The 144179-nt window shown below is 37.8% G+C and overlaps 1 non-coding gene across 1 annotated transcript; it reads left to right on the top strand.

Moving 5' to 3' along the window:
• The first annotated feature begins 83854 nt into the window (after positions 1-83854).
• Positions 83855-83928, top strand: TRNAN-GUU. Its single transcript has one exon. It is a non-coding gene; the product is annotated as a tRNA-Asn (tRNA).
• Positions 83929-144179: the final 60251 nt, after the last annotated feature.

The raw sequence follows: 144179 nt of genomic DNA, 5'->3' as shown, positions 1-144179 counted from the left end.
GTATTTCATAGCAAAATCATTCATATATAATTTAAATTTTGTTCACTCTCCTAGTTAGTTCACTATAGTAGTTTTTCATTTTTATGTATAGAAGATGCAATCTCTATAGTTTTAGTTATAATCACAATTTTTTTTAAACAAAATTCTTTCATTCTTTGAATAGTAAGGTTAATCCTGAAGTAGTAAGAGAATTTGGGGCTTTAAGAGTTATGTAGAATTTTGCCTGTTTTATAAAAAGGAAAACATCATTGTTATAATGGGGAAAAAGAAGCAATTCGGTGAGTCAGTAGTCTAACTTTTTTTCTCCAAAGAAGAAAATAGTTCCTCAATATTCTTTTTAAATGCTTCTTGTTTTTTGTTCATGGAAACGTATTTATATTAAAGAATGTACATTATGACTAATCAGTAATTCAAGAGAAAAAAGTAGATAATGGTATCCTGATATGAGATTCTTAGGAATTTTTGTGCCTGCATGGCACCTGTTTCACATGTTGAAGAAACATCTGCCACCCTCATTTTGATAATCCAAGTTGTAAATACCTCACAAAATGATGAAGAATATGGGACGATTTTTAGAAGTTATTAGTGAAAATACTACCATGCCTTTATACCCTAACTCAACTGGTGTGAAGAAAAAAAGCCAAACTCTAAAGCATTTTAATCCTAACTGACATTTATATAGCATTTTAAAGTTTGCAAAGCACTTTACAACCATTTTATCATTTAAGCCTCACAGACACCCTGTGAGGGAGATACTTTGACACTTGAATGGATCTGTGGTCTCACAGATGTCAGCACTCTCTCCAGTGATACAATTTGTAGCCCATCTATGTGTGACTGTCCTATATAACTTGTCCATGTCTTGCCATAAATTCTCCACAAGAAATCCACCCAACATCTTAAAGACTTTCCTTCTCAATCCCTTGACACTGTGTGGATACTGTGGAGTACATGGGCTGACCGTTCATTTACCCCTGGCTTTTGTTTCACAACTGGCCTATTTTCTATTCCTCACACATGTCTCTCTGGCGATCACCTTTATTTTGCTTCTTCTACAAATGTAGAGGCTATGGTGTTTCAGCTTTCTGTACTGATGATGGCATAATCAATTGGTCAACAAGATTTATTAAGCATCTATTATGTGCCAGGCATTGTGCTAGTTGCTTAGGATAAAAGTACCAAAAAAAAGAAAGAAAGAAGGAAAGAAAGAGTCTGTCCTCACAAGGAACTTACATTACATTGGGGGGAGACAATAAGTACATATATAGATACATGCAGCACAAGTATAAAGTTAATAAATACAAATACACAGAAAGCAACAAAATACACAGCAATTTAGGAGGGAGTTGGGAAGATCAGAAAAAGCTTCATGCAGAAGATGGTGCCTGAGCTCCATCTTAAAGAAAGTAGGAGACTCCATGAAACTCTTTCTCCAAGAGAAAGTGCATCTGAGGCGTGAAAGAAAATCAGTGCAAAGGAAGGAAAATCAGTGCAAAATCAGAGATAGGAGAGAGTGTGTAAAGAAATCCAATTTGGCTGGGGTGCAGAGGGCAGGAAGGAGTGTAAAATCCCCTGAGTCTGGAAGGATAGGTTGTAGCTAAGTTGTACAGGACTTTAAAAGATATATAGAGGCGTTCATATCAAGAGGCAAAATGAAATAACCAAAATTTATTTTGTAGGAGTCACATGGTCAGATCTGCACTTAAGGAAAATTACTTCGACAGCCGTATGTAGGCAGGACTATTAGTGTTTAAAAATTTGAGGCAGAGAAACCTATTAGGAGGCTATTGTAATCATCTAGGTGAGAGGTGATGAGGTCCTGAACTAAGGTAAGCGCTGCATAAGTGGAAAAGAGTTGAAGGCAAGAGATGTTATGAAGGTAAAAATGCTTGATGGATATTTTTATACCTACTTTACCATTGAGGAAACAAGTTTAGGGATTTAAGTGTCTTGCTCATAGTCACAGAACTAATAAAACAGCATGGTACAGTAAAAAAAGCATTTGACTTGGAGTTAGGAAAGCTCAGTTTAAATCATGTCTCAGCTACTTATTAGCTATGTGACTATGGGCAAGTCATCTAACCTTTCCATGCCTTGGTTTCCTCAACTATAAATCGACAAGGTTAGATTCAATGGCCTCTAAGGTACCTTCTACCTCTAAGCCTGTGATCTTACTTTTAGAGGTGGAATTCGAACCCAAGGCTTCTTGACTCCAGCCCATATGACTGTCTCTGTAACTGTTAATAACGTACCACTTTGGGGCAGATATGGGTAGTTTTAAGGTGAGATACCTAGACTGTTAACAAAATTGTAAACTCTGGAGGTTTCTAAAGATAGATTGGATTTATATTACTTTGGGGTAGTCTGGGTTCTATCATATCAGTTGAGGTGGTGAGTTGGACTGATGGATTTAGTGACCTGTCAAGGTCCTAATGGTTCTATGATAATATGTTAACTAGAAAGAAGTCAAGAGACAATTAAGTCTGTAGTTTCAACTCTTCATTAACTGGCTTTGTGACCTTGGGCCAACTGCTTAAAGTATCTTGGCCTTAATTTCTTTATCTGTAAAGTGAATAAATTAGTGATTGACTGATTTTTCATAGCAGTATAATTCTTCATTTCAAACAAAACTCTAGTAGTAAAATCTTCTCCAATGATTATAAATGTATTCTACTAATATGCAAAATAGCATAAGGTGAATTATTTTTAATAACCTCAAATAATCAAATGGATCTCATACTCAAATACCCTTCCATGTTAATATTCTCTCCCCAAGATGAAGAACCCATCCCTGCCTATTCATCTCTGTGATTCTTTTCCACATCCTCCTATAAAGTTTGCTCAGAGGTGAACCCAATGTGCTGGGGACCTTCCTTTCTTGTGACATTACAAGGATACCAGTGGAACACACAGACTGTCCATCATTTATCCTCACCTCACTACATAATAAACCCATCTTCTTTTTCACTCATATGTTTCTTGGATGACCTCTTTTACCCCAGGTCTTCTTTGTAACCCCTTCTTGTAATATGCTACAGACACTATGGAATATTGTTCCCCTTAAAAAAATTAATTTCCAGGAGAATATAATCTCTTTTATTTTTAGCAAATATGGTCTTATCATTTAAAATCCCTTAAAGAGACCATGGAAAGGGAATTCTCTAAGAAATATCTTCATTTTTTTAGCTCCAGTCAGACTTTGCCATCGGGTCAATGGAGGCTAGCTACACCTAGGGGTATCACTGGATGGTTGTTTTATCTCTACTGCTATTGACTTGAGACCCCAATCTGGGCACATTCCCTTCACTATTAGTCACCAGTTCAATCTGATATCAATTAGCTTTTACAAAACGATTTTTACTTCTAAAGTATAATAAGAAATACAAATATTTTCCCCTAAGACCTCACATTCTCCTTTATACTACCTTGGTTTCTAGGAAGAGTAGACTCATATTGAATGTAATTTTCTATGTGGTAATGTAGACCAAGGTAATGTCCAAATGCATCTTTGCTTCTGGATAGGTCCTCATCTCTGCTATCTCTGGCACAGGTCTCAAAGGTTGCTTCTCTTAGCGTGGTTGCTAGGCTGTATGGTCACAAAACCCAGGATGGACTCTGTTCTAGGGCCTGCTCAGTGGCTTACTCTCCTGATCTCTCAAAACTCACAATTTTAAGAGAAGATGTGCAACAGAGAGGAAACAGGCTGTTTACTTATAAGATTGCAAAAGTCAGGCAAATTTCCTCTTTCTACCACCTTCTTCTAATTTGAAAAGAGGGAGGTGAGAGAAAAAAGGGGGAAATGTACAACAGGATGGGATAAAGAGAAATACATAATTTACAATCATAACTGGAAATGTGAATGGGATGAACTCATTGACAAAACAAGAGTATAGGGGCAGCTAGGTGGTGCAGTGGATAGAACACTGGCCCTGGAGTCAGAAGGACCTGAGTTCAAATCCAGCCTCAGACACTTGACACTTATTAGCTGTGTGATGCTGGATAGGCCACTTAACCCCATTACCCAACCAAAAAAAAATTTTAAGAGGGTAGTAGGATGGATTATAAAACAGAATCTGACAAAATGTTGTTTACAAGAAACACACTCAAAACACAAAGATTCACAAAGAGTTAAAATGAAGAACTAGAGAAAAATCTATTATGCTTCAATTGAGCTCACAAAAGGAGGGGTAGCAGTCATGATTTCAGATAATACCACAGAAAATATTGATAAGACAAAAAGGGAATAAGCAGAGAAATTACATTTTGATTAAAGGCACCTTGTACTTAGCAATGTAGCATCCAAATACTTCAAGTAAAAGTTAATTGATTGAAAAATAGATAGAAAAATTATAATAGCGAAGGATCTTGAGGTACTCCTTTCATACTTAGACAAATACAACCAGTAGACAGATAAGACAGAAGTTAAGGATCTGACTAGAACTTTAGAAAAAGTAGAGATGATAGGTGAGAAGAGAAAGAAATTCACATACTACTCAGCTGTACATGGCACTTTAAAAAAAATTGACCATATTTGAGGGCACAAAGGCCTTGTCAAAAATGTAGAAGAGCAGAATTACTAAACATATCTGTTGATCACAATAAAATTATATGTAATTAAAAACAGACACTTAAATAAAATATTAAATAAAAAAATAAAATTTTGAATAAAATTAAATAAATAATTAAGTAAAATTAAATTTAATAAATAAAAATTAAACAAATTAAATAAAATTAAAAGAAATTGGATATCATCATAATTTGAAAGAATTAGTGAGATCAAAGAACAAATTATAGAAACAATAGAAAATTCATCAGAGAAATGGCAATAATTAGACAGCATACAAAAACTTATAACATACTAATAAAGCAGTTATGAAGGGAAAATATTTTATTTCTAAATGCTTTCATCAAAAGAGAAGAAAGGGGGCAAGTTGGTGATGCAGTGGATAGAGCACCGGCCTGAAGTCAGGAGTACTTGAGTTCAAATCTGGCCTCAGACCAAACACTTGACACTTAGTAGCTGGGTGACCCTGGGCAAGTCACTTAACCCCAATTACCTAAAAAAAAAAAGAAAAGGAAAAAAAGAGAGGAAAAACCAAATCAACAAATTCGGTGTGCAATTTAAAAAACTTGAACAAAAATATCCCTAACTAGTAATGAAGTAGAAATTATGAAAAAATTAAAGATGATATTAATACAATTAAAAGCAAAAATACAATAGAATTGATTAACAAAACTAGGAACTGTATTTTTTAACTAATATAAAACAAACAAATAGCTGACTGATTTAAATCTTTTAAAAAGAAAGATTAAAAACTAAATTGATTGTATCAAAGGTGACAATTTCTAATTTTCATCTCTATTCTCCTTCTCCTAATACTGATGCAAAAAGAAACTAGGCAACATGTCATCTTGAATAATGAAGTACTAGGATCTCTTCCTTTACAACATTGTCTCTCTTCTCTCATCAGATGGCATCATCCAGGAAGGAACAGGAAGAAAAGAAGTCGATGCTCTGGTAGGTTAGTACCTTTTGAATGCATTTCCAGTTCCAACTACGAAATTGTAGTTAATCAAGTATTTGCCTATTTACCACTTGGTTAATAGATGAGAACCAGTTCCAGAAGTCTGCACATGATCCAAATTTCTTCAAGTCAGTTTCATTACATGTCATCCTGACTCTTGGAAGTGGGCTCTGCAGTTTTTTCCAAGTACAGAATTACAAAAATGGCACTCTGTAAAGAACTGAGCAAATTGGTCAGTCCTATAGTAGAAAAGGACAAGGATTCATATAGCTAGGTATAGCAGTTCATCCACAGTGTGGAAGTGAAGGGGAAAGAAACCAGTTAGTTCTTTTTCCTCTAGGCTTCCATATTGAAAGAGGTTGATAGTAGCTGAAAATACAAATACCTTATCAAGACTCTTTCCAATCAAATGTCCTTCCCAAATCTCTTAAGGTGACCCAAAGGTATAGTGACCATACTTTCTAGAAGAAAAATTGGGACATGTGGTCTTAAAGCAAGATTTCTCCCTCATTTATGAAAGTGATAGATTATTGGAAATTAAGACTATCCTAGGAAATTTAAGCTCTATATAGGTTTGGGTATGGTTGCCATACCTAAGAGATATCTAATGGAAATGACAGAATAGGCAGAAATAATGTGAAACAGGTAATAAAAGAAAGTATTGAAGAAATGTGGGGTCAGTCAGTCAACAATATTAGCCAGACATTGTCCTAAGTGCTGGGAATACAAATAGAAACAGAAAGACAGTCCCTGCTCTCAAGAGGCTTAGATGCTAATAGAAGAAAACAACACATAAAAGAGGGCAGGAAAAGTGGGGCAGTAGTGTTGGGGGAGGGGCAGGGGAGAAAGTAGTTGGCATGGGGATATGGTAGAGAAAGTCCTCTGGTGATGGGTCCGTAGAACAGATTGGAGAAGAATATAGACATCTTTGGCCTGGGCCTTCTCCTTAAATGGAAATTTCTGAGAAGAACTGGCCAATCAGAAGATGAAACCTCAGTACTAAGTACTTCCAATATGAGAAGTAATGTAGGAGTGAGGTGAGCTTCCAGGGAGAAGTATCTATGGCAAGGTAGAGAAAGTCTTGTGGAGTTGAGTCAGCAATGCATCCTGGAGAGAGATGAAGACAAGATAAAAGGATGGAAAGGCAGGGTTCTTGGTAGAGGATGAAGATTTGCTGAATATATCCAAGGGTAAGTATAGTAACAGAAACCTAACTGGGGTATAAGGAAGAAATAGGAGCTCCGGAGAGATCTCCCAAAAAGAAAAAAGTTATTGGGTAGTTACGGACTCCTGAACATTGCCTGAAACTTTCATATCCAATTTTAGCCCATGAAGCAAGAGCTTTAAATAACTCCAGAGCCAGAGGTAATAGTAGCTCTTCCTCTAATGATCAATTCTTCCTTAAGGTCCAAATTTACATGTGCCAGAGTTTGGGAGGAAGGTCAGGGTGGGAAGAAGCAGCTGTGGCAGCCCACAAACTCTTTTTATTGCTAGAGAAGGAAAAGGGCATCTGTGACTCAGAGACAAGTTTTGAAAAATTGTCCACTCCCTTCACCTATGAAAATTATGTCTCTTTGTGTTTCCATTCATCAAAGGTTTTGAGCTTTGCTGTACCACATAAACACGTTGATGGTTCAGGAAGTAGAAATCCCATCCTGTCCCACATGGTTTGGCTAACCTCAATTCAGTCTCATCTCCAACTGGTACCCATGCATAGCAATTACTTTGTCTGAAATTAACAATGGAATCATGTGCCATGATGCCCACCTGCCCTAGGTCCACCCCAAGATGGGCTCATCTACCAACACAAGTTGGTGGGTTTTTTTTCCTCAGTGGAAAATTTGGGGCTCATTTGTGGAGCCACAAGGATTCATGAAAACATGGTTTGACAGTCATTGGGTTAGAGGATTTCTATGTTCCCTTTCAGATCTAAAATTAGTGTGGAGAAGTGGAAGTCATTAATGATTTTTTAGTAGGATGTCTAGGTCTATCAATTTATCAGTGAAAGAAACTCCTCATGGGGAAAATATGTCCACTGATGCAGATAATGGCCTCATCTCTATCTGAAAGATTTGAAGAATTGGCTGGATCACCGAGAAATTAAGTGACTTGCTCATGGTCACACAGCTAGTATGCATCAGAGCCAAGACTTGAATCCAGGTCTTCCTGACTCCAAGATCAGCCCTCTGTCCTCTATGACACATTGCTTGTCAATGTTGTGATTATTTATTGACATGAAAATATTAAGTGCCTACCATGCATGAGAAGGGTTTAGGATAAAAAGTGAAATAGCTTCTATCCTGAAGGAGTTTATATTTGACTAGAAATAGAAATGAAGTGATTCTTCATTAGGGCTCCCATAAATAGAACCATGGAATTTCAGAGTTGGAAAGGACCTCAATGTCCATCCACCTATAACTGAAAAAAACCCCACAATTCTCTCAACGATTTATCTGACAAGTGGTTATTCATCCTTAAAGACCTACAATAAGAGGGAAGTCCTTACCTTCCAAAGTAGCCTATTCCAATTTGTGATAACTCTATTTATTAAGAAGCTTTTCCTTACAGCAAGCCTAAATTTACTTCTTCGCTCCTTGCACCCATTGCTACTTGTTCTGCTCTCTGGGATACCAAAGAACAATTCTTAGCCTTTATTCATGTAGCAGACCTTTGAACACTTCAAGACAAATTGTCACATCGTCCCCTCTACCTCGTGTCCACCAACTTTCCTTCTCCAGGCTAAAAACCTACAATTCTTTCTGTTGATTCTCATATTGTATGAACTTGCATACCTTCAATATTCCGTTTTTCCACCTCTTGACATTGTCCACTTTATTGATGTCCTTCCTAAAATAATGAGGGTCTGGAGAATGAACAAAGTGCCTCAGATGATGCCCCTTCATGAAAGTCACTGAGGAACTTCTAGTAGAACCTGGTGAACGTATAAGGGGAGTGTGTTGGAGAGACAGTGAAACAGATGTACAATTTGAAACTGGTTCTGATTGGCTAACCATGTGACTGGGAGTAAACTTTCTTAATTGGGTGGATAGCTGGAAATGCCAACATCTTCAGAAAATCTTGAGTCACCTTGAGCCTCCCTCTTTGCTCTACTCAAATCTGAGGCAACATCATGAGAGACAGCATGGTCCTGCTCTCATGACATCTGATGAATGAGTATGCTATAAGGGGAAAGACTGCTCCTCATATCTTATTCCCCTCTGAAGCCATATAGTCCCTGAGAAATAGGCCTCTCTCTCAAAAAAGAAAGAAAGAAAGAAATAGGCCTCTCTCCTTGATCTTTTCACTTTGTCTTTTCCATGCTAAGTGCAGGGAGTAAAGTCTCTGACTTGGTCTGGAGAATAAGCCGCAGGAATCTGGAAGTCAGAATCCTGACTGATATTGCTGCCAGCCCAGCTGAGGTTCCAAGGAGAATCGAGTGATCTTTGGGAGTGACCTCTGGGACTATCCTGCGTTTCGAGAAAGGACTTCAGTGTCTGGTATTTTATCCTGCCAGGCGATCTTCAGAATCTTCCTAAGACAATTCAAATAGAAGCGATTCAGTTTCCTGGCATGGTGCTGGTATACTGTCCAGGTTTCACAGGCATACAGCAGTGAGGTCAGCACAATGGCTCTGTAGACCATCAGCTTGGTAGTCAGTCTAGCACCTCTTCTCTCCCACACTTTCCTGCAGAGCCTCCCAAACACTGAGCTAACTTTGGCAATGTATGCATAAACCTCATTATCAATGTGTACATCCCTGGAAAGTACACTGCCAAGGTAAATGAACTTATCTACCACATTCAGAACTTCTCCATTTCCTGTAGCTGACGGTTTCATATATGGATGGTGTGGTACTGGCTGATGGAGCACCTGTGCTTTTTTGGTGTTAATTGTTAGGCCAAAATTAGCACAAACAGCAGAGAATCAATCCATACTTTGTTGCATCTCAGCTTCAGAGGCTGGATTGAGTGCACAATCATCTACAAACAGAAAATCATGTTACAACACTTCCTCCACTTTGATCTTGGTGTGTAGCCTTTTCAAGTTGAAGAATTTACCATCAGCGTGGTCACTGACCTTGATGCCATGTTTGTCCTCATTGAAGGTGTTTGACAACATGGCTGAAAACATCATGCTAAAAAACATGAGAGCGAGCACACAGTCTTATTTCACTTCATTGGTGACTGGGAAAGCACTGCCAAGCATTCACACTCTACTGCAGAGAGCACAACTCAGATGGGTTGGCCACGTTGTTCAAATGCAAAACTTATGCTTGTCAAAAAGACTATTTTACAGAGAACTCACACAGGGCAAGCACTCACATGGTGGTCAGAAGAAGTGATACAAGGACACTTTCAAGATCTATCTTAAGAGCTTTGGAATTGATTGTGTGACATGGGAGACACTGGCCAGATAGGACCACTGAGCATGGCGTGCCCTCAGCAGAGAAGGTACTGTGCTCTATGAGCAAAGCAGAATTGAAGTAGCTCAAAAGAAATGTGAGATGCGCAAATTTAGAAACTCCACCCCAAATGTTCACATGGACTATTTGTGCCCTACCTGTGGTAGAACCTTCCTAGCTCATATTGGTCTGATCAGCCATAATTGGTTCTCTTCTAGAATGAAGGACAAAAACCAACCATCCTGCATTTAGATACATTTGATGGGATCAATGCTATGTAGGAACTGAGCTAAGTTTTGAGTCTGCTTGCCTAGAGACTGAAGTGGTATAGGAGAGAGTAGGACCTTGAGACACTATGAAAATGTTTGTTCTTGTTATATCTTTGAAGAAAAAATCCATTTGTATAATCCAATTAATGAAAAGTGGCAAAATGGGGGAACATAGCTAGTAAGAATTTGAGCCAATAGCTGTAGAGAAGATATATCCCAAACTCCTGGTACCCTGATGAGTGACATAGTAAGTGTGGGTCTGGGAGAAGCACCTGTAACACTCAAACAATAATGTATCTTAAGTTAAAAGGACCTTAGTGATCATGAGGTTCCCAGACTTATTTGACCTACCACCCTCTTTTCACACACACACACACACACACACACACACACACAAATTACTTTGTGTCCCACCTGGGGTTAGGTTAGGTTAATCTTTATTTTTATTCAATGACCCCAATTGCACCGAGGCTACTAGCACCCTCCTGGATTGTTCCAGCGCCCCCCAGCAGGCAGTATCACCCACTTTGGGAACCTATGACTAGCCAATGGCCTCATTTTTAAGCTCCAGAAACTGACAGGTATATTAAGTGACTTGGCTAAGGACTCAGTTGGAGTAAGTGGCAGGCCTCTGATTCCAAGTTTGTTGTGCATCCTAATGCACCACATTCCTCTTTTGATATTAATGTTAGCTTTCATTATTATTTTAAAGGTTTAAATATTTCTCTTGTCTTCTGTCCCATGAAACAACATAGACATAGTGTTAACTTCTAGTGTTACATTGGTGTGGTATAGTAGGTATGTTTGGAAAATCTGTCGAGAAACATTAAAAATTTTTGGTTTTTATAATAATCACTAAACGTGAAAATTTCAGTTTATGAAGAACAAGAAGATTGTATGCAAAACCATCAAGAAAAAACCATGTTGAGGCATCAAATTCCATCAAAGTATATGCAAAACCATGTATAGGTTTTTAAAAGTATATAGCCATTTGAATATGGTAGTAACAAAATTATCTTATTTGTGTCACCTTCTGAACGTGATTTTTTCTTTTTCTTTTTAAAATTTTTTTTGTTATATTTTAAGTTCTAAACTCTCCCTCCCTTATCCCTCCCCCTCCACACCAGAGAAGGCCACCATTTGATACACACACACATATATGTATATACACATATATATATATATAGAGAGAGAAATATAGGTATAGATATATACATATATGTGTATGTGTATATATGTATGTAAAATCATACTATGCATATTTCTGTTTATCAGTTCTCTCTCAGGAGGTGGATAGCATCTTCCTACATGGCTCCTTTGTAGTTGATCACATTCCCTTTTCAGTGCTCAAAATGGAACAGCATAGATGTGGCCTGACCAAAACAGAGTACAGTGGGATTATCACTTCCTTGTTCCTAGAACCTATGCTTGTCAATACAGCCTAAGATCAGAGCAACTTTCTTAGCTGCTAATCACACTTTTGATCATAGTTAGGAGGAACATCTTTCTTTAGAAGAAAGTTTTCCCAGAGAAGGGGTAATTCAGAGTTACAACTAAAAAAAATGCAAGATAGGCAGACAGCTAGGACAAAGCATAAAAAGCTGGGAACAGAAACAAAGGATATTTTTACATATTACATTTTATTTGTGTCTCTACTAAAGTTCTACTCTCATGCCCCATCAGGGTAGAGGAATCAGTCAGCATTCTGAAAGGTTACACCAGTGGAATTCAAACTTGAATGGATTCTACCAAGAGGAAAGGTTTCATTCAGGGGATTGATCCAGGTATGGATATAGATGGGCAACCCAAGAATTGGCCCAGTTGAATTTCCAACAGCTCCCCCACAGAAAGGTGGCTGGCCAAAGGATGAATAATTTTGTCAGTGATGACAACTCAGGAAGATCATCTCCTAAGAAGCAGTGTCTATGGAAAAAGTACTTGAACTGATGAAATCATGGACCATTCAAGTATTGATGTATTTTACAAACACATGCTTTTTAATACCAGAATATCCCATTCTCTGTGGCAATAAGCTATTTTGTAATGTAAATTCTCATGGTGTGAGGGGTGGTATCCTGAGGTTGTATCCTGTTAGTTCAGATTTAATGTTGGGACAAAACAAGGCACTCATAATTTTTGAAATTCATTAACAAAAGGAGGTTTATTTGGCTCTGCTGTAAGAAAGATAGGCAATAAGGATACATGGCCCTTAGCTTCTATAGATCTCTCATCTCCATATGGAAATGCATCTAGGCAACAGGGCAAGATGTAGTGACTGAAGACATTTTCAGACATCCACCAAGTTGGACTCCATGTGGGTGGGACTTTTTATGCCCTTATATGACCAGGAAGCTGCTGTCAAGGGAAGCAGGGACCAATCAGGTCCCAAGGATAGTTTAACTGCCTTTTGGTGAAAACTAATACCAGAAAGGGAGGAGAGGAGGGGAACCCTAGTAGATATTGATCCTAGCACACATGTGCTGCAGGTAGGGTTCAAAGCCTCTCTGATGGACAAAAAGACCCAGGGATATGATTTTCAAATATTACTCATGCTATACAAATACCTTGTCCTGGCTTCAGGAGTGGGAGAAGTGAAAGGCCAAGACAAAGTGGTAGGATGGAACCATTTAATAGAATACCTTGGAACTCAAAATGAAGAATTTAAGGCCAGAGTCATTATGGAGGAGGAGGATATAAAGTGTAGTTTGAGAAGAATGAATTTGGCAGACACTTATAACATGTACTGTAGAGATTATGACTAGGATTCTTTCTAGTAGTCCAAACAAGAAGAGACAAGAGGAGGACATTTTTAGTAGTAGAGGCATAGATGAATAAACATAGTCAGTGTTACGGAGGGAAAAGGTAACATGTGGACTTAACATCCGACCCAAAGGATAAAGAGGTTTAAATAAGACCTCAAGGTTCTCTGCCTGGATTGCTAATTATAAACTCTTTGGTAAGACTTTTAAAGCACTTCATGACATAGCCTATGAACTGGTGACCCTGGCCTCCTTGAGGCTGCTCCTCACACAAGACATGCCATCTCGTAGCTCTGCATTTTCACTGGCTGTTCTCCATGCCTGGAATCTTCTCACTCCTCACCTTCACCTCCTGGCTTTCTTGGCTTCCTTTAGGTCCCAGATAAAATCCTACCTTCTACAAGAAACCCTTCTTGGTCCTATTAAATACTAGTGTCTTCCTTCTGAGTCTGCTCCCAATTTATGCTGAATATGTCCTGTTTGTACATAGTTGCTTGCATGTTGTCTCTTTCCATTAGATTATGAACTCCTTGAGGGGTGGGACTGTTTTGGCCTTTCATTGTGTCCTCAGTTGTTGTTGTTCTTCCTTAGTTTTTGAAATGGATCAATGATATAATGTCTTGATTCATGTATGAACTGGATTTGAGTAAAGTAGAGTTGCACAGTCGTCAGCCTCATCCTCGCTTCCTGAGTCATCAAAGACCAGTGGCAGGACAAAAGTCAAGATGACTGGCAATGGCCCAGGATGCAGTAGATGACCTTGGTATCTTCAATGCCTGATCAAGCTCTAAGGACTTCATAGCACCTGCTTCAGCCACCTTCTTGGCTGTTGGAAGAAAGTGTTCTCATTTACCTGTTCTGCCCAGGAAAGTCTTCACATGCTTGGGGTAGATACTCCCTAACTCACTGACAGGTTTGAGGCTTGTGGGTTACCCTCAACCTGGTGTTGCCCATCTATAGAGATAGTTTAGGGTATGGCCACTGCATGTGCTACAGCATCTTGGAGCCACAGGTGAAAGTTAGCTGAAAGAGGACACCAAAGATGGATGAGCAGCCCTGAAAAGTACTCAGCACACCCTCACACCAGAGGTGCTAGGTCTCCCTGAATACTCCTATACACCCCAAATACATACCTGTCATGTAGTAAGTGCTTAAAAATACTTGCTGACTTCACTGGAGTAGTCAGAGAAGTGGAGATAGCATCTGAGATGCGTCTTGAAGAATGGGCAGGACTTTGATAAATGAAGAAGAGGTGGGCCTTCCAGGTGATAAGAATAATATGAGCAGGAGCAGAACTGAATATACAATCATTAGAGAATTTTTTAACTAGTGAGAGTGTACCTATTTGAAGGTGGGAGATAAGATTGTATAAATAGGTTAGAGAGCCAATTTCAGAGTCTTGGAAGCCAAGCAGAGGATTTGACACTTGATGCAATAGGAAATAGGGAGCCATGGCATTTTTTAGTTGAGCAAGGAGGTGATGAAAGTGAGGACAGTTAGGACATTTGAAGAAATGAGGAAAGTTAATCTCAGTCATATGCGGAATGGGTCGAAGGTAGAAATATTAAAGGCAGATGATAGGAGTCTGAACTTAAGTGATAGTGGTGAGCACAGAGAGGAAAGGAAGAATCTGAGAAATTTAAAACAAGGGTTTTTAAGCTGTGATCTGTGAATTTGTTTTCTTTTCTCTTCTTTTTTTGGTATTTTGATAATTGTATTTTTCATCTTTCCATTATATTTTTTATTAATTTATTTTGATTTATCTACTTTCACTTCCATAAGCTTTTGAGTTTTAATTTTTTTTCTCCTCCCTCCCTTCCTTCCTCCCCAATATGGCTCATGATCTGATATAGGCTATACATGTACATTCTTATTAACATATTTTCACATTAGTGATGTTGTAAGGAAGAATGAGAACCAATGGGAGGAACCATCAGAAAGAGGAAACAAAAAGGATATGAACAGGCAGTTCTCAGATGAAGAAATTAAAGCCATCTATAGTCATATGAAAAAATGCTCTAAATCACTCTTGATTAAAACAACTCTGAGGTACCACATCACACCTATCAGATTGGCCAACATGACAAAACAGGAAAATGATAAATGTTGGAGAAGATGTGGGAAAAGCAGAACACTAATGCATTGTTGGTGGAGTTGTGAAATGATCCAACCATTTGGGAGAGTAATTTGGAACTATGCCCAAAAGGCTATAAAAATGTGCATACCATTTGACCCAGCAATACCACTTCTAGGGCTATATCCTGAAGAGATCATACAAATGGAAAAAGGAAACGTGTACAAAAATATTTATAGCAGCTCTTTTTGTGGTGGCAAAGAATTGCAAATTAAGAGAATGCCCATCAATTGGGGAATGGCTGAACAAGTTGTAGTATATGAATGTAATGGAATATTATTGTGCTATAAGAAATGATGAACAGGCGGACTTCAGAAAAACCTGGAAAGACTTGTATGAACTGATACTGAGTGAAGTGAGCAGAACCAGGAGAACATTGTACACAGAAACAGCAACACTGTGCAATGATCAACTATAATTGAATTAGTTCTTTTCAGCAATACAATAATCCAAGACAATTCCAAAAGACTCATGATGGAAAATGAATTTGAGTCCAAATGCAAATTGAAGCATACTATTTTCTTTTTTTTGGTGGTTTTTCCTTTTGATCTGTTTCTTCTTTTATAACTTGACTAATGTGGAAATATGTTTAACATGATTGCAAATATATCACCTATATCAGCTTGCTTACCATCTTGGGGAGAGGAGAGGCAAGGGAGGAAGGGAGAAAAATTTGGAACTCAAAATCTTATAAAAATGAATGTTAGAAATTATTTTGACATGTAATTGAAAAAAATAAAATACTATTTACTAAAATAAATAAATAAATATTGTCTCTTATGGCAGCTTTATACAAAAAATGGAAAATTCAAATTGAAGACAGTACTATTATCATCAGTAATATTACTAGGGTTATTTTTCAAGAAATGCTGAACTGAGCAGAACTAGAGGAATGTTGTACACAGTAATAGCCACATTGTGCAAAGACTAACATTGATAGATTTAGCCCTTCTCAGCAATGCAAAGATCTAAGACATCTCCAAGGGTCTCATGATAGAAAATGCTATCCACATCCAAAGAAAGAACTATAGAGTTTGAATGCAGATGGAAGCATACTATTTGCTATTTTTTCTTGTTTTTGATAACTGTATTTTGATTTCATTGATTTCCTGTGTGATCCTATGTAGTTGATTTTATGCACAAAAAGGATTTGGAACCCCTATTATGAAGGAACAGAATGTTTTATGATAGATTGGATAATAGTAAGTAGAAAGAAGGAATGATCTAGGCTGATTTCAATTTCTCTAGTCTGGGATATTAGAATAGTAGCACTGCTAATAAGAATGTCAGAGATGAGAATAGAAGCCAGTTTGGATGGCAAGGATAATATTTTTAAATATGATGAGTTTGAAAAGAAATTTAGACAGTAGTGGAAATGAAAAGTGGAAAAGATTCCTGAGTGAGTAAAGGAAAGAACCAGGGACCCTTTGGAACTCTCAAGACCTGTGTGGGGGAAAGAGGATGCTCTATCAAAGGGAACAACAGAGAGTGGCCAAACATTCGGAGAAAAGTAATGGGGGCAGCTAGGTGGTGTGGTGGATAGAGCACTGGTCCTGGAGTCAGGAGGACCTGAGTTCAAATTTGACTTTAGACACTTACTGGCTGTGTGACCCTGGGCAAGTCACTTAGCCCCCAATTGTCTTCGTAAAGATTTAAAGAAAGAAAGAAGGAAAGAAAGCAAGTAATGGAAGACAATATCTTAGAAGCCACAGAGATCTTCAACAGTTTCAAATGCAATGGATTGAAATAATAGATTCAACCTCTTTTGTCTGATATTAAAGGTTGTCCAAGATCTGGCATCAGACCACCTTTCCAGCCTTATTTCATGTCACTCTCTTCCACGTCCTCCATGCTCTAGCCAAACAGGTCTACTTGCTGAAGCCTATAAACAGACCCTGCTTTTCCCTGCTTCTCCTGATGTTTGCTGTCACCCCTGCCCTTTGGCCCATTGAATTCCTATCTAAAAAGTCCAATTCAAATTGTATCTCTCTGGGAAGCTCTCTCTAATCTCCTCTGCCTGTAATTCCCTGCCCTCCCCTAGGTAAAGAATTTCCCCTAGCCCTTAAATCTTTCATTGCTTCTTATTTATACTTATTTAACATGCTTATCATGTAATATTTTGTTTCCTGTGGTAGGTGTCATAACTTTCCACCAGACTGTATATTCCAAGGCTTACAGAGATGACATCTTCTCTAAACTTTGTAGCTCCTCAACACCTAGAACAGGGTTCTGTACCTAGTGAATATTTAATAAATGTTTGCTAAATTCAATAAGATTAGGACGTGACTAAAAAGCTGCTGTCTTTGACCAAGACAAAGTCAATAAAAACTTCAGAGATGGTTTTTCAGGGGAACATTCCCTTTCCTGACTTCTTTTAACTATCACTAGACCATATGTTTCATTATTTCTACTTTGTATTTCATCTAGTTGTTTCATGTACATAAGTCTTATTTCCCCCCAAAAAATCTTAAGAATAAGACCAAGGGTAGGATCCATTTCACACACTTCTTTATCTCCCATTGGACAAGTATCTTCCTTACAAAGCAGGTACTCTATAAATATTTGTTTAACTAGCTGAATTGACTTGAGAGGGGGAATTGAAAAGGGAACTGAATTAGAGAAACTCAAAATGGACTTTCTGAAAGTAGACATTACACTTTAGATATTTTTAACCATAGGGGGAAAGAGGAATTGGGGTAATAGGTGGAGGGATAATTGGATCAAGTGAAGACTTTTCTGAATTACTGATATTTTTATGTACTTGAAATAGAGAGGACAAGAGACAGATTGCTTATGTGAGAAAGAGGAAGTATAATGTTAGGGATGAGATTGCTAAACTGGTTTAAGGCACTAGAGTCCAGGGCACAGCTGCAGGGGTTTGAGTCTTGGAATTGGCAAGAGAGCTGCTACTATCCAAGAAAGAGGAGAAGTAGAACAGATTGGAAAGGCAAACTGTGAGAGTAGCCAAGGGATTTGTCCCTGATGGTTTTGATTTCATCTTTCAAGTAGGTCACAGGGGCCTTATATGAGAAGCAGTGGCAATGGTGGGTCATAGACTTTTTGGAGAGAGCTGAAAAGATCAGAGTAAGAAAGTATGGATATAAAATAGGACAGAAATGGTTAAGGGATATTTTTATTTCCAGAAATAAAGATTCTATTTACTAAATAATATACTTATTTATAAATTTAATATCATAAATGTAGACATTAACTACATATGAATTTCATTCCAAATAAGATTTTTTGAAAACATGCACAATGGGAATGGCAGATACAATAAAAATATCATAATAAAATTTACCATGAAATTTTTTGCAAAAGTAGCCAGTCTTTAAATGACCATTTGAAATTAATGAGTCATCACAAAAGGAGGCTGAACAATCCATGAACATACTGGTAAACTGTCATTAAAAGCTACTCCTTAGTTAATTTGGTGGGATCACTATTACTGAAGAATCTAAGATATGAATCTGAAAAACATTCATAGTCAAATTCATCTTACTGTGACATATCATACTTTTGTTAAGTTATGGACTTCAGGGCTTGGCTTATTTTCCACGTTCCCAATTGCTTAATAAATTGTCCTGCACAAAAATGGGGTTTTCTTGCTCCTAGGGGACACTAGGTGCATGCCCAAATACGTGGCCTGTGAAATTGGTTTTACAGAGAAATCTCTGACCCGTACCATTTTATACCATAATGGTCAGTGCTAGGTAAATAATAACTCCTACCCGTCTCTAAAAAGTCTCCAGAGCTGTGAGAATTAGTCAGGAACTTGCTTATTGGGATTATCAGTAGAAATGTTTTTGTCTTCATCATGAGTCTGTCAATCAAAAGGGTTGGAATAATTGAACCCTGAAATCTCTTCCCATAATAAGATTCGAAGATTCTGCTGTGGGGCCTCTCGGTGCAGGTCAATCCAGATTCAACTGCAGAAACCAATTGGTATGCCTTCTCAGGGGGCGATACCAGCCACCAGGGGGCCCCCACTCAAAATTATTGCTATTTTGGGTTTTGGGCACTGTGCCATTTGTTTTGATAGGACCATGCAGTTTGGCTGGACCATCTAGTCCATCCTCATTTTACAGATAAAGTAACAGAGTCTCAAAGAGGTTAAACGATTTTCCAAAGGTCACAGAGCTATCATCTACCTACCTAGGAGACAATAACAATGACAATAATAACCACCTGCAATTTATATATAGCATTGTACGCTTTACAAAGTACTTTTCTCTCAACAACCTTGTGAAATGTAAGATCTATGAATTTGCCTCCAAAACATTTGCAATTAAAATAGTAGAATTTGGGGGTTTGGATTTTTAGAAATTGATATTTTTAAACTTAAAAAAATGAGTTTTGTTAATAACATTATTTAAGTTTTCTAAAAATGTGGAAAGAAGAAAAAATAATTTTGATTTAAACGACTTAATTACAACACTTTGAAATGTACATTTAGCATCAAGATCTCCTATAATCTAAAAATCAATTCAACACATTTTAATATGAGCAAGGAAGTGGTATGTTTTTAGCATACCTAGAATGTTTAATAACTAAAATAGAATTAATGAGTTAATTTCCTGAAATGTTCTCATTCAATCTTTTCTAGGGGCATTTTTTGGAACATTAAGTTCTCTAGGAAAGATGAATAATTTTTTTGCTTAAAAGAAAATGCTGCCAGTATGTTGGCTCTTTGTTTCTAAATTTTTGATTATGTTTTAACAAAAGATTTAATAATTTAAAAATTTGATTGAATCTTCTATCCTCTTGAATTCCAGCCAATTTATGCCAAATGAGGCATGACTTCCCATCCTCTTAACCATAAGCTTGAGACAGACACTCATTTTGATCTTCTCAGCTGGGAATCCTGTTCTCAACACCTATCCTTGAAGCACATACATAGACTTTTGGCTGCTTATCTTAGTGCCCATCTGTTTGTATGGCATACTGCCCACTTCACGAGTTGGTTTGGACCCTTGCCCTAGTGTATAGGTGCCAGGCAATAACAGTTTACACAAGCAGTCTGCACAACAATATCAATGTAATTTCTTTGCAGAATGTCTGGACACCCTGTCCACTAAAAATGGGCAGCACATGACTCTTGTTACCTGATTATATCTCTCAACACTTGTGTTCTCTCCAAAAGAATGTTGGAAAAATGAGGAGAAAATACAGCTTACTGGTGTTTGATATTTCTAAAACAGTTAGGTTGCACTGGGGCCAATGCCTTGGAAACTCATGAAGGTCATCAAAGGAGGGTCAAAAAAAGATTTAAGAGTTAAAAACAGCCCCTGCATCTTTTGTGAAACTGAGGGTTTGCAGACAGCCGAAAAACAAAGGACTCTATTTGTCCCCTTTCTATCTGGCAGAGAAGAGGGTTTTGTTGTTGTTGTTGTTGTTGTTGTTTGTTTTTTGGAGGGAAGGTGTTTCCAGGCTTGAAAAAACACCCCTTAGCCTTTGTGTGGCTGAACTAGAAAAGATGAACATATGAGATATTCTATTTACCAGCTTTTGCTCAGACTGTTGCTCATTTCTCAGTTACAAACATGATCACTATCAAAGATATAAGATCCTTGAATACAAAGATTATGGGATTTCCTCCTTTTTATATGCATCCAGAAAAGGTTATGGGCTACTTGATAGACTATTGAAGTCTTTTAGCACCAATTTGAAAAAGCAAAAGGCAGAAGAAATAAAGGAAAGAAAGACCCAAATACCTTCAGACTACTTAGAATGGGAGAGCGGGGAATTGCGTTTTTAAAAGAAATGGTCCCATAAGAGTAAACTCATTCCTTCAAGTACCCTCTGTGTGCAAGGTGCTGCGGGGATCTAGTACAAACCCTGCCATTAGCTAGACAGCTGTGTGGTCTTATACTAGTCCCTTCACCGGGCTGGGTGCTAACTTCTTCAGCTGTAAAATGAACGGGCTGAACTAAAAGGTTTCCTGAGTTCCCTCCCAGCTTTTCAAATTCTAGAGCACTCCTATGTATCTATGAATATAGAGTGGAATTTGATTTAAAGCTGGTCCATCTTGGATCCCATCCAAAGGATTTTAGTTACTAAAGTACCAAACGGGCCCCAGTTTATTTAGCACATTAATAGCAAATAAGTCTTTTCTTCCCATTTCTGGTCCTTTGATTTTATTTATTGGCAGTGGTTTCTTTCCTCTTTTTAAAGAAGATTCTTTTTGCTTCTTTTTTTAAGAGTCAGCTCTCAGCTGACAGAAGGCTCTTAAGCCATATTCCCAAATGCCCTGGAAGAAAAGGCTTATGAGTAGGTAAACTGAAAGCAGGTTTAACTAAAACAACATGTATCCATTACCCATCATAATTAATACGCTTTTCTAAAAGAGTAGATACTTACTGGTACAGAGCACCAGATTCCAGGATTTTAGGTCAGAGATGGCTTAAAGATACAGTAGGATCCAGATGAAGATAATGAGATTACGTATATATGTGTATACAACACCACAGAGCCAAAAGGATGTATCCCTAAAACCTCAGTCTGATCTCTGAAGTCAATGGAAAATACCTCATGACAGAAGTTTTTTGGGTTATCTGACTAAGCAGGTTGAGAACAATTCCAGAAAAATTGGTATTTGACATAATATCTGGCACAGACCTATTTGCAACTTTGAAAGTCTCTCTCTTCACATGGTCTATTTTAAAAACCATAATGAAAGTACTTTTAGATGTGACTATTAGTACTATCTCTTTATGCTGATATATGACATATCTTCTCAGAATTAAGAATGAGGAAAGATTGTACTCTAACCTTTAGCATCCATAGGTCAGATCTAAATATCATAGATACTGATGAATTACTAATAAGCTAGAGAAAATTACATTATAAGAAGCAAAATATTAATTGATGAGCTTTTACTATAATGGATATGAAGAAAAGTAAATGAAAATCCGTATGAAACTTGTGCAGCATTTGTGTAAGGCTGAGAACTAATGTAGTGGTAGAGAGAAGGGAATGTTTATACCAATAATATTCACATTTTCTAGAAATCTAAGTCAAGGTCAAGTCTGAGATCTTATTACCAACCTAGAAAATCTTATTTTTTGGATGACAGAAAGTGCTTCTGTAAAATTGGAAAGTCTAAGTTCAAGTTTGACCACTAGAGATCATAGGTCAAATCTGAAAATGTAATGCAAATATAAGGCACATGATCTTTATGCTGACGTACGGCATATCTTCTCAGACATGACCAGATAAGCAAGGCAGTTCCGAGGGTGATATGAAAGATGGACTAGAGAGTGAGTGGACTGATGGTCAAGAGGTTATTACAGTAATCTTAGCAGGTAGTAATAAGGGCTAGTGTTAGAGTTGTGGTGATCAGATGAGAGATGAAGGGATGGATGAAAAGACATTGAAGAATTAGAAAAGGATTTGGAAACCAATCAAATATGCAAATGAGAAAGAAAAGGCAAAGGTATTGTTCAGGTTTCAAACATGGAAAATGAATCCATTGATAGCATTTATAGAAAGGAGGAGAAGATTTAGGGGAAAAGAATAACCTTGGTTTTGGATGTGCTAAGTTTGAAGTGCTAGGGTGCCATTCTGGTAGTGATGTCCTTCAGATAACTGGAGATGCAAGTCTGTAAGCTAAGAAGAGAGGTCAGAGCTACAGCTATAGATCTGGGAGTCATCAATATTAAGATGGTAGCTAAAATGGAAATAAAACAGTTTCTGGGGGTAGAAAATATAGAAATAGGAGAACAAAAGGTAAGTGTGCCCAAGCCTTGGAAATATCCATCTTAGTGGGTTAGGGAAAGGATTAAGAGTCGGACAAAAAGGCAGAGAAAGAGTGTTTACAGAGACAGATGAAGCAAAAGGAGAATGTGTTTTCTCTGAAATAAAAGAGGAGAGAATATCTAGGAGAAGCCCCTCCTCCCAGTGTTAAACACTCAAAAGATGGAATGGTTGAGGGCCAGAAGAGAGAATAAAAGAGGAATAGTTGCTATAGGGAATGAGATAAGGAGTGATGTATTGGTCTGCTATATCCCTATATGAAATAGTCTTTGGATTGTTATGTTATTTTCATGCTTGGAAATTCAGTCTAACTCTACCTTGTTTTGAACTTCGTAACTTACAATGAGATTTTTAGAATACCTGATCCTTGTTTTAGAAGCTTGACACTGGCCTTTGGCCAAAAGCATTCAAACTGATGTGAAGGCACATATCATATCCAGGGATGTGAACATATGGATGACCAAATGACTTTATGATTGTTTTTTCTTTGCTAATTAGGAGTTGAGTATTGTGCATGCTTCCTATAATGTAATTTTCTCTAGCTTATTAGTAATTCATCAGTATCTATGATATTTAGATCTGACCTATGGATGCTAAAGGTTAGAGTACAACTCTTTCCTCATTCTTAATTCTGAGAAGATATGTCATATGTCAGCATAAAGATCATGTGCCTTATATTTGCATTAAATTTTCAGATTTGACCTATGATCTCTAGTAGTCAAACTTGAACTTAGACTGTTCCAATTTTACAGAAGCACTTTCTGTCATCCAAAAAATAAGATTTTCTAGGTTGGTAATAAGATCTCAGACTTGACCTTGACTTAGATTTCTAGAAAATGTGAATATTATTAGTATAAACATTCCCTTCTCTCTACCACTACATTAGTTCTCAGCCTTACACAAATGCTGCACAAGTTTCATACAGATTTTTATTACTTTTCTTCATATCCATTGTAATAAAAGCTCAGACTTACAAAAGTAAAGAATTTAGAGATCATCTCATTTAAACCTCTATTTCTATCAATCAACAAGCATTTGTTGAGTGCCTACTATATGCCAGGCACTGTGTTAAGCATCAGATAGCTTTTAAAAATTATAATCACTTATGGATATACCATACCCTTTCCCCATGAGTACCTCCTTTGTAACAAGGAAAAAATCACTAAGCAAAAACAGTCAACCCAATGATTGTGTCTAGTAACATGCAACATTCCCCTCTTGCAGTCCCCTACCTCTCTACTGAATGGAGAGCTGTGAGTTTCACTACCTATTCTCTGGTGAGAGATTGGTCACTACAAATACTCAAGAGTTCAGTTTGTTTGGGTATTCTTTTCTTTTTTAAATTTATTTTTTTTTAGTTTTCAACATTCACTTCCACAAGATTTTGAGTTCCAAACTTTTTCCCCATCTTGCCCCTCCCCTTACCCCATGGGTACTCTTTTCTTAACTTTCTCCTCCTATAGATGAGAAACTTGGAAGTAGTTCAGTGATGACCAAGGTCACATATCCTGCTAGTTGCACAACCTCAGTACATTGTCCTCCCTGTAAATTTGTGTAGTTCAGACCAAAATTGACGGGAAGTTTGTCTTTGAATTATCTATGAAGAAAGTCTATTGGAATAATTAATGGTATAAACAAAATCTCATCAATAATTATATACTTAAAAGGGTGAGCAGTTTTCAACAGTTTAGAAGGATCTATTCACATACAATTACTGTACTGTTATTTACTAATTCTTACTACATCATTATAGCAGGTGTGCAATATGTTTATCAAGATTGTGTTAGCTGAACATTTGCTATTGTATGAACCTAGAAATTATGAAAATCTACTTTTTAGATTATTCTATAATTTAGAGTTTTCACTATTTCAGACTGACCTTTCTCACAATTTGCACAAATTCATGAAGTTTTTTCCTTTTTTGAAACGCTGAGAATGCGTGTAGGTTATTCAAGAGGCAACTTCTTGGCAACAGAAGCTTTATGTTGAATATCCATGGCTTGATTCCAGACAATTAGGTTTTCCAGTTGGGCCACACAGCTGTCTGCAAGGCTTCTTTTCCTGGGATAAACATTCACTCAGTGTTGCCTCCAATTTCCAATTCCAGTATAGTTTAGAATGTGTATTTTGACTGAACACATATTAAGGAAGGATTGACAATGAACATTTCCTTTTTCATTGCAGTGAAACCATTCCCAAGAAGGATACTGAAATGGAGTGATCTGGATTGGCATTAGGAACTCAGCTTATTCCAAAGTGATATGAAAAAAATGCAATTGGATATGTACTTGGAAACATTTTTACAAACTCTTCTCTAAGAAAATGAGGAGGAAGTAATTCAATGCCAGCTCAAGGTTGAAGAATTTAGTTTTGTAGTCAATAACAAGTGGTTATTGAATACTTACTATATGCTCAACATTTGCTAGAAACTGTCACATGGAGGATATAAGAGAAATATAATTAATAGCTGAATTTTATGGCATGTGATTATGTGAAATCCTTAACTTGAAAGAGCACACAATTTAGTTGGAAAAACAAGACTAAAATATATGACACATTGGAGAGTAATCTAAGGCAGTATATAATTAAGCGCTAAATTATATAATTTAGATTACAATTGCAACATGGGTTTATATCATAGTGCCACTTTTTTATTCATCCCAGGATCATAGATTTCATGCTGGAATGGACCTCAGAGATCATTTAGTTGGACTCTTCATTTTATAGATGAAGAAACTGATGAGTGAAAAGCTTAAATGACTTGCCTGAGGTCACAGGGAGGATAAGAAGAGGAAGGATTTGAACCCTATTCTCTGACTTCAGATCCAATGCTCTTCCCACTAAACCATTCTTCCTCAGGTATCATAAAAGAGGTACAAAGTGTTCTGGGACCTTGGGGAAGAAGAAAGACCATTTCTAATTTATTTTGGGGGTACATTTATCTAGTTCTGAGAGGGGAAGGTTAAAGTCTCTCACTCTTAGAGTTTTGCTATCTATTTCCACCTGTAATTCATTTAGCTTTTCCTTTAAAAATTTGGGTGCTGTAACATTGGTGTATATAGGTGTGGTATTTATATAACTTCATTATCTATCATATATTTTATCATAATGTAATTTCCCTGTTTATCTCTTTTAATTAAATCTATTTTAGCTTTAACTTTGAGATCATGATTGCTACCCCTGCTTTTGGTGCATCAGCTGAAGAATAATAAATTCTACTCTGGCCCTTTGTTTTTACTCTGTGTGTATCTCTCATCTTTAAAAGTGTTTCTTGTAAACAATATATTGTTGGATTCTGGTTTTTAATCCATTCTGCTGTCTGTTTCCAGTTGAGTTCAACTCATTCACATAATTACTAGTTGTATATTTCCCTCCATCTTATTTTTCCTAACTGTTTATACTTCTCTCCCTCTCTTTTTATTCTATCCTTCTTCAGATGTCTAATTTACTTCTGACCACTGCCTCCCTAAACACCTTCTCACTCATTCTCTTCCTTTGCCCTCCTATTCCTTAATTTATCCATCCTTCTAAGAGTTTCTCCCTTATCTTATCCTCTTGCCCTCTTATTTCTTAATCTTCACACCCTTCTAAGAGTCCCTCCTTTATCATATGCCTTCCCCCATCCATTTCTCTGTAAATAAGAAGATCGTTATGCCCTTTTAGATGTATTTATTATTCCCTCTTTAACCCAATTCCAATGAAAATAAGGTTCTAGAACTACCAGGCCCTCCACCCCTTCTTGCTCTCCTCTGTAACAATTCTTCCATTCATGCTTCATTTGTATGACATAATTGCTCCATTTTCCCTTTCCCTACCCAACTTTATTTTTTAGGCTACCTCATCACACTCAAGCCTTCTATCTATGTATGCTCTTTCAAACCATCCTGGTAATGATAACATTCTTAGGAGTTACAGATGTTCACACCTATCAGAGTAGCTTACATGACGAAACAGGAAAATGATAAATGCTGGAGAAGATGTGGAAAAATTGGAACACTAATGCGTTATTGATGGAGTTGTGAAATGATCCAACAATTTTAGAGAGCAATTTGGAACTATGTCCAAAGGGCTATAAAAATATGCATACCCTTTGACCCAGCAATAGCACTTTTAGGGCTGTATCCCAAAGAGATCATACAAATGAGAAAAGGACCCACACGTACAAAAGTATTTATAGCAGCTCTTTTTATAGTGGCAAAGAATTGGAAATTGAAGGGATGCCCATCAGTTGGGGAATGTGTGAACAAAATGTGGTATATGAATGTAATGGAATACTATTGTGCTATAAGAAAATGATGAGCAGGCGGACTTCAGAAAAGCCTGGAAAGACTTATATGAACTAATGCTGAGTGAAATGAGAAGAAGCAGGAGGACATTGTAAATGGTAACAGCCACAAGGTGCAATGACTAACTTTGATAGACTTATCTCTTCTTAGCAACGCAAGGAACCAAGACAGCTCCAAAGGACTCATGATGGAAAATGCTATCCACATCCAAAAAAAACAACTATGGAGTGTGAATGCAGATTGAAGCATATTATTTGCTCTCTCTCTCTCTTTTTCTTTTTTTGTTTATCTTTTCTTTGTTGTAGTTTCTTTCATTGGTTCTAATTCTTCTTTACAACATGACTAGCGTGAAAATAGGATCAATATGAATATATATGTAGAGCCTATATCAAATTGCATGCTGCCTTGGGGTGGGGGGAGAGGAGAGATGGGAAGAAAATTTGGAATTCAAAATCTTTTGGAATTGAATGTTGAAAACTAAAAATAAATAAATAAATTTTTTAAAAAAAGAAAAGAAAACCCCAAATGGGATCATGAAGAGTCAGATATGACTGAAAAATGACTGAAAAAAAGAGTTACAGATGTTTTCCTACATACGAAGTAAACAGTTTGACCTTATTAAATTCCTTATAATTGGTCTTTCATGTTTACCTTCTTATGTTTCTCCTGATTTTTGTAGGTCAAATTTTCTGTTCAGTTCTGGTCTTTTCCTCACAAATACCTGGGAGTCCTTTAATTCATGAAATATCCACTTTTTCATTCAGGATTATACTCAGCTTTGCTGGGTAAATTATTCTTGGTTACAAATCCAGATCCTTTGCTCTTTGGAATATCATGTTCCATGCCCTTTGGTCTTTCAATGTAGAAGGTGCTAAATCTTATTTGACCTGACTGTAGCTCCACAGCATTTAAATTGTTTCTTTCTAGTTGTTTATAGTACTTTCTCCTTGACCTGGGAGCTTTGAAACTTAGCTATAATGTTCCTATGAGTTTTCACTTTGGGATCTCCTTCAGTTGGTGATTGGTGGATTTTTTTTTGTTTCTATTTTACCATCTCATTCTAAAACTTCAGGGCAAATTTTCTTAATAATTTCTTGAAGTATTGGGTCTAGACTCCTTTTTTGATCATAAATTTCATATAGTCCAATAATTCTATTCTATTTTTCCATTCTTTTGATTTTGTATTATCATTTCTTAGAGTCTTATGAAGTCTTTAGCTTCCCCTTGCCCAATTCTAATTTTTAAAGAATTATTTTCTTCAGTTAGTTTTTGTGTTGCTTTTCCCAACTGGTTGACTTTCTTTTCATAATTTTTAAAAATTTTCTTGCATTACTCTAATTTTTCCCTAATTTTTCCTCAACCTCTCTTATTTGATTTTTTAAAAATCCTTTTTAAGCTCTTCTAAGAACTCTTTTTGGGCTTGTGACCATTTCACATTTTTCTTTGAAGTAAAAGTAGCTGTTTGGCCTTCTGGGTTTGAATCCAGATCTTCTCTGTCACATAGTATCTTTCTATTGTCAGGTTCTATCTCTTTCACTTACTCATTTTTAGTGGCTTATTTCCTTACTGTTAACTTTATGTTAGAGTCAGGCTCTATTCCCGAGGTATGGGAGGTAATGTCTCAAGCTTCAGGTTTTTTGTGCTATTGTTTTCTGAGCTCTATCTGTGGGCCTGACCTCAGGTACTCCTCTCTGTCCCTGAACCATGATCAGGACCCCCAGCAACCTGTCACCACAAATGCTCTTACTCCCTGTGCTTCCTCCAGCTGGTCCAAGCTCCAGCTTATCCCTCTGCCCTGGCACCAAAACCAGGGACTCTACTCTCCTGTGAGTGCCTATAGCCACAATCACAACTTGGGATCATTCCTGGTTACTATACCTGGACCTAATGTTCAGCACCAATGAAGGGTCCTAAAATCTTCCTTTGATCAGCTGTCTGACCTGTACATTGGCTGGAAGGTGAACATTCCTGAATGCTTGTTTGTTGATTCAGTGATCTGCCCTAAGGTATCTGCACCTCAGTCAGGCCAGACCACCACCCCAGGAGGTCAGGTTTTTCCTAACATCATTCCAAGCTGTCTTAGGCTGGACAACTGCTTTTTCCTGACTTTTAATTATTTCTGCTGCTCTAAAGTTCACTGAGGCATTATTTTAAATTATTTGGGGGGGGGGGATTTGGGAAAGCCAAGTAATTTCCTGTCTTGTCCCACCATCTTCCAATTTGAGAGTTTATGGCATGGTTTGAGGTCCTTTATCATCTCACTTCCTGCCCTCTGGATACTCTTGTCAATGTCCTTCCTAAAATGTGTCACTCCAAATAGCACATGATAGTCAAAGTGCAGTCTGACCAGGTCAGAATATGGTGGAACTATCTTCTGCTTAATCTTGGTGACCATCACTCTCTGAATGCATCCAAAGATTGCATACATAACACTGTAAACTCAGATTGAATTTGCAGTCTACCAACACAGCCAGATCTTTTTCAGATAAACTGCTCTCTCTCCATGCCTCCCCAACTTTTGCTTGTGAAGTTGATTTTTTGAACCCAAATCATTTCATGAAGTTTACATTCATCCTTATTCAGTTAGATGGAACCTAACCTTCTAGTCTGTAATAGCTTTTTGGATTCTGAGTCTGCTGTACAGCATGGGTTGGCTTTGTATTAGCTGCAGATTTGATAAGCATGTCATCTATGCCTTTATCTAAATGTCTGATTAAAAAAAAATAAGACAGCAAAGAGCCAAACATAGATCCCTGCAACATTTGACTGGATACTTCCTTGTAAATGTTACCATTCACATGGCATAGTAGATTGTGTACTTGGCCTGGAGTCAGTAAGATTAGGATTCAAATCTGAAAATATCCTCCTTTATAAAACGGGACTAAGAATTGCATCTGCCTCTCAGGACCATTGTGAATATCAGATGGGATGTTTGTAAAATATCTTGCAAAGCTTGTAACACCATATAAGTGAATGCTATTACTATTACTTTCAGTCTGGATGCTCATCTAGTTCTGAATTCATCTTTAAATTGTAACTATCCTCTAGCCCATATCTCAACATCTTTTCCACAAGAATAACGAGACACTTTGTCACATGCTTTCTTAAAGCCTAGATAAACTCTATCTTCATTTCCCTGAGGTACCAGTCTAGTAGTCTATCATAATGGGAGATGAGGTTAGTATGGCAAAATTTCTTCTTGATGAAATCACATTGCCTCTTTGTGATCACTTCTTTCTTTTCTAGATGTTCACTAACCATTTTTTTAATAATTTATTCTAGAATTTTGCCAAGAATAGAAGTCAGGCTTATCGTCTTCTAGTTTGCAGATTCCATTTTGCAGAGAGTGAGAGCATGGTAAGAAATGGCAAAAGGTGGCCCTTCATGCCTAAGGCATCTCTTCAGGTATGGTCCATAGAGACCAAATGAGAGGCTGACACAGATCAATCAAATTACTTCACAGAAAGGTGGACCAAGGCCACCGAGAGATGCACCAGTTTGCAGAGACACTCCTTTCTGAAAGGCAAAAGGGCTTGGGACTAGGATCAGCAAGGCAACCTGTTTTGGGAACAGCACTGACAAAGCACAGTCAAAGAGACCATGCCATATTTTGCTGCACCTTAGACTAAATATTCACATGAATGCATTCAAGAGAGGAATTTGAAACTAGTTTGCCAGTAACTAAGCCCCACTGGATTGTCATTGGAGAATGAAGAGGTGATTGAGGAAAGAAGAAATTTAATCCCCTGCATTCTTCTCTGGGTCCTTTCCATTTGTATTCTAAGGACCAAATGTATCAGTATAGCAGTGACAGTGAGGGATGAAGATATAGAATGCCTTGCTGTGCTAGACAGTAGACACCAAGTGACCATTATTCATTGTATCCAGGTCAGTTGTAGTCTATTGCAGCTGGGTCTCTGTGGCCTGAACAAGAACTACCCACATTTGGGTTATAGAAGGGTGAGTCCGGAGTTCCCTAAGGAATTTTCCTGACAATCATTCAGTCCTGGTAATGGTCTCTAGAGTTTCAGAATTGCTTAGGACCAACTCTAGCTTCTTTAAAGAATTGGTAGAGTATTATAGGTTGAGAGCTGAGGCCTAGCACCTAAGCACCCTGGTAAACCATTCCTCCTGTGCAGAAGTTCAGATTAAGAGCAAGATCAGCACAGGCAGAAAGCATCAAGAAAGTATTGTATACTTTAATTCAAGGGGGAATACAGAGAAATTCTACCATAGAATCTCTCTGGTGCCAAAAGAAGTGAAGGACTGTCAAAGGAAAAAATTCAGTATGGGAGTCAGTGTTCTTTCACTGCATAGGGGGATATAGAGTGGAATGAGGGGCTCAAGATTCCTTTGCTTATCGTTCTAATACAGATTAAAATTTAATGTTTAGAATGTACACGGACTCTTAGTATGGTATGGTCTACAAGCTTGGTACAATGATTTTTGAGATTCTCAGTTATCCGAGGTGGGGACTTGAATAGAGTTAGGTATATTTATTCCCAAAATACCCGACATGGAAGGAATCTAATAATCTGCAGGAATTTAAGGTTTGGTATGGTAGGTAGGTTACATGCAAACTTGAAGGTGTAACCAACACACTGGATGACCAAATCAGGTTTCAGAAAAGATGTTGATAGGCAATACAAATGGACCAAAACCAAGAAGACAATTTAAAATACTTTTAATTTATATATTTTATTTTAACATATTAGATACTTCTTCATAAATAACACCCTCACAAACAAGCACAGAGAATAACTTTCTATAAAACAATGTTAAATAAAGCCACCTAATTCAGTGATTAAGACCAATCATACATGTGCATTTCCATTTTTGTAGTTAACTGTTTTTGAATAGGAAGGAAGGATGTATGTTTTACTTTTAGTAATTTGGAACCAACATTGTCCATTTAATTTTTAAAAATTTTTTTAAATTTTTATTAATTTATTTTGATTTATCAATAATCACTTCCATATGCTTTTGAGTTTAAAATTTTCCTCCCCCTTCCTCCCCACCACCCTCCCCAAGATGGCACACAATCTGATGTAGGCTATATATATATATACATTCTTATTAAACATATTTTCAGATTAGTGATGTTGTAAGTAAAAATTAGAACCAATAGGAGGAACCACCAGAAAGAGGAAACAAAACTCAACAGAAGAGAAAAAAAATAGCAAACAGTATGCTTCGATCTGCATTCAAATTCCATATTCTTTCTTTGGATGTGAATAGCATTTTCCATCAGGAAGCCTTTAGAGATGTTTTAGATCCTTGTATTGCTGGGAAGGGTTAAGTTTATCAATATTAGTCATCGCACAACATGGCTGTTATTGTGTACAACATTCTCTTGGTTGTGCTCACTTCACTCAGCACCAGACCATACAAATCTTTCCAGGTTTTTCTGAAGTCAGCCTATTCATCATTTCTTATAGCACAATAGTTTTCCATTACATTCATATACCACAACTTGCTCAGCCAGTCCCCACTTGATGGGCATCCTCTCAATTTCCAATTCTTCGCCACCACAAGAAGAGCTGCTATGAATATTTTTGTACATGTGGATCCTTTTCCCATTTGTATGATCTCTTCAGAATATAACCCTAGAAGTGCTATTGCTGGGTCAAAGGGTATGAACATTTTTATAGCCTTTTGGGCATAGTTCCAAATTGCTCTCCGAAATGGTTGGATCATTTCACAACTCCACCAACAATGCATTAGCGTTCCACTTTTCCCACATCTTAACATTTACCATTTTCCTGTTTCGTCATGTTGGCCAATCTGATAGGTGTGATGTGGTACCTCAGAGTTGTTTTGATTTGCATTTCTCTAATCAAGAGTGATTTAGAGCATTTTTCCATATGACTATAGATAGCTTTAATTTCTTCATCTGAGAACTGCCTGTTCATATGCTTTGACCATTTATCAATTGGGGAATGACTTGTATTCTTATAAATATGATTTAATTCTCTATGTATTTTAGAAATGAGGCCCTTATTAGAGAGACTGGTTGTAAAAACTCTTACCAGTCTCTCTGATAAGAATTTTTACAACCATTTCATTTTTTAAAGCATTTTGTTGATTTCTTTTGTTTTATAAATCACTTTCCTATGTATATTCCGTCCACTCAGACCCTACCTCATAACAAGGAAAAGTTTAGCAAAGCCAAACAAAATAGGGAGCTTGTCTAACATTGCATGGAACTTGTATTTCAAAATCCACTATTTCCATCCCAAGAGGAAGTGGGTTTCATCCTCTGTTCTGTAGAACCAAGATTGTTTGTTGCATTTAATGAGTCCCAGCGCCTTGGTGTCATTTTTAGTGTGATAGTGTAGTAATTCCATACCTCAACTTTCTTTGCTCTAGATTGGTTCATATGGGTCATCCCATGTTTATATGAGTTTCTCATATTGTCATATCTTTTTTTTTATGTTGGTAGAAAGCAGGGCACAGAATTAGGATCTAAGGTTTAGGAAATTCCTTTCAAGAAACCTCCCTCTAGCAGTACAGAGAAGCAACTATTCTACAACCTTGAGTCTTATAGAGTTGGCTGGAATACTGACAGGTCCAATCTCTTGGCCAGAGTCAAGCAACCAATATGTATCTAAGTTGAGTCTTGAAGCCAGGTCTTTCTGATTCCAAGGTCAGTTTTCTACCCACTAGACCATTTTGCATCTTTTACCATTTCTTATGGTAAATAATAATTTGTAGGCAGAGCAACATCTCCTAAGGTCCCTGAATCATAGGCTAGACTAGTTATTCCCGCAAAAAGTAATGAAATGACTTTTAAGACCTCATTGGAAGGGACTAACCAGTAGATCATTAACATAGCTCACCGGTTAGCTAAGTTCAATAGACCTGCACAGGAGTCACATATTTCTGATCAGGTGTATCACAACGGCAAATGAAAAGGGAAGCTATGCCCAAGTGAATTGGTGCTATATTTTTGCTGAATAGTCTTTCTGTGTTACTCTTACATAAACTAGTTTTTGTTAAATGTTAGGTGGTCTATGAGTGTCTCATTTTAATCCGAATCTAGGCCCAAATCAGCAGATTGTTTTAAGTCATCCCTGGCCCAAAACACCTTTGTATTTATCTATCACAATTTCTAAGACATTCCCCAATTAAAGGAGTCCATTATGTTCCCAATATTTTTACTACTTCAAAAAGTACTGCTCTGGCTACTTGGGCTACTTACTTACTAAACTATTCATGCCCTTTGATCTAGTAATTCTACTGTGACACCTTTTTTTCTGTCTTTCACTTCTTTAAAGTACATGCCCACTAGTGAGATTCCTGATCCACAACTTTGTTCTCCTCATTCCAAAATGATTTTCAAAAAGATTTGCCCATTATACTTGACTCAAGTTTTGTTGCCTTTTAGCGTTGTTTTTTTTAGCATTGTTATGGATAGACATATTATTATTTAGGTCTTGACTTTTTCATGTTGCATCAGTTTATACAAGTTTTCCTTCGCCTCCCTAAATTCTTCAAATTTGTTGTTTCTTGTGATATAATAATGTACATTCCTGTAACCCAAATCCCAAAACCCAGTGGCATTAGACTTCCTTACTGGTGAAGAACAATGCCCTATGCTTACATTAAAGGTGGATTGAGATGGAGACAGTGGGAGAGCTCAAGGTTCTTCAGGGCTTTTTCAGTCTTTTCAGTCTTTTTGGGCTTCCATCTTGGGGAGAGAAGATGGATGAGGCCAATCCCACTTCAGGCTTCTAAAAGGAAAGACTCAGAGAAGATAGGAGAGGAGCTGGTAGTTTCCTTCATGTCCCTATTCCAGTTTCCTCCATAAGCACCTTCTGATAACTCCCCCTTGGGTAAGATCCAGGACCCTCTCTCTTGGTTGAACTGAGTTACCTCATTTTCAATGGGAGAGATCCTTTCCTTTATTTTATCTGACATATATTCTCTTATGTATACTTTTTCTGATTTCCAATTTTTTTCCTACTTGACTTGGATTAATGAGTTTCTTGTACTCATTGTAGAACTTTTGGGTGGGAAGGAGGTCAAGCTTTGGATATAAAGCTTGAAGTCCTTCTGTTTCCCTTATCAATGAAACAGTGATTAGAAGTTAGCTTAAATCTTAACATCTCATCCCTTAGACTAATGTTATTCAAGGGAAGAGACTGATATAATTCTAGGTCAGTACCCTATCTCTCTGCAGAAAGCAGAGTGGTCAGATTCTACCTTCTGCTTTCTCTCCTGGCAGGAATAATAGCCTCTCTTGGAGAAGGATGGGGGACAAGAGGTTAGAGATGTCTATTCTGCCTTTCTTAGAGTCATACTATGATTTCCCCATGCAACATTCATATGCCATGATTTGTTCTGCTAATCCCCAATCACTGGGTTCGTAAATTGTTCCCAGTTTTTTTGCTATTACAAATTGTACTGCTATAAATATTTTGGTTGATATTGGACCCTTCTTCATCTTAACTTTCCAAACTACTTTTCCATCTCTGTCCCACTGACCTTCTCACACTAAAGAGCCTCCATCCCTGCAGCGTCTTCCTCTCGTGACTGAGTTCCTCCTTGGAACCTATCCTCTCAAGAGGCAGTCTCACTACCAGTCTCACTAAAACGTTAACCCCACCCCTCAGCTCCTGACTTTCTGAACTCCATCTCCACTCACCCTCTTCTGCTCTTTAGCTCCATACTGTATGTCATCTTTTCCCACTAGAATGTGAACTCCTTGAAGGCAGCTACTATCTTTGTTTTTGCTTTTATTTGTATTCACAGAGATTAGCTAAATGTCTGGCACATTGTAAGGATTTAATGAGAGCTTTATCCAATCTAATTTAATTTAATCTGTCATTGACCTCCCTGCTGTTATAAACTCAGTAGTGGAACTGCTGGATTAAAGGGGAAAAAATAATTATTCCAAATTGTTTTCCAGAATAGCTGAATCAATTTATAGTTCTGCCCATAGTAAACTCAAGTGCCTATCTTCCCACAGGCCCTTCAACTTTGACTTTTTTCCATATTTTGTCCTCTTTGCCAATTTGATGAGTATGAGATGTATCAGAATTGTTTCCATTTGTAGTTATCTTATTCTTAGTGATTTTGAATACCTTTCCACATGGTTATTGACAGCTTCTAGGTCTGTTTTGTAAAATTGCTCATAGATTTTGGCCACTTTTTCTTTTGGGAAGTGGCTGTTAATCTTCTAGATTTGTTTCAATTCCCTGTAGGTTTTTGATGTCAGATCTTTCAAATGGAAAGACTTTTCACAATCCATATTTTTGCCTAATATTCTAGCAGCAATGGATTTATTTATACAAAAGCTTTTGCATTTCATATTTGACATTCTTTGTCTTTTATGATCATCCTCTTTATCCTATGTATAGTTATGAATGAAGACAAAATTTAATGTGGATAAATGTAAAGTTTGCTGTTAGTTTACAAATATCCAGCTACGTAATTATAGGATTAGGGAGGTCTGACTTGAAGGTAGTTTATATGGGAAAAAAACCCTAGGTTTGTTCATTTGGGTTTTTAGTGAGCTGGAAGCTCAGTAGGATCCCACAGTGTGAGCAGTTGCTTAAGATGTTCATTTAATTTTAGAAAGCATTAAAAGAACCGTTGTGTGCCAATCAAGGAAGATAATAGTCTGATTATGCTCTCCACCATAACTGAAGTATTGTATCTAGTTCTGGACACTAAATTTCAAAAGAAACATTAATAAACTAATGTCCATAAGGGAGGCTACCAGAAGGGTGAGAAATCTAGAGACCATGTCATAATAAATAGCTAAAGGAACTGAAGATATTTAGCTTGGAGGAGAGAAGATTTTGGTCATGGAGGAATGAGAGGCAAGTCTTTAAATATTTGGATATAAAATAGAACTCTTAACTATAGAAATCCAACAGTGAGATGGATTGCCTAAAAAGAGTGAGCATTAAGTGCCTAAATATTCAGAGATTGTCTGCATCTCTAAGGGATACTAGGTAGGAATTCCTGCATTGGGAAGAAGGTTGAGCCAGACATAGTTAAGTTTTCTTCAAATTCTGGTTATGGATTTGTTAAATCTTCTGAGAGACCATGTTTATATAAGATAAGCATAACCCAGCATACTGTGGTATTTATTGATTTAAATGAGATGGTAGGCTGAAAGTGTTTTGAAAAGATAAAAGCAGTTCATGGATGTAAGATATTATTGCCTCTCCAAGGCATCTTTTCCCCAATTTTGGTTTGATTTTATGCCTGCTTTATAATGAACTAGTGAGGAAGCAAACAAGCTTTGTGAGTGTATTTGCCTCATCATTCAAACTGGTTTGAAATAAGTTCCTTTAACAGGCATATTTTGAAAGCAGCAAGCCTTATGTCAGCATCTAAAAAACAAACAGGATGGCTTGCCTAGGTAGATTTAGTGAAAAGATTAGGAGAGAATTCGGCATGGGAAAGATCAGTTGGTTTAGCAGAGAATTAAACCTGAAAAGCTGGGGAATAATGTGTCACATTTTTTCTGATAACTCCTGTCATTCTTTACTGTCTTTGCTCCTGTCTCCACCCTTCCTGGTTGAAGATTTGAAGAATTACAGAATCTCAGAGTTGGAAACAACCCCAGAGGTCATAATGTCTGATCAATATATGAGCAGAAACTCCTTATTTAGTATCCTAAACAATGTGAATATTGACACTGATAGGAGAGCTTGTTTTCTTCACAGGATTTAAAAAGTTTTCCATTAAATTGAATTGAACAAAATCTTCCTCTTTGCAACTTCATAGATTTTAGAGTTGGAAGGCATCTCAGAGGTCAACTGGTTTACTTTCTCCTTTTGCAAATGAGGAAACTGCAACCTCATGAACTTGAGTGACTTACCCAAGGTCATACAGAAATTAAGTGGCAGAGCCAGGATTTAAATTTCCACTTACTGTTCCTAGTTTTGCTTTCCAGAGATAAGCAGAGCAGGTTCCTTTCTCTTAAACATATCATATAGTCTTCTAAGTGACTGCAGAGCCCAAGAAACAGAAAACTCAGAAGGTGCTGAGCCATAAATAAGCGTGCATATATTCAGATACTCAGAGACAGCTATCATGGCCCTGCAAGATCCCTCTTTTTTTTCAGCCTAAATATCCTCAGGTCCTTCAGCCATGATAGTGTGATCTTTAGAGCTCTTATCATCCTGGTTGCCACCCTCTGGCTATGCTCCAGATTGTCAGGGAGCTTACTAAATTAAAAAGTTTAATTTGAAAAAATCCTTAATTTTTCATGGCACAAACCACAACTTACAATTTAAGGGTTTGTATCAGAAGAAGCTTTATTTATTTTAATATACTGCTTTAAAATCTATCTTTTAATAAAATTTTATTTTTCCCAATTACATGTAAAAGCAAATTTTAACATTCATTTTGTTAAAAATTTGAATTCCAAATTCTTTCCTTTCCTCATGTCCCTCTCCCTGAGACAGCAAGCAATTTAATATACGTTATACATGTGCAATCATGCAAAACATATTTCCATATTAGTCATGTTGTGAAAGAAAACGCAGACCAAAAAACCCCATGAAAAAATAAAATGAAAGTAGTATGCTTCAATCTAAATTCACACTCCATCAATTCTTTTTCTGAAAATGGATGGCATCTTTTATCATGAGTTCTTTGGAATTGTCTTGGATTATTGTGCTGCTAATAACAGCTAAGTCATTCACAACTGGTTATTGTACAATATTGCTGTTACTATGTACAGTGTTCTCCTGGTTCTGTTCACACAGAACTTTGCATCAGTTTGTATAAGTCTTTCCAGGTTTTTCTGAAATTATCCTGCTCATCATTTTTTATGGCACAGCAGTAATCATTGCAATCATATACCACAACTAATTGATTGACATCCCCTCAGAAGCTTCATTTATTTATATGTGTGTATATGTATATATTGTATGTATGTGTATATATACATACATATGTGTGTCTATATATGTGTGTGTGTATATACACACACAGGGAGATTCAGATGAATCTTTGAACCTTTGAACTGAGCACACAATGGACTGTTATCCTCTAGAAAAGATGACTTATTAATCTCAGGGAGACAATGGAAAGGACAGGAACAAGGACTTGTTCTTTATCTGTGCTTGACTTTGGGAGTATAGAACTGGGTTTGGGGTAGGGTGAGTACAGATTTGGAAAAGTATATATAAGTGCTCATTTTACCCAAAAAGAAGTTAGTTCTAAATTGGAATCACTCAGTCATGACAAGTTGATTCAAGCCCCTTCTGTCTAGTCCTCTAAAAAGTGATTTGTATGCCAAAATTTTTGTTTCTTCACCTGCTTTTATGGAATCTCAAAGTTGGAAGGGATCTCAGAAACCATTTTGTTCAATATATACACAACCAAAAAGCCCCTCTAAAATTCCACACCCCTAGTAATCTAGACTTTGCCTGAAAACCTCAAGTGAAGGAGAAGCCACCACACCTTGCCCTCTCTACTTGTGGATAGCTCAAATCGTTAGGTAGTTATTCCTCATATCAATCCTATACCTTGATTCTCTGCAACTTCTTCCCTTTCCTCTTAGCTGGGGGGAGAGTTGGAGGAGTGGTCAATGAGTGCCCAACAACCTTGATGCATGAATGGATATTTTCTCTCACTTCCAATACAACCACGTGTTGTATTGGTAGGTCTACTTCAGCCCCAAGTAGCAAAGGGGTTGGCCTGTGTGTTAATGAAAAGTCTTTTAGACTTTTCGGAAGAACCCTGGTTGCAGAACCCTGAAAACTCAGAAGGTGCTGAGCCAGAAATAAGTGTGCATGGAAAATTGCAACCTGTCTATCTCTTAGTCTCTTTCCTTGGAAGCTTCCGTTTAGAAGGACTGCTTGAGCTGCCATGTCTGGGAGAGTCAGTTTGCTGCATTCTCTTATCTGGCCATCACACGTCTGTAAGTACATGCATTTCTGTTTTATGTGTGTTCTTTCCTGATCTTAGGTGAACCAGTATTCAAAAATGGGAGTGCTCAGGTTACTTAGTGAGTTAGGGGGATACAGAGATCTTATAAGGGATCTCATCTCTGAGGATGGCTGGAGGAGCAGTGGTCAAAAGCAGAACAGGTGCTTGAAAAATGTATGTAGAATCATTAGAGAATGACACCTTCAGGGAGTGTGACATCCTCGTGGAAGAGAGATGTGCCAGCTATGGACCCGATGGCACTGACTCTTGGGGCCCATCTGGGCTGCATACCCAACAAGGAGGTCCTTCTAAAGGAAAACTTGATGAGGAACTTGCAAAGGGACAAAAAGATTTCCAGGGCCAAGAGCCTGGAGGTACCTCGTGGCAACAGGCATTCTATATACAGAACTCATGATGTAGTGGGAATTAATGGGGTGATAGTAATATCAAGTGTGTTTCTAAAATGAGTGTGCAAAGATCATGTGGATTAGATCATGTAACCACTTTCAGCATGTCTTTTCCTTGCTCAGACTCTTTTAATGGCTCTTTGTTACCTACAGGATAACATACAAACTCATTAAATTGTTATTTCTCCCCTCCTCCTCTCCTCTCTCCTCCCCTCCTCTCCAATAAAATTGTTCCTTGAGGTCAAGGATTGTTTCATTTTTGTGTTTATATCCCTAAGTGCATAGCACATAGTAGGTACTTAATAAATACCTGTTGATTCATTGATTGAGAGTTCTACAATTTACATACAATCTATATTTACTTATCTCATAGGGTTGTTCAGAGGCTCAATATGAATATATTTTAAAGTATTTTATCTATATTCTCCCAAACAATTCTTAAAAGAAAATTTGATCACATGGAGTTCTATAAATCAACCATGTATTTGTTTAATACCTTCTATATTTTTAATTAAACATGACCACTGACTTTGAGGAATTTAGAGTTTGGTTGGGTTGGTAAGATGTGTACATAAAAAGATACCACTACAAGGCAAGATATAATACACGATATTCCATGAATTCCCTACACAATTCTGCACTACATCTAAACTTGTGAAATTACTGTCCTTAAACAAGTCCTTCCCCACCTTATCCCTCTGCTTGGAATATCCTCTTCCTTTATCATTTCTTTCTTTAAGAGCCATCAGTCAAGGTCCAGCTCAGGTTCTGCCTTCTCTGTGAAAGTAGAGACCCCCCAACCAAAAGTCTTCTTCCAACAAACTTCTAGCACTTAGTGGGTGTCCCACTAAGCATGTTTTAGGGTTTGCCTGGTAGTGTTCTTTTTATGCATGCATCTAATCAGCCCAACTATACTTTAAACTCCTTTAAGGCGGTAATTATGCTCAATTGAACGTATAGAAAGTGCCTAACAAATACGTGGTTGATTGATAGAAGTCTATGTGGTAAAATTTTCTTTTAGGAGTTGTTTGGGAGAAGACAGTTAACAAAGCACCTTAATATGTATTCATATTTGATCTTTTGAACAAACCTGTAAGATAAGTAGAACAAGTATTATTACCCCCATTTTAAAGATGAGGAAACATGGGCTCAGACAAATTAAGCAACTTGAGAGAAAAGAAAAATCAGACTCACAGGAATGAATTTCATTTTCACATTGGCATTTTGAGGCTATATATTTTTCCCCACATATAGAAGTTATAATTCCTAGAATTGCAGTTCCTTCTAATTTCCCTTGACCTTTTCTGAACTACATATACTTCATTAGTCCTTGCTTGTGGCTCATGATGGCATAAGTCACTTCCTTATGTACCCCTGGAAGGTACCTATTCAAACAAGCTATCAACACTCAAAATGGAGAACACAAAAAGGTCAAGATATTGACTACCATAAGTTCTTATAAAAGCAAACACAACAATGAGGAAGACAAAAAAGTGCAGAAACCACCTTATTCAGCAAACACTTGATTTCCCTGACAAGCTAAGAGGCATAAGCAGCCAAGCCAACTCTGTTTTATAAGGCAAGCACATTGGTAAAATGTTACACAAAGGGATGGCAGATGATTCTAAGCCACATTGCCTCATACAACAGTTTAAAAAAAGTTACATGAAAACGGACCTACAGAAAGTGTAGTTTCTTGGTGTGAGAACAAACTAAACCAAACCATCCCTAGAGAACATACAAATGGAACTGGAATAAGGACAACAAATACACATAAAATAGAACAGATTTGTCAGCATTTCTGTACTGATCCATTTTGATTATCAGTGATAGTGAAATCAAAACTAGATCCTCAGCCAACAAGTCAAGTCAACAAGCAGTTTTAAGCACCTCCTATGTGCCAGGCACTGTGCCAACCTATGGGAATACAAAGAAAGCAAAACAACTTCTTTTGTGCTTTCAAGGAACTCATGGTCTATTAAGAGAGACAACATACAGACAGCTATGTACAAGCAAGATAGATACAGGATTAGTTGGAGATAATCTCAGAAGGAAGGAACTAGCATTAAGGGAAATTGGGAAAGGCTTCTTGTGGAAGGTGGGATTTCAGCTGACACTTAAAGGAAGGCAGGGAAACCAGAAATTTAGATAAGGAGGGAGACGAGGAAGGAGAGAATTGTAGGCATGGGTGACAGTCAGCGAATGTGGACATAGTTGGCCGATGAAATGTCTTGTTTGAGGAAGAGCAAAGCCAGTGTCACTAGGTCACAGAGTAAATAACAGTAGAGGAATGCAGAGTAAGGTGTAAGAAGAATGGAAAGGTAATAAGGGACCAGATTATGAATAACTTTAAAAGCCAAATGGGATTTTATATTTGATTCTAGAGGTAACAGGAAACCACTGGAGTTTATTGAATAATGGTGGGGAGTAACATGTGACATAGTCAGACATGTACTTTTGGAAGATCACCTTGACACCTGAGTGGAGGATGAACTGAAGTGGTGAGAGACTTGTGCCAGGCAGACCAACCAGCAACTATTGCAATAGTCAGCTGAGAGATGATGAGAGCTTGAAGTACGGTGGTGGCAGTGTCAGAGGAGAGGAGACAGCATATGTGAGAGATGTTACAAAAGTAAATTTTTTTTAAATTTTACCAACAGATTGACTGGGGGGAGTGGAGTGTGAGAGAGTGAGTGAGAGGTGAGGATGACACCTAGGTTATGAGCCTGGGTGACTGGGAGGATCATGGTACCTTCCACAGTAACAAGGAAGTTAGGAAAAGGAGAGAGTTTAGGGGGAAAGATAATGAGTTCAGTTTTGAAGAGGTTGAGTTTAAGATGTCCAGTTCCAAAAGTCCAATAGGCAGTCGGAGATTTTAATCTGGAGGTCAGAAGAGAAGTTCGGGCTGGACAAACAGATATGAGAATCATCAGAACAGTTATGATAATGAAATCCATAGAAGCTAATGAGATCACCAAATAAAATAATATAGAGAAAGAAGAAAAGAAGGGCCACATCAGGGCCTAATGAGATACAGATAGTTAGCAGAAATGATATGAATAAAGTTACAGCAAGAGAAACTGAAGGGAAGAGTGGTCAGATGGGTAAGAAGAGAACTAGGAAAGAATAATGTCATAAAAACCTAGAGAGAAGAAAATATCAAGGAGAAGAGGGTGATGGACGGTGTAAAAGGCTGCAGAGAGGCCAAGAGGGATGAGGATTGAGAAAAGTCATTGAATTGGGTAATTAAAAGATTGTTAGCAACTTTGAAGAAAGCAACTCTTTAGAGGGATACAATATTAGTGGAGAGATTAGTAAACAAAGTATATGAATAATACTACAGAGAGAGAGAGAGAGAGAGAGAGAGAGAGAGAGAGAGAGAATTAAGAGTGGGGAGGATCATCATCAATATAGTAAACACTTCCTATGTGCCAGGCACTGAAGGTGGTAATTAAGCTGGGCTATGAAAGAAACCAGGGACTTTACAAGGCAGAGGTGAGGACAAGGTCCATTTCAGTCATGAAAAATGACCTGTGCAAAGAGACAGAGGTGGGAGATGCTGTTATATGTACTTTACTAAGAAGAAGAAATCCATTTCTCATGAGCTTTCTCTTCTTCACCATTCCACACTTCAGAAGCCCTTTTCGTCATCCACCGTTCTCTTTTCCATTATTCCTGTATTTGATGAAAAAAGGACTCTTCTCTTTCCTAAGGCTAATCCTTCCAGTCACGTATGCCCTCCATGTGTGTTCTCTGATCACACACAATATCTGCTTGTTTATCCTTCCCCACTGGTTGTTTCCTAACCAGTGTAGGAGAACGTATCCTACACTGCAAAGCTTAGGTATGTTGCTTTATTTCCTGTGCTGCTTAATTGAACATTTTTTTTTCATTTTTAAAAACTGTGTTGTTTCACTGACAAGTAAAAGTAAACACATTAGTTGAGGCTCACAAACTATAGTTTTGAGAAAGTGCAGACCCAGAGTGCTTGAACCTGGGGTAGCTTTTCTGGGCACCCATGTATGAAAGAAAGATGGTTACCCAGGTGCTACACCAATATCAAACAAGGTATGATACAACAGGAAGACGTATGTTCACTCAAGTTGTTCATAGTTGTTCATCGTGGAGTCCAAATGGAAGAGACATTCCCTATTCGTGAAGTTCTCCAGAGTCTTTTGTTTATACGTGATATTGTGTTGATTATACTGTTAAAAAAAATTCCAGAACCTCCTCCACTCAAAGCATATAAGCCTCCCAATCCATACAGTAAAAACCAGACACCTAGTGTCTAGCTGGTGATATGCAGTGGGATGGGCAACACATTGAATAAATTCATACAACTAGGATAGGTACTCAAGATGGGTGGTGAACTGAGACCAGAATTGAATAAGATGAAGAGAGTGGACCAGATCACATTAAGAAAACTATGTGGTACTTTCAATGATCACTAATACAAAACCAAACAAAACCCCCTCCCCCACCAACATTCTCCATGATATTCTGTCTGTTGTATGATTTCAAATCATAGAACACCATAATCACCACAGAATGAAAATTGTGAGTAACTCACAACTAATAGAAACCAGTCCCAGAAGCTACTGTTTCTGGTGCAGAAGGCTGTGGTCTTCCCAAAGTGGGCAATGGATTACTTCACCAAGTCAAAAGTCTGGCACTGCAGAAACCCTGAGTTTAGCAGCCATTTTCTTCCTCTTGACACCCTTCTCTTCCTGGCTTCCTCAGGGCTCTCCTTTAAAACTACCAACCCAGAGGCATACCTGTGCTCCAGTCCATACACACTCTCTCAAGACAAGTAGGACCTCTTTGGTCCCAAAGCCTTTGGAGAATAATGGTGCACCTCTGAAGAGGCTCTTCTTACATATGAAATTACATAAAAGCCTCTATTATATGGGGCAAGTTCTTTACAGAATATTTATGGAAGACTATGTCTATGAGAGAGTCCCACAGGATGAGAAGAAATGGATTTGTTGAGACTTGCTTTGTTTAGAGGGAGTAACCACTTCTACAAAACCATGGATTACTTGAAGCATTGAAGTGAGACAATTAGAAATAGGAATAAAGGAAGTGCCTAGTTCCTAATTAGTTAGAAGTACATTAGCATATTGCTTTAATGTTTACAAAGCCCTTTGAGTGCACTATCTCATTTGAGCCTCATGACAAACCTGTGACATAATAGAAACCTAAGCTTTTACACTTATTCTCTAACTAAAGTGGTCCAGGTTTCTATCAGATCATGGCTCTCAAAGCCAAGGGCCCCATGTCATTGTATCTAGTTCCTCTGTGGCATCTAAAAAGCGTGGTATCTTCTGTGGCAGTATATCCCTGCCAATCCAAAAGCACCCTACATAGGTATTTGGGATAAGACTCATTAAGCCAATCTGTAATCCTAGGTATACACTCAGTAAATCAGGAAACTTCATATCAACATTCAACAATTTAACAACCATTTTAAGGGCCTTCCAAATATAAGACACTGATAGATTTGGGGGAAAGAAAGACAAGAAGAAAACAAAATGTCAGGCATTTGAGTTTTCCACTCATCATCCTACCAAATTGTGACTATCTAACTTCCTATCCCCAAACCAGAAGAAAAACAAGGAATGTAGGACTTAGGAACAAATCAAAGATTCATATTTGGAACCTAATTCAATCATTTCTAGCACTTAAATCATTTTTGTAACTGAAAAAATTGAAATTCTGACTTCCTAATATAGAGACAATTTCTGATTTGATAGTTCAAGTAAATATCTCAATCTGAGTATTTTCTCTCAGTGGTTAAGGCGTATCTTCTTACTTTTCAACTAAGTATAAATCACAAAACTACAAAGAAACAATATCATCATAGTAGATTTCATCATGGATTCTTTAGGAAGCCAGGAACAAAATACATTTTTTTCTTTGTCTCCTGTTTATCTTTGGACTAATCGTAGGCAAAAATTAACTAAGACAGATGCATATGCTCTCCAAAACAAAACAAAATCTTCCTAAATTCTAGAAGCTGCTATCAAACAATCTTTATTTACATCCTAGTTCTTTAATAAAAAAAAAGAGTAGACATTTGAGAGAGGAAAATACTGAACAATTAGGAAAAGAGCAAGGATGTTATTACTATAAAGAGGGGAATTATGAGAATATCAATAACTACTGACCCATATGCCTTTTTTCCTCATCTTTATGAGAATGATCTGCTCACACATCAAGGGGCACACTTGCTGAAAACATGGAAAAAGCAGAATTTCACAAATGATAATCTACAGCAGACCACATCTGTATAGTCACACAGCTGGTTAGAAAGTACAGCGAAGACAAGCTTCCACTGTGTTTGTCGTTGTGGATTGCAAAAAGAAGGAAGGAGCATTTCATTCAACACAGCCAAACAGGCTTCCAGGCTCTCCTCCAGGAAGGAGTCTCTTCTCCGTATTTTAAGATCATACAGATTTTTTTTTTTGATAAATACAAGAGACAAACTTGCTTACCTTGTGATTATTAATATCAAATGAGGCATAAAACAGGGAGCTGTATAACCTCTGAAGGTAGATCTCTGCCTACTATACCACGATTGTCTCTAAAAGTATGGTAAAGATGTGTTTTAATCATCAGCCTAAAAGGAAGAGACAAACCCTCAATAAAGTGCTGCATTATAACATTTCCTCCTTTGTGTATTTAGGAGAGTGATAACAATAAAAGAGAAGAGAGTTCTGCTTTCCCTAGTTTCATATTCATACTTTATTGAAGAAGCAGATATCATGGCTGTTCATCAAGGAGCTGTCTTTACGTCCTCCTTCAAAGTGACTTGAAATGATACAATCACTACTCATGGATACTTTATTTCTTACCTCTTTTTCTCCCACTCCCAACACTCAATCCTAGTTAGACCATCTTTTGTTAAGAGATCACTGTTTGGGACAGTATGTGAGTACACCAGATCTTGTAGAGCTGCTAAGATTGTTTACAATGTAGGGAGACATACCTCCCTAACTATATAAATAAATAAATAAAATACTTATTATTAATTTTTATTAATATTTATATAAATAAAAGAACACCAAAATATTTCTATGCTGCAACTTTCATAATGTGATTTCTACCTTACCAGGAGGGAGAATTGAGCTAAATACTCATTAAATAATATTGAAATAGATCAGCAATATCTGCCATCCATTATGCATGTGGTAGCTGAAACATATAATGTTACTTATGCCTTCTAGTCATGCAAAAGTCTCATCATCCAATATTATATCCTTATGTTGATTATTAGTTTATAACTATTTTTGTTTACTGGTGAGAATAGTTTATTACACATGATACTACTGAAGAATATATTAACTTACTGAAACTGGCAAGTAATAGCATACAGCTGGTTCAAATAAACATTCCAAACCAAAAGCATTTGTTTTATTTAGAAAAATTGATTTTTAAAAATGCTTACCATCATTACATTTGACAGCAGGTAAAAAGCAAATAGTATAAAAGAATAATACTTACTTTCTAGACTTCTGCACGCATCTCTTTGAAATAAAACTCATTTTATTGATGAGTATAATAAAAAAGATAGCAAGATCACTCATGCTATCAATTAGAGTGAATTACTGCACTGTTTTCTCTCTAAGCCCATGTCTAGGACATCATGGCAAATGTTTTGGTGGAAAGGAATGAAATTGGCACACATGTAAGTTTCTTCAAGGCAAAATGAGATTCCCCCATGAAATATTTTAAAATCCCATTCAAACCAACGTGTTCTACAGTGCTAAAGAGAGAGACTTCTTGCCAAACATTTGTTTGCCATTGGATAACATGACTCCTTATGGGCCAGTTACCTAGATAACCTATTTTGTTTGGGGGTTGGTAGGAGCTGAAGTTGGGGAAAGTGTTTTTAATTGTATTATGGTTAGAGTTTGATTTCTTTAAACAAACTTTTATCAAATGCTATACACAAGGCACTGTGCTAGGTGGAATGGAGCATATACACCAGTGCTAGGCAGTAAGTATGTATGTGTTTGTGTGTTTGTGTGTGTGTGTGTGTGTATGTGTGTGTATAATTAATGAGCGAAAGACTAGCAGTTATTTCCTTATAATAGATCACCAGTGTGGAAGATGTATTTCTACAAAATAATTCTATACATTTTAGTTTCTCAGTGATAACATAAAATCAAAATTATGGTAGCTGTAGCACACTAACCCCCAGACCTTCTTCCCTCCTTTCTGGGGGAGTTCAGGCAGTCAACTAGTATTTATTAGGTCCTCACTATGTGCTAGTCACTGGGCACTCTGTATCACTCTGGGGATACAGAGAAAGGTCAAAACAAAAAAGTCCCTGCTCTCAAAGAACTCAGTCTAGTGGAGGAGACAACATGCAGACAAATATGTACAAACAAACTCTTTACAGGATAAATTGGGGTAGTCCTAGAGAGAAGACAGTAAAATTAAGGAAGATTGGGAAAAGCTTCTTACAAAAGGTGAGCTTTTAGTTGAGACTTTTAAGGAAGCCAAGGAAGCCAGAAGGCAGAAATGAGGAAGGAGAGATTCCAGGTACGAGGATCAGCCAGTGAAAAAGCTTGAAGTCAGAAGACTTCAAAGAAGAGAAAGGAGGCTGGTGTCACTAGATTGAGGAGTACATAGAGGGAGGGGAGGAGGTGATGGTAAGGTATGAGAAGACTTATCTTAATAAGGTAAGAGAAGACTAGAAAGATAGGAAGGGACCATGTTATGAAGGACTTTAAAAGACAAACAAAGCATATGTGATCTTAGAGGCAAAAGGGAGCCATTGAAGCTTATTGAATAGGGGGAGGACATAGTTGCACGTGAACTTTAAGAAGATTACTTTGACAGTGGAGTGGAGGATGGAGGGGAATGCAGAACAGGGTTGGGAGGAGACATTTGATGCAGGGAGTCCAACCAGAAGGCTAATCCAACAATCCAGGGGTGATATGGTGAGGGCTTGCACCAGGTTGGTTGCAGTGTCATAGGACAGAAGGGGGAATATTTGAGAGATATTGTGAAGGTGAAAATGACCTCTGATTATTAATGTCAAGTGAAGGGTTAAACCTAGGAGACCTGCTATGTTCACTGAAAGTATTTGTCACTGTTATGGAGGATATCGGATATTAAATCTTGCCATTACCCACAAGGATTCCACTTCCCTAATTAGAAACATTGACATCACCCTATCTAACCTCCTATCATTCCTACCTCTCTCTATGCTTCACCCCTCCCTATCTTTCCCTTCATTTGGACTTCCAATCCCTCCACCCCTCAACACTTTCTCAGGCTACTACCCCTGATCTTCACATAGCTTCTTCTCTAACCTCAACCCGATAGCTATCCATTCAACTCTAAAAATGTGATCTGCTCTTGTATCTTTTGCCACCTTGTCTTACGGTCTTTACTGAAATGTCAGCCCTGGATTATTCCCATCACATGCTTCCTCTATTCCTACTCATCTGCTGCCGAACAAAGCTAGAGGAAGTCCCACAACTGAGTTGATTGGGTACGTTGCAAATTTATGTTATCCTACAGGGCCCTCACTACAGTAAGATAGTCCCTTTATTTCACTCTAATTGATTCCCTATCCACTCACTACAGAAGTGATTACAAGCCTTCTCTTCTCTTTTTAAACCCCCTACATCTCCTCTTCCTCTATTTCTCACAGCTGAGAGCCTTGCCTCTTATTTTACTGAAATAATTGTGTTCATTCAATGAAGTCTTCCTCCTCCCGTTCTCTTCATCTCAAAAGCCCTTGACATTATGCGTCACTCTCTCCTCCTTTCCCCAAGTCTCTCACAAAAAAGATTTTTCTCCTTGCCAAGCCCAACCGTTCTATATATGACCTTGATTGCATCTACTTCCTTCTTCTTGATCAAATTAGATCCTCAGTCCCCCACCTTATATCTTCAACCTCTTCTCATCAACTGGTTCCTTCCCTGCTGCCTTCAAACATGCCCAAGTCTCCCTCATCCTTAAAAAAAAAAAAATAAATAAAAACCCTTCACTATGCCCCACCTTCCTTTCTCAGGCAAACTCCTTGAAAAAGTTGTCCACATACTCTGCCTCTTCCTATATACTCTTTGTCTCCTCTCACTCTCTTCTCAACTTTTTGCAATCTTCAACCTCATCTCCCTTGACATATCTGCTGAGTCTGATACTGTTGATTATACTCTTTTCTTGTATCCAGTTTTTTCTCAGGGTTTTCATGACACTCCTTTCTCCTGGTTCACCTCCTACTTGTCTCTCTGATCCTTTGCTGGCTCATCATTCACATCATGATGCCTAACGGTGAGTGTTCCCCCAACGCTCTATCCTGGTCTATCTCTTCTCTCTCTATGATCTCTCTTGGGAAAATCAATTCCCTTCGGTTTAATTAGCAACTCTATTCAGATGAGTCTCAAATCTATCTTTCCAGCGCTAGTCTCTCACCTGATTTTCAGTCCTTGGTCACCAATTTCCCATCAAACATTTCCAACAGGATGTCTCATTGACACCTCAAACTCAACATGTCTAAAACTGAAACCATGATCTTTCCTCCTAAATCCTCCCCCTTACAAATTTCCCTGTTTCTGATGAAGGTACCACCATCCTTCCAGTCTTCCAGGTTTGTAACATAGGTATTATCCTTGTATCCCCACTATCTCTTTACCTCACATATTCAGTCACGTCATTTCTACCTTTTCTCTACTCACACAGATACCTCCTTAATTCAGGACCTCATCACCTCTGGCCTAGCTTATTGCAACAGCATTACAATTGTTGTCCTTGCCTCAAGCCTCCATCTTGCCAAAGCAATTTTCCTTAAGGTAAAATCTAACCATGTGACTCTCCTCAACTAACTCCAGTGTCTTCCTACTAGTTTAGAATGAAATATAAATTCTTCTGTTTAGCTTTTAAAGCCCTACACAGTTTAGCCCCAATCTATTTTTCCAGCCTCACTCACCATTACTCACTACCACATTCATTGCCAAAGTGGGTGATATTACCCACTGGGGGGCACTGGAACTGAGGTTGTAGCCTCAGGTGCAATTGGGGAGCATTAAATAAAAGTAAGAGGAAGTGGAAGCATAAGGAAAGAAGAAAAGAGAAGAAAATTTTGAAAAACCATTTGTACATGTTTCATCTGTTGTGTAACAGTAATGAAGTCATAGTGATTACATTATTTTTTAAATAAACACACAAAATGCAAGTTATAACCAATTAGTGGTCAAGTCCACTGACAGGTCTTAACAAACAAGTGTTGGTAGGTGAGTGTGTCGTGCACTGTTGGGAAGTTCAGCATACATCAGCAGGAATATATATGTGTAATGACTTGTTTACAATATGATACTATATGGTTATATAATGCAATATTGCATCATCAAAATTTCAATGCAGGAAAAACCACAAATTTACAACAAATTATAAAATTTAAGTTGTGCCATTTAAATATATATATCTTATATTTTTGGAATGATGCAAATTAAAAAAAAAAAACATTAAAGGGTTAAAGAAAGTAGATATCCAGGGGGGCACTGAGTAATTTTCTTTTGAAAAGGGGGCAGTAGGCCAAATAAGTCTGGGAACCTCTGCTCACAACACTTCATCACCTATCTCTATGTCTTTCCACTGGCTGTCTCCCATGTGCAGAATGCATAGCTCATTACCCCGGCCTCACTGAGTCTCTTTCTCTTCCTTTAAGATGAAGCTTAGGCCCCATCTTCTGTATGAATCCTCTCCTGATTTTTTCAACTGCTAGTGTCCTGTCTCCCAAACCATCTTGTAATAATTAGCTTGTATAGAGTTGTATTTGTAAACTCCATATTTATACCATACATATCTTGTATGTTCCCTTTGTCTCCCTATCATTCCAAGTAGAAATTGTTTCATTTTTTTGTATTTGTATCCTTTGTACCTATCATGGTTCCTGGCAAATTGGTGGGTGCTTAATACATGCTTGTTGAATGAACCATTGAAAGGAACTAGACTTTTAGGCAGTATATATGCAAGGCAAATGTCTTCAGTACCCTGTATTATTTGGCCTAGAACTTATTTACTTATTCTTCTCAGCTTGTCTCCATGAGGGGCAATGAAACACAGCAAGAAATGACTGGATTTGTCAGAAGAAGAAATATACATTCTTCCTGCATAACAGTTGGTGACAAAACAAGATTAAAGTATGCCCCAAATGTTCTTTGTGATTTTATACTTCCATATTTCAATGGATCCATGATCTCATTTTTGTGAGCATTCTCTCCATTGGTGGGAAACAAAAACCCAACCCTCTCTTTTAACTGCCAGGAAAATTTTCCCTACTTCCATTGGAGAAATCAGAATTTCCTACTCCTTAGACTGTGACCTTGGAATCAGAACCATTTCCCTTTCTTTTATCTCTGTGTTCTCTTCAGCATAATTACATTCAACCAGACTTTTAAAATGCAAAACAACTGTACTACAATATGAAGAAATCTTCTTGCAGAGGAAACAGTCAGATTCCCAGTTATATAGATTCAAATTCAGTAACCACAATTCAACATTTATTCAGCACCTACCATGCACAATTTACCATGCTAGGTCCAGCGGATGTGAATATGAAATTAGATCCAATCTCAGTCCACAAGGACTTTGTAATCAAGGAGATAACAAATGTTAGCACAGCAAGGAAGATAGTCCAGCTAAATTGTGTGAATGGCAAAGATTGCCTACTATACGATCACTGCTTTGATACACCAATAGATCTGAGACATCATTGATAAGATGCTCCTTCCAACAGTACAGATTTGAACTCAACTATACTGTTCCTTAAATCCTTTACAAAGGATCCTCCCAGTATGTTATGGACCTTCCTCTACATCTCTTGACTTTGTGTGAAGCCCACCTTCTTTTATCACCATACATCTACATGATAACATACTTCATGATGCTTCTCTTGGGTAACTCTTTATTAGTGTCCTATATATGTGTTCTAGCCTACTCATGTCCACTTTTGACCTTTATATGACCCTAATTTTAATTCTATGATTCTTGGCCACATTATTTCATTGGAAGAATATTATTTTTAAAATGGGTGTGTGTTTGTGATTAGGATAAAGATTGTGATTAGTATAAAAAGAAACATATTAAAAGCATTGGGAAGTTTCCCAAAGGCTACCCAGTCCATTTTCTTCTTATACATTCTCAATTTACTTGGTATTCCTTGTGTGGATAGTTAGGACAGACTCTTTTTAGTAACTATAGTTCTCATTTAGGAAACTCTGAAATGTTCCAGGCCTTACTGCAATTAGCATGATGTCATCTTCCAACAGGAGCATTTAGGGGACCTCATTATTGGGAGGAAGAATGGTATGGTAGAAAAAGCACTGACTCTGAAGTTAAAAGACCTAGCTTCAAATCTCATCTCTGAAATTTACTGCCTTTATGACCTTGGGCAAATTACAGTCTCTTTGGTCTCATTTGTTTTCTCAACTATAAAAGGAGAGGGTTGGACTACATGGCTTATAAGGACCCTTTCAGTTCTACACCTATGATCCTATGATCTACAGTGACTATTTCTTTCATTTGGACCCTGTACCAGACATCCTCCATGACAGTGGCAACTAGTTTCAGTGAACATAGGTCTTCTAGTTTTAACACTTCACTTGACATTAATAATCAGAGGGTAATCAGCTGTAGTTATCTCTTCTCTGATATGTTTCAAGGAATCTTATGTGGGAGACACTTTGGACGAAAGCCTTTAAGGCAGCGTATTATCGTAGAGCAGGGTTAGGGAACCTGTGGCCTTAAGGCCGTATGTGACCTTCTAAATCCTTAAATATGGCCTTTTGATTGAATCCAAAATTTTACAAATTTTGGATTCAGTCAAAAGGCTGCACTTAAGGATTTAGAAGGCCACATGCAGCTCTAAGGCCACAGCCTCCCCACCCCTGTCCTAGAGAATAAAATGCCTTTTTTCTACCCAAGAATGACAAGCATACTTTAAAAGAAGTCCATGGAAGCAACTTCAGCAGTCAATCTGTCCCACTGATATGCAAAAAGAATTTCTGTTATAACATACCAGTTGTCATAGAGATTCTCCTTGAGGACCTCCAATGAGGGAAAACCTACTACTTTCCACTTTTGTATAGCTCTAGTTAACAAAAGTGTTTTCCCCCTTATGTCAAGCATAAATTTAGTTCTTTTCCACTTCCTTTCCATTTGCCCTCTGGAGTAAAACAAAGTGATCCTAAAGATGTCCTTCATATAAACTACTCTCTTAAGGTTTTTCAGAACTGGGAAAGAAATCATATACCTCATTATCATTAACATTCTCTCAGTTACCTTCTGTTGCTAACAAGGTATGGGATTTCCCCCCAAGCTTTCAGATACCTTAATATTGAATCCCTTAATACCCTTAAAATATGTCACCTCCGATGAGGATGATGATGATGATGAAGATAATATCTAGCATTTACATAGCACTTTAAGGATTTGAAAAGAATTTTCTATATGTAAACTCATTCAATCCTCCAATATGGACTTCCTCTGTGTATACTTGTTTGAGTGTAGCTGATCTTCACAGTTTTGTTTCTACTTCCTCATTCTGCACATATGGAAGTGTAATGTTAGAGTCTAAATGTGGATGTTCTATTGTCACTAATGGGGAAAGTTATATAAGTCTTTATAAATGTTTTTTTTCACTTATCATCTGTTTGTTTTCCATTTTCATCTATAAATATCCAAAGCATAATAAATACTGGTTGACTGGCCAGGGGATGGTTTTGCTTACTTGGGTATCTTGCCAAGGCTTCAATAAACTTGTTTTCCTTCTACTACCTCTTGCTGTTTTATGTCAGTATTACTCATAACATTCCACTATCTTCCTTTTTTAAAAAAAAAAAGGAGTTTATGTTCTAAAACAATGTTGACATATCTCTCCACTTGGAAAGGAAATCAAGTATTACTAGCTGAGGTGTTTTCTGGTATCTCTTGTCTCCTCATTGTGGTCATTGACCTATATCAGTTACACTTCCATAGGAAATGGTGATAGTCAGTGTAAATGTCTGTTATTTTGCCTACCTCCCATTTTTTAGTGTCAACAACTAGTTTAACTAGGTCAGGAAACAGTTTCCTCCATTACATATCATATCTTACCATTATTATTCTTTATTCTAGTTTGGTACTGATTTTTAACTTTGTTAGAGTAGTTTGGTAGTCTGACTATACACAGATGGATTTTTGGAAATGAATCTACATGAGTAAATGATCATTTTGTTAACATATAAACAATTACCTTTTCTGTGGTGTCATTTGATGTTGAGGATCCCCAGCTCCTCTCAACTCTCTCCTCTCATGATATGTCGGCGTTGGGCTTCTTTATAGTCAAAAGCCTCTGGCCTCTCTCATTTCCTACTAGTAAAGCATGTTTTCCAATAAATTCTTCACCATCCTCTCCTATGGTCACATTTCCACTGAAGTCATCAAATATTAATGTATATGACATACACATATAGTCACTATATGTTGATTTTACCAGAGGGTTTTTGTGAGTTCTCTGTAGAGTTTTTCTACCTTCTCAACCTATGTAACACATATTGTAAACTAAGTTGCAGTGATTTTTATGGTGGTCTGTTGTAAATGCATTTTTTATCTTTGGTGTTCTTTTTGGCACTTCTTTTCCATTTACTGATGTTCCATTTTATTTGTACCCCTCATTCAGGTACCTAGTGGAGATCTGGGGCAGGGCAGTTTCAAGAGTCTCAGTCAATGTAGAAATGGGAGGCTTAGTCATGACACTCCACTCAATTAAGGGGATCTAGAGTCTTTAAGGAGCAGCTAAGTGGCACAGTGAATAGAGGCCCCAGTCTACAGTCAGGAAGACTTAAGTTCAAATCTAGCCTCAGGCACTTACTAGCTGTGTGACCCTGGAACAGCAACTTAACCCTGTTTACCTCAGTTTCCTCACCTTCCTGGAGAAGGAATGGTAAACCACTCCAGTATCTTTGCTAAGAAAACCCCAAATGGGGTCATGAAAAGTTGGACGTGACTGAAAATAACTAAAGAAAAACAACAAAACTGTTTTAAAGACTCGGATTCTTCTCCAAATCTCAACCTATCTCTTCAGAGACTGCTAGAACTTCCTACAAGGAACCACATAAGTTACTTGGTAAGTAAATTGTAAAAGAAATACTCATTAATTAACAATGGCACTACTTTTAATTTTTGAGTAAAGTGTTAAGTAAGAGCATTTACTCCATTACAGCAGTGGGTCTCAAATTTTTTACTCTCGGGATCCATTTACACCCTAAAAATGATTGAAAATCAAAGACCTTTGGTTCTTTGAGTTATGACTATTGATATTTATCATATTAAAAATTAAAGCATCTTACAATTATTATGAAAATAGTAATGACCTCTGAAAGTTTCTCAAGAAACCCCTGGAGGTCCCCAAATCACTTTGTGAGAAGCACTACAGAACAGGATCTTGCATTTAAATAGCCTTTAAAAATATTGAAATAAGATGATCAAATCTTTGCCATAAGTCTCTGTTCCTCAATTTGCTATAGATTCAGCACCTCTAGTTTCAATGGTGTTTTTCAGGAGTGAATTACCTTTGTAACACAAAGTTCACCTATTATGCAGGTATGCGAATTAGAAGTTCAGAGTTTTGTTAATGTGATGAAAAGAACCTTTTAACTTATAGTCCACAGACTTGGTTTGCATCTTGACTGCTACTGGCTAACTGTATGATCTTGAGCAAATCATTTAAGCTCTGAATCTTGGTTACTGGGTTCATAGAATGAAGTTAACAATATTTATATTACTCAACCCCACAAGTTTGTTGCAAGGAAATTTTTTTAAATTAACTATAAAGCAACAGATACAATTTGGCTTATTATCATTATTAAGACTACTAGGACGGGAATAACTAAATACATTGGTATTATTTCACATTTTGTTCCTAGGCCAGATGGCTCATTCTTTACATTCCAATCTTTGGATTGTTCAGTTCTCCCTTTCCAGTTTATTCATTCACAAATATTTATTAAGCAAATGCCTAATAAAGTATTAATTAAGTATAAGGTACTGCGAAAAGAAGGAGCAGGAAGAGAAGGAAGAGGAAGAGAGAGAAGAGGAGGAGAAGAAGGAGGAGGAGGAAGAGGAGAAGGGGAAAGGGAAAGGAAAGGGAAAAGGAAAGGGGAGGAAGAGGAAGAAGAAGAGTTCGAGGTGCTAAACAGAACTGCAGATATATGATAAATACTTCTCTCACTTTCATTTTCAGTGTGAATCACCTTCCCTCCCTTTTACGTCCCTCAGCTTGGTTTCTCAGTCTCCCTACTTTCCTTCAAGCTCCTGACTATGCCTTTTCCACCTCCTCCCTGTAAATTTTATCTTGGAAGAAGGACTTGGGGTTCTGGAAGATGATGTTAGGGGTACCCCACTGACAGAATGAGTGAACAAGTACAGAGGCATGCCCTGCCAAGGCTCGTTGCTGGGGTATGTCTGAATGTCCTTAGTTTTTTCATTCCTTTCTTAAATATGTTGAGATATCAATAGGCAAAGATCTTATTCAACAACAATCTCTCACTAATTAAGTGTCTTCTGAGTGCAAAGTCTTATGTTATAGTTCTATTCAGTAGGGAGATAATGAAGATAAATGAGACATGTGCCTGGTTCTCAATTAACTTACAATCTAATAAGAAAGACAAGACATGCACACAGATAGTTGTAATTTCAATGGAATTCAATTCAACAAACATTAAGTACCTGCTATGTATAAGGCACTGTATTGGTTCTGGAGATACAAAAATAAAGATGAAACTTTTCTACCAGATGCTTTTCAGAATTAAGATCTACTCATTATCCTTTTCTTTTTCTGTCGTTGCAATTACTTCTTCACACACCCAAGTGGTTAAAGGATTCCAGACCCTCATCTTGCCCCAGCAAATCACCTGGCTTCTAGCCTAATTTCCTGGTTTCTAGACCTTGGTTTATCTTCTTTGTTAACTATGAGTTACTAACTCTTCAGATTCTCTTTCTTGGGTCCAAACCGCTTCCTCCCAAGCCCCCCAAGACCTGTTCTCTTACCTGCTCTTCATTAGCCTTTGGTTGGCAACCCTCCAACTAGCAGCCTAATGAATGTGAACAAGTGAGTGAATATACCTTGGACCTATGTTTTCATGTTTTGTACTAAGCAGGATACCCATGCTCTGCCCTGACCATCAACTTGTTCTGCTGGTATTACTGGCCCAAGGGTTTGTGCATTCTGAGAAGGAGCCTCTTGTGATGTGTTCATGGTTCTAGCTGCCAATATGTAGGAGTCTTCTGAGAAACCTCACCCAGATGGGTTACTTAAGGTGACACATTTTTTTAAAATCCCCAAAGGGAATGGAGTACACTGTTATAATTGTTCCGGGGCATGGTTCACTTAATTATTCTGGTTCCCATCAGTAGAAAAGTTTGAGAATCAAAACTTCAAGGGAAAGTAAAGGTCACTTGAATGGGGATAGGCAGAAACATCCCCTGGATGACATGACTTTCCAGCATGGTATGGAAACTGGCACTGGTTTCCCATCCCCAGCCCTGCCTTGCTTTGAGCTCCTACTCCTATTTAAACCCACTGCTTCTCTTTTGGGGCAACTTCTGAAGGGCCACTGAGGTCAGCATGAAGGACGTTGACTAGCTTGGCCAGAGCTAGGAGGAGGGATGGGCTTCATCTCCATGCCTAGTTCATGGAATGTCTGTGGGTGAGCCGACTATGGCATTCATCCTATCTCCTCCCTCACCAGAAGAGATGCAGTCAAGCCCTGCTATCACCTCTGCTCACTATCTTGCAACCACCTTCACTCTACCATGTCTCTGTCCTGGCACCAGATTCCATCCCAACCTTCTTCCTTAGAAAAATAAGTGCTCCCAGTGGCTCTTTAAATGACCTAGCCTGTGACAATTTTTGCCACTGGACAAAGCCCCAGTATCCCTATCCTGGTTATACTGATAACCAGATCTTGTCATAAAATCCCAAGCTTCATATGTGATTAGGGTGATTCTGGCTCTATTTAACTCTGTTACCCATGACATTGATGTTCCCATCATCCAACACACCCTGCCTCCTCAATTTTCTTCAAATGTTTTCATGAAACCAGCCACCAAGAGGGGTGGGGAGAAGCGGTGGTGTGGGGGGTTGGAGAAGATGCCTTTAGTTACTATTACAAATATGGGTTTCTGCCAATGGAGCAGATTGTAATTTGTGCCTTTTCATCGTGTGGAACTCTTAACCATGTCCTCCCATATGTCTTGCATAGAGGATATACCTAATGAGCTGATGGCCTTCCTTTGGGTTTTTTTTTTCATATTTCATGAGCACAAGTAAAGCACTGTGGATATAAATCTGTTGTTCCTCACTTCCCTTTCTAAGCATTTTTCTTCATTGATAGGTTATTTAAATAGTTTAGTTTGGAGCTATTTTCATTTTTGTTCTTTTAATTTGGTGTTGAATTTTTAATCTTTGCTTTAATGGGTTTTTAACCTTTTCTGTGTCTTAGATCCCTTCAGCAGTTGGGTGAAGTCTATGGATCTCTTCTCAGACTAATGCTTTTAAATGCATAAAATCACATAGGATTGCAAAGGAAAACAAATGTATTGAAATACACCTAATTTTTTCTATCTAAATTTTTTTTAGTCCTCAGTCTCTAGGTTAAGAACTCCTGCTCTAGTTAGTTGATGGTCAAACTGCAGACAGCTGATTCAGACATGACTCCCACACTACATACTTTCCTCTCTTTTAGGATTTTAAAATTCTATTCTCACCATGAAACAGAAAATTTTTTAAAATGGCTTTGCATATTATGGACACTTAGTAAGCATCTATTGAATTGAGTTGACTTATTAACCAAGGAAAAGATCATCAAGTTGGCATTCACCATTCCAAATAGGGAACACTATTAGAATTTGGATAAATATACACTTAAAAAATCCAAATTGTATAACAGAATCTCTTGATTTCATATGCAACCCTCCTTTTTATTCTTTGCATATTGCAATATTGGGCATCCATACCTGACCCTTTGTATGTATGAAAATAATGTGTTTTGACTCCATAATTAAACCAGAAGGAATAATAAAAATGAAAAGTTATGCCTTCTGTGTGTGCTATGCTCCAGGGTTTCTATGTGTAATATACCTAGATTAAGCTTAAATTTGCTTCTTTGCAACTTTCATCTGTCATTTCTATTTCTGTCCTCTGGGGTCAGACTGAAGGAGACATTCCTCTCTCACAGGCAGCCATACACATGCCAGACAACAGTTACCAGTTTTCTGGAAGTCTTCTCTTCTTTCCATTAGATGGACCCAGTTCCTTTAATTGATTCTCAAATGGCAGGATCTTAAGGTCTTTAACCATCCTAAGTATCTTCCTCTGGCTACCCAATAACTTATCAATGTCCTTCTGAAACTATGACTCCCCAATGGAGCATTTTATTCCAGATTTGGTCTGACCTGGGGAGGGCACATTATCTCATTTCATCCTCACAACATTCCTGTAAGGTAAATACTGTAGTTATTATTCTCAGTTATTTGTATTATTATTACAGTTGAGTAATCTGAGGCTAATCAAATTTAAATGACTTGCCCATGGTCACACAGCTAGTAAATGTTGGAAGCAATATTTAATAATAATAGCTAACATTTGTATAGCATTTTAAGGTTTGCAAAGTGTTTTACACATATGATTATAGTTATTCTTTCCACATTGCAGGAGTTAGGAGTGCAGTGCACCCATGATCTGGAAAATCCATGCAAAAGTTTTTGGCCCTCCATTCTTACTAGAGAAGAAGTCTGGATTTTTTTTCTTTTTTTTTCATGAGGTGCTTCCAGTACCTTATTGTAAAATTTTGGTTAAGTATTTGGTCATAGGCTCTGTGCCATCTGCTGGTCTTCACATACTGTCTGCAGCTTCTACAAAACTCCAAAAAAAGTCCCATTTAATTTCTTATGCTGATCCCCAATATAATGAAACCTTGATGGGGAAAGTCACAATGTGGAATGGATAACTGTATTTGAAACAGATGCTATTACTCTCCCCATTTTACAGATGAGGCAACTGAGGCTAATACAAACTGACCAGGGGATTACACAGCTGGTAAGTTTCTGAGGCAGGGTTTGAGTTTGGGTCTCCCAGCGTCATTATCCAACTCTTACTCTCATCCTCTGTAGGGCTAGAGCAGGGGTGGGGAAATATCATCAACCAGGAGAGACTTTTAACTCCTGATTTCATCTGAGGCAGGTCTCCTTCATCTGACACTCACTTACCCTACAAGTTCAATCTGCTTCTTTCCCTCTATGGGTCAAAACTCAATGTCAAGTCTCCAAGACATGAGACCATTAAGGAGTGAGACACTATTGAAGAATCTCACGCTACATCAGTGCTCGCTTATTTGGCCCAGAAGAAGCATCAGCTTGTAGAATCACATCTTTAATTACTACCAACTGGTTGAGTTGTTCATCAATAATTATAATAATTATTGTAAATTATATTGTAATATAATAATTATCATAAAGGATCAACAAGCTAATTAGATTTGTCTTTATAAAACTACACACTATTGAGAACTTGTCAAGTTTTATACCAACATTTATTAAGTATTTATTTATCCAGTTTACTAAGTATTTAAGGATAATAATGGGTCGGCTAAGTAGCACAGTGGATAGAGTCCTGGGCCTGGAGTCGGGAAGTCCTGAGCTCAATCCAGCCTCAGGCACTTACTAGCTGTGTGACCCTGGAAAAGTCACTTAACCCTGTTTGTCTCAGTTTCCTCATCTGTAAAATGAGCTGGGGAAGGAAATGACAAACCCCTCCAGTATCTTTGCCAAGAAAACCCCAAATGGGGTCACAAAGAATCAGATACGACCGAAACAACTGAACCACGACAAAAGGATGATAATAATAGCTAGCATTTACACAGGGCTTTAAGGTTTGAAAAATGCTTTACATGTATTATCTCATTCATAAAAACATGCTATTATTGCCAATACTGTAACATTAATACCATTTACTATACTGTATAATACTATAACATTAATTTATTTAGTGACTCCTAGTTTACAGAATGCTTTCTTTACAACAATCCTGTAAGATAACTATAAATGTTGCTATCTCCATTTTACAGTTAAGGGAACAGATTCAGAGAAAACATGACTTTCTCATGGTTACATAGCTGATAGAGGGAGTACCCATTATCTCCCAAGGCATCCCATTCCACTTTTGAACAGCTCTGCCTCTCTAACTTCTACCCATTGTCCCTAGCTCTACCCTCTGAGGCCAAGCTGAACAAGCCTAATCCCTCTTCTGAATGACAGACTTCTAAATCTTAGAAGACACCTACTATGTTACCTCTAAGTCTTTCCTCCTCTAGGCTAAACATCCTCAGCTCATTCAGCTGATCTTTACATGGGCTAATCTTGAGACCATTAACCATCTTTGTTACCTTCCTCTTTCACTTATCAATATACTTCTAAAAAGTGAATTGAGCACTAAATGTCCTCCAAATGTGTTCTGACCAGGACAAAGTACAATGGGGCCCTCATCTCCCTTGATCCGGACATTAATATTCTCATTTGGTGGCCAAAAATCCCGTTAGCTTTTTTAACCACCTATCGACTCATAATAATTCCTAGTCCATTTAAAAATTTAAGATCCCTTTGAGATTACTTGCTACCCAGTTCTATTTCTCTCCATCTTGTTTTGGTTTTCTTGAACCAATATGGAGAAGTTTAGTGTTGAAAACACCACATTCTCCCAGTTACCCAGGCTTACAACCTAGATGTCATTCTTACTTGCCTATTTTTTCTCATCCTCACCCCTCAGATCCAATCTGTTGCCAATTCCTATTGAGTCTATGCTCAGATCTCTGGTATAATGCTCCTTCTCTCCTCTGGCAGTGCTACTATGCTGGCACAGACCCTCATCACTGCACTCTGGGCTATTGCATTCGCTTTCTGGTTGGCCTCACCACCTCATCTTTCTTCACTGCACTCCATAATTCACCTAGCTGTCAAATGTACAGGACTGACCAGGTCACCCCACTATTCAACAATTTCCAGCAGTTTCCTATCTCCTCCAGGATAAAATATAAAAATCCTGAGTTGGGTTTTTAAAGCCCTTCATACCCTGGTGCCTTGCTACCTTTTCAGTCTTCTTACACTTGACTCTGCTACACACATTTTATGATCTTTGATGTTCCTTGAACAAGCATTTGATCTCCAGATTTCATGCATTTTTACTGACTCCCTCCTCCCATGCCTGAAATGCTGTCCCTCCTTATCTTCATCTCCTGGCTTCCCTAACTTTCTTCAAGTCTCAGCTAAACCATCACTTTATGCAAGTAGCTTTGGCTGGTCCCCAATCCATTCCTTACAACAAACTTATTGGGGTAGGTGTTCAAGTATTATTGTCCCCATTTTACAGATAAGGAAACTGAGGCTCAGAGGTGACCAATGACTTACTTGGGGCCATATGGCTATTTGATTTTAGATGATCATTAAGGAACCTTCCAGCTTCAACCTTTGAAGATTCCATTTTATATTTTCACAAAGTTAGTTCAGAAATCTAGTTGAACAAATTTAAAATAATTTTTAAAAAGTCCACAAATGTATATAAAGAGTTATTCAGAGTCTTGGTTTCTAAGAAAGTGGCCATGTTTCTATACTGAAATGACTCCATTATGAACTGGTTCTTTGCGTATCTTATTGTTGTTCAATCTTTTTTGACTCTTTGTGACTCTTCTGGTGCTTTCTTGGCAAAGATTCTGAGTGGTTTGCCATTTCCTTCCCCAGTTCATTATACAAATGAGGAAACTGAGATAAACAGGGTGCAGTGACTTGCCTAGGGTCACACAACTAGTAAGTGCCTAAGCCTGGATTTGAACTCAGGTCTTCCTGACTCCAGGCTAGGGGCTCTATCCACTGTGCCACCTCACTGCCCTTGGCCATCTTAACACCTAACCTATAGCCCTCTCTGATAGGATCTTAGAGAATAAGAATATTTTATAAACTAGAAGCACAGACTAAATGTGTTGTCCTTACCTCACACGGTTATTGTGAGTATCAAACAAGATAATGTATGTAATGTGTTTTAATAACTTTAAAGTGCAATGTCATTTTATACTGATTTACACATGGTTTGTCAGTCCAATTTGTGCACAGTGTCATTATCAACCTACCACAAACTGTTAGATTTAGTGACTTTTTTTAGTGCAATGAAAGGATGACATTTAGCAGTTTTTCTTTCAATCTGATTAATGTGAGATATTGGTGTGGATAAATCTGGCACCTAACTATGAAGACAAATTACTCTTTCTTTTTTCACTTTGTGGACATCTGTAAAAATTAATTATTTGGATCTTACAGGTTAAATAATAATTGTTATCAACATAGCACTTAAAAAAGTCTACAAAGCCTTTTTCATACATGATCTTTTTTTATTCTCACAATTCTGAAGATAGGTGCTACAGATGAAGAAATACACTCTGGGGGCTTAAGTAACTTCCCTATACACAGCCAGGGACGGGAGTTCAGCCCAAGATTTTTGCAGTACAAGTCCTACATGGTGTATATTATGCTATTTCTTCTCATTAGTGTGCATAAAATATATTGGAGGTCTGAATTGTCTAGGTAATTTGCACACACAACACATTCTTCAGATGTAAGGAATGATAGAAAAATTGACTGATCCTGGAGTATAATAAATTACTCAGATAATTCTCAGCTAGTAAAATTGTGAAGCAGGTAATATTTGTTGCTCCCAAAATCCATATCCTCAGCCCTTTCTCCTCCTCAGTAGCTCATTACTTGCTTCTAATCACCCAATGCCTTCTGATCTTTCTTTCCTCCATTAACATCTGCTTTCAGAAAAGAATCTGAAACTCATTTAAAAGTCTAAATGACTGATAATTGCTTAAATCACTAATTTTCCTAGTGGTAGTTGCATCATAACAGGAATCAAATCTTAAAGCCAGGGTTCTTAACCTTTTTGTGTGTGTCATGGATCCCTTTGGCCTTCAAGTGAAGTCCATGGACTCCTTACAATTATGTTTTTAAATGCATAAAATACATAGGATCAAAAAGGCAACCAATTTTATTGAAACACAGTTATCAAAATATTTTTTTAAGTTCATGGATACCTCTGAAAGGAATGAAACTTCAGAGAAGCAGCCTGAGGTAGTGAATAGAGAGAACAGGCCTTGGAGTCAGGAAGACCTGGTTTCTGACACATACTGGCTGTGTGACCATGAGTATCTCGCTTAATCTCTCAGACTCCCAAAACACTCTTTAGGACTACGAATTACTGCTCTGTAATAATTTTGTGAGTTTCCACATAGAGATGAAATCATTGGCCTGGACAAAAAAAAGAAAGAAAGAAAGAAAGAAAAAGATGAAGCACCAATCTCAGTCGGTTGGGGAAAGGTTGTGGGGCTTTGCTTTGTATTTGTGTGTGGAGACAGTTAGGGATTAATAGATTTCCCCAGATCCCCTGAAATCACCAATTGATTGTGACCTACCCTAGGTCTGAGAAAAACCAATCCAAATTCTGCTCCATAAGATCATTGACTTGTAGGTACAAAGAGTTGGAGGTAAGGGCAAGGAGGATAGGACAGAAAGTTCTGTTTTGTTGAATTATATGGATATTTGCCACCCCCGTGTTGAATCATCTGGTTTTTTTAAACTTCATTTTGTATATGCAGCCATAATATAATTACTAGGTGGTAATAACTAGAAAAAGTAGTTTGATGTGGCCCTGGGAGTCAAGAGACTTGAGGATTTTGTTACTATTTTTTACCTGGGTTCTCCTACATCCTGCTCTGCCACAAATTAAAGTCTGCAAAAAGCCACAGGCATATCTAGGGGCATCAGTTTCCTCTGCTGTAAAATGAATGAATTAGAAAAGATGATTTTTAAGGCTTTCTCCAGCTCTAGATTTCCCTGACCCTAGATACTATTTATTTTTGCTATCATATAACATAAGAATATCCTACCTTGTGAATTGGAATTAATTTATAGTGGTCATTTCAAGTGATTATTTTTATTTCATTCTATAATGAAGAACATTTCCTAATGAGTTCTTTGTAATTTTTAAATTCTCTGAAAGATTTCCACTAGGGTTGCCATAGTTCATAAAATAATTAAGTAATCTCTAGCTCCACAGTGCAAAATAAATGATACATATTGAATACATTGCTACATATATTTGAACAACAATTGGATAGCTCCATTGTAGATTGCCTACAGTAGAGTGTAGAGTACAGGAATACTCCATTCATTTGTTAATTGTAGAGGACAGCAATACAATACAATAATAACACAAAGCTCTCAGACCATGCTGCAGAGAAACAAAACCTTATTTGTATTGGGGTCAAGTAAGTTAATTAAGCTTTAGAATCTTCAAACAGGGCATATAATTGATTTATGAAATTTTGTTATCGCTGAGTTTAGACCATTGTTGGCAGCCAAGAATTCCAATAGCTCCTTGGAGTTATTTCTAATGCACAAAGTCAACCGTGCCCTCAGCAGTTTAAAGCCCAATTACATTTAGGTTTTCTAAAGCAAAATGAAGAATAGAAAACATGTAAATGGTTTCCTCTGAAAAAATATTGTTTTTTAAACTTTTTTAACATTTAAAAAGACTGATAATGGTTCTACTCGTTTAAAATTGTTTTTATTTCCTCATAGAAATATTTTTTAATCTTTTCAGCTCTTTGAGATATTTCATGCATTTTAGAACTATCACAATTCCATAAAAATGGCATTTACTTGTAATCATACCATTTAATTCAGTTAGGCATAATCAGCCTGTAATATTTTATGTTATATTCACAAATGTCATCAAATACTCAAAAGTATAACTGACTTGTACAATTCTTACTTATCTAGCCAAAAAACCCTCTAAAATCACTTCTGATCATTGTACCTTTGCTTTCCCCCCTATTTTTAGAAATAATGTTGAAATATAATTACAAAATAGATTGTGAGGCCATCTATAAATGCCAAACAACCAGATGAAAACTGAATAATTTAGCCAAAAGTACTTCCAACAGAGGTAGAGACAAAACATCTAGAAGACTGAGTTTTTCCACTTTTGTCTGGAATGTTTGGCATCATAAAGGAAAAGGTTACAATAAGTAATTTTACTAAAAGGAAAAGGAAAGAGATGGCACACTATAGCAAAATACGCAACAGGAATATTTTCTATCATTGATTTTAGCTGAAGTTCAATATTTATTATGAACACATTACTGATGTAAACTGTTCACAATTGTCTCTCTACATTCGATTAATATATGTAATTATTTCTCTTAGTCACAGTTTAAAATTGTTTTTAAAAGCAGTACTCTACCATCCACCAAGTAACAAGGAACAAGTAACAAGTCTATGTCTAAGTAACACCCAATATACGGAGTGAAAGTGACAACTTAACTTAATATATGTGTAAATATCCCTAAACTTGACATTGAGTAGACACTTCCAGAGAAGAAGAATGAGCTGAGAAAACAGTTTCTTCAAACATTCTCCTCAAAGGGAGTTTTTGGAAAATATGCATCATCTATCTTTTTATTTTATACATACTCCAAAACTATGGTCTTGGTAAACTGAATATTTGAATTACTATATGTCTTAATACCCTGGAGCTTAAAGGGAGTTTTCGGAGGATATACATCATCTATCTTTTTATTTTATACATACTCCAAAACTATGGTCTTTATAAACTGAATATTTGAATTACTATATGTCTTAATAACCTGTAGCTTATAATACAATAAGCTAGTTGAATTTTGGTAAAATATTAACAGACCACTGTTCAATGAATGAAGTTCTTTATTTCCTGCTTACTGTGAAATTAACTTATTTTTAGACATATGCTTTTATGTTCTTTATCTGAAGGAAATACCTATATGCGTGGCATGACCAATGCTCAAGATTACACACAGATTTTAAAATGCATTTAATACACTGATGTTTCTGAGATTTGTTATAATCACAAACACAAATGTAGACAATGTCAACACTTTTTTTTCAAGTAAGTTGAAATGACTACTGAGGTTGTTGTGACTTAGGATTTAACAAGGAAACAAACTATGAAAAAAAATAAGGCAAATGCTTTGTAAGTACTTAATTTTACAGTCTATAAGGTGTGTCTTCTTAATTATCTAAAGGCCAATTATTGTATTGAAATAAAATAATAATTTATATTCATATGTATCATTCACTAACCAATCACATTTTGCAAAGTTCTAGATTAACATTCTTCTTTATGAAATTTATTTATTATGCTCCCTACCCACTCCCACTCTCACTCCTACTCCCAAACAGAATTGAGAATAGATAAATGCCCTGGTGCAAATAATTTTTAAAAATATAGAAGAGCCCTGTATACATAATGGAGTTTGCATAAGAAAACTTTGTATATAAATAGAAACAGAAAATCACAGACTCTGGAGCTGAAGATGACTTTATGCCCAGGAAAGACAGTGGATGGACATCTATTCAGTAGATGGCTAAGTAGTCATGTAGAGATGACTTTCTTTTTTCAATTGTAAATTGTATAGCAACTACAGTCTCAATGTAATGCAGAATGCTGCATATTTTAACACTGTTATTTTTTCCCCCAGAAGTCCTCTATCATTGCTCTGCTTAAGAGAGAGATAAGCACATGGCCTCATGAAAAGAAAGCTGAGTTTCTCTTTAATACTATAAACTATTTTTTTTAAGCAATAATGAAAAGTAGGCCTGAATAGGTAGTTGATTTCATCCAGCTTTATTTGTTGACAGGACACCTGTTTGTGGTACAACTTCTATTTATTTCAGAAGGAAGCAACAGTTGGAGGAAGAGGAAGTAACTAGTTTTAGGACACATTTAGGACACATGTTTGCTTTCATAAAAATATCTTTTCCTTAAAGGTTTTAGCATATAGCCCCAAATACAAGTTTCATGATGAAATTAAAGGAAATTCAGTGGGTAAAACCCTATATCCCTAATAATAGAAAGAAGGAAAAAGAGGGCTCTACAGTACAGTAGCTCTCCCTAATTCAATGATTCTATGAAATGAAAAAAAGCATAGGGCTTATAATTATGTGCAATATTAAAATTTTACATTCTGTCAGACAGTAAAAGCCCACTCAGGGCTACAAAACATTCATTTTAAAAGGCTGTTGAAGTCTTTTTATACTGTTTAAAGCTAGACACATTCACTGTAAACTAGGCCCTGATTAATCATGCATTTTCCCACTTAGGTGAATTATCTAGCAATACAAATACCTGTATTTCTTTTTAATTTGAAATTATTTTAGAATATTTAACAAAAAAGACAAAGAAATAGCTCAAATCAGGGGAACGTTTTCAAGACTCTATTGATAGTTATTTACCTTTTTGTGGAGGAAAAATATGTCATAATAAAACAATGAGAAGTTTGCCAGCTAAATGAACTTTTGTTTGTTCATCTCTTAGACAAGTAATAGGTCAAGGTTCTTGCATTTTGATGGGAATTTTTTTTTTTAAACTGTGTGCCAAAATACCTAACATTTCTGGAAATCACTGTTGAATATATACATTTTGGTTTAGAATGTAAAGGCCAAATAGTATCTTCACTGTCAGCCAGGTCGTAATATTTAAAAGTTATGCATGGGCATGTTTCTGAATGACGAAATTCCTCCTGGGAAGTGAATGGATCTTATTTAAAAGAGGAATACATGAGCTTTGCAGTTTGGAAGATTTGTCTGGATTTGTGGGTTACAAGAGATGCTGCGGCTGTTTGACACACAAAATGTTAGTTATCTGCTCAGGGCTGGCGAACTTAATGAGTCAATGGAACACGAAGGGCAGAGAGGTTCTATTTGAGAGAGACGTGCTGAGGTGGAGAACAAGAAAACTCTGGTGAAGAGCGGTTTCTGGGCCCCGGCCCAAAGTGCCTCTGCCAGAGGACCTGCCTCAAAGAGCCTAGGGGAAATCTGTTGCTTTCAGTCTCAAACAAGTACTCTCCTCTTTCGTTTGGTTATGACTGTATTTTTAAAAGTATCAAGAGCCAGGAATTGGGAAGCGCACCCCAGTTTTTCATGGGTCAAGGGATGCCCTCTGAGAGGCAGCTTCTCTCTAATATGCTATGTGCATGCTCCACATGCTTTGTAGGGGACGATTGAGGACAATTTGCGGGGAGCAAGGAAAAGGGGGCTAGGGCTGGCATCCCCTCTGCAGCCACCTTACTCACGGAGCTGCTGGAGGACCCCTGAAGTCCGAGGCCGCCGGCTACCAATACCTAACATGAAAAAGGCAGGAGCCGGGCAGGGGCAGGGCCAGAGACCGGGGCAGGGCCGGGCAGGGTTGGGCATTCCGAACTCTGGCTTTTCTCGCTGTGTGTACCTGCCACTCTCGTTTCTTTGTTTGGAACAGGCTCAGCGGTCCAGGGGCAGAATCAGCAGCCTAATGAATAGCGAGGGGACAGCGAAGGGGAACTCACCTTCCACCTGCAAGACTGTGGAAATGGACAAAGGGCAGCCCTCTAGGGAAGCCTGGATCAAGACGTACTAAGGGGGCTTGGAGGAGAAAAGAAAAAGGGACTGGAAGCAAATGTGAACGTGGCACGTGCTTAAAGCTCCTTAAAGTACATATATTTCAAAGGGAATGAGAAATGGAAGCTTGGGGCTTCGACGGGTGTCTTTCCAATGATTTGCCTACAGGACTTTATGGTGAAGTAAGACACAGAGCAACCCCCTCCCCCTGAGATCTCCATTGCAGAGAACTGGAATCTGCACTTGGGTCTTCCCCTCGTAATGGTCAGGCCCCTTCTCCGAACTGGACCAAACAGGGCCGGCGCAACCCTATCCCTCTCACCAGCACCATCGGTCCCGGGCCAGGCTTTGTGGAGCTGAAAAGGGAGATGAGAAAGGCTCCGTTAAGGGCAGAGGTTGGGGGTGGGAGTGGGAAGGAAGGAAGGGAAGGCGAGGAAGCGGGTGCCGGAGCCGAGACCCCGGGCCTTCGCAAGAATGCTGGCACCAGTATCAGGGCGGTCCAGAGCGGGCACGGCCCCCGCCCCCCACTTGCGACCACAACTTCCCGGCTGACGGGCGGAGGCAGGCAGGTGTTTTTTCTGCATGTTTGGTTTTAGTTTGTAGCGATCTTTCTTCCAGTCTTGCCTGAAATCATTAACACGTGTCCCGAGAGTTACCTAAGGGCTCTTTTCCGAGGTCGTAGAATCTCTTCGCTGAAAGTTTCTCCACCCCACCCTAGTCCCAGAGGCGCATTCTTCGCTCCGCTTCCCTCTCCCTTCGTTTTGTCTGCCTGCCTGTCCGTCTGTCAGTCGGCCAACCTGCCTGCTCTTGGCTCTATGGCTGTCGATCTGTCTGCCTGTCCACCAGTCTGTCTGTTTGCCTCTGGCTCTGCCTATTTTCCCTTCCTTTTTCACCCCCTGAAGAGGTTCCCAAGCTGGTTGCCCTCTCCCCTTTCCACACAGCTCTAGGCACATCGGGACACTCTCTGCCCTCTCGGAATGTCCATTTTCAGCTGTTTTCTGCCCTGAGCCCGAGGATCTTTGGGATCTATGCTGGATTTAGTGGGGATAGCTGAAAGGAGCGGGCCCAGAAGGAGAAAGGAGGGGCCCCGGGAACTGGACGGAAAGGATCCCGGGGAGCCTTCTGGCTCCCTTTCAGCCCGAAAGGGGCAGGGTCCAGGCGGTCCAGAAAGCCCAAGAGATATCCCTGCCCGCGCCCTGCTCCCCTTCTACAAAAACTCCCCATCTGTCCTACTGGAACCTGCTGAGGCTGCAGAAATGTGCTGGCTTCTGTCCACTGAAACCAAACCAAACAAAACGAAAAATCCCGTGAAAAGAGCGAAAATATGGCGCGGCTGAAAATGGAGCCCTGCTTCTCCAGCTCCTTTCATTTATTTCCTTTCCTTCTTCAGCTTTTTATTCGGCCTCTTTCTCTTTGTCCTATACCGTTAGCTTCCCTTAGGCCCCTTCTCCTTTCCTCCCCATATCCCCTCTCCCTTTCCCAAATGATATTTTTCTTTCTTTCCGTTTTTCCTTCTTTCCTTCCATCATCTCTTTCTCTTTCTCCATTTTGTTTCGCTGGCGCTTTTTCTTCACCGACTTCCTTTCTTCCTTGTACTTTTTTTTTTTTGTTCTACTTTCCCCCACCCCTACCCCTTACGGGGTGGTGGGGAGGAATATCTATGTAAGTTGGGGGCGGGAAGGAGTGGTTTGCTACAGAAAGATTTTATTTCAGAACACAAGATTCCTATTTAAATATGAGTGCATTTTCCTGGCTGAATTAACAGCTGCTATGAACCAGCATCTACTTCGCTTGTGCCTTTCATTACGAAATGTATTGATCCCAATATTTGTCCTTTGAAAAATTTCGTCGTTTTTATTTGAGGTTTGTGTCCATGATCTGGTACTGGTTTTATGTCGAATGCTCTCCCTTTACCTCACAGAAGCTAATTTCAACCTTAATTTTTAAAGAGACTGAGATGTTGAAATGATATAACTAGGTGTGGATCTGAATCCCTCCTTTTTTTCTCCAGGGACTTCCCACTGGGAAGAATGGTAGCACTAATATCCACATCCATACATACTCTTTCTCTTTTTTTTTTTGGAGAGGAAAGACAACTAGAGTGAAATGAATAGTTTAAAATATAAACTTCATTTTCCACCCATGATTCTTTCAGACACACATAGAGCCTCTAGAAACCCCAGAACATGCTATGAATGTAAGCTATTAGCTACAATACAAAGAGAATGGTTGATGTTGTTAATCCTTCTGGACAGAGGACAATGTTTCTCAAACAATCAGAGAATTGTCATTTTGGAGAATATAACATTCCTAAATCAATATAGAAAGACCATTGTGTATACGATCTGTGTGTTATGGCTCCCTGGATCCAAAGTCTATAGAAAGGAAAGAGAACTAGAATGCTGGTGGCAAGATGCCCAAGAAATGCATGTGTGGCTTACAAAGGTCAGTCTTACTTCTGACTTCTTTCCCAGCAAGTGTGGGAGCAGAGTCCACATCTCAGTTGTAAGTTGAGCAGGATATGTCTTTCCTTTAAGACTGCTAAAAAAAAAAAAAGTGGTGGTGATGGCATAATACCTACTAGTACTATTGCTCTTCTTCTGACTTTCAGCTGCTCTTTTAATTATGGTAAAAGAGATTTTAGGTGGACCTTGTACATACTTTCCCAAAATCATTACAGTGATCCCCCCAAAATAATTTTGACCAATTTCATTTTCAGGGAACCTGATCACATTTAAGCATGTATATGCATATGTATGCCATTATATCCCTTAGGCAACTTTATTGCCTTACCCTGGCATCAGTAAGTTTTGAAACTGTAATCATCTTCCAGCAACAAACATACAATACGCATATTATACAATACACAGATTAAAGTGAATAAGAGAATAAGAATACTTTTAACACTGCTCCTGTTTGACTGGAATGTTTTAGCACCAGGCTGAACAATTCCTATTAGATTATTGTCCACACAGGGAAATGAATCGTGAATCAGATTACGTCAGAAGGTGGCCCTGAATGGACAACCTTTAGGTGCAGCATAGTACATTGAAAAATGTAATAGACAGAATCAAATGATCTGGTTCTAGTCTTGGCTTCCTGTCATATGGAGAGGAATATGTGGACTGCAATCTACTTTATTGGAAGGAACTTCCAGATTGATGAGACTGCAAACACATTGGAGTATTTGAATAAAATAAGAAGGTTTGATTAGATATTTTCTAAGAGGCTTCCTGGCACAAAAATTCTATGATTAGAAAGGTAAATAATGGTGTAGAAAGACAGAAAGCTTAGCAGAGCTATACATGAAGTAAATTTATTTTGTTGGGTATTTGGCATGGAGAGCCCTCCTATCTGATATGTTGGTAGAACTAACATTCATGTGATAGTGAGTTCTATAAGAAGTAAAGACACGGTCACTCACATAAACCATTATATTGCTTATAAGATTATAAGGTTCTTTTGTGCACATGTGTACGTAAGTATGTCAGTGGTGTGGGATGGAAAAATGAACTCCATCAGTACAGGAGGGATGTTGATAGTGCTGGGAGGTTATATAGAGTATGTTATATTTGGTGTATTTGTTTTGTTCTGCTCCTTTGATTTTATTGTATAGAAAAGTCCTGGTGAGGAAAGTCCCTCTACCAATGCAGATCAGCACCTGTTCTGCAACTTAGAGCCTTGGAAATTGCCTGGGGGTATTGAGAGTTTGAATGACTCAGGGTCAAAGAGTCAGTAAATGTGAGAGGGGAGACTTGAGTCCAGGTTTTCTGACTCCAAGATTGGGGAATAGTCATTGAGAGGATCTCTCTATCCTTTACCCCATATTGCCTATCTTCAGAAATGTTTGCATTATATAAACACTTTTGTTTTAAAAACAAATTTACCCTCCTTTCTCTCCTGCTTTTTTTGCAATGAGAACTGTTGTAAATAGTTCATAATGTGGATGTTAAAAGTTAAAAGAAACACTTTTTTAATCTGGGCATAATTCAAAGTGACAAAAATGGGTTATTGTTTTAATCTAATCATTGTTTTCCTCCACTTAAAAAGCAAGCAAGCAAAAACCCCCTAAACAAAAATAAAATGTACATTATTGTTTTACCTTAACAAACTCAAACATAAAATATAATGTAGAATTTTTAGGGTGGAGAGAAATGAAAGAATGAGTTACAATGATATGAAATTTACTACTCTACCATGTCTTAATTTTTGAGCAATCAATATGTCATGAGTTAGTATTCTAGAAGTAAATATCATTGCATCATATTATATTATTTTAGTGAATGTATATATGATCACTATCAAAGGTTCATATGTTTCCCCCCCAGCATTGTTCATAAAATGTGAATTTTGTCCCCTTGCATTATCCATCAAAACACATCATATCATTGATTTAATGCTATATTGATATGACATTTTACCTGATGTCCCTAAACTGAGAACACATTTGAAAGCATTTGTCCAGGATTTTACAATGTTCCCTTGTACTTCCTTTGGAATGAGATTTTTGCACTAGAGTCTCCTATACAGAATATTTAGACTGCATTTTGATGAAAAATTTTGCAATGCCTGCCCAAAGAAGGCATTTAAATAAGCTCCAGTTCTTTTGATGATATAGGTTTTCAAAATCTCTCTGCCTTCCTGTGTCCTATGACTTTATGTAAGCATGACATTGAGTCTCCCATGCATCAGATCCAAGGTGTACTAGGTAGAATGGTGAACGTTACATCAGAAAGACCTGGGTTCAAATACTGTCTCAGACATTTACTAGCTGTAGGCAAGTCATTCTCCCTCAATCACTGGAAAATTGGGATAATAATATCACATATCTCCCTGGGTTGTAGAAAGAATAAAATGAAACAACACTTGAAAAGTTATTTAAGCAATTATGTAGCTTAAAGTACTATATCAATGTTGTTGTTGTTGTTACTATTATTCCTCTCAGCCTCAGCTCCTCATCTATAAAATGAGGCAGTTGCATGAGATGGCCTGACATCCCTTCTATTTCTAAACATATGATCTTATTCATCAGTAAACACCACTAAGCCTGCCCTTTATCCAAACTTCTGAACCACCATCTCTCCAGTTATCCCAGATTCAAAACCTCAATTATCCCTCAACTCTTCCCTCCCACTCCACTCCCCAATGCCCCTATTCTCTCATGTGCAGTCACTTTTCCTTAAGATAAAATACAAACCCCTCTATTTGACATTTAAAGTCCTTCAAAGTCTGGCTCTGGACTCTTTTTCCAGATTTCCAATTACTTCCCTTCATGTACTCTATGTTCCAGCCAAAATGGCTTACTTATTGCTCGACGAACTCTGCATTTCATTTGCCACTTCGGTTCCTTTTCATAGGCTCTCTGCCATGCCTAAAATGCACTTCTTCCTCATCTCTGCTTCTTGGAATCCTTAACTTATTTCAAAGTTCAACTCAGGTACCACTTCCTATAGGCATTCCTGCTTTTCCTAGTTGCTTGTGTTCTGTCTCCTCAAGTAATCATGTACATAATTATCTGTGTAAATGTTGCATTCTCCAAGTAGCTCCTCGAGGACTGTTTTTGTTTGTTTGTTTGTTTGTTTGTTTGTTTTGTTTTGTTTTGCTTTGCTCTGTTTTTGTCTCCGTAAAGCCTTGTATATAGAGGACAATTAACCTGAATGACTAAATGGATGAATTGAAGATATACCTGACCCAAGAACTAGAACCAATCCTTGACATAGGGCACCCCTTTCCTGATGAGGAGGCCCAATATAGAAACAAAGTTATAGATCAAAAAGTTACTTGGTGAATATAGAATCTGAAGAGAGCTGACTGTTCCTAAGGGGTGGAGTGTGTGTATGTGTGTGTGTGTGTGTGTGTGTTTATTTGTTCTGTTCTGCTCTGTTTTTATCAAACTATGATGAATTGCTCTCCTCTGGTCTGAGTATATTTCTGTCTAAATAACTGGTACCCTTCCTATAAAATCACTGAAATGCTGCTTGTTCATCCACCCTTCCTTTTGTTTACTCATTTTCAACATCACAATTCCATTTGCACTTGTCCTTATTTCATTCCTTTTCATGCCATCATTCCTAAGTTTATCGTTTATTTTAAATTGCTTTGGGTCGGTGAGAAAGGTTGGCTGAGAGCACTTGGCAAAATACTTTCATGTCATGTCTCCAAAACATTTTAAAACAGATTCCTTGTGAGATGGTTTCCTTTAAACCACTAAATACCTTGTCATGATCTATGATATTCTTATACATCTCCATCTCCAAACTCTGATGGGTTTGTCTCCTTCCCATCCTTTTCCTTAGCCATATCTGGCTCCAAATTTTGGAATCTATCATATTTTTCATACTGAAGCCCATATTCACCTCCTACAGTGACCATGCAACAAATGTTTTAAAATTTCATTTTATAATCAATCATCATCATATTTTTATCATATGAATGATAAAAATAGAAATTTTCATCTTAACGTGACCTTTTAGTAGAGGCTTCAAATATAACTAACTGTATTCTAATTTATACAAAAGATGTTATTAAAATTTGTAAGTTGATATTTTTTCTCTTCCTTATCATTTCACTCCCCCCCCAATCCCTCCACTCCCTTTAGGGCTCATTCAATTTAATTGGCACCTCCTACTTGAAGATTTAACCCAATTTTATCTTCCCTCTCTCTAGATGAAAGTGATCTCTTTCTCTCAGAATTCTCACAGCATTTTCTCTGGATCTCTCCTTTGCATTAATTCCATTCTCTTACATACCATGAGTATTTGAGGCCTTGATCTTCCTTTATTGGAGCATATATTTCTAAAGAGCTGAGACCACATCCCATCTATCTTGGTATCCCTGAAGCCTAGTAAAATGCATGTAGTAGTCACTTAAGTCACATTTTAAGTGTAGAGCAAATTATTATTTAAACCATCCTATTGTGACTTCTTTTGCAAAGAAAATAGTTAATTTATCTTTCCTTCATTCCTTCTTCTCTTCCTCCTTTCCTTTGTCTCTATTTAGAACTGGGGTTTTCTTTCTGTTGTTTTTGTTTTGTTTGCTTCCTTCCCTCTTTCTTTCTTCCTCCCTTCCTCTCTCTCTCCCTCCCTCTCTCTCTCTTCTTCCTTCCTTCCTTCCTTCCCTCCCTTTATTTTTAGTAAACTCCTCTCCATTACCTTGAACTTGAGGCCTGGATCCCCATAGGTTGCTACTTCAGTTCTAGGGGTAACAATGTGAGTTTGATTCCCCTAATAGAGTATATCAATTAATCAACAAGTATCTTTTAAGTGCCACTTGACTGATGCCGTGCTATGTATAGGACTGGGCATTCAAAGACCAAAAAAATGGTCCTTGCCCACAAAGAACTTAATATTTTGTAGGGGACACAATATATATACATATAAGTAATGGAATAAATATATACAGGAAGTGTACAAAATAATTTTGGAGAGGAGACACTGGCAAATGGAATGGTCAGGAAATAGCATATGTACTTGCTTTTGTTGAGTCATGTCTGATTCTTTGTGACCTTTTTGGGGTTTTCTTGGCAAAGATACTAGAGTGGTTTGCCATTACTTTCTCCAGTTCATTTTGCAGATGAGGAAACTGAGGCAAACAGGTTTAAATGATTTGACCAAGATCATACAGCTGGTAAGTGTCTGAGTCCAGATTTCAACTCAGGAAGAGGAGTCTTCCTGATTCCAGGCATAAAGCTCTATCCCCAGTGCCATTAGCTGCCCCTATGTACTTGTAGGAGGTAGTATATAAGTTTCTTAAAGACAGGTATTGTTTCAGTTTTGTCTTTGTGTCCCCAGAGCCTAACTCATAGTTCACGTGACATCAGATTAAAACATGTCACCTAAATGGATGATTGTGGATCATTTTGGTGGTTTTTTTTATTTGCGCCATCCATTCAGTTGCCAGCCATTTAGTCAGAGGAAGTACTTCTGACTTTTCAAAAGACTCAGAGGGAGTGGAAGTGTGAAGAGGAACTAGGGGAGTGATGTGGACAGTGAAGTTCCTGAGGGGGAGGAGGGCTGAGAGCAGCTGCCTGAGAATTGAAAGGAAGGAGGCCAATAGCCATGTTCTCTCCCCTCTTCACTTGAAACTAATGAGTGGATGTGTGGGGTGGAGAGCATCGTGCCAACTACAAACTATGCTTCTCTCTCAAATTGAAGCAATGCAATGCAATGCGAGCCAGTTAATAAGAATTTATTAAGCTTTATCTGTGTTAAACATGGAGGATGCAATGTTAACTCGGGTGATACAAACACAAAAATACAACACTCCCTTCCCCAGCAGAAAAGCTTGCTTTTTATGACTAGAGGCAAGACAGAGACCTGTACACAGATAAGTAATACAAGATATGTACAGAATGACTACAAAGGAATTTCTATATGCACAGAACACAATTGAGTAGTCAAATCAGGAAAGGCTTCTTCTTGGAGGTAGCACCTGAACTGTCTTCTGGAGGAAGGTAGAGATTTGAAGAGGCAGAGGCAAGAAAGTAAAGCACTGGGGGCCAGTTTACTAAAAGCACAGAGAAGGGAGATGGAATGACATGTACTGGGAATAGCAGATAGGCCAAAAGTAGACTATATAAGGGGGACCAGTGTCAAATAAGTCTAGAAGATAGGCTGAAGTCATATTGTAAGGGATTTTAAATGCTAGGCAGAGGAAAATTCACATTTTATTCCTGAGGCAATGAAGATTCTTCAGGAAGGGAGTGACCTTGTTACACCTTAACTTTCTAAGGGAAGCATGTAATTGACAGAAGAAGGATCTATTGTGAGAGTTGCCACCCCTTGATCAACTAGGTTTGTCTTCATGAGTTACTCACAATGGCTCACTACTAGAATCTAAGTCATGCTGGGTTGAATTGACATTGATTTAATTCAACTTTTAAGTTAGCTTTGCTAGAGAGCTTTGCTCCCATTTCTTCTTTTGAGTTCAGCAACCAATTGCCCCACCACTGTGTGATGGATCAGCCACCCACAGCTGAAGAATGGATTCTTCTCTTGGCAACATCTTAACTTTCTTCCTTCTTTTGAAGCAACCTGAGAGGGGCTATCTGCTCTGTTTGTTTTTTTCGTTGTTTATTTTAAAAGGAAGCTTCAAAGAGAAGTAGGACTGTAGATTCTCAATGTTTTTACCAGTTTCAGTATATAGATAGAGTAACCCAAGGCATGTTTTCATATTCTGTTGTGTAGATGGGCATGAAACAATCATTTGGTAGTAAAATTTGTGGTTTACTTACAAACAGTGGCATGATGTAGGCACAACTTGAACATTTGAAACTATCAGAATGTACTATGATGACTGTATACTGTAGTTAGTTCTATGGGAGAGAATTTCTCCAGTGTATCAAACAAAGTTAATAGGTTTTTAAATTTTGCCTTACTTTTTGTGTTCTTGATGGAGTAGCTTGGTCTTAAGAAATAGCCCTGCTCCAGAACTTCTGAAGGCAGAAGTTGAAATCACTGAAACTGATTGGGAATAATAATCTCTTTCTACCAGTAGAAAAGCAACAGGCAAAATGGAAACTCTCTACATTCTACAAAGCAATAAAAACAAAAATACTTGTGAATGCTTTCCTGGGGCTCATGAAAAAAATTACAATACTCTAGTAAATGTTTGAGTGACCAACATAGGCATACCATCTCTAAGAGCATTGAAATTTCCATCTTAGTTTTCCATTCCTTAGGCTTCATTTGTAAACCCAAAGGGAAATTGAGGCAAGTATTTTGATAATTCAGATGAGCCACTTTTCACAAGACATGCATGTACAGATTATTGAGACCAATTTATAAAATGACACGCCAATTAGACGCAGCCTAAATCATCAGCAAATAGAGAATATTCTTCATCTTCTCTTTAGTACCATGTTATTATTCCCCTGATTTCTAAACTTGATGATTATGTCAATTACTTCACTGTAATGCTATATTAGGATGACAATCTTGGTGAGACAGCTATATTTTTTTAAAGAAATTGATTGACGGAAAGAATTAATTCATTTCTCCAAGACTGTTTTAATAGTCTTACACTGACCTTCAAAATACACCATTTACTGTTGCTGACATCTTGTTTAGAATTGTTTTCAATATACTTCTTGTTGGCAAATTTTTCCTCCTCTCTCAACAACACTTCCAAAATGTTGGATATTCCATTATCCCAGCCAATTTACACTCCAGCTCTATGTTAAAGGACAAGTAAAGATCTGCTAAAAATAAGTTGTAGGCAATTAAGATCACCTATTGTGGTGCTGATGAAATTTTTGTGTTCAGTGAAGATTTGTTCTGTTGTGTTAGGGATGGAGGTCCATTATCTGAAAACACTGGATTCATGGTACCTGGAAGGTCCATAAATTTGTATGGGTCTGTCTTGCCTTGTCTGTTAAGACAGGTGGATCCTATTTGCACAGATGTCCTTTCAATTACAGCTTTTCTTTTTTTCTTCCACCAAGAAAGTAAGATGTATAGGCCCATTAATCTACTCAGGTCAGCCCCCTTGACAAGCCACATTCTTAGAAAGGTAAATTTGTAGTTCAATTATGTGTGATTGCAAATACACACAAAAATGAAAATAGCCTTACCTTCTTATGTCCAGGCACAACATTCTAAAGACTTAAGTATTAATAAAGTTAAATGGAACTTGTTTTTATAGCCCATCCTCAGGGATCAGGAAGTTAAGGAAGAACAAAAATCTACCAAAAATGATCCAGAAGCTCAGCATAATAGATTTATTTAGAGAATGAATTTTTTTAAATCATAACTAGGAGATTCTAAAGATGAATTTTCAGGGGAATATGCACTGCACTCTCATTTTTAAAAATAGCTTTTAAAAACAATAAAATGCCATTCAACATATCATAGCAGAACAATTTTTATCTTTACTCTCCGTTTCAAATTCTATTTTTTTAATATCACGAAAATGAATGCTTGCCTATAGTACTTTTCAGCAGAGAGACAAATTTTAAAAAGTGAAACTGAGGCTCCTTATCTGTGCGGCTTAACAAAAAAGTATACAAAATTACAAATCAGACTTCGAAGCTAATTTGTAAAGCAAACAGTGGTAAGGTTACTTACAAAGGCACACTCTCAGCATCAATAAATTGATTTTCCCACTGTTAGCTGGAACTATTCCACTTCTACTCACTGCTAGTCTTTGTGTGAGATGGCTAAATTTCTGAATCTATTAGCCATTTTGTTAAGAACTACTTTCACTGTGCTCCTAACCTCTCCTGCTAGTTGTTACTCTGATTAGTTAAATGAGTTCATTTAATGAATGATAAAGAAGATCCCAGATATATGTGACCAGAATTGCTCCTAATAATATTTCAAACAGGGAAGTCAGAATTTCATGAACATTTGCACTGGTGTACAGCCTTTTCCAATTTAAGGGCCACCAGAACACAAAGGTTAAATTTGGAATAGAAAAGCAGCTTCCTGGTAGTTTGAATTCACACCGGGAAGGTGGCTAAAATGTAAACATATAATGATAATTTAGTTAAATGAAAGCAAATCTGTGCTGCAGCCTAAAATAAGGACTGCTTGTCCTAGTTTTTCATATTCAAACCCTTCTAAGATCCAGTTTTAAGTTTGAGGAAAATGGAGTAGGAAGCTGTTTAACATCCAAACTCATTCCAGAAATACTGCTAATTGGTTCCAAAGAAGCACAGTCTTTAAACTTTCTGATCCTGTAACAGAAACTCCTATTTCTAACTTGTTGTTTAACCTTGGACGAAGTCTCCTGGTGTTCACTTCGATAAATTCAGAATGGTGATAACTGATTTCATTTTCTAGGCATGGGCATGTTTAACAGGGTGATTTGGTAATTATGAAGGACTTAATTTGGGAAGGTAATGCTAATTTACCCTTGATAAGAAATGAAAGCTGTGCTACTTGCTTTGAGCCGGGAAAGGGGAACATACGAAAATGGGGACTTGAAACTTTGGAGTATATTAAAAGCATTAGATTTTAAAAAAGGAAACATACATACACAATACAAATATATACATACATACATATGCATATATTAAATCTTATATAGTAGTATTTGGAAATACATACAATCGACAGTGTTTCTCTGCTCAGAATTTTCTTTAAAATAGAAATTAAAATGTTAAACATAAATCACACTCTTCCTCTCCATTACTAGTCTTCTCTCTCTTCTCCCTCTTCTGATGGTAAATGCTCGGTGAGGTGTGTGTTTTTTGTAACTGGCATGGCTCGAATGTGAATTTACAGGATATTCTAGGGAGAATCCAGGGCAGATTTTATGATGTATTCCACAGTGCACAGAGATTGAGGAATGTTACAATATTTTTTTTTCCTGGTGTTCTTTTTAGGAACAAAGGACGGAAGTGCGAAAAATATTTGCGAGATGGGTTATATTAAAAAAAAAATCAACATGGCCATAGGTTCTTAATGCTATTTGGCAGTGCTGAAGTTTAATACATTTCAGATGTCCCTTGGGAACATCTCACCAACTCCACTTTCAAAGAGCTTCTGTAAAAGCTAACTGTAAAAGTTATTGTAGGAATCGTCCAGGAATTAAATAGAGGATGGGTGAGGGAGGAAGAGCTTGTCTCAAACTTTGACTTAATTCCATATAAATGATTCATTTTCATTATTCCTAATAATTATTCCATTATTCTGTAAAGAGAGGTGAAAAATCAAGCAGTGGTTGTTTTTTTTCTCCTCCCAATCCGTGCAAACATCCACGAATCGATCCTGTTGCATCTCAGCCTTTGGCATTCTGCAGGAAAAGAGAAGGGCTCCTAGACTGGAGAGGAAAGCAGGGGATTTGAGGAGACGCAGGCGCGGTCTTCGAATCGTAGCTCTAGGGGAAGAGAACAACCCAGCCCTAGAGACGCCAGGCAGTCAGGGCTCTTCTTCATAGGGAGCTCGCCTGGAGGTTGCTGCGTAAGGGAGTCTCTGTGGCGCAATCGGTTAGCGCGTTCGGCTGTTAACCGAAAGGTTGGTGGTTCGAGCCCACCCAGGGACGGTTTCCTTTTGAAGTTTTGGCGAATGGTTTTGCAGAGATGCTGAAAGAAGAGAGGCGCAAGGAAAGCGGGTGGGTTTGAGCGAGGAGGGATAATGGGATACGAGTTCGAGTCGGCGGCGGCGGCGGAGGGAGCGAGGGAGGGCGGGGAGACGCGAGCTTGCTGAGCCTTCTCACTTCGCAGCAAAAACAGGCGGTGACTCCTCCATTTCCGGCGGCAGCCCGGCCCCTGCCCCTCCCCCTCCCCCGGCGCCTTCCGCTTTAGCCGAGGCCGAGGCAGGTCTGGGCCCGGCGGGGAGAATGAACCCAAGCTCAGCCCCAGGGGACGTCTGCGCGCCCCCTTCCTTAACCTGCTGCCCCACGCCCCAATCGCTCCCTTCTGTACCGAGCTCTTCCCTTTTCCTCACCCCCTAGGGTCCACCGCCCTGCCTGCCCCTCCCCGGGGCCTCCCGCGGGACAGGGGGTGAGAGTGGGGGAGGGGTGGCTTTGAGCGACCGCAGCGGGGGGGAGGGGGAAGGCAGGAGGAGGAAGCGCGGCCACGTGCCCGGGCCGAGCGCGGGGGCGGGGTCAAGGGGCGGGGCTGGGGAGCCTCCATTAGCGTCCGCGCGCGCCCTCGGGGCGGCCGGGCCGCGGTTACGGCCCTGGCGCGAGGGCTTGGGGCCCGCTGCTGGGCCTTGACGGGCTTTTCCTCGATAAAATGTAAAAGTGGCAGATTTTAAATATAGATACGTGTGTATTTATTATTTCGATACATATATGTAGTATAAGATGAGATTTCACATGTATGATTAGAGCGATGTATATATCTATACGTATACATATATACATATATAGCTATTATGCATGTCTATTTTGGGGATAGATGTGAATATATAAATAGCTTTTATAATCGGTAACACTGATCTGGTTTTCAAAACTCTACATGTGTCATTTAATTCCATAATTATCTTTGGGATAGTTGTAAATAGTAATAGTAGATTTTTAAATAGTATAAACAAGTAAACAGTATGAATAATGTGAGTAAATTATGGACAGAGAAATAGTAAATATATAAATTTAAAGCCCTTTACACATATGTAATTCTGTATCTTTGGGATAGGTGTAAATGTATACATAGCTGTTATAATAGGTAACATTGATGTAGCTTTCAAAGCTCTTTTCATGTATCTTTTAATTCTATAATTATCTTCTGGATAGGTTTACGTATATAAATAGCTTTTGTAATACATAACATTGATGTAGCTTGCAAAGCTTTGTACATATAGCATTTGATTCTATAATTATCTTTGGGATAGGTATAAATATATAAATAGCTTTTGTAATAGGTAACATTGATTAGCTTGCAAAGTTCTTTACCTGTATCTTTTAATTCTATAATTATCTTTGGGATAAGTGTAAATAGTAAATTTATAAATAGCATAAATAATAGAAATAAATTCTAGATATATAAATAGTAAATATGTAAATGTAAAGCTCTTTACAGATATAATTTAACTCTATAGTTATCTTTGGGATAGATGTAAATATATAAATATCTTTTATAAGACCTAACATTTATGTGGCCTCCAAAACTCTTTACAGAGACTACTTAATTTTACAGTTTTCTTTGGGATATATAGATATAGATATAGATATGTAGATATAGATATAGATATCTTTTATAATAGTTAATATTGATATAGCCTGCAAAGCTTTTACAGATATCATGTAGCACTTTAAGACTTGCAAAGGGCTTTGCACATTATTTTTTGAGAAAGTTGTAACTGTAAACATATCTTTTATAATAGTGTTTATATGATATTCAGAGGTTTGCAAAATGCTTTAGATATGTCATTTGATTATATCTTCCAGATAGATAAGTATATATGTGTATATAAACATACATGCAACTCTCAGATAGGTAAAAATATTTGTTGGCCTATCACATATGTGTGCATGCTACACAGTGACACGAGCAATTTGGTGTCACATTTGTTACCCATCTAGAACTCTTAATTTTTTACCAGGCCACTGTCAAAATGGTCACTCTCTCTGCCTGTACCCCAGTCAGTACAAACATGAGCCACTAGTGTGGTCCTAATTATTAACCACTAATTCTACACAACTCAGAAATAACTTTTCTGAAAATAAACCTTTTGTACAAGCAAGAATATCAATGTTTGTGAATAAGTGTTTCTCTTGGAGTTGCACTCTGATATTTTCACTTAAAGTCATCAGTGTGTCTGTGGAAAGTGGCAATAGTGTATAGATGACTTAGATTTAAAAAAAAAAAAAGCAAAAACCTGTATTGATTTTTTTTTTTCCGTTTGAGTTTCTTCTGTGACACAGGTGTCAAAAGCCTTTTGTATGTCATGGCTATTAATACAGAAAGGTAGGTGCAATTTTTCAACCATGTAATTATGACACTTTATTTCAAGGTTAGTTAATAATCTGAAAAGATTAGAATGGGGAAACTGCTAGCAGTTTTCCTGAATACATTATATATGTGTATGTGTATGTATTTGATTTACTTCATGAATTATAAAAGTTTCTACAGAATGGTTCTAGAGTACTGTATTATTAATATAAATATTCTGTACTGTTTCATATAAGCACACATGTGAAACAGTGCAATGTATTTATATCAATAAATAGATGTACAAAACAGGATGTTATATTTAAGTTAATAGACATGAAATTGCAGCATATTTATGTTAAAAATAAATCTATGAAACAGTACAGTATATTATAATAATAACAATATACTATTCTAGAACCACTCTGGAGAAATTTTTGTGCTTAAATAGATCAGCACAATTTATAGGCTATTCTAGATGGATTGCTTAATAGTACACTAATTGTGCTTATACATTTTTATTATATATATATATGTTTATATATATATAGCTTAAGATATTTTAAATAGTTGTAAAGAAAAAGATAAACATTTTGTTCTTGAAAAGTAAAAATACCAAAAAAAAAAATTCCCCCTTTTGACAGTTTTACATAAAATCTAGTCAAAATAAAAGTCACAAAATTATTTTAAAACTATAGATGTTTTTTACATATTTTATAGGATATTACATACATATTGTCTCTCTGAATCTCCTCAGGTTACAAACAAAAAATAATCCATTACTTGAAGTGTACTAAATGACATTATTAAGTTGTCTGTTTACTATAATTCCTAATTTTATTTAGATAAAAACTGGAGATATAACATAATGTGCAAATATGAAATATTAATCTGCAACCCATCTTTGAGGGGAAAAACTGAAAGCTTGCAATTATTTGTTATATTAGGAAAACAGGCAAGATTAGAAATGAGGGCCTATCATCCATGTGGGTGTAAACATAGAGACAGTAGCAAATATCTTCCATCTCCTGAACTCAACTAGTTTGAGAGAAAGCTTTCACTCAAAGTTTAGGGATGACATATGGGGACGAGGTACCACCTAAGAACACTTCCCGGGCATGACAGCTCAGAGTGAGGTGAATGCTAAATCACATTCCTGCTTATGGTCCCTGTTTCTACTTTGCTCAGATTTAGGTCAACTGTTAATAAATGTGCTCAGAAAGGTCTAAGAATACCTTAATTTACCCTGCTTGAAGGACAAATCTAGACAGGAAAGAAAGAACAAACCTTTTTTGATTAAGAAACACTGAATTGTAAAGTTTATGTTAGTTTATGCATGACAAAAAAGCAAAATCCTAGGAAGCCTCCATTTGGGTAAATAAATTCTATCTAGGCCTCAGATTCCTCATCTACATATTGAGGGAGTTGGATTCCTAAAGTCCCTTCAGCTCTAAATCCTATGAAATGCCTCAGTATTTTGTTGTTCTGGTTTCTTACATCAACTATCCATGATAATATGCTATAATTACTTAGATTAGAATGTGGATTCAGTGTCAACATTAAATTTGTGTTTTTTGATCATTTCAATCCTTAAGTTTCTGCATACCCATTCTCTCTGTCTTCTGAACTTAAATTGTTTATCTTCCGTACTCAGCATATATAAAGTCCTAAATTACAGATAGAATTGCATCAAAATACATGGATCAATTTCTAAGCCTAAAAAGAGAAATTCCTTAAATTCCATTTGATTATTAGCTGATGTGTAATGATTATTGACAAATCACATAGACAATGCAGTATACATGTATTTCACAAAGGAAAGGAATGTGAAGATTTCACAGATGCAAAATATTAGCTCTTTCTGGAAGGGTTAGGAAGTCAGACATCTTGAATATTTTAGCATGTGAAAAATGTTTTTCTTTACAACAAAATGGATATTGGGAAGGAAATGACATAGGTACCAGTGTCATTTTCTTCAGTTCTGATCCTGCTGTGTCAGATGCTAAAGTAAAGAAAGCAGAAAACATTTGGTAGCATTTTTTCTTCTTACGTAATAAAGAATAATGCCAACTTATATAAGTAACCTGATGTTTTCTAGGAAATGTGTTAGTGCATGACTTCAAATATATGTTACAGTTTTGGCTTGTGTCATTAGCAGAAAAAGCAATGGAGATTGGATAGTATATATCTCATTCAATGTGAAAATATTTCAAGAGCTTGATGAATTAAGAAAAACAGCCAGCCATTATTTTGGGTTTGTTTTTTTTTTTTTTTGGTAAACCAGTGTTCTTTTGGAGGGTTTATAAATTGTAGATGTAAAACCCTACCTCAAAGTATGGTTTCAAGGCAATCACTTTTTTACAACATGGTATAATTGCCTTGATAAAGTTGATAGTTTATCCTGCTCTCTCCCAATACTGAAAAATTATTCCGAGCTTATGAAAACTACATATTTACTGTTTCTGTAAAATTATAGCAAATGCTATCCTATTTAATTTTAAAATGTATTTTTGTCTATATTTTCTTTATTATAACTTTAAAAAAATTAGTTTTTTGTTATCAATATTTTAAAATGTATTTTATAGTATTGAGGGGTTTTTTTGCTTTTAACTTTTATTTTGATTTTTTTTAAGATCTTGATTTTCAGGTTATTAATTTAAAATGAGACTTTAAAATATTGTTATAGGTTGGGAATAGAAAATGAATTTACTAACTCTTATCTGAGTATATGGAAATGAGTATTGGGAAAGGACAAAAGGTTCAGACAATAGCTTGGGAATGAAAACTTCTAGGAAGATTAATCTTGCTTATCTTTCCATTCTTTCTATCCTAGATGCTTATTCCATTTACTCTTTTATGATAATCATGGCAAGAACATATAAACCAAAGAAGAAAAATTCAAAGTAACTTATTTATGACATATCATCTTTAAAATGTTTTTAAGTAAGTAATCATGAACTTAGCCCACTGGTTGACACAGTGGTTAGAGATGTGCAGTCAGGAAAAATTGAGTTCAAATATGGCCTTAGACAACAGGCAAGTCCCTTAACCCCTGTCTACTTCAGTTTCCTCATCTATAAAATGGGGATAAAAGCTTCTTGCCAAGGTTGTTGCAGGGATCAAATAAGATATTTGTAAAGCATTTTGCAAACTTAAAGTGCTCTATAAATGCTCCCTATTATTGACTTCAAACAAAAACCAAAGTCAAACTTATACGTGCAGCTAAAGAAACTTTAAAAGGTCTTTAGCGTGTTCAGTTCAGCAAACTTTTAAGTGCCTCTGTGCCTGGCATTGTGCTGGATGCCAGAGCTACACAAAATAAGACAACAGACAATTCCAGTTTCCCAGCTGATTTCATTCTGTAAATCAGCGAGTTTCTGGAGATGAAGTCCAGGAAAGCAGCCCAGCAGGAAATGAGGAGACTCTCCACATCTCACTCTCCCCCACCCTACACTGAGGGGTGCCACTACACCCCCTGTAGAGTCTGTCTCCACAGTACCTCTTGTATCCATTCCCTTCTGCCTAGTCACATAGCTGTTTCCCTAGTTTGGAGGTGTCAGACTTACAAAAATAATACAACAAACAATTCCTCCCCTCAAGGAATTTGCATTCCACTGGCACTGGGGTGACAGAACAGAATCAAAGGATCGTACGTTTGAAGCTAGAGGGGACCTTGGACATCATCTTGTCTAGTCCTTTCATTTTACAGATGAAGAAATTAGTGGATGCAGATAAGCGCATTCAAGATAAATTTGAGGAAGGGACCAAGAAAGAAATTCCTAAGGTAGTGGCAGGAGAGCTGAGCTTGGAAAGGAGATGTGTATGCAAACAAACACCCATGTATTTTAACAAGTGCCTGCTATGTTTCAGGCATTCAGGGGTTCTAGTAACAGATGGAATTAAAGCAGTCCTTCCCCTCAAGGAGTGTATATTCCACAAGGGGAGGCGACAAGTGTACCTTCTACATATATGCAAGATAGATTACAAAAAATACAAGATAATTTAGGAGGAAGGTGCTAGAAGCTGGGGGAATCAAGTCTCAAGTAGGAGATACCATTAGAGCTGAGCTTTGACGGAAACTAGAGAGGACAAGATTGTTGTCCTTTGTTCTCGAAGAGGACTGAAATGGTATCACTATGCTAGAGTCAAGTTACAGTGTGTCTGACTGTCGCTGATCAGACCAATATGAGCTTGGAATTGTACCACAGGTCGGGCGTAAATAGTCCACGTGAACATTTGGGGTAGATTCTCTAAATTTGCACATCTCACTTTTCTTTTGAGCTACCTCGTTTCTGCTTTGCTCATAGAGCACAGCACCCTATGTTGGGTGATCCTGTGCCAGTGTCTCCCATTTCACACAATCAATTCCAAGATTCTTCAGAGAGACTTCAAGATTGTCATTGTATCGCTTCTGATCACCGTGTGAACACTTGCCCTGTATGAGTTCTCCATAAAATAGTCTTTCTGGCAAGCATACGTTTTGCATTTGAATAACATGGCTAGCCCACTGGAGTTGCGCTCTTTGCAACAGTGTTTGAATGATTGGTAGTTTGGTTCAAGAAAGGACATCAGTGTCTGGCATCTTATCCTACCAGGTGATCTTCAAAATCTTCCTAAGACAATTCAAATGGAAGCGATTCAGTTTCCTGGCATGGTGCTGGTATACTGTCCAGGTTTCACAGGCATACAGCAGTGAGGTCAGCACAATGGCTCTGTAGACCTTCAGCTTGGTAGTCAATCTAATACCTCTTCTCTCTCACACTTTCCTTCAGAGCCTCCCAAACACTGGGCTAGCTCTGGCAATTACGTGTGTCAATCTCATTATCAATGTGTACATCCCTGGAAAGTACACTACCAAGGTAAGTGAACTTATCCACAGTATTGAAAACTTCTCCATTTGCTGTAATTGATGGTTCCAGGATGGTTGATGTGGTACTGGCTGATGGAGCACCTGTGTTTTCTTGGTGTCAATTGTTAGACCAAAATTAACACAAGCAGCAGAGAATCCATCCATACTTTGTTGCATCTCAACTTTCAGAGGCTGCATTGAGTGCACAATCATGTGCAAACAGAAAATAGTGCACCAACACTCCCTGTACTTTGGTCTTGGCTTGCAACCTTTTCAAGCTGAAGAATTTATCATCAGTGCAGTAGGTGACCTTGATGCTGTTTTTGTCCTCATTGAAGATATTTGACATTTCTGAAAACATTGTGCTAAAAAGCATCGGAGGAAGCACACAGCCTAATTTCACTCCATTGGTGACTGGGAAAGCACAAAAGCATTCCATTAGACTATGAGCTCCTTGAGGTAGGGACTGCCTTCTACCTTTCTTGCCACCCCCGTGCTTCGTATAGTGCCTTCTTGACTCCAAATGACTGTGAGGTTATAAATGTGCGCAACTGGAAGGATGGCGGTGACCTCAACAGAGAGAGGGAACTTCAGAAGAGAGGTATGTTTGGGGAAAAGAAAAGTTCTCTTTTGGACAAAACTTGAGTTTGAAACGTCTACAGAACATAAGGTTCAATATGCCCAACGTGTAGATGATAATGCAGGATTAGGTCTCAGAGAAACAGAGTTGAGGAAGGAGTGCATTTCAGGTTTGCAAGGTAGCCTAAACACAGGCTCTGTGTGTGTGTGTATGTTATACATGCACACGTATATTCAAATATATGTATTGTACATATATGTGTGTGTATATGTGTATGTATACACATGCATACATGAATACACATATCTGGAACAACCTGTAGATATGTATTACAAACTAGTGGCTCCTTCTCATTATGTCCACACCCATTCTTTCCCTTTTTATTGGCTCTCCCTGAAGCCTGGAATGCACTCAATTTTCACTCATGCCTGTGGAAACAGAAATCTCAGCTCATGGAGGGGCCTTTTCTGATTACAGCTGCTAGTACCCTGCCAGTTACTTTGTATTTACTTTATATATTTTTGTATTTGTTTCTTTGTTTTATGGATTACTATGATGAAACAAAGTTTCCTCAAACTTTGAAACACTGCAGAGCCTAGTGGTATTTATAACCACTCAAGAATCTGACCTGACCACATAAAAGAGAGAGGGATGAAGGAGCAGGGGGGAGAGGGGAGGAAAAAAGCCTTTATATAATGCTGTGTGCCAAGTCCTAAGTGCTTTACAAATATCTCATTTGATCCTCACAACAACCCTGGAAGGTAGGTGCTGTTATTATCCCCATTTTATAGAGGAAGAAACAAGCTGAGAGAGGTTAAGTGACTTTCCCAGGGTCATCATTTCTGGGACCAGATTTGAATTCGGTGTGCCCCCTAGATGGCTCTAAAAGACCAAGCAGATAAAAAATGTCTATGGCCCATATTGGGGCAGCTAGATGGCTCAGTGGATAGAATGCTGAGCCTGGAGTCAAAAATACTCATCAGACACTGTGACCCTGGGCAATTTACTTAACCCTGTTTGCCTCAGTTTCCTCATCTGTAAAAGGAGCTGAAGAAGGAAATGGTAAACCACTCCAGTGCCTTTGCCAAGAAAAGCCCAAATGGTCACGAAGAATCAGACATGACTGACTAAGAACAACATTACCCATGTTATGACCTGGATGGGCAAACTATAGAACTTGTCCATTGATATATCTCTCTGGGATAAACAGGACATTGGGCTCAGGAATAAAAAGGAATGGATAAGTGGGCTGAATTGCCTTCAGGAAATTGCAAAGCTGCTTTAATGTCTTCAAACTTCTCCTGGAAACAGTATCATCTTTTTAATGCCATTGTTCTACCAATGTTACTGTATGGTTCTATGGAACATCATATTCCCCAAAGAATTGAAAATGACTATCTTATCATTTACTTAGAAAATCCTAGGGAATTAGCAAAGGAACTAACTGACTATAAATTTAACAAAGTTTTAGGCTACAATATAAACCACAAAAATCAAAGCATTTCTATATAATAGTAAAAAAAAAAATAATAATCCAGGAGGCAATTCCACTCAAAATAACTTCAAAATGTATAAAATATTTGAGAGTCAATCTATCAAGGCACACTCAATATTTGAATAGATTAAATTCCAAAGTACTTCTTGAAGTAATAAAAATGACTATACTACCAAAATTAATTTACAGATTTACTGTCATATCAAACTACTTTTGAATTTATTGTGGGATATGGTGTAAGATGTTGGTTTAAGTCTAATTTCTGCCAGGATGCTTTCCAGTTTTCCCAGCAGTTAAGCAGGGAGTTCTTTCAGGTTTATTCAAGGGAACATACACACATTAGTGATCTTCCCATTACATGAATGGAAACACTGCTCAAAGTTGGAGTAAACATCTCCAAAGTCTGGGTTCAAATCCTGAGTTCAAATCTAACTTCAGTCACTTACTAGCTGTGTGACCTTGGACAAGCCATTAAACCCTGATTGCCTCAGTAAAATGAGCTGGAGAAGGAAATGACAAACTACTCCAGTATCTTTGCCAAGAAAACACCACAGACTGTACGACCCAGAGGGTCACAAAGAGCCAGACGTGACTCAGTAACAGCAGCAGCAGCAGCAGCAGTCGCAGCGAGGCTCATCATAATACAGAAAGGCTCATCGCAAGAAAATAGTGCAGCAACTCATGAAATCTCCTAATTATAAGCCAGTCAGTCAATAAATGTGTATTAAGCAGGGGCAACTAGGTGGCACAGTGGATAGAGTGTCACCTGAGTTCAAATCCAGTCTCCACATATGACAGTTACTAGCTGTGTGACACTGGGGAAGTCACTTAACCCTGATTGCCCCATCAAAAAGCTAAAAAAAAAAATCATTTAGGGGCAGCTAGGTGGAGCAGTGGATAAAGCTCAGGTCTTGGAGTCAGGAGGACCTGAGTTCAAATGTGGCCTCAGACACTTGACACTTACTAGCTGTGTGACCCTGGGTAAGTCACTTAACCACGATTGCCTCACCAAAAAAACCCCAAAAAACCACATATTAAGCACCTACTATACATTGGGCATTGTGATAAGCATGGCGGGATAAAGAGGTAACTATGTTGGTAAAAATAGAATCCAAAACAATGAAAATACAACTTTTTGAAATATATTGCTTTACATATTTGTAAATTTTTCTTCTGTTTTTTTTATTGACCCCTTTTTGGGGTCAAGTTCTAACCTTCCTTTGATTTCTTTTCTGTATATTATACAGACCATTTGGTCTTCTTAGTATTTAATTTTTTTCTGCTGGACTCACCTTATAGGTCTGTAGCACTCTTGTCCCTTGGTTCTTCTTTGGTGTAGAATTTCTTTGTCGTGTAAAAGGAGTTTTTCTTTTCTCCCCTTCCCACACCCCAAAGTGTAACCCGATGGTTACACAGCTGGTAAATATAAGAGCTGGGTAATAAAGCCAGACTTTGGAGATTTTTATTCTAACTTTGAGTAGTCTTTCTGTTCATGTAATGGGAAGATCACTACATTGTGTCTGTTCCCTTGACTGGCTAGCAAGAATAGGATATGAAGGCTTGTACCTCCAAGAGATAGTTATCTTAGTCTCAAACTGTATACCTCTGGGACAGTATTTCCTCCAATTTAGTTTAATTTAACAATAATTTGGAGGGAGAGAGCAATGTCATGAAAACCCAGGCAGTTATGTCAGCAGATCCTCATATGGCATAACTTTAAGGTCCTTACCAGACCAGTTGCCTTTTTTTCTGGACAAAGTACAGCCTGTTAATGTCCTTCCTAAAATGTAGCATCCAGAATTGGTAACAAAGCTTCGCTGTGTTCTACTTAGGTCAGGGATGAGGAACCTGTGGCCCTGAGGCCACATGTAGCCTTCTAGATCCTTAAGTGTGGCCAATCCAAATAAGTTGGATTCAGTCAAAAGGCCACACTTAAGAATCTAGAAGGCCACATGTGGCTTCAAGGCCAAAGGTTCCCCACCCCTGACTTAGGGCAATGTATGGTAGAATTATAGGCTCCTTCATTCCTCTATATATCTGAAGTACCTAATAGGTTCTTAGGACAGTAGTTTGAATAACAAAGGTAACAGTGGTTCCACACTGAGGCTCCTTTTGGGGGATTTCCCCTTAGAACTACGATATCTCAGAGGTGGAAGGAACTACAGAAGCCATCTGCTTTTACTTGGACAAGGTAACATTCCTTTGCAACATTTCTGATATAATCCTTCTGGGAAGACTTCTTTTAGAAGGAACTCACACCTCCAGATGCAGCCCGTTTCCCTTTGGATTACTAATTGTCAGGAACTTTTACTTAATTATCTAGCTAGAGATGTAAGTCTCTAAACTTCGCAATGTGTTGTCCATTTTTTATTCATTTCATCCTCAAAACAATCTAAATCCTTTAGATTGTTCACATTTTACAGAAGAGGACACTCACTGAGGCACAAAGTGGTTAAATGACTTGGCCATGGTCATGTAGCTACTAAGTGTTAGGAGCAGCATTTGAACTTAGGTCTTTTTACTCCCAGTTCACTATTATGTCCATTTTACCATGCTGCCTCTTACCTCAGGCCTAAACCTGTCTCTTTATCACTTCTATCCATTGCTTCTGCTCCTTTCTATTTGGGACAAGAAGAGTAAGTCTAATCTCTCCCATGACAGGCCTTTAAATACCTAATGACAATTATCATGATATCCCATCATCTCTCTTCCAAAATGAACATTCCCATTTCAATTGCTCTTCAGATGGTATGATTTCAAGATACTTCACCATCCTGGTTGTCCTCCTCTGGCTGCCCTGCAACTAATCAGTGTTGTTCCATAAATGCCACCCAGAACTTGACAGAATTATATGCTCTGACCAGGGAAGAGTACGGCAGAACTATCCCCTCCTCAGCCTTGGACACAAGGCTATTCTTAATATGGCTTAAAATCACAACAGCTTTTTTTGGTTGTTATTTCAGTCATATCACATTGACTCTGAGTTTGCATTCCACAAAAAACCAGATCTTTTTTCACATGCCCTGTTTTCTCCCCACTCTCTCTTCTCATACTTGTGAAGTTGAAATTTTTTAGATATAAATGTAGTACACAGAATCTGGGTGTGTACAAGTGTTCGGGGAAGACTAGCACCACTGGTATGAGGACTGTCGGGCCCTTCTCAGGACTGCTCTCCCACCTTTGTTGTCCACTTGTCACCTAACTCTCACCTGTGGCCCCAAGAAGCTGTAGCTGTTTCCACCATGACAAACCCTGATGAGGTCAAAGAACATTTTTATAAAGACCTGGAGACCCTCATCATCACTGTGCTAAAAGAGGACAAGCTTGGAATTCTGGGGGACTTCAACACCAGAATGGACACTGACTATTAATCATGGCGGGTAGTCCATGGCAGAATGGAGTTGGAAAAGCAACAGCAATGGTCACTTACTACTGAAGACTTGTGATGTTCGTGACCTCATCACCAACACTGTCTTCCATTTACCTAAAATGCTATAAAACTTTGTGGATGCATCCTCACAGCAAACATTGACATTTAGTAGGCTATGTCATTGTTAGGAGAAGGCACAGGATGTGAGCATGATGAAGGTGATATACAGAGTGGCACAGAGTGCTGGACTGATCATAGACATATCCTCTCCAAGCTAAACATCTGCATTAAACAGAAGTGGGAACCCTAAGGCAAGACAACTACCAGCAGACTCAATGTCAAAGGATTAGAGTGTTCCTGCATGGGTGAACAGTTTGTGGCTAAGAGGGAAAGCCAAGCCAACACATGGTTGGCAACAGTGAAGTAGAAAAGAAGTGGGCAGATTTTTTTGACATACAGCACCACATTTATTCATCTGGGCCAGAACACTAGTAAACACCAAGATTGGTTTGACAAAAATTGTGGGGAAATTCAAAGCTGCTAAACAAAAATGAGAAATCTACAGTGTTTACCAGCAGGAGGTTCATCCATATATAAGAAGGAAGGGTTTAACTTTATTAAAAGCAGAATGCAAGCAAAGCTTAGAGAGATACAGGATTCTTAGTAAGAAGGCAGATGAGATTCAATTTTATACAGATAGTAATAATCCAAAGCACTTTTATGATGCCTTGAAAGTTATTTATGGGCTAACAATCTATGATACACCTCAACTACTCAGCGCTGATGGAGTCACATTGATTAGTGATAAGGACATGATCCTGGAGATATGGGCTGAATACTTCCATAATGTTCTCAATAGACCCTCATCAACCAATGCTGAAGCCACTGACTGTTTACCTAAGTTTGAAGTCAATCTCTCTCTAGCTGAACTTCCAACTAAAGAAGAGGTTTTACATGACATTGGATTCCTCTCGTGTGGCAAAGCTCCTAGTGCTGATTCTATTCCAGTTGAGATTTTCAAGGCAGGGCATCCACTGCTCATACAAGAACTGATGGAAATCATCTGGGTCATCCCCCAGGAGATCAAGAATGCCTCCATTGTCCATCTCTGTAAAGGAAAGGAAAATAATTTGTCCTACGACAACCATGGCAGGGAGAGGATCTCTCTCTTACTCATTGCCAGCAAGATCCTTTACAGAGTCCTCCTTAATAGTCTGATTCTTCACTTGGAAGATGGTCATCTACCTGAGAGCCAGTGTGGCTTCAGAAAAGGGTGAGAGATGGTCAATATGGTGTTTACTGCTTGACAACTCCAGGAAAAATGCCAGGAGCAGAACAGAAGTCTGTACACAACATTTGTCAATCTAACCAAGGCCTTTGGTACTGTCGGTTGTGAGGGCTTGTGGATCATGGCCAAATTTGGTTGAATGGAGAAGTTTGTCAGTATCGTATGCTAGTTTCATGATGGCATATTTACACAGGTTCTGGATAATGGATGATGCTCTCATGCTTTCCCATTCACCAGGGGAGTGTAGTAGGGCTGTGTGATTGCTCCCACATTTTTTAGCATGTTTTCAGCCATGTTGTTAGATGCCTTCAATGAGGATGAAAATGGCATCAAGATCAACTATAGCACTGACAGTAAATTATTTAATTTGAAAAGACTACAAGCCAAAAGTAAAGAGAGGGAGAATTGGTGCATAACTTTTTGTTCAAGATGATTGTGTGCTCAATGCAGCCTCTAAGGCTAAGATGTGGCAGAGTGTGGATCAATTCTCTGCTGCTTCTGCTAACTTTGGCTTAACAAGTAACACCTACAAAACAGAGATTCCCCACCAACCAGCATTGCACTGTCCATACATGGAACCATCAGTTACAGCAAGAGGAGGAATTTTGAATGCTGTGGATAAGTTTGCTTGACAGTATACTTTCCAAGGAGGTACACATAGATGATGAGGTTGACACATGCATTGCCAGAGCTAGCTCAGTATTTGGGAGGATCTGAAGGAAAGTGTGGGAGACAAGAGGTATTAGACTGCCTACCAAACAGAAGGTCTCTATAGGACATTGTGCTGACCTCATTGTTGTATGACTGTGAAGCCTGGACAGTATACCAGCACCATGCCAGGAAACTAAATCCCATTTGGATTGTCTTAGGAAGATTCTGAAGATTACTTAGCAAGATAAGGTATCAGACACTGAGGTCCTTTCTTGAGCTGAACTGCCAAGCATTCAAACTCTACTGCAAAGAGCGCAACTCTGATGGACTGGCCATGTTGTTCAAACGCCAAATGTATGTTTGCCTAAAAGACTATTTCATGGACAACTCACGCAAGGGAAGCACCTGTATGGAGGTCAGAAGAAGTGATACAAGAACACTTTCAAGGTCTCTCTGAACAACTTTGCCATCAATTATGAAACATGGGAGACACTGGCACAGAACTGCCCAGCATGGCATTCCTGCATGGCGCCATGCTCTCTGAGGAAAGCAGAATTTCATTAACTCCAAAGAAATGGGAAATGCACAAATTTAGAGACATCTCCACTCCAAATGTTCATATGGACTATTGTGCCTGACCTGGGGTAGAGCCTTCTGAGCTCATGTTGGTCTGAACAGCCCAGGTCAGACACACTGTACCTTGATCTTGACATAGTGATGTCATTTTGGTCCTCTCAAACATGACGAAGAAGAACCACAGTACACAGAATTTCTCTCTTTTCAATTTCATCATAATATATTTGGACCAAGGTTCTAGCATGTTGCAATCATTTTGGATCCTGATTCTGTCATCCACTGCATCAGTTACTCTACCAACTTCGCATCAGTTGTGAATTAGAAAAGGATGCCCTCTATGCTATGATCCAAGTCATTAATAAAATCTTAAACAGCTAAAAAAGCTTTAAAAACGTTAGTTAAAATGGTGAAATACGTATCTGTGGAGATCTCTTTCCAAGCTGACATTGTACCAGTAATGACCACTCAGCCTGAAAACTGCAGGTGTTAGTGTTATGATAGTTGCAATCTTAGCATCTTGTCCTTTATAATTCCCCATCTATGTTAGCTCCTGGTAACAAACAAGTGGGCTTTCCTCTGGTGGTTCTCACCTTTCCTTTCTGCTGCTGCAGGGCAAGACGTGTATTCCCTGGATTCTCTCATTATTTCTAGAATTTTCATTTGTTTTCTTATATTTTTTGTTTTGGTTGAGGGAGATAAAGAGAAGGGGGTGGCATGTTAGTGGAGTCATTTCTCTGGCTTTTAGTTGCTCAATCATCTTCCCGGAAGTCCACTTACTTATGACTTATTAAAAGCTTTGTATCCATTTGGCAGCCAAACATGAAAGCCAATATAAAATGCACATAAAAACTAAATAACTTGCGAGAGGGAATTGCTCCATCCAAATTAAACAAATCTTTGTTTTGGGAAATGAGCTGTAAACTTAAAGAACAGGCTGAATGAATGGAAAGAAAAAGTATGACTCTCACTAATAGCTTGCTGAAACATATCTGCTAAAAGCATACATAGTGTTCTTTCAGGGAAAAAAAAAAACAGGTGACTGACCCGTCACTTTGAAGATATAGATAACTCGAAGGAGAAATGCTGAACTCTCAAATGGAAGGAAAGACTACCAAACAGGTTGTGAAAAATTCAGTTTTAATTCTCATTGGGAAGAGGTATCCTAGTGAGTGAGAATTTATGTGTGGAAAGAGGCCAAGTGAGAGCATTGCTTCTCTTTCTTCTGCAGACTCAAAGGACAGAGAAAGAGTAACCAGTGTAACTATTTGAAAACAAAACCTGATGATTGTAATCATACGTAGTAGAAAATAAAGGAATCAAGTTCTCTCTCTCTTGCTTTCTTTCTCTATATTAGTATTTAGCAAAGGAAAAAAGGATATTAGATTAGGTAATGAGAAAATGTTCCTTTCAGTACAACTGTTTACAGTTGTCTGGGGAAGAAATCCATGACAGTGGATTTTAATATTCCTGAAAAGCTGTTTGCTAATAGGATTTTTTTTAATTCAATAGAGTACATGCTAATCTCTTTAAAAATCAAGCAAGAGCTATTTTTTAGTAATAAGCATGAATTATGAAGGCAACCTTGAATTCTGATTGTCTGACTCAGGGTAAAATAAAAACTATACACAAGTTTTGAGACCCAGAGCTAAATGGAATCCAACTAGGTTTGTGGTTTAAATGAAGTAAATCTTGAAAGAAACCATCTTAGTGGTTTTACAAGGTAATTCCAACTAAGATTTTGTTGGAGATTAAGACTGGAGAATATTTAGTAAAGTTCTTCAGAGGTACTAGTTATCTACTGATGAAACAATTTCATTTTACCTAAAACCAAACCAATCAGCTGGCCCAGACCTCATTTCTCTTCAAGCCTCCCATGCTGTCTTTCACCAGCTCTCTTAGCTGAGAACCAGACTTCACACTACACCAAAACAATTTGAGACCATTCACCAAGAGTTCCTCTTTCTCCCCTTCTCCTCATCTCATGTCATTCAAATACCTTTCCCTACCATCTTCTCCTTCACTCTGGTCTCAGGTGAAGAGGTAGTCCTTCTCCTTGCCAGGGCTAACCCATCTAAATGAGTCTTTGGCTTCATCGCCTCCCAACTTCTCCAGCAAATTACCTCCACTATCTTCCCTATTTTCTCTCATTTTTACCCTCTCCTTATCAACTGGCTTCTTCCATACTGCCTACAAACATGGTCATGTCTCCCCCATCCTTAAAAAATCCTTACTCAAGGAGCAGCTAGGTGGCGCAGTGGATAAAGCACCGGCCCTAAAGTCAGGAGGACCTGAGTTCAAATCTGGCTTCAGACCAAACGCTTGACACTTACTAGCTGTGTGACCCTGGGCGAGTTACTTAACTTCAGTTGCCTAAAAAAAAAAATCCTTACTCAATCTTATTATGTCTGCTAGCTCCTAATATCTTTACCTCTGAGATTACTTTCCATCTACTCTGTATGTATCTCACACAACGCAAGCGTTCACATGGTGGTCAGAAGAAGTGATACAAGTATACTCTCCAGGTCTCTCTAAAGAACTCTGGAATTGATTGTGTGACATAGGAGACACTGGCACAAGACCACCCAGTATGGCATGCCCTCATCAGAGAAGGTGCTATGCTCTATGAACAAAGCAAAATTGAAATAGCTCAAAAGAAACGCGAGATGTGCAAATTTAGAGAATCCATCCCAAGTGTTCACATGGACTATTTGTGCCTGACCTGTGGTAGAGCATTCTGAGCTCATTGTGGTCCGATCAGCCACAATCGGACATACTGTAACTTGGCTCTAGCATGGTGATGTCATTTTGGTCCTCTTCTAGAACAAAGGACAGTAACCAACCGACCAATCAATTAACCTATCTCTAGATATCTCATATGTATCTAGTGTTTCACATGTTATCTCCCCTATTAGAATGTGAACTCTATCAAGGTAAGGACTATTTTTTACCTTTCTTTTTATTCCCAGCACTTGCAATGTACTTGGACTACAGTAAGTGCATGAGAAATGCTTGTTCAGTGACAATCACAAAGTGTTTTTTTTTAAGGCAATTGGGGGTTAAGTGACTTGTCCGGGGTCACTCAGCTAGTAAATGTCAAGTGTCTGGCCTGAGGTCAGATTTGAACTCAGGTCCTCCTGACTCCAGGGGTGGTCCTCTATCCACTGCACCACCTAGCTGCCCCACAAAGCATTTTTTAAGTGTTTACTGTATTCCATGCACTGTGCTAGATTCTGTGGATACAAAAACAAAACAACCCCTACCCTCAAGGAACTTCCATTCTATCAGTGGAAATAATATACATGCATGCTAAAATAAATGCATATATACTAAATAAATACAAGATAGTTTGGGGACTGAGGTTAGTGGAGGATAATAATTCAGGTAATTTCTGTGGACATACAACCCCAAATTGAAACCCTTTTACTTGTATTTTATTATCTTAAAGGAAAAGATGCCTAATTGCATGTGAACCATGTTAAGCACTAACTATAGGAAAATAATTACATGGATATGGTCCTTACCCTCTAGGATCAACCTTCAAAGACAGGTAACAGCAGCTGTCCACATGCAGAGAGCAAAGGAAAAAAAATGATTTGTATAGAACAAGAGGAATGGCAATGATGGGAGAATTATCAGATTGAGAGGCTATAGCTAATGAATGAATATTGTCTTCACTCAAATCATTTCTCTTGTAGAAGTACAAAATGCCAGAAATAAAACTCTGTCATGTCTGAGCCATTTAAGTTTAGAGAGAATGACAACATTTATTGTTAAGTCTCATGCTCTGGTATATCATTTTGCTTTCACATCATCTGTATGGGTTTTATATACATTTTCATACTGAGATGCATTTACTGAGATAAATGACCTCTTCTTTTTCATTCTCTTTCATCCTTTTTCCATTCTCCATATTCTACAATAGTACTTCCCTTTTCCCCACCCTTTAGCCCTAGTTTTTTTCTGCCTGAGGTCAGAGGATACAGGCCTCCCCTGAGTTCCCGTAGTATTTTTCCTGCCTGTCTACAAACTCCTTTGGAAATAGGCTTTGCTGTTAGAACCAGACAAGAGTTACTGTTTCTGATGGAACCAATCTCTCATTCTCTACTTTTTCTCTGCTTTTAAGTTCATTTCTAGTCTCTTTCATTCCTTTTTTCCTTCCATTCTTTTTATCTTTGTTTTCCCTTCAATTCTCTTGGCATTGTCTCTCTCCTCTGTCCACTTACAGCCCCCCACCAACTCAAACCCCCTATATTCTTTCAGTCACAGCAGGACTGATGCATACAAATTGACCCCCTTCCTACTCAACCATGTGATTGAATCTCTTATTATGCCTCTTCAAGGCTTCTACTGGTTCTGTGGGCATTATCAAGGGGTCTTTGCAAAAATGATGTAGGGTTCCTTTACGTTACATACTGTACTTGTCCACAAGTGCCACCTGGTTTCACAAATACTGTACTTTGTCCACATGCACTCAATTAAAAGATAAAATGTGCTGACTATCTTAATGGTCATAGAAAAAAGAAAAATGAAAGCATGACCTATAGTTAAAACTATTGGAACACACGGAATAGATTCCAACATATAATATATATCACATAAATGACACTGTCCCACAGGGTCCATGAATACAAGCTTGGTGGGGGGTATGGAAAGAAGGAAGTTTTTGACAATATAATGAGTCATATAAACATTTAAGGAAATTAGCCCATAATAGCCCTTTTACCAGTTAATTTATTTTTAAGATTTCTAATGGAATGACAATTTAAGCATGTCAGAAGAGTTTTTAATATGTAAAGTACTTCTGGTGCCATTAGAGAAGCTATACAGAATAGATGAGATTAGATTCATGATTTTGCATTTAATAATTGGGCTTGGTTATTGGTTTCTAGCTGGGTAACACCAACGGCCTCTCATGGAGATGTTTGGCTCTGAGACTATAGAAAAACTCAAGCTTGTTATCTTTTCCATAATTATTTTGTTGAATATCTCCTCACTTCTCTTATTTTATAGGTTGCTTGGATATTCTTAAAATTAAAAACTCATACTGAGTTTATATGCATGTACTCCTATCTATCCTTTGACAATAATCTCCTTAAAAGAAACTCATTATTTACTGTAAGGCCTACCATACTGTGAACACTTCATTAAAATTATTGGTGAGGTCATGCATATGCCTTTCTTATGGACCTTTATTTTAATAATCACAATATTAAGTGTGAAAAAGTAACATTTTGAGTCTTGCTTCATTCATGAAGAATTTTTCATAAAAGCTGTAGAGCTTAAAATGCATTTAATTTGCAGGGAGACATAGCCTTTTGGATTCTTTAAGATATATCTAAAATTACAAAGTAGACCTCAATGGGTGATTTTATTGCATTTCTACAGGAACAATGCTCTTCTGAAGATGATAATTTCTTTTTGTTGTTGTTGGTTTTTTTGTTTTCTTTCTTTTTTTTTTTATTTTGGAGACAATGGAGCTTAAGTGACTTGCCCAGGGTCACAAGGCTAGTTAGAAAGTGTCTGAAGGCAGATTTGAATTCAGGTCCTCCTGACTCCAGAGCCAGTGCTCTATCCACTTTGCCACTTATCTGCCCCCTGACAATGATAAATTCTGATTGTTTTTCCCTCATTAAAGTTAACACACAATTCCTTTCCATATACAAATACAAGAGTTTTGTGCCTCTTACACTAACTGCATGCAGAATGTCTGCATGACAAAACAATGATAAACACTACATCTTTTCACTTAAAATAGTTTTCTGAGGTTCTGAAAGGCAATAGAAAAATGAAATCACCCATAACATGAGAAGTTGATATCATGAAGGTTCAAAATCTAATTTAGAAGTAGGATCCGGGGTGTACATAGAGCATGGGCTTCCTGGGCAAGCGTTCTCATTGAGCGTGCTCCTTCCTTTCCAGGAAAAAAAAAGCTGTGGCTATGGCCAAAGCAGCTGGCATTTGGCAGTTTTCCTACTTTATGTGCTCAGAGGCAGGTCAATGGGCATGGTCTCCCAGATTGTGCCAGCACCCCTACCCCATGCTCCTTGCAGATCTATGTGTAGGGGAAAGAGCATTTTACTTCCAATCACTGCCACTCTTAATTTTCATGGTGACAAGCTAAATATTCATCTGATCATTTGAGTCTTCAACAGGAAAAACAAATATTTGTCCAGATAGAAAAAAAGGAATTTATTTGGTCCTAGAGGGCAGAATTTAGGAGCAATGGGCTTAAAATGCAAAGAGAAAAATTTAAGCTTGATGTGAAGAAAAATTTCCAAATGATTAGGGCTATTTAAAAGTAGAATTGGTTATCTCAGAACCAGCAAGATCTCCCTTACTGGAGGTCCTCAAGCAAAGTCTGAATGGCCACTTGCTTGAGAGTATTGCAAATGAGATCCTCCTTCAGCTACAGTTCTTCCTAAATGATCCCTGAGATTCCCTCCATTTTGGAGACTGTGATTCTGCTATTAAGGTAGGTAAGAGTTAGGATTAGGTAAAGAGTATCAACCTAGCAAGTGTGGGTTGGGACCTAAGTTACCATTCTGGTATTACATTCTCATTTACTTTATACAGTATACATACTTTATACTTTTATATGTTTATACTGAACTGTGAATTGGTAGTGCTCATTAATTTGTTCTTTCTGTAAAAAAAAAAATTATCCTGAGAGCATAAATGTAACAATGGACATGACATTGAATTTCTCACCTTGTGCCTGATCTGCCTAATCTCCACTTCAGAAGGAGTATAACATTTATATCTTTCTTATGGCACTCAGCACTTGTGGTCCCATACTTGTTATTAATGCATATGTCTTATCACTGCCTCTTCAAGGACTTTGTCCTATAAACCTTGCTCTCTCTCTCTTGTAACTCTCTCACTCTCTGGCTCTCTCCTCAAACTCCCAACCCATACTCCCCTAAAGCCCCTGTCCCTGCTTATACATACTTAGAACAGATGACAGTTTCCTACTTCACTGAGAACACTGGGGCCATTTGACAAGACTTCCCTTAATTCTCTTTTTCTCAAAAGTTTTCAACATCAACAACCACTCTTTAAAATTAAAATTTCTTACTTATGGTCAACATAGTCATCAAAAACATTTCAACATGCCAAGAAGAAGAGAAAGGTGAATTTTACAACTGAAATTCTGTTACGTATAATTTTTTAAAAAGAATATTATCCATACTCCACTTCATCCTCTGGTCACAGGAGATTAGGTTTTTCTAGACTTCACAAAGGTTCAACCAAACTCATCTGGTATCTTTGATCTCATCCTTTTTTCCTTCTCTAGGACCTTACTCCTGCAATTACCCTCTCTCATGAATCTTTAATCTACTTTCTGTAAGATCCCTTACATCTATCTATATACAAACATATCCAGCTTTCCGCTATACAAAAAAAAAAAATCCTCCCACATACCCTCTTTCATTCTTGTAAGCTACAGTCTCATTCTTTCCTGGTCAGAAGAAATAGACTCTGCATGTTTCCTTCATTTGTACCATTTGCACTTTTCAATCTCTAGACTTCTGGACATTCATTAAAGACCTTTCACAGTCTGTCTCCAATCTAATTTTTAAGTTTTGTCTAACACTGTTCTCCTTCATTCCTCCTGTTCTCCATTCCTTCTTACCCAAACATGGTCTACCTTTCCTGTCTCTATACTTTCATTTGTTATTTCTGTCTCCTAAAAGTAATTATTTCAGCTAACAAAAATTCACCTTCCTTTCCTTCCATTCACCCCCATTGAAAAAAAATAGAATAACCAAATCCATGTAACAAATATGCATAGTCAAACAAAACAAATTCCCACATAAACCATTCAATCTGCATCCTGCTGTAATACAATATGGCATCAAGACTTAGAACACTACTGCCTCTGAAAAATTAAAGCTAGGCATCACATAAAGGTCAGTAGAAAGGTGAATGGTGGGTGTGAACATCATGTTACTACTGAGGAATTTGAAGAAATACAAAGTAAAAGATGTCATCCAAGAATTGTATTATAGAAAGATGATGAGCTGATCATATGGCAGGAATGAGGGAAGAGAGATGGACAACTATAGTGCTTCACTGGTATCCATTTGCTGTTAAGAGAAGGTGAGGGAGGCCTCCAGTATGTTGGGTGACCTTTCATGGACATGGATAAGAGTCGAATGGCATGGACGGCCTTTGATTGGCATCTTTGGAGGGAACTCCTGAATCAATGAGCTCACAGATCCATTGAGAGTGTAAACTGCCGTCTGGGAATATAAGACAAAAATGAAACAATCCCTCTGCTCAAAGTGTTTACATTCTATTAAAGGGACAAAGCATGTGTACATAAGAAAATACCCAAGAAAATACAAAGTATATACAAAGTTCTTATATGGGGGAGGCAATAACAAGTGGAAAGGCCCCATGCAGGAGACAGCACCTGATCTGAGCCTTGAAGGAAACTAGGAATTCAATGAGGGAGAAGTGAGGAATAGGAGTGTGCTTCAGGCATGAAGATGGAAGGTGGCATGTTGAATCTGGGAACCATATTTCTGCATCCATCCAGCCATTATAACAGGTCTTAAAGTATTAAATTCATAGCCCCCTTAAAAACTACAGGTGTATCTATTACAAGAATTGAAAGACGTATTTCTAGTATTTGTACAGGTCATGTTATATCTGGCATGTTATTTTTCTTTATTACCTTCCCATGTCCAGATGAGGTTGTACATTCCCAATTTGGTAAATATTATCATCACTACCAGATGGTACAGGACAGGTATCAAGATGAGGGAGTACAATTCCTATTATTGATTTTAAAAAATGGAACTCCATTAACACAGTTGCAAAAGTTTATGACCTCCTTCTTCTATTGCTTTTTTCCTAAACCCCTGCAGAGCCTCTCTCTGGCTTGATCAACAAAAAGATATACTCAGCTGAAATTGGTGATCTAAGGACTAGGTTAATCACATAATCATATGTCTTGTTGACTGTATGTTGGATTTATTTTTTGGTTTTTTTGTGTGTTGTTTTTCTTTTTTACAGGCAGGCAAATAACTTTTTTTATCTTGACATGTATAGAATAAAGTATTCCAAAAGTCCTGGTACTGGGAAGGGATTTGTGCTTTGTGGTATTGGAAGGGGCTGTAATTGAACAGGAGATATGTCTGCTCTAGAAAATGCTTTAAATAGATCTTCTTGGAGTCCCATGAAATTGTTAAATTGCTAGCCAATGAAGCCCCAGAACCACTGGGAAAAAAAGTGGGGGGGGAAGCATATGATTCATTCTGAATATTTAGCAATACCTCCTCATCGAAGTCCTTTGGAATATATTTCTTTTTTGCCTTAGTATGTCCAGTCCCTAGCACAGTACTGGAAACAAAGTAGGCACTTAATAAATACTTGTAATTCTCAGTAGCATCACAGTCTCCTTTGATTTTTGGAATATCAAATTCTAATTTCATTTGTTTTTTTCATATATGAGGAGGAGTACTGAATTATTCAAATGGATTTTAATTAATAGCTAATGGCCTTTATCTTGATAGCTTGCAGTAATTGTTATTTTATATTGTAATTTTGAAATTTAAACACTATGTTCCTTGGGCATTAAAGACTAGGGTTTCTTTCAGTTATCGATCTATGGATTCTGCTAATCAGTATTATGTTTGATATTTTCAATATTTCGGGAAATTTTCCTGAATTATTTCCCATGTTATGATAATCAGGCTTTTTACTTTACATGCTTTCCCAGAAAACCTATGAAAGTCAAATTAGTCCTATAATCCTATCCTTGCAGTCAGTCATTTTTATTTATATAGAAGTCAAATGCTCTTCTAATCTGCAAGGTTTTGTATATTTGAAAAAAAAACAATTTCTACTCCATATTTGTACTTTTGAATTCCACATCTGCCATAATCTTTTTAGAGCTTTGTTGTTTTAGAGAGATTCTCCATCATGTACTCTATTTGTTTACTCTCATTTGTCTTATTACAGCTTCTTTGGGAGTTCTGTTTCCATTCTAATTTCAGTCCTGATTTCCTCTTTAATTTTTCTTTTGCCTTTTTAAAGCATTGGGAATTTCTTACTGTTGATCCTTTACTTGAGTGAAGGGGGAATGATAGACTTTGTTGCCTTGCTTTAACTCTCAGTTCATTTTCTATTAATACTATTTCTTCATTGCATTGTGACTTTTCCTAATCTCCCTCTTCTTTTTTCATTCTTTATGAATCTCCCTGTTGATTATTCTGTTTAGAATCTCAATGTCCCCATATTTTCTCTGTCTTTCTTTTTGCCTTCTTTCATTATCTGACTCCTCATACTACTATAGTGTATCAAACTTTGTGCTATACTTGTGTATTCTGTGGTCTTTCCTTCAGCCACCTGGGAGCTTTTCTTGTACCCAAGCTTTCTCTATTTGCCTTTTTACTCTATGCCCCATGTCTTATCTGCCTTCTGATAAGATAGTGTGAATCAAGCTTTGATTCAGGCTTCTGTGCTGTCTGGTCTCAACCACAGCTGAGAACTTTACTTACAAGTAATTTTTATCTATTAGCCTTCTTTCTTTCTTCCCTTGCCTTCTGTGTCTGCTGATAAGGAATCAGACTTTGTACCAAGTGTCCACACTCCCTGACCTATCCCCTAAACACACTTATGTTTTGTCCTGTCCAGAACAACAGGCCTGAATGATTTCAGAGCTCTCCTCAAGTTGAATATTGAGGATGGGTATCTGGCTGGCTGCCTGCCATGTGGAAACTCCACAGAGGTTATCTGAAGCCAGCTTTTAACATCTCCTTTCCACAGGATTGTTGTTTCCTCCTACCACACAGTTATTTAACCTTTCTAATGAGGTTAGGTTAGTATGCTGCTTCATGTATTATTGGACCACTGGGCTCACTGCCATAAGGAAATTATAGAGTTCATTTCTGCTAAAGCTCCACAAGGAGGATAGGTAGGGTTTGAATTTGGTATAGGCTAGGTTGTAGATTCTTCACCTTTTCTTTTTCAGTTCAAAAAGCTTTTTATTATGTGGAGGTACTTCCCATCATATCATCTTGCTATGATTTTACTATCTAAATATTGTGTGCATTGCTTATTTATTTGAAATGGTGGAATATCGAGATGACCCAACTTATGGAATTGTCTTCCGTTATGGCTCTCCTGTCGATCGTTGTGCTCCTGGTAGGTGGGCCAGGATAATACTGGATAAACTACTATAGCTTTGGCCATGACCAGAAGCAGAACTCAACGATGGCACGTTGTAGTATCAACATGAAATGACCGATAGCTCCCTTCATCTGAGATAATTCATCATAAGTGAGTATGGCTGACTTTGCCAAAGACCAATCAATTCAATTCAGAAGACACCTATCAAGCATCAATACATTCCACATTCTTCTAGAAATAAAAGCCAAGAAGTAGTTTCCATTGAATCAGAAACCTTGAAAGATTCTCTTCCTGCCCTCTGAAAATCCAGAGAACTCATTTTCCTGCTGTTTAATGGGTAGCTCACTGTACAATGGCAAGGCCAACCATTTGCTTCCTGCAAGGCCTCAAAAATATCAAGTATAGCCATTTCCACAGAGGTCTGTTCTAACTCATGTGGAAACACAGTAGTCAGGGTCTTTAGCTCCAGTTTCCCCAGCTGGATGGCCTTCAGGGCAACAAGCAGCTCTAGCATTATTTGTTATGAGCATGAAGGCCTGCATTAGACAAGATTTTTTTTTGGTGAGGCAGTTGGGGTTAAGTGACTTGCCCAGGGTCACACAACTAGTAAGTATCAAGTATTTGGTCTGAGGCTGGGTTTGAACTCAGGTGTTCCTGACTCCAGGGCCGGTGCTCTATCCACTGCACCACCTAGCTGCCCTAGACAAGATTTTCTGGTCTTCATTTGGATCTCTTATAGCAAGAGTTCTTAACCTGAGGTCCACATACTTCCTTTGCCCCAAGAGAGCAATGGATGGATTTTAGGAAGTTCATTAACTTGTATGGGGAAAAAATGCATCTTTATTTTCACTAATAACTAGCTGACATTTATAATTTTCCTTTGATTGTGAATATTTACAACTGAGAAGGAATCCATATGTTTCAACAGACTGCCTAAAGGGCCCATGATACCCCAAAGGTTAAGTATCCCTGTCCTACAAAAGCCATTGATTAATGGAGATTAATGGGACTAGAAGAAGAGTATTTGTTGGAAAGGAAAGGCAATGGTCTAAGTCAGAATTCACCAAGCTCAACGTAGCATCCAGGAGCCCCAGAAAGATGCCTTAGGTCTTTTATATTTTGTGGGTTAGAGCCTTCTCCAAGTGACAATACATAAGCCCCCACTCATAAGTTTACTTTTACTAGTTAGCCAAAGGATACAATTAGTTCAAAGCAAAGGCTTTTCATGAAACAGCACAGTAATAAAAGTAACCGCAGAACAGTTCTCTATCCCCTCTATTAACCTTAAAAATACACATCTTCAATGGTCAGGGCAACCATGTGGAAGAGCATGCACTCAGGGCATTCATATGGAAGGGTAATTCACACCTCTGATCCTGGAGCTATAGATGTTTTCTTGTGATGTCATCAAGTTGCTCTCTTCTGGTCCTGCTTCCCCTGGTCGATGCTTCTCATCTCCTTCCCACCTGATGTCATTTCTGCACTCCAGCTAGTCTCCAGCCATTTACATATTTTTAGTTCATCTATTCAACATCCACTAAGGGTGTTCAACTTAGTAACTCTGCCCTGCAGGGGAAGGCTACAGCCGGCTCTTATAGTCACTTCTTCCTTCCACTTTGGGATACTGCCTTTCCCCTGTGGCAGAGAATTATTGTTCTTTTCAGTCAACCCTTTCAGTCTCCTATGGGGCCTTAGCTATAGCTTTAAACCAAGGTATTATATTCAAGGCCACCCATTATTCCAGTTTCCACACATGGGGAGAAGGTGCTGTGGATAGCAAGATTCTCCCCTGAATGGGAAGGCTACAGGTCTCCTTATTCAGCTTTTCCACTCCTTGGATGTGTAAAGATCTTCCCTTCCCTCAGATGGATTGCTTATTGAAGGTAACATAGATGTCCGGGCTGATATCATGTCTGCCCTTTGAGCTTCTCCCTTCTTGTGATCTCCTCTGAATCCCTCAGTTCAGCTCTGCTCTCGCTTATGGTCAAAAACACATTTTAGGTCTTACACCTTTATTATTCCCAACTAACTAATGTAAATATCCCCAGAGCTGTACTTCCTCAAACAGGAAAGGAGTTAACTGAATACATAATAAGATAACCATGCTTTTAAAAGAAAAAATGGTGTGCATCATACTTTTATTCAAAGGGAAAGGACCCGGTATGTTGGAGAAGCCTGAAAAGGCTAATGACCTTTGTCCCACTTCCCCCTCCCCGCCCAACAGCCTAATCCTGCGATCGACAAATCTAGAGGATTGGTTTGAGTCAGGAAACAGAGGGTGAAGAATTAAAGAATGACAGGTTTAGCAGGACCTAGAAAGGTGTTAGGATGGAATTGGTCAGTTAACAATACAAGGTATTATGAAACGCTAATGCAATGACTCCACCAAAGACTGTGTAAAGGGGTACCAGATACACCCTTTCCTGTGCCAGCACTGTTGTTGGCTTTGGGCCATTCCTTCTGACAATATCATTTGTCCCCACATAAATAAATAGTAATTATCAGTCTCAAGAGGATCTCCATCATATTGCAGATATATATAGACATATCTATAACTCTTAGAAGGAATAACACGTCTCTTTTTCTGGTGGCCAGTAACAGATACACTTGCCTGTGTTGTTATCTGGTGATTTTCATCACTGTGTGGATCACAGAAAGCTGCTTCCACATCAAAGATTCCAGATCCACTTTCTTGGAAGCAATCTTTCAAGCAATTATGAAACTTCAACAATTCACCCATCTTTTATATTCCTCATCTGTGTCCCATTTCCCCCATCCTTCAACTTCATGATCTGATTTGAATCCTTTATCCCTTCAGGGTCTTTTTTCTCAGAATATTTCTTCCGTTCTATCAAGACACATTTTTGGATTGTAAGTTGTAGAATTGAAAGGGATCTCATCTTTCCTGGTGTGAGAGAGTAGAAAAGCATTCTTCTAATCATTTAACCTTCTCTTCAGTAGTGAGTTCCTTCCAAAGCCTCCATTTTGGGGACAGGCTCCAACAGGGGATACTTCCTTCCTTTCCCAGCTGTGCCTCTTACACTCAGGACTTTGCCACTAGAACCTCCACAGGATTACTTTCTCCCTTACTCTTTGCAGCTCCTCCTTACGCATTGCCTTCCTCCACCAGAATGTACACTCCCAGAGGGCAGGGACTGTCTTTTTGCTTGTATTTGTATCCCCAGCATTTAGAACAGTGCCTGACACATAGTAAGTGTTTCTGTATCGGTTCCCCTGTTGTCTATGCAAGCTGAAACCAAATCCTCAGTTCTTTTTCATTACCCTTGGCTACTACCCCTACCTGCTTGTTTGGTCCCTTTACTCTAGAGAGAGACTTCAGACCTTTAAATTTATCTTAGTTCAAAGGGTCTACCAGTATCGATAAATCTAGAGGGAGTCAGAAAAATGAGACATGAATGTCAAAGTCATGGTCGAGATACAGGGGCAGACATCTTATGTTTTTTTAATGGCATTTGAGAATCTAAGGGCTAGAGGTGAGGATGTACATTCTGTATCACAGAATAGCATGTAGAATTCCTTTTTATTGTTCCAAAGCCGTAGCATCAAATTCACAAAATGATGTCAAATATTTTCCAGAAAGTAAAATGCAGGGAAAATTGTGATTGGGGTAGACTGCTATACTAAAATATCCAGGCCCCCTTTTAGTTAACTATAAATAAGTCATTCTAAAACCTAGGTCTCAGAATGGAAATGAAGACTTCCTTGTGAAACTGAATCTTAAAACCAAGAAATAAAATAATAGCTATTTTAAAGATAACATTACTGTGTTGACAAAGTAAATGAAAATTCTTTTAAGAATGATGTAAGATAGCTAGTCGAAATGAAGTGAAAGGTTATACAAAGTCACTGTCAGATTTACAAATTTGTATCATGGCCCTCAAAAATCTGTGTCAATGCCGTGTAAGTTGTATAATTTGCTTTTGCTCTGTAGTTCAAATATCAGCTTTATTTTCATTTTTAAGAAAATAAAAAATGCATTTTTTTTAGCAATAAACCCTAAAAAGATTAGAGGATTAGGGCTGAACATGTGGAGTTTTAAAACTGCACATTTAAAGAATTTCTCATGGATATTTGACTTATATTTTATATTCTTTCCAGTTATCCCCTTGCGTTTTTCATAGCAGGTATTGCTGGAAAATACAAAAGTGGTCAGTCTAAGGTATTTATTAGCTGATTACACTGAATGTCCTCCTTTGCTAGTGGTGCAAGTTTATTAGAAAAGTCACAAAACTTCTGTTATGCCCTGCAGCCCTGAAGGATCCTACATACAGCCTGCTCAGCAGCTTAGGGGGAAGGTGAGGGACAATGACATTGTTGCTGGCAACATTGTAAATCCCACTTTTAGCCTAATGCTTAATTCTGCAAATAATTAAGATTATTAATGGTCCTCACATGCATATTCAAAACATCTAGTTTATTGACATAGGATAACTTTTCACAATTAAGAATGCTTAAGGTATTGCGACTATTACTGGTAAATTAGTCAGGTCACGATTAACTAAATGTTTCAAACATAAGGGTAGTGATATGGCTAACCAAATGGATCTTTAAGTGACCATAGTTAACACCACATAAAGACCAACAGAAAATGTTTATAACTCCCATATTCCATTGTTTTCTGTCAACTTCAGACACAATTGGAAAAAGCAAATATGAAGGGATTTGTGGTTGTTGTTATTTTACTTCATCATTAGTTGTTGAAATGTATTTTATAAGAACTTAAATAATTAATTTTGAGAATTGGCTGTTTCTGCTATATAACACATTTTTCAAAGAACCTTACAACCTTGGAGGAAATTCTAACAAGAAAGTAGTTTTTTAGATAGTTATTATGATTCGATCTCAAGCCATTCACTATTTCTTTGTCCTAAATTAGTAGCTCGTCTATTCAAGAAGTAATCATATAGAATCAATCAATCAACAAACATTTCTGAATGGACTATCACTTGCCAGGGACTGTGCTAATCACTGCTAATACATACAAGTAAAGCAGTTTCTTCCCCTCACGATCTTATGCTTTATGGGGAGATGGTATGTATAAAATATATTCAAAATTTATAAGGGTAGGGCATGGGGGGGTGCATTAGAAGCTAGAGGGAGAAGAAAAGACTTCCTGTAGAAGTTGGCACATGAGGCTCAACTTTGAAGGAAACTAGGGTTTCTCCAAGGTGGAAGTGCAGAGAGTGAATGAAGGCATGCCAGTACCTACAAAGACAGGTATGTTGGCGATGGAATGTCATTTATGTGGAGTGGTAAAGAGGCCAGTGGAATCCAAGAGTGAGTGACAGCTGGGAAAGTCAGATGGCCGCAGGTGGTGAAGGGCTTTTACTGTCCAACAAGAGGAGCTTATATTTTATTCTAGCGATAATGGGGAGGCACTGAAATGAACGGGGCAAGGTCAGACCAATCTTTGAGAACATTATTTTGGCAGCTCTGTGGAGAATAGGCCGGTGAGGTTGGAAATAAGACAGGGAGACCGGTTTGGAGACATCTGCCATAATTCAGGCGAGGAGTGACAAAGGCCTAGATTGGTGGACGAGTGAGTATAGAGAAGAAATGGGGTGTGGAGGTAGAAAGGACAAGATTTGGCAACTCACTGGGTATGTGGGTGGAAGGAGAAAGAGGAGTCAAAGATTATGCCAAGCTTACAAGGGCAGCTAGATAGTGCAGTGGATAGAGCCCTGGGCCTGGAGTCAGGAAGACTTTTCTTTCTGAGTTCGAATCCAGCCTCAGACACTTATTAGCTGTGTGACCCTGAGCAAGTCACTTAACCCTGCTTTCCTCAGTTTCATCAAGCTATAAAATAAGCTAGAGAAGGAAATGACAAACCACTCCAGTATCTCTGCTAGGAAAAAATCCCAAATGGGGTCATAAAGAGACAGACAGGACAATAGCAACAAAAAAAAGTTGCAAAAGAGAATAGGGATGAATAAAGAATAATCTAATACTTGTTTACCATAACATTATTAAATATCATTCCTTAACACATCTAATGTGCTTCTTATAATCATAGAATTGTAGAAATGGCAGGGTTATTTGAAGTAGTCTAGTCCAAACTACCTACATGTTATATATGAAGAAAATTAGATCCAGAAAGAATGACACATTTTCATTTTATTTTTTTTTTTGCAGCTGAAAATTTAAGAACTACAATAAAAATTCAAAAGTTATCTGAATTTCATATTTATTAACTGAGCAATACTTTGAAATTAGTTATATCTTTTGCATGAAGGGCTTGAGAATTACACATTCGTTGTTGTTCTTGTTCAGTCATTTCAGTCAAGATTGACTTTTTGTAACACTATTTGGGGTTTTCTTGGCAGAGATACTGGAGTGGTTTGCCCTTTCCTTTCCAGCTCATTTTATGGATGAGGTAACTGAGGCAAACAGGGTTAAGTGACTTGTCCAGAGTCACACAGCTAGTAAGTGTCTGAGGCTGGTTTTGAACTTAGATTTTCCTGACTCCAGGCCCCAATGCTCTAACCACTACGCCACCCTTTTTGTAAGAATTCAACAAGTACAATGTTTTTGTTATATGCCATTTTCAATATTTGGGCAACTGATAAGACCAAACCTTCAAAATCTGCTTTTCAAGTTAGAAATTATTTTAAACAGTAGGCAATTTAAAAATGATTAATCAGTGAAAATCGTAAAAGTTGAACATTTAACGTGAATTTAGTCTAAAAACGTTAGTTATAGAAAAGAAAGTAATATCAAGATTTTCACATTTTAATTTGGAATAAAGTAATTTAACATGGGATTGAAAAAGAGAAAATTAATGTGAATTATAGTTAGGTTTAGATACAGTCTGACATTACAGTGGGTGGTTGGTAATCATTGATAAGTGAAAGTTTATTATGATATGTAAAAACACAAAAGACAGGACAGATTGGAAAGAATACATTTTCCCATGAGAAAGCTAAGAGCAATTGAGAATAATTCCCAAGTCTTCAAAGAAATCAATGATCATGTATAGTAGAAAGACCTGCCAAATTTTTCTGAATTACACTCATTTTTTCCTCTTTGTGTTGAAGTTCCTTAGTATTCTACACTGGGAGGAATAAAGGGTATTCATTGGTTACCACAGAGTGATCTGTAGGCCATAAATCTTTCTGGTAATGGAATTATAGCTGTTAGTTATCTTTCCAACTAATCAGTGTTGGCTTGTACTTGAAGATTTAAAATAGACCATACTCTGACAAGACCACAACATAATTGTTTCCTGATATAAATGGAATGGTGGGAATAGGGAAATGAGCTTCACTGAATAACTTTAAGCCATGAGAGGTATCTCATTGTTTGGTTTTGTTTTTCACATGGAGCTTATTAAAAACAAGGAAGATCCGAGCTTTTAGAAAATTAAGAATTTTGTACTTATCAGATGGTTTCAGCCTTGCATTGATGAGAGACTATTGACCAGGACAAAATGGTTTATACTTTACAAATGCCTATTTGTACCAAAATAACATAATAATGCTATAAGGTAGAAAGTTCAACTATTATTAATGGTTATTTTATAGATGGGAAACTGAGTCTCAGATAGAAATGACTTCTCCCTTGATCCTATACCTAGTAATTGTTAGAACCTAAACTTGAATCCAGGACTTAACACTCCAAGTTTAGTACTTTTTAGATTACAACAAGAATTTACACCCAGAAGCTATATTTAGAAGCAGCAGGCTTTCAGGGGAGAAATCATTAGATTGTGAGGTTTACACAATTTACAAAAGATGGAAAAAGTTATGATTGGATTTGTGGCTATTTGTCACAACAGTCCCAAATTTAAAGTCATTTAGGGTTTACAAAGACTTACTGCCTCACAGTAAAGAGATGCCCCTGGGTTCTTAATGCCGTGTACAAGAAGTGCAAGCTTTGGGAGGTCTGGCAAATCTCTAAAGATTTAGAGTATAGTCCTAATATCAGACCACTTAACTGAATGGGATGTTCAACCTAGCTAAATCCAGAAATGATTCAGAACTAGGTTAGGCACCAGGTGATTAATTTGGTTTTGGCCACAATAACTCATAAAATGGTATACTAGGTCATGGAGGGGTTTCAATCTATATCAGAAGAGATGATACTACACTAATAAGATCACAGATCATTTAAAGTATCGAAGACAAGTATGTCGCACACATTAAAAGCTCATCATATCAGGAAATCTCAAATCTGCAGATGTGTGGGAACAGGAGGGTGGACTGAGATTAAATAATGCCTTCCATTTGTGTAATGTGTAGAACTCAAAAAAAACCTTTCCCATCAATTATCTCATTTGACTCTCATAATAGTCTTGCGGCAGACAGAGGTGATATTATTTTCCCCATTTTATAAATGAGAAAACTGAGATTGAAAGCTATGATGTATTTTGTCCAAATTCATACACAATTAGTAATAGAATTGCGATTGTCACTGAGGTCTCCCGATTCCTAGATGAAAACTTTTGACTGACTTGTCATAGGAATTCTCCAAAGCAAGGTTCCCATCAAGCACTGGTGTTGAACTCACAAATTATAAAAAATATGAGCTCTATAGAGTTAGGAATGGAAGAACTTGCAAAATGGTAGGCAACAAATAAGTTTGCAGGGCCATGAATGATGGAAGAATGAAGAACGTGCCCTGTCCTCTTCTCGTTAGTCAAGATCATAGTCAGAACCTTGAACATAACTACTGATAAGTTTGACATTTGTGCTTGCCTAGGGCTAACCTGGATCTACCAGGTATGCTGCACTATTATGCTCATTCCTGTGATTTCCCAGTGGGTATTCAATGAATACTTATTAAATGCCTACTATCTGTAGTCATTGGCTTGGCATCAACAGACCTGTGTTCAATTTCCACTTTCTTCCTTTGCGAGTCAACATCTCTGTTTCCTTATCCTAAAATGAGGGAGTTGGACTGGTCCTGCCTAGCTCTGTGTCTATGATCCTTCTACAATACCTGCCCTGAAGGAATCTGCAGTCTTTCTGAGGAGATAAGGCATGCACAATAAACAGTATAATTCCACCTGGAAGCAGCATGAGATTAAGTGCTTCAGTACCAAAATAGAGTAGAGAAATAAACACTATAGGAGCTTAAAATAGGGAGAGATTAATCTAAGTCAATCTAGGTTGGTTAAGGCTCCATGGATATGGGACTCAAGCTGTTCTCTGAAGGGTAATATATGGATGTATCTAGAGGAGAGGGTAGAGGTTGGATAACACAGTAAACAAATGCTGAGAGTCTAGGGTAAATGAGTATGATGTGTTTAGGAAATTTTGAGGACAGCATCTTGACTAAAGAATGAGGGTTCATTTTAGTAAGCAGTAGCAGATAAGAATGAGGGAGGCCTTGAATGTCCGAGCAAAAATGGATTTTATGCCATAGGCCGTCTGTGCCACATAATCATGAAATTGTTTCTTCTTCTATATGTACAGGAGAGTAAAATAACTTAAATGTTTCTTCCTGTTTTCCTCCCAGCTTTCTGGAAAATACATCATGGATCATCTTTTGGAAATATCTGACACTAACATTTCTAGTCTATAATCTTATAGTTCTGTAGTATGAAGGGAACTTATTGTGTAAAACCTGTTGTGTTTTTTTTAATTAAATATCACAATAGTTCACCTGTCAGATCTATGGAGAAGGGAAGAATTTATAACCAAACAAGAGATAAAGAACTTATGAAATTCAAAGTGGATAATTTTTATTACATTAAATTAAAAAGGTTTTGCACAAACAAAACCAATGTTAACCAAGATCAGAAGGAAAGCAGAAAGATGGGAAACAATTTTTACTGCAATGTTTCTGATAAAGGTCTCATTTCTAAATAGAGAACAGAGTCAAATTTATAAGAACACAAGTCATTCCCCAATTGATAAGTGGTCAAAGGATATGAACAGGCAATTTTCAGATGAAGAAATTAGATCTATCTATAGTCGTAAGAAAACTCTGAGGTACCACCTCACACCTATCATATTGGCTAGTATGACAGAAAAGGAAAATGATAAATGTTGGAGATATGGGAAAACTGGAACATTAATACATTGTTGGTGGAGTTGTGAACTGATCTAAACATTCTGGAGAGCAATTTGGAACTATGCTCAAAGGGCTATGAAACTGTACATGCCCTTTGATCCAGCAATACCACTACTAGGTCTGTATCCCAAAGAGATCATAAAAAAAGGAGAAGGACCTACATGTACAAAAATATTTGTAGCAACTCTGTGGTGGCAAAAAATTGGAAATTGAGAGGATGTCCATCAACTGGGAAATGGCTGAACAAATTGTGGAATATGAATATAATGAAATACTATTGTACTATAAGAAATGATGAGCAGGTGGATTTCAGAAAAACCTGGAAAGGTTTATATGAACTGATACTGAGTGAAGTGAGCAGAACCAGGAGAACATTGTACACAAAAACAGCTACATTGTGTGATGATCAGCTATGATTGAATTAGTTCTCCTCAGTAATACAATGATCCAAGACAATTCCAAAAGACTCATGATGGAAATGCTATCCGCATCCAGAGAAAGAATTATGGAGTCCAAATTCAGATCAAAGCATACTATTTTCTTTTTAAAAAAGTTTTTGTGTTTTTTTTCCTTTTGATCTGTTTCTTCTTTCATAACCTGACTAATGTGGAAATATATTTAACATGATTGCAAATATATCACCTGTATCAGCTTGCTTGCCATCTTGAGGAGAGGAGAGGCAAGGGAGGAAGGGAGAAAAATTTGGAACTCAAAATCTTATAAAAATGAATATTGAAAACTATTTTTACATGTAATTGAAAAAAATAAAATACTATTTACTAAAATAAATAAATATTGCCTCTTACCTGTTGGCAGCCTTATACAAGAAATAGAAAAGTCAAATCGAAGATAGTATTATTATCATCAGAAACATTACTAGGGTTATTTTTCAAAAATTGTTGAGCTCCATCAAGGTACTTAGTGCATGTTATACAATTTTGGAGAAAACATGATTTCTTCAAACAGAAGATAAAAGGATGAGAGATGAAATTGTTCAGGTAAGTATCCTAGGCCTACAGTCCTTGAACTGCAAGATTATAGATTATGGATTAATCTAATATATGCTTAAGACTACATGAGAACATCTTCCCAAACATAACACATTTGCATTTCAAGTAAATACGTGTAAATGTAAACATACTTTAAAGAAAAAAATGTTCTAGTTACTCCCTAATGTTGTAGGGTTTTCTAAAAAACAAAAACAAAACCCAAAAAGGCTTTGTACTCTGGCATCCATGTTCATACTGGCCAAGGTCTCTTAATCTGTAGTTGGAAAGGGGTCAAATAAACATCCCCAGTATTCATGCCTTATCATGTTAAAATGACATTATCTCCCTAGTACCAGCTTTTTTCTTTTGTATTTGTTCTGGACTAAACCATAAAATTTATATCCCCTGAGTATTTGAGACAACAATTTTACTAAGCTAAGAAGTCTGGGCTTCATTTAACCCTATCTGGTGGAATATTATTGGACTTTAGAATTCATTTAACTTCTATAGTGTTTTTCAGATAGTAAAGCATAAAATCATTTTCCAATCCATAATTACAATTTAATTGTCCATAATTACAGACCTCATAGCTCACAAAAGACAAATATCTATAGACTTTTATTTTAGCTTTTTATCCCCCTGAGTTGCATCATCTTCTAATCAGTTGGTTAAATTGTTTTGATTTTACCTCTGTAATATCTCTTATAACCATCTCCTGCTCTCCACAGAGACTGAACCCCGACCTTAATTTAGGACCTCCATCCTTCTCACCTGGGCTATTGTCGTAGCCTCCTCCTACCTGCTCTCTCTGCCTCCAGTCTTCCCTGTTGACACCCCATCCTTCCCCTACTTGCTGAATTAATCTTGCTACAACTAAGTTCTGAAAACTGTGAATAATGAATCCTGTGAAGTTAGTCGTGCGTTTGAATTCACAGTATTTAAAGTTATAGTTATGTAAAGTATGGTAATTGGTTGCAGGCCAATGGAAATATGCAGTACAAATGAGACCCAATTCACAGGACTCATTATTCGCACTACTGGAGACCTAGCTGGCACGAACAGTTTTGACCACATCACTTTCCTCAGAAGTTTTACTGGATCTCTTTTCACTGTAAGGTAACATACAAAATTCTCAACCTGGCATGTAAAGCCCTCTCCTACCTTCTGGGCCTATTTTATAGAACAAACCTTTTCCAAATACCATATGTACATTTTAGCCAACTAAATTTGTCACTGATCCTGGATCTTGGACTACTCAGTCCCACTGCCATGCCTTTGCCCAGACTATCCCTCTGGCCTAGAAGGAACTCTTCTCTCATCAAGGACGGCTGGAATCCTTCTCTTCCTTCAAGGCTGACTTCAGGTGTTTCTTCCTCCAGGAATGCGAGTTCCTTGTGTGCATTGTCTTGTTCTTACAGGTCCTGGTACATTTTTGTTGTTGTTGTTGTTGTGTTGTTTTTCAGTTGTGTCTGACTCTTCATGACCCCATTTGGGCTTTTGTTTTGGCAAAGATACTGAAGTGCTTTGCCATTTCCTTCCCCAGCTAATTTTACAAATGAGGAAACTGAGGCAAACAGGGTCAAGTGACTTGCCCAGGGTTACACAACTAGGAAGTGTCTGAGGCTGGATTTGAACTTAGGAAGATGAATCTTCCTGAGTCTAGGTCCAGCACTCTATTGACTGTGCCACCGTGCTGCCCTTCCTGGTACATGGCAGGTGCTTATGGTAATAACAACAACAACAACAACAACAACAACAACAATAATAATAATTAGCATTTTCTATGTGCCAGGTGCTAGGTTAAGCACTTTACAAATAGTATCTCATTTGATCCTCAGAACAACCCTAGAAGTTAAGTGCTATTATCATTCTCATTTTACAATTGAGGAAACTGAGTCAGACAGAGTTTAAGGGATTTGCCCAGGGTCACATTTGAATTTGATTTGAAATCTAGGCCTAGGCTGCGCCACCTAGTGCTTGTTAAATGCTTGTCTATTGATTGACTGGTGGATAAAGTGCCTGTCCTAATCCTCTCAAATGCACACTATCTTTCCCTCCTAATATCATCCTAAAGTACTTTGCCTGGATTTCTCCTGTTGCATTTCTACTCTCTATCTTATATTATACTCAAACTTGTGTATATGTTTTGTTCCCCATGTTAGATTACAATTATAGACAAACAGAAGCTTTTCGTCTATTTGTTCCTGGAGCTGTGATTTCCTTGGTTCAGGAAATTCATGATGTGCGAACTCCATTCACAGATTCATATCAGTGGCTTCTCTGTAATTGATAGATATGGAGAGTGGTCTAGGGCTCTGAGAAGTGGAACAACTTGGCCAGGATCACATGGACAATAAGGGTCAGAGACTCTGACCAGATGTCTATAGGAATAAAAATAGTAAAGTTACCTAACTCTCCTCCCTCCCTTAGTCTGCGTAATCTTTACACCACTAGGGTTAAAGACATCCTTTTGGCAAGGCTGTGTCTGTTCCTAGTTGGTGTGAAAACACCCAGTAACTCCACTTCATCTATGATGTTGGACAGAGGAAAATAATTGCTTCCTTCATTTTGTGACTTCAGGGAATGCTCAGGAGGAGTTGGCAAAAGCAAAACAAAACAAAACAAAACAAAAACAAAACTGTACCACATGTCCCTGCAAGAATTTTGTCTAATAGTTCTGCTGTGGACAGTCTTCTTCCTGAGTCTCTGGCTCAAGAGGATCACTTGTGCGAATTTCCAACATGGTGGCACCACATTGGACTTTGCATTTGGAGTTTTTGTGACACAAATTATGTGATGTCAATCCATTAGTCACTGAACAGAAAGCTGCCATGGTCCTGCTCTACAATACCAAGCAAATACTATTTCTTTCATTAAGAATGAAGGGAGAGTAGATGTGGATAGAGTAGCTTCTGGATGTGCTTTTTCTTTACCCCTTTTCTCTTATTTAATTTAAGATCCTTATTTTTTTTTTCAAAGTTCAGCTCACTTCCCACTTCCTCAATAAAGCCTTTCCTGAGCCTTCCTTCTTACCTCCCAGCTAAGAGTAACCTCTCCATGCTCATTTTCCTGGAGGACTTGTCTCAATCCTCCTTTGGTACTTTTACTCTATACCTTGAGCTCTTCTCCTCTATCCATTATGTGGTACATTCTCACTCCCCGAAGAAGAACATAAATTCCTCAAGTCAAGAACTAGGTCATTGCTTTTCTTATGTTCATAAAGGAGTGATATGACCAGATCAATGGATGAAGAAGTTGCATCTCACAGCAATGTGAGAGATATATTGGAAGAAGGACAGGGGCAGGGCAGGAAGATCTGTTAGGAGCCTGTTACAATAGTTCAGGTATATGATGTTAAGAGCCTAGGCTAGGGTGGCTGCAGTAGGAATAGAGAGGATGTTGAATTAATTGGCCAAATGTTTCTACAAATTCCTTAACTCCACAAAGGTAAATGCCAAATATCAGAAATAATAATACCCAAGTATTCTTTGTATCATCCAAAAAGCTATCATAAGCTCTGATTATTGTTCTCACCAAAGTTTGAGATGGAGCTAGGAAAACCTTAAGCCATTTTGAGGAATAGTCCAGGAATTTTTCCCCTAGGATGGTCTTGAAAAATTAAAATGGATTTTTAAAAATTATTTTAAATTTTTTTAAATTAACAACTACACTTCTCCCCACCTCCTCCTCCATTCTCATCTAAATGGGTTCTTAACCAAGGTTTCTTGATAACTACCCAAAGAAAATGAGGTACTTGGGGTGAATCAGGCTTGATATCCTGGCATGTGCTCTACTCCCTTGAAGCTGCTCTTTCCTCTTTCAGAATTAGTGACCATCTGGCCAAAGGTGTAATGCAAACTGTTTTCAAATGCATTGCATGTAGTATGGTTTATACCTGGTGGTGTGATGGGAAATATTTAACAACTAGATCCTTGGGAGAGGCGGAGGACTCATGACGCATTTTTAGGTTTATTCTACATTATTTCCATTTTCTCCATCACTTTCTTAAGTCTAGACTATCAGCAAAACAATCAATCAAACCCTGATTTGTAATTCACTGAGGTGTAAATACTCACCTTGAAAATTTAACAATTAGCCCTTCCCATTCCTCAAATTGACTGTAGTCTGCCCTTGTCTATAACTCACATTTAATAGCTCTTTAGAATTCACAAATCACCTTCCTCAAAACAACCTTGTGAGGCTGCCATTTTGAGTATGCTCATCTCCATTGTACAAACAAGAAAACCAAACCTCAGAGAGGTTTCATGATTTGCCCAATGTCACCCCATTAACACATTTGATAGGGTTTCATTCAACCTAGGCCTCTGCTGACTGCAAGTCCCAGCATTTGTTCTATTATATGGACAAGACAAGGGCCTACTGGAGTGATTTCCCCTTAAGAAGTATTTTAGGTGGGCAAAAATAGCTTTTGTCAATCCACCTAATTCATGAAGGAAGTTTTCTCTGTAAAAAAGCAATAGTGAACATTTGCATTCAAAATCTGATACCTCATGCAATTTACTATCCAATTTAATCATCTTGAAGATGTGGGTCAGAGAGGACTTCTAGTATAAACACCCCCATGGGAGGTGGGGCACAACATAATCCAAGCTCCCTCACCAAAGGTGGCACAGGGCATCCACACTGGTGGTTGTTATTCCAGATTTGTAGTCAAACATGTCATCACAAACATTGAAAGACTCCCAAAGTAGACACCTGGTGACATCATAAAGAAGAGACTGTGAAAGCTTGGGTGTTGAGGCCACCATGCAACCTTTTGACTCTTGTAGTAACAACCAGGACTTCATTTCCAGGCTACTTAGATGTGTATACGTCGTTTCAACTGAGTATAAGTTCCTTGAGGGCAGGAGCGACTTCATTTTGGTCTTTGTATCCCCAGAACATAACACAGAGCCTGAACCATAGCAGATGTTTAAGAAATGCTTGATGATAGATTGATTAATGCACGTGTAGTTCTATTCTATAACTGACAGCTTCCTTGAGTAATTAGCAACTGGTGTTTGAAAGTGTCATCTGGCATATTTTGTTTTTTGACAAAAAGCATCCTCTTTAAAACATTTTTTTATCAATTAACGAGCATTTACTTCCTCTCCCTATCCCTCTGCCCACCACACACACACACACACACACACCAAGTGAACAAAATGAACAACTGAACAAAATCTTTGTGACAAATACGCATTGTCATACAAAACAAATTCCCACATTGGCCATGTCCAATGGCTAACTGGAATCTTGGTTGGTTATTCTGATGATCACTTTTCCACCCCTTTTTTGTAAGGAAAAGGATAGTGAGAAAGGAGTGTGATCAGCAGGTGCTCTGGGGTAAATCTAATGTATTTCTGTTCCCCTGCCTCTCTTCTCTTTCCCATACCCAGAGCCCAATTGTAGGTTCTTAACCTTTCTATCTTTTAACCTATTCACAACCCACCCTCCATGATTAGAGGGGTTTTGTTTGTTTGTTTGTTTTTTAATTAGGACCAATCCCTCTCTTAATCTGCTTTCTCTTGTCTCCCTTCTCTCCTTTCTATATTTCTGTATTCAACTCTACGTGTATATTCTTCTATCTTTGATCAGTTCAGATGAAAGTTAGGTTCAAGTGCCTCTTGCTGTTCGCATCCCTTTCCTCCTTATTTCTAGCTGACTGGCATTGGCTATGTCCAGCAGTAGTTTACTGGAGATCCAACCAGAAGGAAGCCCACACTTCTCTTGCTCAGACCCAACCCCAGTTCAGGAATTAGCAGAGCTCAGACAGGGAGGGTGGAAATCAACTTTACTCTAGAGTAAATCACTTTGGGAGCACTGAAAGCTTCCAAGTCCCCAACCTGAGCTATTCTTGAGATCCTGGGATAACACAACACTCAGTATCCTGAGAAAAGCAGCAACAGGTCCCTAAAGAACACAAAATATGATCAAGCACTTTCTAGAGATCCCTGCTGCTGAGCTTGGCCCCAGTATAAAGTCCAAAGTCACAGAGGTTGGAAGAATGAGCAAACAAACACAAAGAAAAACATAGCTTGGGCACAAGTTCAATTACAATTCCTGGAAGAGATGAAGCAAGAGTTTTTAAAATGTGCTAAAATGATTTTATAAATGAAATTATAGTACTAGAGGAAACAATTAGAATATAAATGAGAGTAATAAAGGGAAAATTGGAAAAGAAATAAAAGCTATGGAAGAAAGATTGGAAAGCAAATTAATAGCTATTCTTGGCTAGAAAAATGACTCACTGATATTTTTCTTGGCTTTCCTGATCAGGCCTCAGTTTGGTGTGTTTTTGAGATTTCATAGAATACTTATGGAGGACAGCATGACTGTATTTCTTCCTATAATTTTGCATTATTGCAGATGTGGTTTATCTTCATGAACAAGTACAGATTCAAAAGCAGATGGATGTTCTAGAAGGCATTGTCATGCTAGAGAGTTCAGTGTGACAGAAGACCTTTACTATCAAGACAGGAGATAGCTGCTTTATCTAGGGTTACTATTTGTAGGAGGAAAATTGGAGAGAAATTGGATAGCCCCAAAAAGGCTTAGAACTTTTGTTTTTCTTTTGGAGTAGTTGTACATGTGACACATGTCAAGTAGAGTCAAAACAGGAGCCTAAGAACGTGACATTGGAAGTTGTAATTTGCCCTAGTCTGAAAAAAAAAAAAGCACAACTGTTATTTAGAAAGAAATTGTGATAATAGCAAAATGTCACAATGTCACAATGAATAATATCAATATTTGTAACAAAATTAGTAATGGTGCTAATCACTTTTATTCTATGTATTCCTTCACTCATGAAAAAGTACTGAAACTCATACTTCCAACCTAGCAGTTATTTGTTGACAAGAAGTGGAAACTAATGGCATCTCAGTTTAACCTTCTGTTCTTTGTCCCTTCTTCCTGTATTCCCTCTATGATGCCCTTCTGGTTTTTTCCTTTTTATGTTAGGTTCTTCTAATTCAATTTAATTGAGACATTTTCAACCCTTATGTCTGTTTCAGATAATCAATATCTCTTGTGTTACCTTTATGTTTTACATTTGATGATATACCATTGCTATGGGCTTTGTTTTATGGTTTCAAAATATTGTACATGATAACCTTGTCCTTGATTCATTATGTGTGTGGCCCTTGAGCCAAACAAAGAAGTGGGCCATTGTTGAATAGTCCCTCCAACATTCCAATAATCTTTCACCAATCCAGGACTTTCCTTGGGGACAAGGACAGTCACTTTGGTCTTTGTAACCCCAACACTGAGCAAAATGCATGACATGTAGAAAAGGCTTAATATATGCTTGCAGATTGATCAAAGGATTGATCATTCATAATAATAGAAGATCAAGAAGATTTATGATATGGCCTATAATTCTTCGGAAAAAAATTAGACAAAATATCCTTATAGAAGACCAGAAGATATGTCAGAAGAGAAAAGCATTCAGTGCACCAGGAGGGATAGGATTTATGAGACCTTTTTTCTCTTGGGGGAAGAAAACTCCACAAGTTTAGCTAAAATGATCTTTTAAGTTTATAAAGTATCAATAAAGTTTTGTGTATCTGAAATAAGTGGATAACTTACTTAAATGTCTTCTCCAAAATCTATGTGTAAATTCCTCTTTTGGCTATGTGTCCAATTATCTGAACTTTGCCAGCCTGCCTCCACTGCCTTCTCACTCTAGAATATCCTTCTTCTTCTGTGTCCCCCTTCTCCCATTGGCAAGAAGGTGTTACCTTAACATTTCCATTTTTAGGGAAAACCCAGGTAAACCATCCTTCATTCCTTTCCTGACTCTACTTTTACTCCAGACTTTGCTATTGTGACTCCACACAGGTATCTTCCCAGCTTCCTGATTTTCAGCTTCCTTTTGTAGCTTGCCTTCTCCCTTAGAATGTAAGCACCAGATGGCTCTGGAGGAGAAAGTGAGGCTGGTGACTTTGCACAGCCCTCCCTCACTTAAATGCAGTTCACTTGCATCTCATGGCATCACCTCCTTGATGTCATGGTCCTCTTCCAGAACAAAGACAAACAACAAGAACGTAAGCTCTTTGAGGGTTAAGACAGTCTTTCTTTTTGCTTGTATTTATATACTCAGTGCTTAGTACAGTTCCTAGTATACAGTAAGTGCTTAATAAATGCTTGCTGATTTGATTTAAATTTAAAATTTCAATTAATAAGCATTTATTTTCTTTCCCTCTTACCTTTGCCATTGGAAAAAAAGAATAACAAAAAGAAAATTCTTGTTAAAAATGCATATAGTCAAATGAAATAAATTTCCACATTGGTCATGTTCAAAAATGTGTGTCTCATTCTGTCTTGAATCCATCATTGTGCTGTCAAGAGGTGGGTATCATGCTTTATCACTGATCATCTGGAAAACTGATCTACTTTGAATGAATTAGGAGAACTCATTCAAAGGAAGTTAGTGATAAATCCTGTTTGTAATGTGAGGACTGCCTAATTTATGTATTTATTTTTAAAATTTTAGATTTATATATATTAGATTTTCTGAAAGGAAAATAAAAATATGAATTATAATACATACCATATGAAATATACTGAAATGGGGGCAGCTAGGTGGCACAGTGGATAGATCACTGGCCCTGAAGTCAGGAGGACCTGAGTTCAAATCCAGCCTCAGACCAAACACTTGACACTTACTAACTGCGTGACCCTGGGCAAGTCACTTAACCCCAATTGCCTAAAAGAAAAAAAAATTTTTTTAATTTTAAAAAAAGAAAAAAAAGAAATATACCGAAATGAGCTAGACTGTATACAAATGTTAAATATGCTTTTAAAGATCAATGAGTTCACTAGTACAGATTACAACATTTTCACACCTTAGTAAACAGTTTTGTAAATTGGTATAACTAAAAGTAATTCACCTGGAGATGAGCCTTTTGGGAATGAGTTAGGTTGGTCATTCGACAACAGACAGTTTATCACTGGGCCTGTACTTGAAGCATTTCCAGAAGATGGCAAGAATGTATTTTTGGTTGGTATGGCCTTCCAGAACCTAAGGTCATGTCCATACCACAACGAAGTGTTAGAGAAGGGTTTTAGTAGAAGATGTAAGTGCAAATAAAAGTATGTTTGGTATATTATTTCCATAACTATAAAAAGATGTTTAAATGCCTTTATAATATATGATGATTTTCCATACTTATGATAACATCAACCCAATGACACACTAAAACTTCTTCATCCACAAGCTATAGTCGAAAGTTTGAAACTTTAAAATTAATTTTTCTTGTTTAATTCTTGATGGATGTCACCGAATATACAAATGCCTATGCTACATTCCTACAAAGCCCTCCAAAATAAAGAGAAATCTTGTGGGAAAAAAAATCACCCTAAAGTGGAAACTGACTATTGAGTGCTATTTACATCAATGAGCTTTTCCTTGAAAAATTTCCCCTGCTTATTTCTGTCAATGACAAATTGATGTCACAGCTAGTTTCATTTGTTTGAAAAATCCCAGGTTGGAGAAAACTAGAGAGGCATTTTCCCTATTGTGAGTGCCGAGGAATTTGGTCCTTGAGACTTGATGATTTCCAAACAGATATCGCTTCTCATCTTGAAGATGATCACACATAACCTTCTCCAAACTGGCAATTTACATTGACCCTTTAACTAGCCTCCCTATGTAAACAGCCCTTTGGGGGCACCAACTATAGAAGTCAGGTAAGTATTTATTTTATCGTGGCACTTATCCCTGCTTTCCATCTGTTCTCAGACTTGCTTATCTAAGGATGGCAATGTTTATTCTTGGAAGTGTTTGTATACCATGTATGTTTAGTGGTATCAGTATCAGCCCATAAAACTTCCATCGGCCTAACAAAGCTGAAACGTTTACCAGATCCGTCATGAGTAACTAATAAATTAATGTAGGTGAAAGGAGCAGTTAATTAGTTCTGATCTTCACAGTGAGGATCATTAGAGTTTAATGAGAATTAATAATTTCATAAGAAATGGAAATATATTGCCCCAAGTCAAACAGGATATAAGCACAGTATTACAAATGGCTATTTAAAATTAATGCTGTGACATTTTCACATATTGTTAGATGATCTATAGTATTTTTATGTTGTACCTGTAGGTACAATAGAATGTGTACTTGGGTCATATAATTTCACTATAAATTATTATAGCTCTCCAGTCTTTAGATTTTCAAGGTCCCAACTCTTTGAATGCGACAAGGCTGACACAGCCCTCACTCACACTTTCTAAAGAAGTCTCTCTAATATAGTAGTTTTCTTTAAAATATATAGAGACAATGAATTTTACAAGTGCCTTTTTAGAGATGGTAAACTTTATATGCTAAGTCTTCATCTAAAATAAAATCACATATGAATCAACTACAGAAGTAGGGGAGAGTAGTAGAGAGACATCTGGTCTCAGAGGCAGGGCTGCTTGGGTAGACTGTCAGCTCCTTGAGTGTAAGGATGATCCTTTGCCTTTCTTTGCACTGTGGCATTTAGCATAGTGTCTGGCACATAGAGGTTTATTGACCGTAGTGACCAATTGACTATTGACCATAGAATGGTTATTGACTGACAAAGTTGGGTTCAAGTTTGGCCTTTGACACATAGTGGCTATGTGACCCTGGGGAAGGCATCTAAACTCTCAGTGCCCTAGGGCCCTCTCTAAGACTATATGTTGCCTAAGATTTGTGGATCTGCAGGGATAGAAATCTTTTTTTCACTAAGAGTACCTGAGATTAATGAAATCCGTCAATCAGAAAGCACTTAATAAGTGCATAGTATGCTCTTAGTATTAAGCACTGTCCCAAACACATCAATGGAATAGCATTTGTGGGGCTGGGCAGGAAAGGCTTCCAATAGAATATTGGGCATAGGTTGATTCTGGAAAGAAACAAAAAAATGACGAGAGATGGAGTTGTGGAGGGAGAGAATTCCTAGCCAGGAGGGGAGGGAGGAAGAAATCAGTGCAAAGACCTGGAGATGGAAAAATGGAGACTTGTGTGTGAAGAAGAACAATCAGACTAGTGTAGGGGGATTGTAAAGTAACATATAAGAAGACTGAAGAGAAAGGTCACGTCCAGGTGGCAAAGTGCTTTAAATGCCGAGCAGAGTTTATATTTGATCTTAGAAGTAATGATTCCCTGGAGTTGATTGAGTAAGGGAACGACATGCTCAGACCTTTACTTTGGGAAAATCACTTGGCAGGCTGTGTGGAGGATGCACTGAAATAGAGGCAAGGGGAGAAGAACAAACAGGCGGCTATTACGGGGGTGCAGAGAAGGGGGAATTGAAAGCCAGAGCTAGGGGTCAAGAGAAGGGGAGCTACCTGACAAATGCTATGCAAGTAGAAACAAGATTTAGTAAACTGATTGGGTATGTGATGGAACTGAATGTGAGCTGCTGAGGAAAATGCCAAGATTGTGAGCGTGGGTGATCAAAACGAGGTGGCATCCTCAATGGGAATAGGGAAATTCAGAATAGGAGTGTGTTTGGGGGAGGGGAAAAAAGAATAAAATATTGATTAGGCTTACATTAAATGGGTATCTATTAGGTAATCTTTTTGGCAATTAAATAAAAGTTATTTTAAATTTAAAATCATAATAAAGCATTTCTTAGTTACTTTATAGCTATCTCTATAAATGACATAATAAATGACTGTAATATGTCAAAAATATGTTTTAATTTAATTTATCTCAAAATTCTCTAGGGGGAAGAACGACAGTCTGTAATAACCCACTATGTCACTTTCCACTGTGTCAAGTAGGCAGCCAGATTTTCCATCAGGGATTAAGTAGTGGAGCTAAGCATGGGCAGAACCAGGGAACAGGATGTAAAGGACTTGATTTTGTGAGTCCAAGAATTGCATCATTGTCTCACAGAATGGGAAATCAGGCTCTTTGGGGGCTGAAATCATTTATGACAACTTTTATTTGTCCCCTACAAATGTTGCCACATTTTGTGCCGTAAGATTAGGTATGGGTATAAAGGGAGGATATAATCCTGGGAGAGAAACATAAACAGGTATCACACACACATAAATACATCCACACACACAATCCTCTGGGGGAAAAAAAAACTAAAGAAAACTGCTCCATTTGAATGTATTTACACTCTACACACCAGGATCGTTACCACCTTCCAAAAGCAGTTAGGACTTTTTAAAAAATTTAATGTATTGAGGAATACATATAACAATCAGATTTTTTTCTTTGCAATATATTTAAAAACATAATGTATTCATCTACCCCAACATTTCACCAACCCCTTAAAATTTTTCATAGCTACATTTCATTTCTCCTTATTCACCTTTTTCTTATTGCCTTGTTCTCATGGGCCTAATGATTTTTTAAAATATTTAATAGCTCAGTTTTATAACATACACTTAAAAATGCTTCAGTTATTTCACCCTTATCTTACCATCTCAGGAGGAGTAATCTTTGGTTTATTATTTACCTCTGCGAGTCTCTCCATAAAGCACTAGCTAAAATGATCCTCTGTTTATTCAGTCAGACTTTTCTGCCATGTTAGTGCAAAAAGGACATGGGTATTCCTGAAATTCTTACCAGATGCATTCTCTCATTTCTCTGAAACACAAATGCAGGGGTCAAAGTTTAAACTCCTGTTAGCCGAAATTGAAATATCCTGAAAATTTTAGGATGTGTTACACTCCATCACTCCAAACTCCGGTCTGAGCAAATAATGCACAAAATCAAATGCCACATCCAGTCAGCATTATGATTTGATTTTGACATAAAATAAAATAAAGTTCAGTTTTGGAATCATTTTCTTGTGCTACCATTCAAATGAACAATACCAAAAACTCAAAATAAAGCCTGACTTAGCATTAACCATGAAACTGGGCCAAGGGAGTTCCCCTAAGGGTAAAGAGTTGATTGTTATCTGGACTCTTGGGAAGCAGATGACATTGCTCTGTATGATTCCACTGCTAGTACTACATTGTGGCAGGGCTATTATACTTTGAGTTAAAATTCCACCAACATTAAAGGTTTATAAATCAAATGTTTATAAAAATTCATTCAGTTAGAAAATCTGAATTAAGAGGCCTCCATGCCATGCTAAAAAAAAAATTCCTTCTCTCCCAGTCTGAAACTACAACAATGCTTTTAAATAAAATTTTAAAATAGCTTCAGTGTGAGATTTGGAAACCATTACCTTATCACATAGTATAATTGCTTTTGGCATTTGAGGGGGAAATAAAATGAAAAATTATTAAGCTTTACATTTGGCAGTAAAAAAAAATCAGTAAAATGTAAATTGAATTTTTTTTTCAAGTTGATCGACATGGAAGGTTTATCTTTCTTGAGGTCAATGATATGTGAACTGAGAAAGATTTGCACAAGAGACTGAAATGATGGCAAGAAAGCAGTTCTAGTCAGGCAAGTTGTAAAGCCAATTAAAAAAATCCCTAGATATAGATTTACGTGATTGACAGGATATATAAAATGTGTTTTCAAAATGAATACAAGTATTAATGCATGTGTTTTGCTAGTAGTCTAGCAGATAAATTTAGATTCCTCTAATGAGACTAACCTAGGTAAATAGTATCTTTAAAAAGCTTAGTTACTTACTGATCATTGGGGGTAGACAGCATATATTTTATAATACCCAATGAGTATCATTAGGCTAGTAAAGAAAGAGTGAAGGGTGTCCCCTGCTTTGGCGATAGTGATATATGGAATGCTCTGTCTAGTGGTTAAGTAATGGAACCCTCAGGGGTTAGGAGCTCTCAGTAACTGGCTCTGGTACTAACTTACTATGGAGCCTTAGGCAAGGTAAGTGATTTCACTTAACCTCTGAGTGCCTAATTCTTATCATTTTAAAAAGAGGGGCAATAATGTTAACCTGCATCCCAGACTATTAAACATGATCTTAAAGTGCTGTGTAAATGTAAGGTGTTATAAAAAGAATACCAGGAGGGAGTAGTTTGAATCTATATAGTATCTCATCCCCATTGAAATGAAATTGTAATGGAGGAGTGATGATATCAGCCATTGCTTTGTAATAGAATGATGGTTCTGGGCAGCTCACTACCTACTAAAGGGAAAAAACTGTGTTCCAATTAAATATCACGGGCAAGTTGCTGAGACATCATGGGGATGTGCTCAGAAGCCGACTTACCAATATAGTGGACTTATATACTTAGGTTGGGTAACTCCTCTTGCCCCCATGGTTGATTCAGAACCTGGTAAACACAGGCATTTTTTCTGTGGTTCATGACAATAGAAATTACCTCCATAAGATGATTGGGTGTGATATGGAAGCAAGCTCACTTTATACCCCAAGGGAAGTGGGGAGTGTTTAGGGAAAAAACTTGAGGTATTAATGATGAATAGTTTGACCTGCTATAGAGAGTGTTAAAATTAAGGCACAAACTTCTTTTTCATAGGAATTTGAATATTCAGAGCAGAAAAGGCATTTGTTGAAAACTATGAACTCTGAAATAAATGTTATAATACAAATTATTAACTAAAAGGACTTTGTGCTTGTCTTGGGAAATTGACTTCAGTATAGTTCAATCATCTCACTTTCTGTGTAGCACTTTATTGTTAAAAAAAGAAAGACGAAGAAGAAGAAGAAGAAGAAACAATCCTATTTTCGGTCTCAGAAGTTGCTGAATTTCATTATTGTAAAGAAATGAATGATACATATTTATTTTCCTTATTTTCTTTTTAAAATGTTCACTCTTTGCCAAAATAGCCTCAGGATACAAGTTCAATGAAATGATATTAATTAAAATACTACAATATTTATGAGGGTTTATATATACTATAGGCATGTCATGGAGACTGCATATATTTCCTCCTGTGACATACAAAGTATGTCATTTGTGTGAGATTGTTAGAAATGAAAGAACTTTATAATCAATAACACCAAAATCAGGTAGAGTTCCACACCAACAGTACTACAGAATATAAAATTTTTGCAACTCAGTTGGAAAGAATCTGAAACAGCAATGAGTTAAATCTTTCACCTAAGACAGGAAAACCAAATATAGAAGGCTGAAAAACTTCCTAAAAGACAGGGAGTTGGTGCAGTGGCTACAGCATGGGACCATGAATCAGGCAGACATGAGTTCAAATCTGGCATCAGACATTTACTAGCTGGGTGACCCTGGATCAGTTATTTCACTTCTATTTGTCTCAGTTGCCTCATCTGTAGAATAGAGATAATAAGAGCCCTTACTTCTCTGGGTAGTTGTAAGAACCAAATGAGATAATAATTGTAAAGTGTTTGCAAACTTTAAAGTGCTATATAAATACTAGCTACTGTTATTATCCACCAGAAAACATTTGTCAGTGACTTTTTCTAAAGTCACAGTAAGCAGTAAATTTGGAGAAGGAAATGGCAAATCACTCCAGTATCTTTGCCAAGAAAACCCCAAATCGGGTCACAAAGAATCAGACATGACTGAACAACAACAAACAGTAAATTGGTAAATTTGGGTTACCTGGACTTTAAATTATCAAGGTACCCTTAACACACCAGTTTAAACGTTTCCCTGTAGAAACCATAAACGAGAAGCTTAACATTTTTTTTTCAATTTTAAATAGTGGTTCTTACTCACCAAAACCCCATTGCTAAGCTAAGTTAGAATCCCCAACCTTTTTTTTTTCTTAAATAAGGAGCTACTTTTTATTTCTCCACAGCTCAGGTCACTGGCAAGGGATAGGGAAGGAAGGTGTTTAAGCAGGGTGGATATAGGAGTCCTGCTTCAGGCCAAATGATTCCTGCTGGTAATCTTAGATAGCTATTGAGGCAAACAGTGCCTTAACAATAGATTCAATCAATATCTACCAGGTAAAGTTTCAAGACCTAATGGTAGATGCCAAGCTACCGCTGGGATGCCCCTTTATGACACCATTTCTGAATTTTCCAGTTTATAAAACCACACTCTAAGTTTTGAGTTGGCCAGATCTTTGAGAGCCCCTGGAAGGAATGTTTGTGACCACCATACCAATGTTATGTATCAACAGCATTCTAATTGGAACTCTGAGCCTCGTTCTTAATATTAAACTCTGCATTTCTCTTCTCTATCCAATGCAATTTCATTCAGCAAATATTTATTAAGCTTCTATAATTTACAGGGAACTGTACTAGAAGCTGAGAATATAAAGATGAAAAATTGTGACATCTGTCCTCAAGGAACTTGGAAGGAGAGAAGATTGAAATAGCTGAAAACTTGGGGGGGGGGCTCCCTGGCCACCATTCCAGTACTGGCAGCACCTTCACTCATTCATCTCTGCTCATTGATCAAGGTGGGGGAGTTAGAATATATCTTGCTCCCCATTGCCACCTCTAGGTTCTCCCCAACCTGCATCACTCAGTAACCTCTCCTCCTTTGAGGTTCATATTCTTGATATGTACCACCCAACCAAAATCCAGGTAGCTCTTCTCTAGAGACTTTCAGATCACTCCCCTTTCTCTCTAACTATATTCATTATTTGGTTCACAATTTTTCTCTCCTCCCCAACTCCTACTCTCATACTTGGGGACTTCAACATTCATGATAACTCTCTCTCAAACACCCTAAACACTCAACCCACTCATTTTCCATGACCTACTCCTCCACTCCACCTTTACCATGCACAAAAATAGTCATATCCTTGATCTTGTCATCTTGTCAAATATACTACCTACATGTTCAAGAATTCAAAAAATCCCTGTATCTGACCATAATCTATTGACTTTCCACCTCTTCCCCTTCCTTCCCTTGTCAAACCTTGTTTACCTCCATGCTCTGATCTTCAATCCCTCAACCCCTCAGTTCTCTCCCAGGCTATTAGCCCTGCACTAGCCATTCTCCCTCCCCTGTACACTATCCTCTTCTCTCGCGTCCTAGCCCCCTTATCATACCATCAATTGTGCCCTGCCAAGACTCCATTTTGGATCATTCCCAGCATCTACCACTTTTGTTCCTACGTAGGTGATACTGAACAAAGCTAGAAAAAATTGTGCAACTATTCTGATTGAGTACACTATAAATTGATATTGTACAACCTTGACTGGGCCCTCATTGCTGCTAGGCAATCCCATTTTACCTCCCCTACCAACTCACAGTCCCACTCTCCACAGCAGTTCTTCACTCCTCAAACCTTCCATGAATTCCCCCCCTCCCCACTGTCTCAGCTGAGAAACTAGCCTCATATTTTACAGAAAAAAATTGGGGCTATTTGCCTTGAACTCCTTCTCCCCTCTTCCTTATTTCATGTGACTCATTGCCACTGTTCCCTCCATCTCTCTCTTACACAAAAACTAACCAAGGTTACCGTCTCTACCTGCACAAATGATCCCATTCCAGATCATCTTCTCCAACAGATTGACCTTTCTGTCATCCCCACTCTTATCAGTTATTTTCAGTCTCTCCCTTTGTACTGGCTCCTTCCCTACTGCCTATAAACATTCTCATGTTTCCTCCATCCTCAAAAAATCCTCACTTGATCCTTCAATCCCTGCTTACTCTCATCCTGTCTCTTCTGCTCTTTGTGGCCAAACTGCTTGAAAAGACAGTCGTCAATAGAGGTCTCCACTTTCTCTCCCATCACTCTCTTCTTAACCTCTTAAAATTCAGCTTTCAAACTCATCATTCTATTAAAACTGTTCTCTAAAGTTCCAGTGATCTCTTAACTGCCTCTTCTTAATCTTCATTCTGCCCAACTCTGCAGCCTTTGACACTGTTGTATGTTGTATCTTCTTCTTGACACTCTTCTCTCTGGGTTTTTGGAATACCACTCTCTCCTGGTTTTCTTCCTGGCTATCACACCACTGCTTCTCAGTCTCCTTTGCTGGATCCTTATCCAGATTGCACCTTCTTACCATCTCTGTGCCATAGGATTTGGTCTTGGGCCCTCTTCTCCCTCTATCCTACTTCTCTTGATGATCTCATCAGTTCCTCTTGATTTAATTATCATCCCTATGCTGATGATTCTCAAGTCTACCCACCCTGCCCCCAATCTCTCTGCTGACTTCCAGTCTCACATGTCCATCTGCCTTTCAGATTTATCAAACTAAGTGTACAGTAGACATCTTAAACTCAACATGCCCAAAACTGAACTCATTATCTTCTCCCCTGAAACTTCCCAGACCTCTTAACTTCTCCTTTATAGTTGAGGACAACACCATCCTCCCAGTCCCTTAGACTCGCAACCTAGGCATCATCCTTGACTCCTCACTATCCAGTCTACTGCCAAAGCCTGTTAATTTCACTCTTGCAACACCTCTTCTCTCTGCCAGACATCATTCTGACTCAGGCCCCCATCACCTCATGCCTGGACTATTGAAATAGGCTACTGGTGGGGCTGCCTGTCTCAAGTCTCATCCCACTCCAATCAATTCTCCATTCAGATACCAAAGTGATTTTACTAAAGCACAAATCTCACCATGTCACCACCATCACCCTCCATTCAAAAAACTCCAATGACCCCTTGTCATCCGCAGGATCAAATACAAAATCCTCTGTTTGGTGTTTAAAGACCTTAATAACCCAGCCTCCTCCTACATTTCCAGCCTTCTTACACCTTATCCCCACCATGTACTCTTCAATCTAGAGACCCTGGCCTCCTAGCTATTTCACAAGATGTTTCATCTCTCAGCTTCGGGCATTTTTCCTCCTACCCTTCTTTCAAGGAATGCTCTTCTTCCCCATATCTGCTGACTAGTTTCCTTGGCTTCCTTTAAGTTCCAACTAAAATCCCTACCTTCTAGGAAGGCTTTCCCAATCCCTTTTCATTTTAGTGCCTTCACTCTGTTGATTATTTCCTACTTATCCTGCATGTATATTGTTTGGACATAGCTGTTTGTTGTCTCTCTCATTGGATTGTGAGATCCTTGAGGTCCAGGACTGTCTTTTATACCTCTTTTCATATCCTCAGCATTTAGCACAGTGCCTGGCACATAGTAAGTAGGCAATAAGTATTTACTGATTTACTGTATGAGTGTCTGGGAGTGGGGTGGTGTCAGTAACCGAAATGGGGAAGTTGGGAAGACAAGTTCTGATTCTTCTATGTCTCCCACTCTTCTTTATCTACAGAATTTGTTCTTGGTTTAAATCAATCCTAGTTGGGTCTTCAATCCTCATTAGTTCAACAAGTTCCTCTATTAACTAAACTAACAACCACTAGAACTATTAAGCTAGTAGAATAACTCTGGAGTTCTAAACTAGTTGAAATTAAATAAGAAGAAATTAAAATTCAACTCAGATCATCACCATCAAACTACAGAAGAGAATGTGTCCTCCTATATAAACAAAAGGGGCTATTGAATGGGTTAGAAAGCAAAATCCACCAGTTTGTTGACTATGGCAAACAATTCAGATGCAAAAGATTTGTACACACTTAAATTCAAAGCTTGGTCTCAAATGTATTATTCAGCTGCCAAATGTAGAAAAGTAGGGGCAATTAGAAGATGGCACCTGATGAAGTTTAAGTCAAACCTGAATGATAAATAAGAATATATTATGCAAAAATGATCAATTACTAATGGAATATTCTTGACTGTTCACATACTGTTGGGCTTTGTTGGTAATATATAGAAATGCTGATGATTTATGTGGGTTTATTTTATAGCCTGCAACTTTGCTAAAGTTGTTGATTATTTCAAGTAGTTTTTTACTTGATTCTCTAGGATTCTCTAAGTGTATCATCATATCATCTGCAAAGAGTGATAGCTTTGTTTCTTCTTTGCCCATTCTAATACCTTCAATTTCTTTTTCTTCTCTTATTGCTGAAGCTAACATTTCCAGTATGATATTGAACAACAGTGGTGATAATGGACAGACTTTTTTTCACTCCCAATCTTATTGCAAATGCTTCTAGCTTGTCTCCATTACATATGATGCTTGCTGAAGGTTTAGGTAGATGCTACTTATTATTTTAAGGAAGACTCCCTTCATGCTTTCTAGTATTTTTAATAGGAATGGGTGTTGTATTTTGTCAAAAGCGTTTTCTGCATCTATTGAGATGATCATGTGGTTTCTGTTAGTTTTATTGTTGATATGCTCAATTATGCTGTTACTTTTCCTAATATTGAACCAGCCCTGCATTCCTGGTATAAATCCTACCTGGTCATAGTGTATTATTCTTGTGATAAATTGCTGTAATCTACTTGCTAATATTTTATTTAAAAATTTGGCATCTATATTCATTAGGGAAATTTGTCCATAATTTTCTTTCTCTATTTTAACTCTTCCCAGTTTATGTATCAGCACCATATTTGTATCATAAAAAGAATTTGGTAAGACTCCTTCTTGGCCTATTTCTCCAAATAGTCTATATAGTATTGGAATTAATTGTTCTTTAAATGTTTGATAGAATTTGCTTGTAAATCCATCTGGCCCTGGAGATTTTTTCCTAAGGAGTTTATCAATGGTTTGTTCAATTTCTTTTTCTGAGATGGGGTTATTTAAATATTTTATTTCCTCTTCTGTTAATCTGGGGACTGTTTACATACTAAAACAATGATGTCGAACCCAAATAGAAAGAGTCACTAACCCATATGTAAGGATCCCCATGGGCCACATATTGACATAGAAAACCACATAATAACATTATCTAAGTTCTATTATATCTTTATTTATTTTGTTAAACATTTCCCAATCACAGTTTAATTTGGTTTTTCAAGGGCTGCATGTTTGACACCTCTGCACTAAATAATATAGTTGTTAAATTCAACTGACTTCTATAAGCAAAAGAGAGTAAATGTGGTAAAGATCACCGGGTTTGGAATTAGGAGAACTAGATTCTAATCTTGACTGCCATTTCTAGCTATGTGGCCATGAGCAAGTCACCTAATCTCTCTGTACATCAGTTTCCTCATCTGTAAAATGGGGATCTGAATATCATACTACCTACTTTGCAGGGTTTACTAGAGTAAACTTACAGCCCTACATAACTATAGATAATATTATTAGGAAATTGGTAAAAATATGAAATTTCAATGTCTCATTATCAAAATAAACAGAGATAATCAATTCACATACTTCAATAAGTTAGATTTTGGGGATTTGTTGTGATTTTTATCTATCAACAAATGGAAGATGTTATTGGGAATTAAGTAAATTGATGTGTAAAAAAGAAGAATTTGGAGAATAAAAACAGTATCTTCAAAATAAAATGAAAAGTAATAGATTGGAGAAATTTTTAGAGTAAATATACAGCTAAAGTCTGACATCCAGAATTTTTAAAGAATCATCACAAATATATAAGGGTAACAATGGAGAAATGGTCAAAGGATAAGAAGACAATTTGTAGAGAAGAAACAAAATTATGAGGTATCATCTAAAATTATTTAACATCTCTCACAATCAAATAAATGCAAATTAAAATAATGGTACCTCATACGCATCAAATGGGAAAAATAATTAAAAGTGGCAAAAATCAATGTGATGTCACTGCAGGGAAACAGGCATATTATTACATCACTGGTGGAACTGCAAATTGGTATAATTTTTTTGGAAAGCAATCTGGCAGTACTCAAAGGCTACTATGTTGATTATACTTTTTGAACTATTAATTCCGTGATTAGAAATGAATCCTAAGGGATAGGGATGGGGACAAGGAATGGAACTGTGATTTCACTGATGGAGGAAATGCCTGGATGAAGACACACCCTCTACTAATGCAAGTCATCACTTTCTCTATAACTTACTCAGAATTACCTACAGAACTAGGAAGCCAAGTGACTTGCCTGAGGTCATACAGCCAACATGTCTCAGAAGCAAGACTTGAACCTGGGTCTTCTTGGCTCTGAGGTCAGCTGTCTATCCACCATGCCATGCTGCCTCTCTCCAATTTGATCCTAAGGATTGAACTTAAAAGAAAATACCACTATATGCTCAAATATTTGCTTTATTTGAAATAACAAAAAGGGGAAGCAAATGGTCAGGCAATGGCTGAATAAACATGCTGTGTCGATAATGGAATACCATTGCACTATTAGAGACCATAAAAGGAATATAAAGAAATAAGCTAAGACATGGGAAATAATGTGAAGGTAAGAAAGTAGAACAAAAAGAATAGCTTATACATTGATTACAATAGAAAGTAGTAGGAAATAACATACATAGATAGCTAAGTGGCACAGTGGGCCTGAAGAACACTGGGCCTGAAATCAAGAAGACCTGAGTTCAAATGTGACCTTAGACATTTGCCAGTCATGTGACCTTGAGCAAATCATTTAACCTCTCTCTGCTTCAGTTTCCTCAACTGTATTATCAGCATTATAATAGCATCTACCTCACAAGGTTGTTGTGAGGATCAAATGTGATAAAATCTGCAAAATACTTAATACAGTCCCTGGTTTAGTAGATTGTCCTATCCCTCCCCCAATATGAACACATAAATATAAAAAAACCAGAAGATTGGAAGACAATGTAAAATGATGTTATTTAATCATAAGTTGTTCTGATCATATGGCCAATAGTGGAGTTTAAATTTGAATTAAAATGTTTAGATTGTTTTAAAGTTTATTATAAATTGAGGGGCAACTAGATGGTGCAGTGGATAGAGCACTGACCCTGAAGTCAGGAAGACCTGAGTTCAAATTTTATCTCAGACACTTACTAGCCGTGTGACCCTGGGCAAGTCACTTAACCCTGATTGCCTCCCAAAAATAAATAAGTAAAGTTTATTATAAATTCACATTAGAAAATAAAAACAAAGAGTTTCTGTAGAAGGTTCCTTCCAGCTCATAAGTTATGGGAAAATATCAACCAGTGACTCATAGCTAAAGGGGATATAACTAGGACTGCCCCTCCTACTCCTCCTGTCATCATCATATTCCTCATTCTCTCAGCTCAGCCCCACCATTGTCTGCTCCCCTCCTTGAAGCTGAACCTAAATAAACTTGTACAAAATGGTAGAGATAAGGAGGTTGTTTTGGTCAAGCAGAGTTAACTAGATGTACCAAACATGTAATCACATCTCTCCCTCACTCCATTCTC

Source organism: Vombatus ursinus, unplaced genomic scaffold, assembly GCF_900497805.2.
Source record: "Vombatus ursinus unplaced genomic scaffold, bare-nosed wombat genome assembly UNPS02005459.1, whole genome shotgun sequence".
NCBI lineage: Eukaryota > Metazoa > Chordata > Mammalia > Diprotodontia > Vombatidae > Vombatus > Vombatus ursinus.
This window is presented reverse-complemented; position numbering and strand designations above follow the sequence as displayed.